The sequence below is a fragment of the Acanthopagrus latus genome, chromosome 17 (assembly GCF_904848185.1).
Source record: "Acanthopagrus latus isolate v.2019 chromosome 17, fAcaLat1.1, whole genome shotgun sequence".
Lineage (NCBI taxonomy): Eukaryota > Metazoa > Chordata > Actinopteri > Spariformes > Sparidae > Acanthopagrus > Acanthopagrus latus.
In genome coordinates, this window is record NC_051055.1 from 30070830 (window position 1) to 30184743 (window position 113914).

Sequence of the window (113914 nt, forward strand, 5' to 3'; positions counted from 1 at the left end):
AAGTTGGATTCATTAAAAACTAATGAATAAATTACACAGATATTAAAACAATCGCAGTATCAGAACACAACACCATTTTGATTGAGATCTTTACATACAACTTTATATCTACAATTTAATGAGCGGTTCAAATCCAAGAGGTATTAAAGGAACAGTTCACCCAAAAATCTACTTGAAAAAGCTGCACAGTTTAAGCTAACTCTTTTAGCCGAGCAGCTACACTGAAGATTTCTGCTTAAAAAGTTTTCAAATCAGGTGGTGATCTCTGGGTTTCTCGGGGAGAGGAGGACTTCATATCATCAGGAGGAGGAGAAGAGAACGGGATTTACATTTTGGGGGAACTGTTCCTTTAATGAATACCTTTAAAATAGATTAGTTAGTTTCTTTGATTAGTTTTTCCTGCCTTCATCGAAAGATTCTTGGCTCCATGTTTTTGTCAGACTAAATTCATCGTTCTGTACTTCATCCATGTGCTCGCTCCTTCCAGCATTTTCTTCTTCTCAGTCATTGCAGAAATATAATCTCGGAGACGAGCCAAGAGTTGCCATCATTCCGGTCAAAGTTTTAAAATGTTTGTTTAGTTCCGATTCTTACTCAGCAGAACAAACTTGTGACACTCGCAGTCTTGCATGAGTCTTGTGAGTCTTGTGATGGTGAAGAAACAAAGCGTCGCCATCGTCACGTCAGATTGTAGATTATACTCAGAAATTCCTCAAATACTTTCAATTGCAGTGTAAATGATGCAACATCGTACCACATGATGAGTAGTTAGTCGGTTCCAGAACAGAACATGTGACTTTAATTCAGAACAAGCTGGTCAAAATGATTCAGATGTAGTTAATGTTTTAAAATAAAAGTATGCTAAATCAAAAGTGAACGTGAAGCCGGCTGTAGGAGCAGAGGCAATAATTTATGTACAAAAAAAACCGAACAAATCAATTTATTTCAGCAGCTAGAGACATTTTTCTTTATATACAGAGAAAACACAGCGCTGCGCACATCAGGCAAATACAATCCACATATCTCTGCTCAAAATCAAAACAAAGCTGTATTAAATTCAAGCCGCTCACTTAGATTAAATTGTTCGTGCTCTAACAACTCTGACTGTTTGTTTTCCACTGGATTACACAGCTGACTGAAAACTGCAAGGAAAGAAAAACCTGAACTACTGCCCAATATCACATCTGCATTATAATATGTCAGGAACAGTAATGATATTCTAAACATTTAATATAACAGACGATAGACAGACACCCCTCAGATCGTATCTCATTGCTCATTCAGCTGCATTAACAAATGTCTCCTTGTTTCATTTGTGATTCCTTTATATTTTTTACGTTTTCTACGCTTCTCCCTGGATCTTTTTTCATATGGTGCCTACTGTGCTGACAACCTGAGCCGTCCTGATTCCTTTGGCATGTTTTTTTTCCCCTCCTAAGCTAACTGAGACGTTTTTGATGCCATGTGGAAGGTGTGTCCTGAAGGTGTGTCCTGTAGTGACTCTGTATCTGCAGATAGACTCTCAGCTGCCTGCCTGATGTTAGTCTGATGTGCAGGATGTAGACAGTCGGAATCTCATCTATTCCTCAGTTTAACGCCAACTCACTGCTGCAACAAGCAAAGTAAAAGGAAAGATTCTGTGCTAAAATATTACTTTGATTAAAGTAAATTATACGTATATACAAACTGTGTACTAAAGGTCAACCAGTGATCGACCCGGCCAGTATTAAGCATTGTGATTACTGGAATCAAACTTAATTGATAAAATCATTAAGTAAAAAGTCGAAAAAAAGGTACTTGAACTTGAGTTTTTCCATTTTCAGCTGCTTTGTGCGTCCACTTCGCTACATTTCTATTCACTCCACCATTTTTATTTTATAACTTTAGGCACTAGTTCCTGTAGTTACAGATTGCTTTTTTCAGAGTCAAAATTTGTTTTATTGATCTTGATAATCAGATAAATGCAAATTAGAAAATCAGATAATCGGCCATGTTGTTAATCAGTCAACATATAGTATACATGCATGTAAATATATGTATAATTAAGTTTTTCTTGTCCTTTTGATACCTTTTTATTGACATAAAACCTTTATACTTTATACTTTCAGACTTTTTAGATCCTCAATTTTGATTTTTAGATGCTTTTTTTACAAACTGGTCTCGGTCCTGCTGATGTAGTCATCAGACTATACTGTTATTTCTATTTAATCACGAGGGCTTGTGTGTGTGTGGTGTCACCTGACTCATCGGGGACTCAGAAGTATGCGTGCCACAGGTGTGTTTTGCCGTCTTAGTGGTGGATACCTCTTGTCACTCCATCAGCGCAGCAGCAGTCTGGCTCCTCGGCCCCGCTGATAACACAATCTCCCCATCGGAGGCATCAGTAGTAACACCATGGAGGCTACAAGAGGCCTGGCACCAGATGAGACCAGATAACAACAAGACCAAACCTGCCTGTTATTTAACACGGAGATAACATACATTAAGACGCTGTGCAGGTATTTCACACTTGCTAATGCACAGGAGAGCCATTATACCGCGGTGTGTGGGGGAGGGGCTGCATGCTCAGTTCAGAGAGGGAATGTGTGTCATGTCATCCATGGTTCATTTTCTTTATACAGATAAGTGAACACATGTCTGCAAGAAAGGTGTGACGCCATTATGTTAACACACGTTAAACTAACTGTTCAACAAATTAAATAGATGATTGGGAGATGAGATCAGTGTATCCGCCGCTCCTCGCCTGTGTTATCATGCCCTCTTTCCCTAGAAGGATATAAAGTGTCCTTGTTCTGCTTGGCGAGTTGTAGATACAGTAAATATTCAAACACACACACACACACACACACACACTGTATTGTATTGTTCTGAGGTTTTGTGTTGTGGCGTTCAGCACACAGAGAGAAAACACTCCAGAGGAGCTGCAGGCTAACCAGAGTAAGACAGGTATGGGAATGTTGGCTTATCTCTTTCCCTCCTCTGCTCTCAGATCCGTATCTCCCTGTGTGACTATCACATGGGGCGTCAGCGTGTTACAAAACTAACTCATCTGCTATGCGATTGGTTGAGGAGCCTCGGGCTCATCGTTAAATCATTCCACGTCGAGGGCAACAGGTCAATACGTCGTTCTCCTGCCGCTGTCTAGCCAGATGCTCTCCGCTTGTGTGCAGCTGTTTGTGTTGAAAAAGACAAAATAACTTAAGAGATTTCACCAAAACTGTACAAACATTCTGAACTGAAAAATAAAAGATGTACAATGTTAAAGTGCTTCAGGCTATCAGCAGCTTTTCACGCAATTAGTCATGGATGAAATACTTTACGACACCTGGCAGAGCATCTGAGTGACTGAGCAGCCAATCAGTGACGAGACTGCATGCCATCAGGTCGCCAAAGAAATATGACATCATGAAAATGAATAAACAATAAAGAGAATCAGTCTCATCGCTCTCATCAACACCATTCTCTCAAACTCTCATCATCTGTTCAGATCAAGTTAGCGGCTGCTGTTGTTGGAGAATTTAGCAGCTAAAGAGCCAAAACATTCAATACGCTAACGTTGTATCTAAGTGGTTGTATGTGTTCAATTTAAAAAGTTTCAGCTGGGAAGTCAGGAAGCTTTTTGGGCTTCAAAACACCTCCGAGCAGTAATGAACAGTGCTCCGCCTCCAACACTGTGTCCAGAAATGAAACAGCCTTTAACAGACCGGATGTTGATAACACGTCATCACTTTGTGCGGCAGAATTTAACACTTTCCTCTGGGTCTTAAATTCAGATCAAAGACGAGCCGAGGTTATAAGTACCCAGGTCCACTACAGAGTCAACTGACCCGGTGTAAACACAGACTTTACACATTCCCAGTCCACATAAAAGCCCAATTCTTGCAGGTTTATTCTGGATATTTGTCCAGCCGAAGAGGAATATTAAATTAATATAAACAAGGAACGCCCAAGTTCACCTGTTGACCACTCACAGCACAACTAGGCTCCTGAATACAACCGGTGAAAGACTCACAAAAGGAGAGAATAGTGAGTTAATGAATGAGTTCTTCTCAACCGGTTCTTTTGTAGAAACACAAAGAACTGCACAGTATCTCGGTCAACAATTTTCACTGCAATCACACAACAATCTCACACATGTAGCTGCTCCACTGACACTGAGTGAAAGGAATGTGAAACTCTTCTCGGCTCCATGTTGCTTATTTAAAAATGTGCATTGTCTGCTGCAGAACGGAGGGTTGAAGGTCAAATCCAGCTCCATTTTGACTCCTGGGCCCAACATGTGTGAGGTATGCAAAGAGAACAAAAAGGAACCCGCATTCACCTGCATGACTGACATAAGGGGGGATACAGGTGACCCCTCGGTCAGACGGGGGAGCCTCTCGAGCTGTCAGGAGCGTTCAACTTTCTGAGCGGTGAGGAGGGCAAATCTGTCACTACACTCAGAAACTGTCAGTCGCAGTGACGCTTCAGGAGAGGGGAGCATCTGCAGGAATGTTGAAAATATTTCAGGGGGTTGCGTGTCTTCACAGGGGGAATCTTTCAGAGCGGGAGAGCTGTTGTCAGAAAGTACATATTTTACCCCACGAGGCCGTCTGCATGACCCCGACGCTTGTCACGCCTTTCGTCAACCGAGTCACGCACCGTTGCAAGACGCAAACTGATACGCCATCGGGGCTGCAGGCTGCTCTCATATCAGCCTCGCTCATCTATTGTACACGGATGAAAAGGGACATTTGGTCAGTCAGCGCGGCAGTTAAAGACAAATGGCAGCATAAATCTGCAGGAATATGAGGGCAGGTGGGGCTTTCAACGGATCTTTGTTTCTGTTCATACTGAATTAATGGGAAACTAAAAAACAGGACAAACAAGAATAATCAGAATGAGTGATTTAAGTGATTCACAGTAACTGCTTCAGGAGCAGAGCAACACACCCATCAATCACATGGAAATGAAAGTGTCAGAGTTCACCTGCAGGCTGGAAGACGTTACTGAGAGCTCTCAGCAGCTGCAGAGGACGAGTGGACAGGAAATCAGTCAAACAGAGAGACTGAGTGACGAGAAGCTCAGAACTGACTGATCCTCGTCTCTTTACAGGAAAACATCATCTATCAGGGCCTTCAAGTCTCGGCTTGAACTCACTTGAGTTCATTGTAAAATAATACAATGAACGGTTTCCTTTAAAGCTTCCACATGATGGTATAATGGTGCGGAAAGTGTTCAGTTTCATTGGATTCATGATATTCATCTACAAATAACTGTCAACTTAAAATTGATTCAGTTTTTCTCCTTTTTAGAACTTGATGGTATCAGGATATACAAGATTTTTGACCTCTGACCCCACTTGTAAAGATTAGAGCCAAAACGACACATGACACGACTGTTGTGTTTGGATAAAGTGAATAAAACAAGTGTGAAGGCTTGTTGTTGACTAGCAGCTCCCAACATACTGATACGAACTTCATACAGCAGAGGGCAGAATTTGTTCTGCTCATTCACTGGTGCTGATGATACAGACACAGATACAGATACAGAAAAAAGGTTGAACTGTATAAGTTTAGCAGCTGTATTCGGAGTTTATGTACTGGTGCTCAATATGTATTAGTAAATTTATCTCAGTGTGGTTGTAGACTGCAGTCTTTAGGAACTTGGACTGTGTTTCACTAGTTAATGGCGAGAGACAAGAAAGTCACAGTTTGCCCTCAAGCTTGTAAGGAAGCGTTTATTCGTGACCTACCGACACCAACATGGCCGTCACACGGTTTTATATCAACACAAAACATTTAACGTCTCCTTCACATCACATGTATTTGAGCTCACTTTCATGTCAGGAGGCGAGGAGGCCGAGACCACTTGTTTGAGACGCCACTTCAACATTTGTTCGTCAAACTGCTGGATGTTTTTTAATAAAGATATCAGGACATTTGTCAGCTGCGTTTGTGCCGACAGAACATGGAATTTTAGGCCCAATATAACCTTCACCTAACAACACAGAAGTGAACATTTAACCTAAAGAACGTAAAGTTTCAAGTTTCAACATATCAGTGGTTTGCAGAAATTGCATTCACTCTGGTGATTGGATCGACTGTCATGTTTTCACGGTCTTGTTCTCTGGAGTTAGTGGCAGAGAATCACGAAATATATAAATCTAAACAAAATATATACGTCTATTACAGGGAAACCAAAACGTCACAAACAATGACATGATATATTTCCTCTTCTAGTACCTGATGAAATTAAATGGGAACAAACTGAAGGTGTACAGAGGGGCTCTGGTACCAACAGGTCCAGTTGGGATTAAAAAAAACAAAGGCCTGCAGGTGCCAAGCTACTGACAGCAAGGATCTCTCTTCCCTGATGCAGGTAACCTCGATGAAACTAGAAAGAACAAAAACAGTAAATAAATCCCAGCAGGGTCTTGGTGGTCTGCAGTGTCATGGGCAGAACCAGAAATAAGAACAACTGTGTTCCCACCTCTTTTAAACCTTCACAGGAGGTTGTCGTCACATCCTGACTGGACGCCTCCAGCTGCTCTCACTCATTAATGAGTCTCCGCACCTGCGACAGGTGATCTGAATCCACTGCAATCAGTCTAGAGGGAGCCAGAGATCAGCACTGCACAATATGGGACTGATACAAGACTTTAATGACAAACTGTGACTTTCTGGGGATGAACAGTTGTATTGACCCAAACCTTGAAATGATAGCTAGATAGCTAGATAGATAGATAGATAGATAGATAGATAGATAGATAGATAGATAGATAGATAGACGGTTGGCCGTTTTCACCTCGAGGTGTTTGGGTGAATACTAATTGGAGAGTAAGACAGAGTCCCATTGATGACGGAGCACAATGGAGAAGCAACACAAGCACAAAAAAACAAGAAGAATCCCATTATTTCATCTTCTTTCCACATTGGACCGTGTTTGTGTGACCGCCGCCTGCTGTCACTGCGTGGAGACCGTGACTGTCACAATGCGGCCCTTGTGCCCGGGGGCCACGGCGGCAGAGGAAACCAGAGCTGACACAGCTTCCTCTCCCGCTGCCCCCCAGAGCCGTGTGGGCACTAACAAAGATGGCTGAATGCACACTATAGTCCTCTTTGGCATCGGCCCTCTGGGAAAGGTTAGAAAACACAGGAGGGCTTGTTGTCAGCGATGGCTCATCATCGTATTCACTGTACGCTACAATATGCTGTTTGACCGACGCAGCCAATATAGCAGCCAGGATGCTAATTCGACTTTCATATCAGTCAAATGTGGTTAAAAAAAACACATATCACATATAATTAGTTTGATAGAGTGTTTTTACTGAACAATTTCTTTTGCTACAGAAATTTATAAACACATTTCTGCTGCAGATTATTGAAACAGTGGAAAATGTTAATTCAAAAGGATTGGTGGCACCATCAAGCTAACAAGCAAGCTAAATAGCTAATGAACCAGAGCAGAAACCAGTAGTGAGCATGCAAGCTGGCAAGTGGTTTCATCCTCCCTCTCTTTTAACGGTGTATGTGGTTCTTTAAATGCATCCATGCTAGCTTAAACCAGGATACACAGCAGGTTACAGCATGTTAAAGTCTGAAATGTGTTTGGAGGACTGAAGATAATCCAAGTGACTGTATATCTGGTTAGTCTACTGGCTCACACGAGTGAAGAGCTGCCATGAAGTCACCCATTGGTTTGTGGACAACCATTTTGATGACCATCGCCTGGTGGTGCTGGATGTGAGTGACATGGAAACTCCTGGTTTGTGCTCAAACGTCACCAACCTTGAACATTCAACACTCACCTCTCTTGAACAGGAGGCAAACAATCGCCACTGTTGGTTTCACGTATTTCAAGCCTCATTTTGACATTATGGGCGTCGCCATCTTGGGGTTTTATCCAGTAAGAAATAATCATGTTTGGACGAGATGGTGGAGCGGAAGAGAATATCTTGATTGGATTTGAGATTACAGTAACTTGTCCATCAGAGTGTAGCCAAACCCAAAAGCATACCCTGCTTTAATGGCTGTTTTACTATAAATGGGACCTAAATTCACAAAATGAACATCATGCTGTGTTGAAGAAGACTTGAAACTAGTGATTGAGATCATAAACTTATGAGGAAAGTGTTGACGGATGTCATAAATTAAGTGAGAAGTAGGTTAATTTCATACAACCAGTGCTAACAAATAAAGGCCCTACCTAGGAAAGGACAATGATGGGAATTAGGACGGGAGTCAGGATATTTTAATTGTCTGTTCCAATGTGCAGCCAATTTGTCGCCTCAGTCTATATAACAGTAAGCAGAAAAATGTATTAAAAAACATAAAGCTTCAGGTTTTGGTGTCAAAGTCAGGGTCAGATCTTTAAGATGCAGGTACAGGATGGATTCAGGCCTCTGACAAAAAGTCTAACAGGTTTAAAACCTTTCAGCAATTGGAAGCGGTGCAGTTGTTTTCTACATCATCAATTTTACAGGTAAATTTAGTTCAATACCCACAAGGAGTAAAATTACAATTACTTTGCCTCACAAAGATGAAATCAATAGCAAACAGTGAACAAAGAGAGCATGTCAGAGCTTCATATGGTCATCAACATCTGGAGCGGAGAGGACAACAATCCTGTTTACACACTGTTGACAACAGACTGGACCAGATGACCGGAGAGAGGAGAGAGGAGAGAGGGAAGAGGGAAGAGAGGAGAGAGGAGAGAGGACAGAGGGAAGAGAAGAGAGAGGAGAGGGGAGAGAGGAGAGAGGAGAGAGGACAGAGGGAAGAGAAGAGAGAGGAGAGGGGAGAGAGGAGAGAGGACAGAGGGAAGAGGGAAGAGAGGAGAGAGGAGAGAGGACAGAGGGAAGAGGGAAGAGAGGAGAGAGGAGAGAGGACAGAGGAGAGAGAAGAGAGAGAGGAGAGAGGAGAGGGGAGAGAGGAGAGGGGAGAGAGGAGAGAGGACAGAGGGAAGAGAAGAGAGAGAGGAGAGGTGAGAGGGGAGAGAGGGGAGGGGAGAGAGTACAGAGGAGAGAGGACAGAGGGAAGAGGGGAGAGAGGAGAGAGGAGAGAGGAGAGAGGAGAGGGGAGAGAGGAGAGAGAGGAGAGAGGAGAGAGGAGAGGGGAGAGGGGAGAGGGGGAGAGGGGGAGGTGAGGGTGAGACCGATGAACTGACAGCTCAACATTCAGGGCTCAGCCAGACGACCAAACGGATTAACAGGCGCGTCGACTTCCTGAAGTTATGTAGTACGTAAGATTTCAGACGCTTTGAAATCACCGTCGTCATGTGGGACGTCGCAGGAGGATGACCGGACACCTGAATCTTCTAAACTTTACAGGTTTGAACTCTTGTTTTTCGTCTTTGTTCTGTCGCTGATTAGTGTGAAGAAGACTGAATCTGTTTTCTCATGAACTGTAGGCGCTGGAAGAGCGACTTCCTCCATAATGAACTGTGTGGTGATACTTCTCTTAACATCAAGCTGCCTCACCTGGTCATCAGCTATGTATACCCCCAGCAGAGCAGGTAGGGTAATGAGGGATTTTACCTTAAATATGAGGGTTTTTTCAAGTTCACATAGAGTCAAAATCAATGTTAAAATATGTCATCACAAAAAAGTTGTGTTTTTGGGGACTGGGCCTCAGATTACCCTAGAAAAACCCAATTTTATTCTCTGATTCTACTGAAACGTGATCACATTTTATGGAGAAAACATCTTCTGTTTTTTCCCTCCGAGGTCCTTTGGCTGCTGGATGGATAGCTTTAGTTGTTGTTAAAGTAGCTACTAACTGCCGTTAACCAGCATCCTCCCAGTGAACAGCAATGGACTGGGGCTGTGTGCAGCCTCCTAGAATGACAGAGGCGATTTACAGGACTAAGGTGATTTATGGAGTATACTGGTGGACAGATACCGGTATTTGGCCACCACGTTCATCCCTGTGAAAGCTGCTCAGTGGAGCAGGAAGCAGAAAAAGTTTGACTATATAATAGTACAAAAAATAAATACCTGGATTTTTTGCATATTCATAAAGACTTCCACTGGCTTTTCCCCCTAATTTTATCAGATTAAATGCACCAAGTTCTTTTTGTGTGGGTTTTGACAAAAAAAAACCTCTACCTACCATTTCACAGACACTTATGGGAGAAGGTCATTTTGGGCTCCAGTGCATCACATGGTGTTGCAATGACACCGTTTGGCCACTTTGTCAAATTGGCCTTAACTTCGGGGATCGTCGTGGTGGCTGTTGACATCTAGCAAGCCTGGTTAGTGGTGTTATTTGACACATGAACCCTGGGATGTCAGAAGCCAACAGTGGCAATAAAACTACCAATGTACTGTACTGTCAAAAAATTGGTCTTTTCAAAGAGAGAGTTCCACTAGTGGCTGGCGAGGAGGGAAATGTACCTTCAGGTCTATTGGCCACTGCTAACAGCAACCAATATGCCCAACGAGTCCGTCACCAGCTGCCTGAATCTCCGGTAGACGTTTTGCAGGGAACTTAATTTAAAATATTTTTTGGTATTCACTGTAACTCGTCTCTAAATTTCTACATATGTGTTTGTATATAGATTGTTTTTAAATATCTGTTTGGATTAAATCTATCTGTTTGGAAAAATTGATGCCACCTAGCGGATCCTCTTTCATCAGCAGCACCCAAGAAGCTAAAGTACCTCCTCGAGCCGCTGGTGTACGCCGAGGTCGTTGGCCGAAGGGGAGATAACGTCACCTTGCCGTGCATCCTGAGAACCAAACCCAGCCATTACAAAGTGAAATGGACTAAGCTGGAGCCGGGGCACGTCGGGCCCGAGAACATTATCATGATATCAAACGCACAAGCCTGCAAGCCGTACGGACATCTCGGACACCGGGCTTCTCTCCGGAAAGCTCACGCCATGGACGCCTCCCTGCAGCTCAGCCATCTGGAGCTGGAAGACAGCGGCACGTATCGCTGCGAGCTCATCAATGGCATCGAGGACGAGAACGTCGTCATTTCTTTGAGGATAGAAGGTAACAAGAAGCTATTTGTCTTTTCAAAATGCTGATCTGAAGGACTTTCAAGGGCACATACTGAATCAACCAGTACAATCTGTATTTGAAATGTTCCCGCTCCTCGGTAGGGATGATGACTTATAGCTATGGTCAAACAAGTGTAAAAACAAAAACACTGACAAGTGGTTTCCATTTCCAGGTGTAGTGTTCCCGTATCAGAGTAAAAATGGCCGCTACAAATACACTTTCCATGAGGCTAAAGAAGTTTGTGCCCAGCAAGATGGCACATTAGCCTCATACAGCCAACTGTTCAGAGGTACCGCATGTCTAAAGAGTCATCAGCAATATGTTGCCTGCAGCTGTTTCACCTCTCTTAAATCGGCCTGTGTCCTCCTGCAGCGTGGACGGAGGGTCTGGACTGGTGTAACGCCGGCTGGCTCCGCGACGGGACCGTTCATTACCCCATCATTCACCCTCGACCGGCCTGTGGAGGAGAGATGCTCTCCGGCATCCGCAGTTACGGACCAAAAGACAAGAATCACGATCGGTTTGACGCTTTCTGCTTCACCTCCAAGACGTCAGGTAAGCTTTGAGGGACTCGGCTCAGATCAGCATTTCGTCTGGTTTCCTGACAGAAAGCTAGAAGTAAACTGGAGTTTTTCCAAGGCAGAGTAGCTCTTGATTATAAAATAAATAACTGTGCAAGATGCAAAATTCACAGGCAGGCAGGTTGAAGTCCACAGATTGAAAGTGCTGGCAGCAAAAAAGGCAGCAAGGAAAATCCAAGAAAAGAAAGAGTAATACGATAATGGAGGAAAAAACCATAACCATGAAAAAAATCAGGAACATACAATGACTTGTGATTAACTAATGAAACCGTGGTGAGCAGGACAAGGGCACAAATACACAAGTAATATATGAGATCAAATCTACAAAGTAAACAGGAAATGACAAACAAAATGCCCAAGCATGACATTAAAACGAACAAAAATGAAAATAAGAAATGTAAATGTCCAGAAAAAAAATATTTTATCTTTGTCTCATTAGCCAGTTAAAGTAAGAGATGCATAAAGAAATATTCGTCTCAGATTTGGAGCACAAATTTAATAAAATCTGTGTTAAGCTGGTAACAAACTACAGCTCCAGACAAATGCAGGAGAATTCTGATGTGGGATCTTGGTCCTTCATGAAACACAGCCGAGATTATCAGGTAAGTCATCAGAGCTGCCCAGATAAATATCAAATGTTTTGGATATTTACAACTTAAAATCTGGACAATGATATCAGTATTTCCCAAAGAAGGAGCCGCTGACATCTGTCAACATACTACCATCATTTTCTTGGGTTTTCCAACGGAGCAGCACCGTTCAGTGATGTGTGAAGAGAAGATGTTGTTTATTTCACAGTTCTTTTGAAGTGTTTCACTGAATGTCAACTCTGTGGTAACAAAACCGACCTTCAGTCCTGAGAGTGGGACTGATGGTAGGCTGACAGAGGACAATAACATCTGTTGGTGAGGCGTGATGAGAAAGTTCCTCAGTGGGAAAAATACTTGGCCAGTGTCTGTTTCCACTGCAGCCGGAGAAATGTGACAAACTAGATCTAGATGTTTGTTTCCGCAGGCTCCATCTCCTACATACCAGGGTCTTTTTCCTTCGACCAGGCGGTACGCGCATGCAGACGTCAGGGAGCCGAGTTGGCGTTGGTCGGCCATCTTTACTCCGCCTGGCGTTTCCAGAAATACGACCAGTGTGACGGCGGGTGGCTGAGAGACGGCAGCGTGCGGTTTCCTATCAGCAACCCCAGGGAGCGCTGCGGAGGCATCCCCGAGGCGGGGGTGCGCTCGTTTGGGTTCCCAAACAAGACGACGCATCTCTACGGGGCTTACTGCTACAGGTAGCCCAGAACGGAAACAAACAAAAGAACAGATGCACTTCTTATGTCAGTGTCTCGACAGAGATGTGAGTCCAGGCCCAGAATTCATGACCGTGTTTACTACAGCTTGATCCATCAACGAGCAGGAAAACCTCAGATCTGAAGCTACAGCAATGACAGACAGATTAATTATAAGGTTATATTCAATCTTTTCAAATTGAATCAGTCATTCAGAGAGAGCTTTTATTGAAAACAGGGACTTTTGAGTCTACTGTAAAGTTAAAAGGCTCCAATTTCTTGTAACTTGGTGGAGAGAAAAAATGCTCAGAACTACTTTAGATTGCAGATAAAAACCTTTTTTACAGTCAAAACTGAATGTTTGGGTTGTTTTCAGCTACCAACATCACATGGTGCTGTGGCCGCTGAACCACTTGCTGTGTCTCAGTTCAGGTCTGCATTGTTTGGAGGAGCATTTAAAGGCCAATTACGTCACAACGCCACGTGAAGGCTCTCCCAGTCTGAAGGCTCCTCCAGATGCTCCTTCTTCTCCCTGTTTCTGGAGGATGCACCGCTACGATCCTTCACATATCCCGAGATTCTTTGCGCGCCCGAAAAAGAAGAAAGAAAGTGAGAAACTGGCGACATCGGGTGGCGTAGATCATCACTTTCGCAGGCCTGGGCTGCAGGATTCCTGACATAAGGGTAAAGCATCTGGTTGACACGGTTAACAAGGTCTCTGAAGGACTCGCCTTCAAAGGATGCAGACCCTGAACTGAGACACAGCATCTGTCTTCAATCCCTCATTCAGGATCTTTAAATTGAAGTGGAAACAGACAACTTTTCCCTCTCAGCGTTTCTGATTGGTGTTATTTTTGCGATACACTGAGATGTTTGTTTCGTTTGCTCTCTGCTTCTCTGGTTCCTCCTGGTTTTGTTTTCTGGCTGCTAGCGTTAACTAGCAGTAGCATTAGGAACTTGTCTCCCGCCACCAGCACAGCTACAAACCAAAAAGAAACACCGATCTCAGTGCTGTCATCAACACCCAGCTGTGTTGGTAAGTAGACAGGATTTGTTACTAACTGTATGTGGGTTTTGAACCTCTCGAGTCCTGGAGGTGTCTGGGGAGCAAACTTTGATATTCATCGACTGAACACAAGTCAGCTGGCTTTTCATTTCCTCTGTTTCTATCTGGGAACTTGGGAGAAAATGGCAGAGTTGACATCACGTGATGCTGAAACACGGCGGACGAAGCTAAATGTTGGGTTATAGTCATTTGTCTTTGTGCTTCGTGTCAAATACTGGAAACCACTTTCAACTGCGTGTGAGTGATTACATGAACAGTTTGAGGAACAACTTTGCGACTCTGGAAATGAGAGTAATCCTCGCAGGCTGTGGTTGTGAAGCATTTTTCATTAGCAGTGTCGAGTTCGAGTTATTCTATTTGTTCCATGGTTACCTGAGGATGGTGACCGGGGAAAACAAAGCCTCTTCCTGTTTTGTTTGCACGATGACCTTGAATCCAGCCGTCATTTTTCTGTGAAAAATGCAGCGCGGTGTCGCCTGAACAGCACAGGAGAACCAATCTACAGCCATTACACTCACTGTGCAATCAATATTCACTTCAGAATGATAAGTTGTCTATTTCCACTTTAATAATCATGTCCAGAAGAAGTTGTCGGCCAATAAAACAGAATGTTAACTGATGTTTTTAATGACACAATCATCTGATTTAACCTGTAACGGTTCTGCGTCTGGTTTACTGACTGAACGGCTTCCTGCAGCTCATCTGAAGAAGACACAAATAACACTGCTGCTTACTTTCACAATGAACTGGTTTATGTGTGAATTAATTACATGTAACTCAATAAAATGATGTCCAACATGTCATTTATTATGTCAGCTGTGTGTCTGATTTGAATCTTCATTACTTTGACGACCGCTTGTTGGGAACATTTGGCCTCTTAAAGACACTTTGAACCAGAAATCAATAAGAAACTGAATCGGTGATAATCAAAGATCTTATCTGGAGTTGAGAAGTTTGGGGATAAATATTTCAAACTGCTTAAATCTGCCAGAAAGTGCCAAAAAACAACCCAAAGTCAAGTGCAGTGTATCTGAACCGACACTGTTCTGTTGAATCAGAGTCAAACGATCAAGATAAATATTACAAATTATGTTTTTTATAAACATTTTAATGTGTTATTTATACAGTTAAATCAACAGGCGACATGTAACAACAGTAAAAATCTCAGACTACATTAAAAAAATTACATTTTTATTTCTCCTTCTCCATTTCTACGACATTATTTCTACACTTATCAGAACGTGTTTATTAGAGAAACGATTAACAACAGCTGCTTCGTTACTGTCGTGTCTATTATCATACAGAACGTCTTTAATCACTACAAAAGATACAGATTTGTTTTTTTCCTCACTGACCCCCCAACACCAAGAAACTGCAAGAATCACTTGTATGCTAACACACCTACAGATACAGTACAGCTTTAATATTAGCAAACCAAACAACAAAGTCTCAGAGACACCTGAATGAGAAGCACCAGAGGACGAGCAGAGAAGCTGAATCTGCAACTCTTTAAAGGAAAAAAGATGTCGTGTGTGCACAGAGGTGGTCCAGAGGTTCTGGTTTGTCGGGTTCTGGTTTTATTCCCTCGTTAGTAAAAAGAGCTGAAGGTTTCTGTGACACAGAGGTTGAGTTTTCTGGACGTGTGAGTTTTGTTTTAGACAACATTAATTTACCACGACGTTAAAGCTGCGCTTACAAAATATAAAGAATATTCTGCTAACAACAGAAACACACAGCGGCACTGGTTCCGTCTGATTGGCCAGATTAACTTCAGGTGTGATCGCTGGCAGGAGTCTCCACATACAGGTGAGTAATCAGACTGATCAGCTCGTCCTGACCTTAGATTAAAACAATTTTTTTTTGTATTTGGTACTTTTCTGATATTTAACACATAAATATGCAAATTGGACTGTTTGATTAAACATGTTCTCATTTGCATGAATGTCCAGAACAGGAATCTGAACCAAAAATGTGGATTTTGCACATTTTCTTTGCATGTTTTCCTCATTCTTCACACTTTGTGCAGGAATGATGCAACATTGCATTTTATAAGTGCTTTTACATGATGAACGCGTGTTTTTTAAGTGTGCAGCCTGCAGGAAATGTGTGTGTCAGATCTTAACAGGGACACAAATCCCTTCCACTGAAGGAATCCTCCAGAATTTAAGTACAGCAGGTTTGTAGCCGGTGAACTGCAAACTGTCGTGAACACAAAATGTTTGTCACACATGTTAGAATGCAGCGTGTTCGCGACTCGAGCGGTCAAATTCATAAATTCAACGTTGTCAAACAGGTTTGATTAGTTACAAACTGGTGGTCGATTATGAGACTAAAGCACATCACAGGTTACTGCTGGTTACAGTCAGTGAGGAGAATAAGTGGTGCCGTAAATCTTATTTTAAAATATTTCTGGTTCACATCACATCAGCTATTTAATTTGGTTTATGTCGGGCAACACAGACTGATACGTTTACGTGATTAAATCGTACTTGGAAATAAGAAAACTGAGGGTTCGTGTGCATTTTGTAAATCAGATTCCAGGTTTTTTATCGTCACATTAAAATATGTTGTTCCACGTTGAAGTCAGAAAGATAAGCGAGGATCCTACAAACCGACCCGAGAACACAAACAGTAAACTCTTTTAATCAGAAGAGTGAAGATGTTAAAGGCTGTTTGTTGTTGTGTCCGTGTGGAGGATCTGCTCTTATCTTGTGTTTCAGAGGAAAGTTATTTTCAGAGTCATTTCTTTTCCAGAGATATCTCAGCATCAAGAAACCTCCAGGTTTGGTTTGGATTTAGCTTCAACTCAGATTCACCTAAAGCTTCCATAACTTCACTGCCATGTATCACGATGACTTTAATATGAAATATTAGACTTTAAAACATTTGAACTTACTGCAGAAGAACTGGGCTGAAAGGTCTGTTTGAGTCACAGGAAAAAGGGGAGAAAGAGGAGGTGGGGAAAAAAAAAAGGCATGATGGCTTCAGACGCTCCACTTAATGTCCCAGAACAGAGGAGCTGCTTTCTCTGTGGCCGTGACCTTGACCTCCATGACGTCCATGACCGCCTCGCGCTGGTGAGGACGTGAGGTCACCGGGTCTTCTTCCATTGGATGGGCTGGAGGAGGGAGACACAGAGAAAAGTAGGGAAGTGAGTTTAATTCAGGACACAAAACTGGGCTGATCTCTGTCCTCATTGATCGCAAACGCAGGCTGTCAAGCGAGCGAGTCGACCGATCAGGTGTCGTCTAAAACCAGTGACGTAGCTCCCTTCAGAGAGTATTCAGTGCTTGTGTTCGGGTGCAGGGTCTTAGTTAACACACTTACTCGGCATGCAGGTGATCAGAGGCTCCTCCCACTGGCCACCTGGCTGGCATTTGATCACAGGATTCAGTTTCTGCACAAACCCGTCCTCACAGTAGTACCGGACCTTCGTGTTGGTCTCATAGCGCATCCGCTTCTTCCCAAACACCTTGGCGAAGGGAACCTTGGGGGGCTCGCCACAGGACGCTGTTAGATGAAGGAAGAAAATGGAGAGACGTGAAGTTTCCTCCTGACTCTGAGAGAATAAAGTGAAGCGGTGCAGTTTAAAATGAACTGAACTCACAGATGCCCTTCTTGCAGGTGTAGGACAGGTGGTAGTTGCAGGGCACGTCGCTCCAGTGGCCGCCGTCGTGCCACACCATCACCGCGCAGTCCTCGCCGGACAGGAAGTAGCTGTCGGGCTGACCCGTGTACCAGTTCTCATAGAGCTGACGGAGAGCAGAGAGGAGCTGCTGATAGTTTCCATCTTAGACGATCACAGGACGCATTTCAAAGAGTTCAATCTGCAGCAGGTCGACGCACACAAACTCAAATTTAATCTCACCAGCGGGTTCCCGTCCGACCAGCGGAAGTCTCCCTCAATGGTTCTGTCATTCAGTCCGATCCACTGATATTCTCTGTATTTGTCTGACGATGAGAATGTGTGAGGAGAGAAAATAAGAGAGGAAGGAAATTACATTTCTTTGTTGATTCTGTGGACAAAGGAGGTTTGAGCAACACCGCCTGCTGTCACAAAGATCAACTAAAAGCAACTAAACGAAAGAAGCAAGTTATTTCTGAGACAGTTCTTCCTTTTTCTAAACACAGCAAGATGCAAAAGGTGACCAACCTGAAGACCAGGGTTCAAAACCTAAGATCAAATATTTGAGACCAGCTGAGATTACTGTAAAACACAGCTGGATGTTGTACACTGGAGTGAGGTGATAAAAATCCCTGATTATGTAAAGGCGACTTCTTTCCCACCTCACCTATCAGTAACCGTCTATAGGCTCCATGGAAACTGCCCTCAGAGTCAAAAAACAGCCGGCAGAGGAATGTCAGATAACGATCGCGTCGCCTCGCTTTCTCTAGGAACAAAACCAGACTGAATGAGAGGGAGGACATGAAACGATCCTTGTTGTGTCTCGTCTGGATGTTTTGCTTTAAAACAAACTCATCAAACTCTGGGGTTTCCAAGAGTCGGAATTTGGAGGAATGTTGAGAGGAAAGATGTCAGGTTTGATATCTGCGGCAGGAAATGTGTCTGCAAACATCTGAGAGAGGAAGACGGCCGCCTGCTCACACCGTCTCAGCGATTATATAAAGGAGTGGACGGAGCCGCTGCAGCGTCTCTAACGGCCAGCAGGAGGCGCCACTGGTCGCATTGAGCCTCAGTTTTCCTAACATCACCTTTTCCTTCCTAACGTGTGAGGAAGTGAGGAAGCAATTCTATCGCTCCTGGTTTGAGGTTTTTGACAATAAATCTTGAAGATCGTCACCAAACAATGAATTTTGAAACGTCTGAAGCATCTCTGACAAAAACAATAAACATGGTTCGTTGTTGTGTGGAGCCAATGTTTTGGAACTGGTTTCCAATCACACGGTGTGTATTATAAATCCCAGAGATCTGAACCAAACGCCTACAGTTCTGTTGCATGAATCACAAAATCCAAAGTGCTGCATAAACTCACTTGCTAACAAGCTAATTCCTGTATCCTGGGCGCCAATAAATCACATCTCACTCATGAAATCAGATTTTTCACCAGAGCATCGTTCTTCATGCGGTACCGTTGATGTAGTCCTGCTCCTCGGGGGTCATGACGGACAGAAGATGTCCTCCACACATGCGACAGTGCTGCTCGGCCGCCTCCCAGCTCTGCCTCTTGGTGAAGTGACGATAACAGAAGCCCTGAAACTTCTCCCAGCCGGGCTCACAGGCCTCCAGGTCTGAACGGGACGGAGTCGCAAAGACAATGTGAATGATTGAAAGTCTTTCAGTGTTCATGTCTCTGTGTTTATCAGTTTTCTACCTGTCTGGCACAAGTCTCCTCCGTAACCCGGCAAACACAGACACCTCGTCGATTCACCGTCGACACAAGTGCCTCCGTTCAGACACGGATTCTCCAGGCAGGCGTCTGCACACGTGAAGACAGTTTTTATAGTTTCCAGCATCAGTTATTCATACAAAAATAACAAAGACAGCCAATAACCAACTTGGTAACATTTACATATCAGGTACTGTGGACAAAAAGCTTTAATGTAAGTTTTGTTTTCACCCCCAAATTTGTTTTTTTTTTAACAAAAATATTTGATTAATTTTATTTCAGAGGTCCTCAAAACATCAAAAACGTTTTTACTGACTGATTTACATCCATATTTAGTTATCAACTTTCTTCCTAATTACTTCATATGAGTCATTTCTGTCTATGTATTAATTTGTACTTATTAAAAATCCCCCTTTTTTTAGACAAAAGGATCAAATTCCATTTGTTTATATTTGTTTGCAGGATGGAGGCGACATGAAAACACCAGCAGAGGGCGCCGTTACATCAGCTGTGACACTGACTGACTGACTGCAGTGTAATAAATGACAGTTTGGTTTCAGAAATAAATAACAGAGAAATATTTTTTGTTTTTAAATCATGTCATTTATACAAATATACAGGGTTAGACTTCCTGCAGGGAAAAATGAAGAAAGGACAAACATCATATTTAATGCTTTTACATCAAAGCGAACATTTTAATAAAAATAACTTTTTATTAGATCTGTGTATGTTAAATGTTGCTTTAAGTGGCAAAACGCAAAGTATCTGATATTACATGTACTTAAGTATCAAAACTACAAGTAAAAGTATAAATAAGTATATTTATATATATGTTTATATTGTTTTCTACAGGCCGACTGATCATCAGATCTGATTTTCAGTATTTTTTGTGATATTTGGAATCGTTGTTTTGTTTTTTTAATTGTAATTGTCAATAAAATACATTAATTAAAGATATTACTTCTGCTCTGAAGTTATCAATTAAACTAAGTGCAGAAAAAAGTACAATAAGCTGCAGAAATCATCATCAACCATCACCGGTTTTAAAATATATCAACACAGCTCCACTTTGTAACTTTGATTCAGTAAAATGTAAAAAACATTTTCGGTTGTTGTGATCTGAGACGTTTCCATGGTCGTATTATCGAACAGTGTAATAAAGAATAACTAAACTTCTTATGTAACTCAGTCAGGAGTTTTCTGTGTTACTCCCTGAGGATTAATTAAATATGGGAAGCTAATCTCTCTGTTTTGTGCCGAGTCAGCTGGAGAAGCTAAATTGCAGCGTCCAGTAAATCTCTGTCCTGATTGGGCAGTTTTTTTTTCAGAGACGGGCCGTCCCAAGTGAACGATAAAGCAGCTTCACACCAGCTGCTGTTTCAGAGCTTTGACTTGATTCACAGGTACCTGACAGGCCTCCTTGTCTTACAGCAGACACTTTGGCTGCAGGCAGGGCGGCGGCCATGGCGGTCTGCTCCTCGCCGCCTCTCTGGACCGACTCTGGGAACGCCGTGGGAGCGCCGTGGGTCGGACTGGAGGTTTCCTCCTCGTCCGGACGCCACGTGCACATTTTGACCGAAGGCTCGTCCGTGCTGGTCTCCCCCTCTCCTCCCTCTGATCCGTGTTCTGTCGACACATCAGGTCATGTTCACACCAGACTCCATTGACAAAACCAGTAATTTAATAATAACTAGTAATAACTTAGTAATAACTGTAAACGCCAAAACCATCTCTGTTCATCCTTTAACTCTTCCAGCAGACGCCAACTCTGGTTTGGTGGAAATAAATCTTCAGTTCACCAAATCAGCTGACAAATAATACTCAGGTCTACTCATCGCCTTTCCCAGCTGTACATTAGAAACATAAACCTGAAATCCATGTTCTGTAATTATTAGCTTGCAAGAAACCCTGCGAACACTAGCCAACCAAAACATCAAGTGAAATATGCTTAAAGAAGTCACGAAATCCAAATCTAAACTCTGAATTTTAATATTTACAATATTAATGAGGTAATAATACAAACTTTATGCCATAAGTGAATAAACAAGCTGTTCTCAGAGGAGAATAAGGTCCCAGAACACTGTATGAAAGGTGGCAGGGTCCGCCACATATAAACAAAGAAAAACTCCTTTAAGGTCAGTTTGTTTATTCATGTCATGAAAACAAAGAGAATTTAATTATTTAGTTTGTTTCAGTCAGTGAACATCTTTCTCACCTAAACTACAGACTGCTCCTTTAGGTTAGCTAAAGTTTGAACTTTTCCAATGTCGTGTGAGTGTTTTAAGTTTTCTCACCGTCGACGCTGCTGCTGGTGATCTCAGTCACGACCTCACGCTGTTTAGTGGCGTCATCGGACTCCTTGGTGACGGGAGGCTCGGCGCTGTATTCCCGATCGGAGCGGGACTCCTGCGGTGCCGAGGACGAGGGTTCTGGTTCCCAGCCGGGCGTGAGGGTCAGATGAGGGATCAGGGTGATTTTTACCTCAGATTCAGGAGGCGTATCAGTGCCGGCCTCGCCGTCAGCTCCCTCAGAGGAAGTGCGGTCCGTTGAAAGTGTAGTCAGCAGGAGTCCTTGTCTCACCTCTGGACTTTCTCCAGATGACTCACCTGATCCCTCTCTGCCATCTTGTTCCCTCTCCTCAGGATCACCGTCTGTGATATTTTGGGTGGTGCTGAGGAATACTTCAGGGCTTTCTCCCAATCCCTCCTGCTCCTGTTTGTCCTGGATGTCCTCCACAGGTCCGGCCTCAGATGAAGCATTGCTTTCGGGTATGAAGGTTATAATCTCTGGGGAGCTGGCCTCCACCTCCACTGAGGGGGGAGACAGAGTTACAGAGGATGTCAACAAAGTGACTGGATCACTGTTGAGAACACCGGAGTCGTCTGCAACCGTGAAGACCTCTGCTGATGTTTCTGCAGGATGGATGTGTCCGCTGTGTTCTGGTTCTGCCTCCTCCTCTGAGGTGCTGTGGGGCTCCTCATCTTCGTGATCAGCCGGCGTGGACGACTCCACGGTTACACCAAGGTGCTCCGGAGTCGGATCATAAGCTGTTAAAAGAAGATGATCTGGAATTAATGTTAACAGTAACTACAGCAGGAGTCTCTGCACCTGAGGAATAAAACTGACTGATCACTGCGTTCTTACCTGGATCAGACGCAGAGATGTTGGTACCAACCGAACTCTGTGTGACGGCCTCCTGTGTTTCCTCCTCACCCTCCTCTCCAGACTCGTCTTCTGTTGGGTGGATCTCAGGCGTGCTGTTGTCAAAAGACAGCGACGGCGTGGTGGAGCGAACATCTGTTTCCTCGGTGTGGAGCGCAGTAGTCAGCTCCTCGGCGGCGGCGGCGCTGGAATCTTCAGGCTGTCCGGAAACATCGTAAGAGGTGCTCGAGTTGACGAGCTCGGCTTCGGAGGCGTGTTCCAGCTGGACCTCTGGAGTGTGGTCCTCTTGTGAGACGGGAAGGTCGCCCTCCCGAGGAACATCTGGAGAGCTGCTGAGGAGCTCGTTCGAGTCGGGTCCAGATGTTGTGCACAGACACGGTGTGTCCACGCTGTCAGTCGCAGAGATGTGATGCTCCGAAGTGTCTCCGCTCTCTGTTGACGTTGTTGCGTCAGTTGTGGGTGAAGTGGCGTCTTCACCGACAGATACTACAGCAGCAGCACCAGGAGAAGCTGTCGGAGGTACATGAAACTCTTCGTGTTCTGTGTGGGGGTTCTCTTCGGGTTCTGTGTGGGGGTTCTCTTCGGGTTCTGTGTGGGGGTTCTCTTCATGTTCTGTGTGGGGGTTCTCTTCGTGTTCTGTGTGGGGGTTCTCTTCATGTTCTGTGTGGGGGTTCTCTTCGTGTTCTGTGTGGGGGTTCTCTTCGGGTTCTGTGTGGGGGTTCTCTTCGGGTTCTGTGTGGGGGTTCTCTTCGTGTTCTGTGTGGGGGTTCTCTTCGGGTTCTGTGTGGGGGTTCTCTTCGGGTTCTGTGTGGGGGTTCTCTTCAGGGGCTGGCTGGTAGGACTCTGGGTAGCTGGCCTTCTCTATAACCTCCACGATGTCCTCTGTGGACTCAGACGGAGGAGTGACGGACTGATGAAGGTCCACCGTCTCCAGCGTCTCCTCATCGTGACCCAGTGTTGGGGACTGAGCCTCCACAGGGCCCAGCTTCACAGGGTTGGCCGTCTGGGCCTGTTGGACCTCTTCGACCCACTTTGCCGTCACCTCGCTCCGGCTGAACTCCTCCTCTGCAGGATTAGTTAAGAAAATGTCCTGGCCAATGTCCTCCGGCTCGGTGGCAAGAAATTCCTGAGGGGATTCTGTGTAAGGTCCGTTATCACCTGGAATAAACAGCAGAACATGTCATTTTTACTATCCAGGGTTCTGATTGGACTTTCCCAGCACTGTTAACATCTCAGGACACCAACCACTGCCTCAGCATCTGGACAGGATCGCGGGTGAAGTCTTACTTTTGAAGCAGTAGACGTCATGTCGAGTGTGCACCTCGGGGAAGCCCGTCTGGTTGCTGTAGCGGTACACGGTTCTGACTCCAGGTTCGCCGCCTCCGCAGCGCTCTCTGGGGGTGACGATGGGGTAGCGCACGCTCCCGTCCGCCAGCCAACCAGGACTGCAGTGGTTCAGTCCGTCGTTCCAGGCGGCGTACAGCTGAGCGGTGGTGGTCAGCTCGGCGCCGTGACTCAGACAGTAAGCCTTGGCTTCCCAGAAGGTGAAGCGCTGGGGGGCGGAGCCATGGAACACCTCACCTTTACAGAAAGAGACAGGTGTCAAGATTTATAGATTTTTGTTTTGTTTCGTACCAGTCTCTGGTTCTGCTGTATTGATTGTCATGTTTCTGTCAATTCTGTATTCTGCTCGTCTCACCCTCGATGTTCTCCACGTAGCAGTACACGTCGTACAGCTCATCCGGCTCCAGCAGTCCGTAGTTCCTGACTCCTGGCAGTCCGTCCATGTCCCCGAAACATCCCTCTCTGGGCATCTGAATTGGATATCTGTGGAGGGAAATATCACACAGCGCTGAAACACTGAGCACCTCTTCTCCTGGTAATGGCAGCACTCCAAACATCGCACTCGTTTGAGCTCTTTCTGTTTGGTTTCACAGCCGCCGAGTGCCTCTCAGCCTCTCGACGGTCGCCGTGTTCTGATGTGCAGATGTAGAGAGCTTATCGAATGTGAGCGGAGCTGAGTGGTCCACTATCAGCCCCATTAGAACCGGACGCGCCCCTCAGCCGCCCTCAGCCGCGTGGACGGCAGCATGTCGGCGTGGCAGCTTTAATGTTGTTGTGTTTGTTGATTTGGACTGAAGCCAAATGCACACTGAGCGTCTGAGTGCTGGAAATCATAAAAACAAACGCAGACTTTCAGAGCTGAGAGGCCACTTGATCCAGAGCTGAGTGACGGGTGCTGTTTGACATTGGACCGTGTTCTGCCAGGTGCTCACCTCACCGAGCGGTCGGAGAGCCAGCCGGCGTCACACTGCTCGTATCCGCTGTTGTAGGCGGCCAGAAGTTGCTCTGGAGTGGCAATCTGAGCCCCGATGTCCTCGCAGGCCTCTCTGGCCTGCTCGAAGGTGAAGGCGTAGCGGCTGGATGCATCACGGTAATGGAACACCACCCCTGTAAAACGACAACAGCTTTATTTATGAATTCCGGGTCCTGTCAGACAGCAGTAGAGGCAGAGCGGCACAGAGACGAAGAGTCAGAATTATTTCATGAGCATTTTTGGGGAGTTGCAGCTCTCCTGATGAAGCTGGTGGGAAATCAGAGCTTTTCCAGATCAAGTTCACAGGATTTATCTGAAACACAAAATGTCATCTGAGACAAGATAGAAGCAGCAATGAAACATCAGAGTCATTGGTACTTCAAATATGTAATATAGTTAAAATTAAAACAGTGAAACAGTTTCGTAGCAACTGAAGTAGCTCGAGACTTGTTTTAAAAAGAAAAAACAAACAAGAAATAAGTATAATACTCCAAAACTCAATTAAAACGTTGCCGAATTAACTTTCATCACTTCCTGTTAGCAGTGAACATGTGGATGTACAGACATCTGTCACTGGATCACTGTGATATGGAAGAACATTTAAAAACATGGTATTTCTAAGGCAGGTTCTGCACATGTAAGAAGCGTGAACATCATCCTCTCCTTCCTCCAAGCTGCGTGAAGTCACTGCAATCAATTAAATATTTTAAAAAAAACATCACTTTTCATCTGATTACGATCATGTGGGACGAATGTATGGAGACGTATGAGAAGCATCATCTAACTTCACCTTCTCCCGTCTGCATCTAACAGAGTCGTGCTGAGAACCACTCAGAGATGATGTATCAGCTCACAAACGACTGCGGTCAGAGAATCCATAATCTATTACTTTGTGTGTGAGACGATCATCCATCACAGCTGCTGTGAGTGTGTGTGTGTGTGTGTGTGTGTGTGTAAAGATATAAAGATACAGAAATACGAGAGACACTTTTCTCTGTTACCCAGAAGACACTCTGTTCGTCCTTGAGTCTTTTCATGACCACTGAATCACTTTTCACCAACAGACACTGGCCTGATTTTTTTATGTGTTTTAGAGTTAAAACAAATTCATGCATGAAAAGCCTCAAAATATGTACAATACTCATAACATTTAATTGTATTGCCCTCGTCTTGATTAATGAGACTTTAGAGACAGTGAATGTTCTGGATAATTAGTTGCATGCGTCGCTCACCTTTGACCTTGACGTGAGCCAGGTCGTCGGCGTCCTCCAGGCCCTGCTGCACCTCGCAGCGGTAGAAGCCGGTGTCGTTCTGCCTCAGGCCCTCCAGCCGCAGGGTGAGGTCGGCGGGGGAGTAGGCGTAGTTGAGCAGCGAGGCTCGGTCTTTGTAGGCCTCGTTGACCCTCACCCTGTCGCCGCGGGCGACCAGGATCTCCGTCTCCGTGCCCTGAGTCAGAACGCTCCATTTGACCCGGGGGAGGGAGAGAACGGCGTGGCGGCCGTTGGTGGCGGGAGACGGCGGCGGGTGGGCCAGAGACACCAGGCAGGGTAACGTCAGAGAGCCGCCCAGCACGGCGTTCTCAGACTGGGAGCGGGGGATGGTCACCTGGAGAAGCTTCGAATCATCTGAGGAGAGGCAAGCTTTAAAGTAAGAGGTGACATTTTGAGAATCCTGCTCATACCTGTTGCTGTCGAGTGACAGTTGATGCCATGACTGTTAGCCTAGCTTAGCATGAAGACTAAAAGCAGGGCGAGACAACTAGCCTGGCTCCTCATCTAATAACCCCTAAAAACCCTCAAACACCTGCTAACATGTGGCTCTGTCTTCACTGTGAATGGGATGTGGTGAAGTTCAGGCTGTTGGCTTGTTAGTTCCTTTCCCTTGAACACTGTTCAGGACACGCTGAGTTTGAAAGACAGGTTGAATTTGAAGATATGACAGAAACAAAGTGGCTTCACGTCTGTCAGCGGCCTGAAGCGAGAGGTCTCACTCTTACTGAACTTTCCCTGTCAGCTCTGGAGAAAGAACGATGTGTCTAAATCAGGATTTTATTGATTGAGACTTTTCAAAACAAGTTCAACATCATCTGGAGGTCTGATCAGGTTTATGACCTGCTGCTTTTGACTGCCTGTTTTTCACAAAGTTTACCAGTGTTTAAAAACCTGAGTAAAATGGCTAAGTTTGGAGGAAAAAGTGGCATAAATAACACGGTACATTGCAGGAGTTAATCATGACATTGCACCTTGACTTTGACTAAACTTGTGGATTTCTCTGTTCTGAACATTGGTGGAAACATCTCTGCTGATGTCAGCACATTACAAACGACACCTATGAGGACTTTTTCAATCATTTCATCCATGCAGTTCCTGAAATAACTTTTGTAGGAAACTCCTGCAGCCAGTTATCAGAGGAACAGCTTGACATTTATAATATTATGTTGGAGCTGGCTACAGGCCTGTAACTTGTTTTTTATTATTTTGGGGGGTTTTTTGCTGCCTCATTGCACAAAACGACAATATTATAAATGTCCTGGTTGTTGGCGCAGCTCAAAAGCAGCTCTGCCAGGTGGCTGCAGTTCCTGCTGGTCACCAGCAGAGGTCAGGCATCATCCTGCTGCAGGCGACATGTTGTAATCTCATGAGCAGTTTGTGAATTCTTTCTTTCATGGTGCTTCTGTTGACACAACTAAAGGAGAAGACATTCAGCCCATCAGCTGACCTTGATGTTCTGCCTTGAAAACGGCCTCCAGAGTGCACATGTCGGCAAAAACAATGACTGACAGGAAATGATTAAAGAGCAACCCCGCTGCCCTTAAAAAGTCAGAGGTCATGTGATTTAATGGAGCGGCGGATGTGAGGGGGCTCGTACCTGGCTCGTGGTGGGGGGTAGAGGACGACGGCAGGACGAGCAGACAGATGGCACACAGCAGCACAGGTAGGATCGCATCCAGTCTGCGGGTGAAAGGCAAGAAGGGAGGGGGAGACGAGAGGCTGGAAACTGAAATGACATCAAACTCCACAGCTACAGATTAAAACCTAAACATTTTAAATCGTCTCAGTAGCTGTTTGACCCGACGTACAACTGTTGTCACCTGTCTGAGACTTCCTGCACATCAACGATGCAATCTGAATTTAGATTTAAAAGTCACGATTCGATTTGACTTTCAATCTTCATGTTTCTTTTAGCAGATACAGCTCAGGCATCATGACATCATCACATCTGGATCTGTACAGATCAACAGATCTTTGGTTTTATACCCTCACAACTGATATTTATATTCAACTTGACTTTATCCTGGTGGTTTCCTGCAGCCAAGTGCAAGTAAGATTCAATGTAAATAGAAATACAATAAACCACAAAAGATAGAAGATATTCAGTTTGTTAATAAGTTTTGGAAAATAAACCTGAACATCTGCGTTTCCTTCAGCAGCCGTCAGCTGATCAGCAAGAGGAGTTTTTGGAGGGTTGTGTGTGTGTGTGTGTGTGTGTGTGTGTGTGTGTGTGTGTGTGTGTGTGTGTGTGTGTGTGTGTGTGTGTGTGTGTGTGACGGCCTGTGTGTCCTTGGAGCTGTGGAGCTGCTGTGACTCAGACTTCAGGAGCTGCAGAATGTGAGCTGAATTCTGATTCCCTGAATTTCTCCCCGGAGGGTCGGACCGCAGCCACCGACCACCAACTTAACTAGATTTACCATCATTACCACCGTTTCTCCTCCACTATGTTCACTTCTCTTTCTTCTGCTCTGTTCGTCTTTGTTGTTATTGTGATCCTGTTTTTTCTGCTCGGTGATAACTTAAAGAGACAGTTCACCCCAATAAAATCCCAAAGTACACATTTTCACCCCTTGTGCTGTTTTATCCATCTAGACTGTTTTGCCTTCTCTCTGATATAATGGAGCTGCACGTCACTCATGATGTGGTGCTCAATAACTCAACAGGGATGTCTGTTTCCAGAAATCCTGACCCGGTTACTGAAGATGATCCACAGAGCTCGCTGTGAGCAGCTTCATGTAGGAACTATTTTCTCTCTGTGTCATCCTGGAGAAGGAAGTGTGCGTCTACTAACGGACGAGAGGCGACAGCATCACTGATGTTTACATCCTGCCTCTGGTCCACGCTCACCTTCCTCTATGTGTTGTGGACTGTGGATTATCTCGAGTTACCGGGTCAGGATTTCTGGAAAGAGACACTGCTGTTGAGGAGAGACACATTATCTGACCAAAAAGCTGCATTGAAGCAACTGCAAACCAGATCTCAGCAGCTGCTTTAACCTCTTCTGGTCTGAGTCTGAGTTTGAGTTTGTGCAGCGACTTCAGATGTGGCGTTCACTGACACTGTTAGTTTAGCAGCTGCAGCAAGAAGTTGTGCTTTCAAAAGTGTTTAAATAGCATATTTTCAAATAAATCTCGTGGACGGAGACCTGGATTATGCCGGTCGAGCTGTATGGAGCATTTTTGGGGGGTTTTCTCAATTGTTTTTTCACATTCTACACCAAAAAATCTACGTCAGGTTTGTTACAGAACGCTGCATCTCTGTTTTACTGTGAAGCTCCAGAACTGTTCTGTGGACGACCAGACGTCACCTGACCACAGATAATGACTGAAATTACATTTATGTCTGAATTCTTCTTTTAAAATCTTTTTTACATCAGCTTCATATTTCACTGTCCGACCTTAAAGAGCTGTATGTCGATCTCAGGTCCTGCTTGTCTTTGCATCATTCAACAAATGTGCATTTCTGTGGAGGAAGCAGGAAGTGAACACATGACGAGAGGCTCCAGCTGCAGGATCAGTCGAGCTGCGACCTCTGGGTCAAACACAGACTCGGTGTCGAGTGTTTCTGCGGCTGATGAAACTCTGTCAGCTCATCCAGGCACAAACAAACACAAACAGCAGAAACAGCAGGTGACCTCAACACCTCACCGACTCCTCACTAACAGGGGCGAGACCTGTCAGCGCCTGAATCACCTGCAGGCCTGAATTAACAAGCAGCTCACCTGCAGGACTATAAATCCAGACTGTCTAATCTTTTATACGAGGAGCCTGTGGAGAGCAGAGACGAGGAGCCTCCGCTGAGGACGGACGTGGAAAATCACAGACGCGACAATAACTGTATGTCAATGAGTTCCTCCCTCTGACTGAAAGGGGGAAATAAACTTGAAGTGATGGAGGGAAATTAGAGTTTGTTTTGTGGGTCTCAGCTGAGACACATTTCTAATCAAAACAGGATTAATAAATAATCACTCAGCGGCGTTTTAATGCCTGAATTTGGCTCCATCATTCCAAAATGAAAGCTGTAAAGACAGAAATGCCACCAGGGATAAAAACCAGAGCTGCAGACGGTAGATGCACAGATACATAAGATTTAAATGTATTTTATTCTATGAGGAATGAGTTGTACAGGAGCTGCCACGTGAGGATCATACTGATCAGGAATCATTGCTTCAGATGACATCAAGAGTAAAACCATTTGCCAATATTCAGTTTGATTTTGATCAGTTTTGTTGTTAAAGAATCGTGACCGAGATACAAGATAAACTGAGTTAGCAGCAGAAGCTAACTGATGGCTGACGTCACGCGACCGCGGTGCTCAGAAACTTATTGCTCAGTTATTCTCACGATGTTTAACAAATCCAAACACGAAACAAAATGAAAAGAAAACTAACAAATAAGCAACTGAGTCAAAAGTTGATTGTCTACAAACGTTTAATCATGTGTGAAGTTTTTTTTCTGCAAAAATCCAGAATCAAGTAATGAAACTCGACTGGCTTTGCTAACATCTAGGTTAGATCACAAAAATGTATCTATATAGTTTTATTCACATCTTTCCCAAACGTCAGACAACCAGAAATAAAATGCTCCGATACTTTGATGAGTTTATACATTTTTCTGGTTTCAACATTTCAGCTGGATGTATTTGTACAACTGTAAATACACAACTCAACAGAACATCAAACAAATGTTCAGTCCTCTAAGACGGAGACTTCAGACGGTATCCTTCTCCATAAAAGTCTGAAAAGTGAGAATTAAAGGAGGCAATCACTGAACGACTGAGCCAACGAACTGTCAACATGTCAGGTTCAGATTCTCTCTGCGTCAAATCAACTTAAGTCCTCCTGACAATCCGCCACCGATCTCTGACTGTTCAAATCAAACAATACCTTCATTTCAAACGTATCAACTATCTGTCTGACTCGTTTTCTTTCTAAGAAACAGAAAAACAGAGAGGGAGAGACGTTCGTCTGTGGGGGAGGCAGAGCCGGTGGAGGACGCGTCCCAGGCAACATCACCAGTGCAAAGACAGGCATCACAAGTGGCTGAATAGTCAATGACTTCACCTTGAGGGGAAAAAAGGCGGCGGGGGGCCAAGAGAGAGGATGTTTGACCGCCCAGCTCTGCCAGGGAAGGTCATTTGAGGCTGCCGGCGAGGAGAGAGGGGGTGAGGATGAGAGGAAGGGGGTGAGGACGGGAGGAGGGGGTGAGGACGAGAGGAGGGGGTGAGGACGGGAGGAGGGGGTGAGGACGAGAGGAGGGGGTGAGGACGGGAGGAGGGGGGTGAGGATGGGAGGAGGGGGTGAGGACAAGAGGAGGGGGTGAGGACGGGAGGAAGGGGGTGAGGACGGGAGGAGGGGGTGAGGATGAGAGGAGGGGGTGAGGACGGGAGGAGGGGGTGAGGATGAGAGGAGGGGGTGAGGACGGGAGGAGGGGGTGAGGACGGGAGGAAGGGGGTGAGGACGAGAGGAAGGGGGTGAGGACGGGAGGAAGGGGGTGAGGATGGAAGGGGGTGAGGACGGGAGGAAGGGGGTGAGGACGGGAGGAGGGGGTGAGGACGGGAGGAGGGGGTGAGGATGAGAGGAGGGGGTGAGGACGGGAGGAGGGGGTGAGGACGAGAGGAGGGGGTGAGGAAGGGAGGAGGGGGGTGAACTACATTCTTAAAGGACCGCAGCAGCTTTGTGAGAGTTTGGCCCATTTGTCACTTCACAGTGTGACGAGGGAGAAAGACTCAGCGCCGCACACATTCAGTTTAACAAGAGCCACAACGTGTCGTCACACCTGGACGACAAAGTACATCTCACATGACGATGACACCATCAGACACCATGCGGACATTTTTTTTTTTTTTTTAAGTTTCCTCAGTTGTCATCAAACTTTAGATCAGTTTTTCGTGTCCATCTAAACGAATCCACTCGATAAAGTTTTGTCCAAACTCGCAATCTTTCCTGAACTTGAAAGTATCTTTTCCCAACCTCAGACTGGATTCTAGCATGAACATCCTCTCCTCCATCCTGATGATATAAAGTCCTCCTCTCCTCCTCCTGATGATATAAAGTCCTCCTCTCCTCCTCCTGATTATATAAAGTCCTCCTCTCCTCCTCCTGATGATATAAAGTCCTCCTCTCCTCCTCCTGATGATATAAAGTCCTCCTCTCCTCCTCCTGATGATATAAAGTCCTCCTCTCCTCCATCCTGATGATATAAAGTCCTCCTCTCCTCCTCCTGATGATATAAAGTCCTCCTCTCCTCCATCCTGATGATATAAAGTCCTCCTCTCCTCCTCCTGATTATATAAAGTCCTCCTCTCCTCCATCCTGATGATATAAAGTCCTCCTCTCCTCCATCCTGATGATATAAAGTCCTCCTCTCCTCCATCCTGAGGATATAAAGTCCTCCTCTCCTCCTCCTGATGATATAAAGTCAGGAGCTTCAGGACAGCTTGATAACACCAGACGATTTTATGTTGTTTAGTCATCGAAACTGAAGCGTCCTGAGTCCGTTAAAAGCAAATGAGGCTGACAAACACTGACTTGTAAAAGTTCCAAGGTGACTTTTAATTAGTTTAATGTCTCCTAACTTCTTTTTTAAACAGAAAGCAAAGTTCAGAATCAACCTGCTCACTTCATCATCTTATTTTCAGCTTTCTAACGATGGCTTGAATGATAAATATCACCAGAACAGTTGACGACTGCTGCTCGGGACGCTTTACCAACCCAACATGTGTCTATTTGACGTCCTGGGAATGAGACTCAACAATCAACTGTCTTTGTGGTGCGTTCAGGAACAGCTGGGACAAATCCTACTGATTCTACCTTTAACTTTAATAGTCTTTGAATTCTATTAATATGACGTGAGCTTCAGTTAGCTTTGAGCACAAATGTCCTTCAGAGGGAGACTTTTTACTCTGATACTCTGAGTCCATGTCAGAGCCTGAACTCTGTTACTGCACTGGAGGAAACAAGCTGGATCAGAACTTCTAACTTTCTTTCTGAACTTCTAAAGGTTGTGAACATTAATTAGGAACCTCTTTGTGGACAGAACACGGTGGTTCCAGGTCTGATTGAATCTTTTAAGGGATTCAAAAGGATTCAGATTTGATGAGCAGATTCCAAATCAATAACCGTGCAGGATCTAGTGGCCCGTTCTTCGTCCTCTCTGAGTCTTTCACACAGAACCACAAAGCTAAACACAGCCTCCCTCCGCCCGTCATTCAGGTCTGAGAATAGGGAGCAGAACCGCTCGCTGGGCCATCGTTAGACCAACCTGACGCCACCACTTCCCCCCGCGCTGTTCCCCCTCTGCTTTCTCACGACAACGACCACCGCCACTAAACCTTTTGCCCCCTCGGCAGCTCCTCCATCACGCCGGCCCACCAGACCCACATCGCGCCACCTCGAATGACTCGCTCTGCCCATCTCCAGGGGCAACCCGGACCCCCCCTGACAGACACAATCTGACAGGAAGCAAGGAGCAGCCGGGGGAGGGCTGGAAGCAACGGAGACCTCAGTCAGAGAGGAAGAAAGAGACTCCGTCCGGCGTGACCGAGCGCCGAGAGAGACGTCAAGTTCACACGAATGATTTGGAAACGGCCTCGAGCGGCAGCCATGTCTTGTTAGCTGTTAGCCGCTGACTGCGTGCGCCTCCGGAGGGCGAAACTCTAAAAAGATTTGACAAAAGCCAGAAGCTGCAAGACTCCGTAGTTAAACTGTGTGTGTGTGTTAAAGTCTGCATGCTACGAGCAGATTAGGAGGAACTGCTGTGAGTTTTATACCTCGACAGAAACAAACAACAGGAGACTCTGCGCTGGTCTGCACTGGTTGTTTCAGAGCGGGAACATTTACTGATGACACAGTTACAGATGAAAACTGTGCAGCAGCGACAGCAACCGAGTTCCTGAGAAACCAATGAAGTGGAGTTTAAAGGAAGACTCTTTATTATTTATTTCTTTTTACAAGACGAGACAGAAGTGATTGATCAGCTTTATTCCAGGACAATAAAAACAAAACTCTGATCTAGAATCGTTGGCATCTTTTAGGTGTCAGAGAAGTCGACAACGCTCTGGGATCGTAGGACGGGTCGGCCAACATCCCAAAGTGTCAGATTTTGACGAGTTGGTACCTTAACGAGGTGCTGATCACTGACAGCAGACCGGAATGTGATTTATGTGTCACACACTCTGCCTCCGTATGCAGATTTCTTTGATTGGATAAAGTTTCAGCTCGCAGGCCTTCGTCAAGATCAACAATCAAGAATCAAGAATCAAGAATCTCCCCAGACGAGTCTCGAGAGTAAAATATCTTCCACGTATTCACAGTGTGACACAGTTTAGATCGTTTTTGCAGCTACGATCAACGTAGAAACACCACGTAACTGACAGAACAGCAGTTTAATAAACATTCAAATAAACTGATGTAAAGAACTAAACAGGTCCTGAAACAAAGACGACAGACAACTGGAACAAATCTTTAGAAAACTGAGTGCTGATCACAGAAACTCTCATCAGTCTGGTATCTAGTTTTCCTTTTGAACTGATCAGAACTGTATAGTTTAAATAAGCTGACTGCACTAAAGTGAAGGCTGCATAGCTTTAAATTATTTCATTAAAGGATATTTCTTTCAACATCGATCACGATCAGGCCGATGTCTGTGTGTTTCTCTCATCGACAGGCGGCCATCTTAACACTCGACTATCGATTAATCAGTTTTCCTTTCAGAAAACAGTTTCAGCCACTGACACGATCTGTGTTTGATGTAAAATCACAGTCGGCTACATGACGAGATAAAACATGAAGCAAAATCAAAGTTACTTCAATTTTGAATTAAATAACACAAAATATTGACTTGTTTTAATTTTGAAGCTTCAGTCTGAAGCTGATCAACAACCGGCAACAAAATGTAAAACATTATTTTCATTAAATACATTTTCTCACACCAGTATTTTGTGTTTTATTTGGAAATATTTAAACATCTTATTGTTTAATTCTCTCTGATGTATTTGTGCTCGTCTCTGATCGTCCATCGAGACATTTTTAATCGTTCATGACGGCGATTAATCGATTAATCATTAACGTCTTTAGTTCGTCTTCATCTGTTATTACATCACTGAAATCTTTCAGTTTTAATTTGTTAACAGCAGTTTTAAAGGTACTTGTACTCACTTCAGTGTTCACACTCCCGAATATACTCCACAAGCTCCACGTCAGAGTAAATAAATATCATTTTAACATTTATCTGACAGCTATAGATTCTGTGAACTGTCCACATTATGACTTTTAAATATAAAACATTAAAAACCTTTTAAAAATATGATCCAACAGTTTATTAAAATGGCTCCAGCCAACATCAGCAGCCAAACAATAAAATAATAATTAACTGATTTAATGGTGATTTAAGACTTTCTGTATAATCAGAACATGTTCAGCCTCCTGGTGACACTTCAGGACTTGAACTACTTCACCGACTTCTTCAGTCAGAGACACAGCGGCTGCTGTCATCTTTACATCTCAGTGGAATCAAACGCATCACGCATTTTGTTAATGGCATCAAACGCATCACGCACAACAAGGACGAGCTGAGAAACAACAGATGATGATCCACTTACTTCATTTTCTCCAGGCTGAAGTGTCGGTCCGGACCAGAAGTTCTGCCTGCAGAGCCTCCAGACAGGCGGACAGACAGACAGACAGACAGGTAGGCAGACAGACAGACAGACAGGTAGGCAGACAGACAGACAGGTAGGCAGACAGACAGACAGACAGGTAGGCAGACAGACAGACAGGTAGGTAGGCAGGTGGGCAGGCAGGTGCAGGTGCAGGTCGATCTGTGCGTCTGTTCGCGACCACAGAGTCCTTCAGCAGCTTCTCTCAGCTGAAGCGACCGAGCAGAGACAGAGACCGAGGCTGTGACCGCCGAGAGGAGAGGAGGTGAAGAGAGGAGGAATTAGGATGAGGGCAGAGTTAAAGCACCACCACCTCCTCCTCCTCCTCCTCTTCCTCCACCTCCTCCTCCTCTTCCTCCACCTCCTCATCATCATAATCCAGTCTGCTGAGGGAGGACAGACTGAGAGGTGAGCACATGAGAAATATTATCTGTCATTAAATGAGAAGCTCAGAAAAGCTAAATATCGTAAACTAGTGCAGTTTAATGTCATGACCTTGAAGTGTCCCGTCACATGCGAAGATACATTAATATTAAAGCTGTAATAACCAGATTTTAACGGCCTGCAGGGGGCAGTGGAGCTCCACAACCAGCTGACACCATATAATACGTAAGAATTCTGCACTAGAATATCAGATTTTCTTGAGTTGTGGATTCTATATTATTCCAGAGGTTTCCACAGAGTTAAGATCATGAAGTTAAGAACATTTCCAGTCAGCAGTGCAGAACAGAAACACAGCTGACGGTGGAGGTCACCTCCAGATCACTGCTGCAGTCAGGCTGATACACAGGAGTGAAGAGAAATCCACACAAGCAATACAATAGTTTCCAGCCATGTTTGTGGCAATAAAACTGGATATTTTAAAGCTTACCTCGAGACATTTTCCTGCAGGTTAGCTTAGATAAAACTATTTATTTTTGATGTGAGGTTTAGACATTCTGCAGCCATGACTGTGGCAACGAAACCAGGTACTTTCAATAAAACCTCTGGACACTTTCCAGCAATGTTTGCATATTGAAAAACCAGATATTTTTAAGAGGCATTAAGACGTTTTTCAGCCAAGTTTTGTTGCAACAAATCCAGATATTTTAAATTTTACATCAAGTTGTGATGTGGCAATAAAACCAGGTATTTTCAATAAGACCTCTGGACATTTTCCAGCAGGTTTCCTTTTATAAAACCAGATATTTTCAATGTGGCGTTGGGACATTTTGCAGCCATGTTTGTGGCTGTATGACCAGATATTTCTAACATGATGTTGGGACTTTTTGTAGCTGTGTTTGTGGTACCATGTTCTGATATTGTTAACAAGGCCACTCTGACCCGGCCACTAACCCCCACTGGGCTCAACGTATGTGCTGTAGGTCTCAGGTTAACTGGCAATGTGCAAAATGGACAAATTCCTGGTGGGTAATAAAAAGCGAATTATGCTTTTTAGTGGCCGACGCTGTGGCCGTGACTAATAAGTGAGGAGTGTGATGTGTGTGGAGGATAATCTGCAGCGTAGCTTGACCCGGGAGGTAATCAAATCCATATTGTGTTGCCTAATGAGACCAACGGTGCTCTTTCATGTATTTCAGAGCCTTATTAATACAGCAGGTGGACACTTAATCTCCTTTAGTTTCAAATGACAGGAACAGTGTTTAAATCAATAATGTGGAAAACATTTTACAAAGGTCCAAATCACGTAAAGGAGCAGCGAGCACTGAAATGTTTCTGGTTTCTCGTTTGTTTCTCAGCCTCGAACATGAAGAAGAAAATCTTGTTTTTTCACATAATAAACTCAAAAACAGCCTCAGAAGAAAATCCAAAGCCTCTTTCAGGTTTTAAAGCTCTGGCTTTTACTCATGGAGCTAATCACAAGGCATAAAAATCAAACTATTCACATTATTGCCCGTGGACAAAGAGATTTAGGAGGGATCAGCAGTGTGGGGTCATGTAGACCAGAACATGGATTAAATCACATGTTGCTTTGCAGTGTTTTTCTGCTCAGCCTGGCCTGGAATCAGACCGTGAAGAAGTCGTCCAGTGAGAGAAGAGTTTCACATGATTAATGTCTTGAATCATTTTGAAATCCTAATTTTGGTCCAAGAGTGAAGAAGGAAATGAGCAAATGTCGTCTGAACCTTTCAGCCACGTCAGATAGATCGAGTGTTTAACGATGAAGACAACAACTCCCATGATCCTTTACAGTTCTGTCTTTCGTTATCGGCAGGTGGTGATGCCGGCAGAGGAGATGATGTGCAACTAGAGCGAGACGAGATGCAATTCAAGGTGGATGAGGAGATCGGTATCATGGAGGGCTGGCGCTGAACGAAGACCTGGAGCTGAAGTGCAGCGGTGGGTTGATGAGGAGATTGATTGATTGACAGGTGAGCAGGTAGTCCCAGCCAGCGCCGTGATTCAGACAGGTTAGATCACTTTATTGTCCCTGTAGGGAAATTTGGTGTGATGCTACACAAATCCCTCAAGTTAAAGCCAACGCTGTCACAGAGCAACAAAAAACAAATCAAGATTTAAATCATCACTCTGTCTGTGTGGAAAATGCTTTCTAGGAATCCTGAGAAAAAGTGTGATTTGTGTGAACTGATCCTTTAACACTACAGTCGTGCATTCAGCCTCACAGACAAACAGAGAGGAGAAGCTTTTATTAACTCGGCCTCTCTGCGCCGACACATCTTGATCGGACGCCAGCTCTACTTTACGACCGTGGTTCCAGGTTTCTACTGTGTAGTTTATTCTCGTCTTCTATTGAGCGGCTGAGACACTGCGGAGTTCACCGCTGCCTCGTCTGCCAGCTACTTAGACTGTGACCATCGGATGCCTTGGCCTCCTCTGTGGTGATACTGAGGGGTGTTTTTCAGCTGCCGCGGACAAAGAACAGACACAGGACTTGTCTTTACCTCAGGACACCTCTCACAAACGCTGTCTTTAAAGTCTGATTTAAAAATGAGAAGTGCTGCTGAATCATTGCGAGTGTTCAGGCAGAGAGTTGCCTGTGAGCTTTGGGGTGTTTCTTCCTCTTTAACGAGCTTCTCTGTGCCAGCAAGTTGTGTCTGGTGTTGCTTTTTTTTTTTTTTCCAGGAAGGATGGCATGCTGTATAATTAATGAGCTGGTGTTGAGTTCACAGCTGGGGGGAAATAGTGCTGATCGCTCAGCTTTAAGGACAAACGCTTGCTAAAGGATACAGAAAGTGGAGCACTGTGGACGGACACAAATCTGACAGTATCAGGAAAGCAGATTTTAACACTAATGGTCTCGTATGATCTCTAGTTTATGGTCTTTACATCTTTAGGAACCACAAGACGAAACAAATCCTGCAGTGCGTGGTTGCAAACTTTTAAAGAAGAGCTGTAGAAAACATCCTGACAAACCGGTGTGTTTCATCACAGCCCGGGAGAGGAAGGCTCTCCGCTAAAATACTGTTAGCATTCTGACGTTAGCATTTAGCTCAAAGCACCTCTGTGCCAAGGTAAAGTCTCACTAGTCCTGTGTCGACTGAACTCTTTTCAGTTAACAGAAGACAATAAAACTTAACTATTCAGGCTGTTTAATAAATAAGAGTCTGCTCATGGTGGAGTAAATAAGAAGCACAGAGTCGAACGTGACAATAATTCTGCTCACACACTCTCGGACGGATTGTGGAAATGATTTATTGAGGTTAAACACAGAGCCCAGAGTTACAGTACAACGGAAGTCGTCTGATGTTGCATAAGAAACTGTTTGAAAATCTTCCATGTTCCAAAATAGATTTCATTAAATTAGACTCAATAATCACATTAACAGAGTGTACAGAGGTCAGATGAACACAGTGGTCTTCATAAAGACAGTCTGTGTGAGGAGATACTGAAGAAAACATCTGAGCTGTCGCTACCAAAGAGGACTCATGGGTACATCAACATTTATTTTTAAAAATCAGGCCTCCTTCTCCAAAATACTCGATCCTGTGGGGTCCACTGGCCTATATAATCCTGTTGTACAGGCTACACGCTGTGTAAAACATGAATGACACTGAATCTGATCATTTGCTTCTCTTTCACAGCAAACAGACAAAATATTTAATGCTTCATCTCATTAACTTTGTAAATATCTGCTTGTTCTGGATTTGATGGAAGCGACGTGTTTCCAAACAAGACTTGGAAAGTTGTTCCTGCTTCAGAAGAACATTTCACAGGTAAACGGGTTCAACGGGTGATGGTATCGTGATTAAAAGGCTCAGTTCACCACTCTGTCCAACATATGATCGTACGACAGATGTTACCTCGCCGGCTCAGGAACATCTTTAAAAACAGATCGTTGCATTATGTTTTTGTGTAAGTTCTACACAGCGACACGACCTTTTTGGACCAGTGGTTGTATAACAGCATAACTCCTGGTTAGTCTGAAAACAAAGCCACATGCAGGAGGACGAGTGACATCGGTACTCAACCCAGTCGCCAGAATAAATGTTGACAGTTAAAAGTAAAATGACAACAGTAGTCGATGTTATAGAGTGTCTGGTCAGTAACCTGCGTCTCTCCTTCTCCTCCTGCTCCTACAGTAAAAGAGAAAAGAAAGGTTCTGGTATCCCTGCTCGCTTTATCCAATCAGGACAGAGACCTCCATAAAGAGGAGGTCCTGTGAGAGGAACAACATCGCTTACAGCATCTTCAACATTGCCAGACCCACTCGGTACATGGGATCTGACTGAGTTCAGGTACAAGAACCTGTTCAGGGTTGAATACGCTGATGGAATATTGTCCTGAGGTCTCCTTAAAAATATCCAGCGCTTTCACACTGAAAAAATTAGGAAATGCAGTCTCGAAGTGCAAATCCTGTTACCTCCACCCACCGATATGAAAGCCGGGTTATAAACACGTACCGTGAACGAGATCTGGCACAAGTTTTAGTTTGGTACTTAACCTAAGACACGTACAGATGTGAATCAAGCAACATTTCTTCCTGGCGACTGGGCAGCTGAAGAACATAATTGGCTGATCGAAGCTGAACAGTACGACAGAACTTTGTCTAATTTTTTCTCTTGAAGAAAATAAAATAGTTAAAAATCAGAAGTGACAGATCTGTCTGTTCTCTTTTAGTGGTCGGACTCAAAATCCTCCGTGCTCAGACGGTGAGCAGGTGGTTTAAAGCTTCACTGGGTTCAATGTTGTCCCGAAGCAGCTGAACTGTAGATTTGATCGACAAACCTCAGAGAACTTATAAAAGCAGTGTTTGGTGTGATTCAATGATGAACTGCTGTTGTTGCTGGAATGAATACATGACTGCCCCCTAGTGGCAGGAGCGCCTTTTGAAAACGCAGCACAAACCCTGAGAAAGAATCTTAACTGTTGGAACTGAACGTCAAAGCAAACTGTTATCATATTCTCCTCCCATGGTAACATTTAAATCCAGGCAGCTGGTAGAAGCTGATCCAGCGGACTGAATGAGCAGCTGGTATCTTCATTCACATGTCGACAGGACAGAAGAAGCTGGTAGGTCCTGACACCAGTCGGCCACACCGCGGTCAATCCAAAGTCTTATTTTATTTCCAAGGTGTCTACTCACATCAGACACTAACGGTGCTTTGATTTGGAGGCCAGTTCTCTCTCCCACTCCACCTCCACCACTTTGTACAGCTCCATAGTGGCTTTGGCATCTTCCACAGAGGAGTGTCCCTTCCTCCCAGTCTGAGGAGACAAGAGAGGACGAGCCTGAGTTTCACTTTGACGATAAAAACACTCTCACAATGCCACAGGGGCAAAGGGAAAATTGATTACTGCACGGTTGAAATCGTCTTACCTGGATGTCACGGTTGAAGATGGCCTTGGTGAGTCTCTTGAGCGAGGCACACTCGTGCACTGCGATGCCGGCCTTGGTGTTGAGCAGAGGGATTCGAGACGTGTCCCTGGTCAAGGCAGTGGGGTGAGAGTAACCGAGGACCTTGAAGTCGTTGTGGACAGCGTGTCCAATCACCACCTTCCCACTCAGCAGCTTCAGGATCTGCAGACACAGAAGAGTTCAGCTGATGTTCCAAAGACATTTGCACCATATTTCCCCAGGACTATCTAGGGTCTAGAATTCTGCCTTTGACTCCGTCTTATCTGACAATTTGCAATTGAAAAACCCGTAAACTTGAACTGAACAGTGGAACAGAAGCTGACAGCAGCTACTTGTCATAATATGATTCTGCAGTGGAAAAGCCCTCAGAGGTGAGTAACATTAACAGATTGAACACCCTTGAATAACCATGTCCTCACCTCCTTCCTGGCCTCAGAGTACGGCATGGCGCTGACCAGGTCTCTGGGCCGTATGCCGCTCCATCTGGTGCGGTAGTCAGTGACGGGTACGGAGGGCTTGATGAACTTATCATAAACCACGTCTCCGTCATACGACACGACACTGCAGCGCGCGAGGTGGCTGATTCTCCCCTTTGGTCCCGTCCCAACCATCTCACAGTCAAAGGCGAGGTACTTTGAGGGGATTCCTTCTGATGGTTTCTGGCTGCTTGACACCGACGGGACGAAGGAGCTTCCTGTGTTCCCAGGGCCGGTGGAGGAAGACAGGCTGTGTGTGGATGTTGAAGGTTTGGAGCTACTGTGTGAAGCACCGGCTTTGCTGCTGCTCGGGTGATAACCTTTGTTGTGTGCGGAGACAGGAAGTGACTTTGTGGAAGCTCCATTCAGACACGGAGGAGCGTGGCCATGTCTGGACTGTTCCATGTTGCTGTTGTATTTATTTTGGTTTTCCAGGTAGCCCTGTCGCTGTAAATACAGCCTCTTCTTCTGAAAACACCTGTCTTTCCACATTTTATTTCTTGCTGGAGTTCTCTTCTTGGCTGCTTCATCAGAATAGTTTAGGTTCAGCATAATGTTTGAGTCCGACATGGCTGTGGTCACAGTCCAGCAGATGTTGAAGGTAATGTTGCCTCAAGGTACCTTAACACAAAATCGAATGTGTAGATCTCTTTATTTGGACCTCCTCAACAGGTCTTCACCATCTGTAGTCCAGTTTGTATCATCTGGAAACAGTTTGAATTCAACATCCTGCAAGACAAACACAGCGTTATCAAACCCCGTCCAGATTTACAGGATTTGAATGAGGAGCTGCAATGATAGTTCAAAAGACAACAACTTTTTAAGAATCCATCCACACCAACATGACAATATTAATAATGACTCTGTGTGTTTTACACAGCCAAGCCTTTAGGTACTTTGTTCGGTCTCTGTGTGGCTGAAATGAGCCGTAAACCTGATCCTCCGAGTACACTTTAATTTACATTCTTGAATCACATATGACCTCATTCCTTGTTCTGCGGACTAAAACAAAAAGGGCCTAGAAAGAGTTTAACAGGAAGATAACAAGTAATGTGAAATATATTACATGTATTTATTAAAGGTTACTATATGCAAATATTCCTACTGACTTAGTTTTGCAAATTGCCAATGCTAAACCCGATATATGCACATTTTCCCCCTCATAATTGCAAAACATTACATCTCTCCTGTACTGGAATTATTATAACTTGATTGTTATGCATCATGTCACATTATCTTCCCGAGTGTCCTGCTTATGTGCCATCAGAGAAGTTATTAACAGCATCATCATTAATATTACTCTTATCAGGATTGTAACCTGCAAAAGCAGAAATGCAAGTGATTTCTAAAATGTGCACATTCACTTGGCAAAATAAGGAAACTACTCGGTCACGTTGTGTCTACAGTACATATTAAAAAGTGTCATATCAGCAAAGTGTCTCAGTGTAATCGTATATCCTTCGCATTCAGATGATTCACATAAATAAAACTACACCATGAAAATGTTCAAGTATATAAAGGAAGTCAAGTTGCATTAAAACGTTCCCTGTCTCTATTTTCCTGTTATATCTGAAGTTTCTGCTGCATTAATGTGTGTGTATGTGTGTAAGGTTACTGGTGTAGATGTTTAAAGTTGAGCTCATTTTCTCTCCTTAATTAACTGTTTATTAGTTACCCTTCAACACACATTATCACAAACATTCAACACGGACACATCTGGAGATGAATGGTTTCCTCGACAGGGAGGGGACGGAAAATGCAACTAGTAGCTTATACTGTCAGACACAATTAATGGAGTTAAAAGTACAATATTTACCACTGAAGTTTGGTGGAGTTCAAGTATGAAGCTGAATTTAATGGAAATACTCGAGTACAGTTCTCTGAATTTGTACTTCAATACAGTACAAGAGCAAATGTACACAGTTACATTCTACCAACGTGTACAAATGTTTTAAAAACTACTAATAAGACCATGGACAGAGAAGAAAAATGCGGCTAATTTGTTTAAAATGTGTTTAAAGACGGATCTGACCCTCCTTCCATTTATCGTTGCAGCCATTGAACGTTAGCATGCTAACGCTAGCTGTGTTGTTGTGCTAATTCCGTGTGTTAGCGGTCGTTGGAAATGATTGTTTCTTGACGGAAAATTCGGCTAAGCGTGTTTGCGACCTCGCGTAGGTCAATAATCGATACATTGCCTATCAGGAAAATCTCTCAAAATAACTTTGTGAAATCTAAAAACCAGACCTGCTGCTCGCTCCGAACCGCACGCGCCTTCCTGCCGACGACAAACATCAATATCCGGGTCATGCTGCCTTCGGGTACAAACAGAAATCTGGAAAAGTCGAAATTTTACTGTCCTGTCAAGCGTTATCTGTAATAATTTTGATGTTCATTCGCAGTAGCCGAAAGTAACGACATAACTTACTACTGGATCAGTACAAATATCCACAAAACAACAAACGATGGCTATGTTTCTTAATTTTAACCACTTAATCGAATGTAATTATTGTAACAGTTGAATTTACGAGATGTGCCTGAACGCACCAGCACGCTACATGTGAAAGTTGCAGCTAGCTTAGCTGGAGGCTAAACATTACTAGGATTCATGAAACACTCAGCATGAGATCCGCGTAATAAATGCCAGTTTTAATGACTTTGCGAGGCAGTGGCCATCTATAGACACAACTCGACTCAACTGGAAACGGTAACAAAGCGCTAACAAGCCGATCTATGTTAGCATTAGCTCGTACTTCAGTCCCATGTCAGTTAAACTGACTGCAGCACAAGATGTGGAGATGTTTACATCGAGCCTGGCAGCGGAGGAGCAGAGAGAGCTGGCGAGGAGACTCACCTCCTTCCTGTCTCAGTACAGCCACCTGTCCGACTCCTATATAATTGTGGGTATTAATAACAAACTCCTTTCCTATTTTTAACACAGCTATGTAAGATAGATGAACGTTGATTATGTTGTTTTGTTATATCAATTAGGCTGACATGGCAACTTAAAGGGTATCTCCACTAATGTGTTACATTAAAGTGTATTTACAGGTCTTGGGGGGTACTATATATATATATATATATATATATATATATATATATATATATATATATATATATATATATATATATATATATATATATATATATATACATATATATATATAGTTACATACAATCGTATCTACAGTTTTGCACATTTGTAAGAATTTTTAAACAAAATTCATTAAACAAAATCATGTATATCCTTCCCCAGCAAGAAACTATTTAATAAGTTCTTTATACAAAATTGGATACTCATCCCCTCTTTTTGTAGTTTCTCTAATAACCGTCTAACAGTTTGTTATTCATCTGCAGGAGTTCTTCACTGAAGATCTGTGGCACACTTTACCCACCAGCTGGCAGCCTGTGCTGCAGGACCTGTCATACCCACAGATTGCAGACCTGTTGCTGGATGCTAAACATGCAGACAGAAGGTATTAATCAGGCCCATCACTCAGTAAACACAACAACCAGCAGTGTAGCAAGCTTTTCAGAAGAGCAGGGGGTGGATGTGGTTTGTGTGTGTCATATTTTATCATTTTCTGGAGTTTATGTCTTCACTGATAACTAGGCCTGCACGATATGAGGAAAATCTGCGATGTGCAATAACACTGGTATCTTTGGTGGTATCTTTAACTATGAAATCTCTAATTTGTAAATGTCTGTAGAAGTCACCGTGATTAAATAAACCAAATTGCTGTTGAAGAAACGTCAGGAAGGTTGACAGAAACTAAAGTAAAGTTGGAAACATCAATAGTGAAGCAGAGACAGCAGAGAGTTACCACCTATGACCTGCTGTTCAGGTTATATTGAGTCAGAAAATAGTTTCAAAGCTCACAAATTATACTAAGATTACTGACATTACTAAAGGCAAACGTAAAGACGCTTAAAGCTCGATGATGTAATCTTCTCTAAAAGCCTGATTGGTTCCTGACGATGTAAACACTGTGTGGTAATAATAATCTGTGGTTCCAGATATCCCTCGGTGTGGCCTCTGTCGCTGTTGGCGTTCCGTGCCACGGCTCACGCTCTGGCGTTTCCCAGAGAGTGCAGGCGGCAGCGAGGCGGCGTGTCCGGCTCGGTGAAGCCGGAAGAGTTCCTGGAGAACCAAAGTCAGAGCTCGCTGCTCGGACACATATTCAGGAAACATGTGAAACCCAAGAAACAGCACGAGATCCGCAAGCTGGGAACGGTACGGGTCGCTTATTACTACAATCACTGCTGAAGTTAGATTTAAGAATTTAAGAGGTTGTTTTGTTGTGTTTCCATTTTTGTAATTTCAGCTGGTGAAAGGACTTTGTGAGCAGACTGACTGCAGCAGAGTGGTGGACGTGGGCTCTGGACAGGTATCAGTCCTCTCTGTATCTTAGCAAATCAGTTCATGTTATGATAGTTGGAACAGAGAGTGTGTATTCTACCTCTCCTCTCTGCTCAGGGTCATCTGACTCGGTTCCTGTCCTTCGGACTCGGACTGTCCGTCACCGCAATCGAGGCTGACCACACCCTGGTTACCATGGCATCCAAGTTTGACGGACAGTTAGTGTGGGCCTTAGAGAAGGACAAGCAGAAACAGGTGGGTCATTACACACTGTGTGCGCAATAACTCATTCAATATACCAGATATATTACATATATTTCTTTAAATTAACAAGTTTGTGACCATTTTCATTGTGTTGTCTAAAGTTCACATTGTGTCGATGCTCCAGCTTGTATGAACTTTAAATGAACAAAGCTGGGCGGTCAGAATGTGACAGTGTGGCACATTGGAGAGAACTAAAGCATCCTGTCGTCTTATATTTCACATTTTAGACTGAGACAACTTTATTGATCCCAGAGAGGGCGATTCATGTGTAGCTTACTGATCCACAATCACACAATCAACATACGATGATCCTGGAGCAGATGTTAACGTTGTTATCCTTAATGGATAGTCCATTAAACCAACAGATAAGCGATTATTTGTCCAGGGGCAGAACTGATCTGTGAGTGATTTCTGTCCACTACAAGCATTTGAAACAAACTGAAACAATCTTTTAAGAATCGTGTTTGTTTCTACCTGATAAAAGTCAAATAAAAACGTTACTTTTTAGCTCTGCTTTGGTCTCCACCACCTCCTGAGAAACATATGAGACTCTTTAGACTCTTTACTACCAAAAACAAAATTAATGAACGTCTTTCTTCTTCCTAGAATTTCTCCTCTCTGGTCCCAGTGTCACACTCCTCTCCCCGCCATGTGGCCGGCTGGGTAAACCCCAAAGCATCATGGGAAGCCTTCATCGAGCAGCTGTGGACGGCAGATTGTGTCAACGAGGATCCCCCGACTCCATCTGGACCCAGCAAAAAGAGACTGCGGGGCTCTGAGTATCAGGAGCGCTGTCATGTGGTCCAGACGTCATCATGTGGTTCTACAGACTCACATGGCTCTGAGTCAACGTCACAACACCAGCCGAGTAAGAATGAGTCTGAGGAGTCGTCAGCTGTGGAAAACATCCAGCAAGACTATCCAGACTTTGTCCTGACTGGTCTCCACGCCTGCGGCGACCTCAGCGCCACCCTCCTCCGCCACTTCGTCAGCTGCCCACATGTCCGCGGCATCACCTCTGTGGCGTGTTGCTACATGAAAATCACAACCAGAGAAAACCCGTCCCCGCCTGGACTGGTGGAATGTCCCACTCTGCCGACACCAGGTCAGGAATCGCCTCCCTCAGAGTTCGGGTACCCCATGAGCTCCTGGGTGCGAGGGCTGCCGGGACATCGGCTGTCTTACAAGGCGCGGGAGGCGGCGTGTCACGCCATCGAGGATTACATACGGAGGCTTCGAGAGGAGAGCGAGCTGCTGAGGACTCACTGTTACCGGGCGGCGCTGGAGTCCTTCATCAGGGATACCAGACCGGATCTACGCAGGGCAGGAATCCAGACCATAAAGAAAGCACACTTGTTAGAGTTTACAGAGTGAGTGAACGCTGCAGCGTCCGGGCATTTAAGCTCGTTTTTAAAGGGACAGTTCACCCCCCAAAAAAATGCATATTTTCTGCCTTCTCTGCTCGTAGTGCTTAAAAAACAAATTTGAAAAACTCAACAGTAATGTCTTTCTCCAGGAATCCTGACGCTGTCACTGTAGATAATCCACAGACGTTGTTGTGAGCAGTTTCATGGAGGAACTATTTTCTTTCTGTATCAACGTGTAGAAGGAAGCGCGCATCTATGAATGGATGAGTGACAGCTTAGCGAAGGAAACGCTGTTAGTGTGACAAGCTCAAGCTTCTCATCTGAGTCGATTCCTTCTGTGCGACGATACAGAAAGAAAATAGTTCCTACACATTCTGACACCTGAAGATATTGTGATTTCATTTTAAAGTCATATTACGCAGCCTTAATTTAATTTAATGAAACACTGGTAAAGTGTTTCGCCAGGACTAAACAACGTTTGAACGTAGCAAACTAGAAATTAAAAATGACTGCGTCTCTCTTTCTGTCCTCCTCTTGTCCTCTCTCAGGTACGCCTGTCTCGGGCTGCCTCGGGTCGGCCTGCCTCCCGGGTTGCCTCTGGACCCGGAGCGGGTGGAGGCCATGTTGAAGCAGCAGGGCAGGGTGGTGGTGTACTTCAGCCTGTCCCTGCTGCTGGCTCCTGTGGTGGAGACGCTGGTGCTGCTGGACAGGATGATCTACCTGCAGGAGAACGGTGAGCCGCCGGACACAAACTGTAATCACACCTGTCTTTACACTCGCTGTACTGAAGCCTCGTCTCTCTGCAGGTGTGGACAGTCAGCTCGTCCCTCTGTTCGACCCAAACTTTTCTCCGAGGAACTTTGTGCTTGTGGCTCTGAAGGCTCGTGGATGAGAAGAGAAAAGTCCAACTACATTTGTGACTGTTTGATGGAGAAGTTTACAAAAAGTCTGGTTCTTGTTTTTACAACACGAGGAACCGAACGTCTTATAGCGTCTGTTTTTAGAGATTCAACCAATGAGCAGGTTTTTCTTGCCGGACGTCCTTTGACACATTTTTACTGGATGGAAAACGTCTCTCCTGCAGAAAGAGTGTGTTTCTGTAACAACATGGACACTCGGCTCTGCTTCAATCGGCTTTACAGTGAATCCATGCAGCAGCTTTTAAAACGTCCAACATCATGTTTCTTTGTTGGACATTTTGCACTCAGTGTCTTGATAATCGCACAGTTTGGCTTCATGTGTTTGTCTTCTGTTTGTCTTCCTCTTGTTTCTGCTACATTACATAACAAACATGCAGCACGTGTTTGTGTTTTTTTTTATGTGTTTTAAATGTTTTGTGCAAATAAACACAACAAGTGCTTTTTCATTTTAGTTGCAGAAGCTTGGCGCCTTATTTTGTTGTGAGCTGATGGAGGCAAAACAGCTGAATGCAAAGATTATTTTTTCTTCTTCTTCTTCTTTTAGCATCTTGAGTTGATATTCCAGATTTTTAAAGTTGCAATAACTTTATTTATTATATCAACTAGGGGGCAGCAGAGCTCCACAGCAAGCTGCCAGACAGGAACAGTTTTATTTCACGTGTTAGTATATCAAAACATTAACACCACTGTCAACAAGCATGAGGCCCAGTGTGTGAAGATGAGCCTTCAATGAGCCCAAATAAACAATATTAGTTCTGCAAACTACAGATGATGTTTCATGAGAATGTGTTTTATATGATTATTATCGGTTTCTCTTGATTTTTTTAATATCTGAGAGAAAAACGTTCTCAGATAAACATAATGGAGTAACAAGTTTAAATCAGGATAGAAATATAAATGATGAATTTGAGTACAGTTCTTAAATATATTTTACTCTCCACAGCAGACATAAAGTTGATGATGTGTCCAGTGTGAAAGCAAATTGTTGCATATTTAAACCTTCAGCAGATATGGAAATACCGAGCTTCCATTAAGATCCAAGATGTTTTAAGAGTTTATTTAGATTGAGCAGGTGAATTTTCTCAGCACTTAAAGGAGCACTTCAGCACCCTTCAGATTTTATTTTATTTTTAAATTTTATTTAATTTACTTATTTTATTTTTCATCTTGTTCATTTTTGATTTTATTTATTTTTTGTATTATTTTATTTATTTTTACATCATTTTATTTATTATTTGTATTTTTGTAAGTGATATCAGACGTGTGTGTCTGGAAGCTTGTTGACGAGCTTCTTCTGACCAGTGAAAACAGTTTTAACACCACATCAGAATGAGTTCTGCTGAGCAACGCAAAATACCGTCTTCATGGTATCTGTGTCAGTTACAGGTGAGCAGTGCTGGGCGGTTGGACACGAGGTGGTGTGGTGATAAAAAAAAATGCAGCAAAGTCTTCAGATAAGTTTATCTTTAATGTTCAGAGGGAAATTACTCACATTATAAGTGTAAAGATTGGAATCAAAGCCTCAAATACAAAAATATAATTTCAGCTCAGAGTGCCTGAAACTGGCCGTCTTTCATTTGGCCACACTTGATGACAACGGGCGTCTTCTAGCCTTGGAAGAAGCTGCAGCTGCACACGGTCAGCTCGGTCACCATGGCAACAAACTCCTCAAAGCTCACGCTGCCGTCCAAGTCCGTGTCCAGGTCAGACATGATGGCTTCCACCCGCTGAGCGTCCCTGTTGACCTGGGAAATGAAAGAATAATGGAAGTTAACAAGAAGATCTAATCGTTTGTGTTTTTCCACATCTTGATTCAGAGCAGAGAATTTAACTCCTGGACTGATAACAGGTGAGGCACCTGCAGGTAACTGCTCAGCTCTCCTTGCAGCAGGTTCTTCAGCTCCCGTCTGCTCAGCTTGAACTTGTCGCCCTCGGTTGAGGAATAGTACTGAAACACATCGACGATGGTGTCCATGGCGGTCTCCAGTTTGCTCATTTTGGTTTTTTTTTTTTTGGTTGTGATGAGTCTCTGAAGGAGTGAAAAAGACCAGCAGAAAAACATCAGATTAGATCTTAATAAATATGATAGTAAGTGATGAATAAACAAAAAGAAATTCAACGGAAAACTCTGTAAAGATGTTGTATGAGCAGCCGTGCAATCCATAATTTATTCTCACATAATTCATCCTGCCCTTTCATGCAGACGTAAATGTATTTAAGTATAATCAGAAAAAGAACACACTAGAATATATCTGATTCAGTCAATGACAAAAGCAGAATTTTGCTTGTTAAGTTTGTAAAAATTGTGAAAACACTGAGAAATGTTCTCACAATTAGCAACGATGAAATGTTTTTCTCTCAAGTCAATCGACTAATAGCTGCAGCTGTACAAGTGTCATCTGTCAGGTAGCTTAATTTCAAAACATCATATTTCATAAGATTAGTATGTGTCGCATGCAGAAATTAGAATTAGTAACCAAAGTTGATATATATGCAGCCACATTTCTAATTTAGGGTTAACAGATTCAGTTGATGTATCATAGGTTTGTTTAACTGCAACCCCAAAAATCTCATATTAAATTAGTTTTTAATTTTCGGTAGCTCAAGTTTTTACCTCTGATGATCTACTCACCTCCTGAAAGCTGTTGAGGACGATGAGTCGATCAGATGATGAGTCTCACTTTCACCTCATCACATTTATAGAGCTGCTGTCAGATATAATCAGGCTCCTCCCCTTCATCTGTACACCTGAGTGTCTGATTTAAAAGTTTGATAAAATGCACTTTTCTCTGGACGACATGAGGCTGTTTCATAAGATCATTCTCAAGTTTTATTCCCCCACTGAATGAAAATCCAGTCATTACTTCCTCGTTAGATGTTAAAAGATGTTATTTGCACCGCTGATGTGCGGTCGAGCTCGTGCTCTTACTTCAGACGAGGTGCAAGCTAATAGCTTTAGCTCAGCAGCTAAGATTTCTGCTTACAAACAGGCGAGTGGAAAGATTTTTTTATTTAAAGCGTTACATGTATTCTGCAGACTGACAGATTCAGGGCCTTAAAAATAATACTGGGCCTCTCTTCCTGGAATGTGAGGGAATATGCTAATCGACTGTCTTACCAAGAGTTAAATAAGAATAAATGAGCAATATTCACCCACGAGATATCATGTGCTAATCACTGAGCTTCAGAGAAACTTTGTATGGAGCCAGGTTTGCATGTCAAACTGTTACTTTAACATTTAAAACACTTCAGCTGATGTTGCAGAGATTTTTTGGAAACTCCCAAATTTCCATTCCCGCAAAACTGCCACAAGCCAATTAACGTTCAGCTGATGATTGTAGAGGAGGGGGAGGAGGCTCTTCTCTGCTGGAGACTTTAAACATCATAGTTTCTGATGACGCTCGGATCTGACTTGTCATTGCATCTCCCATAGACTTCAACACTGCCGACACCACTTCTTTTCACCAAAGCAAGACTGAGTGACGTAACGACACTTCGTTCTTTGTTACGTTCTTCGACTCATAGCAAAACAGTGCACACCACTCTCAGACCGGAGGTGTGACGGAGTGGTAGAATCTGAAATGATGCTAAAGTTCGCACATGGCAGAGATGAGAATGTACAACCAGGACTTGGCAGTTAAAAAGTGAAATATACAACTCATGGAGTCATTTAGCAAATTTCTCTTCTCCGTGTACGTTCATCCTTTAGACTGTGTTTAACAGAAACCATTTGAAGTTAAATGTGCAGATTACTTCATGTGTTTTCATGCGTTCGGCCTCGTTATTCTCACCTCATATGACTCTGTCACCTCAGATGGCAGATGGCACAGAGAGATGATCACCAGCATCTAATCTACCTTTTCCATCTGAGGTGACGGGCCAACCTGGCGTGAGACGGTGGAGACAAGATGTTTAAATCTCTTAAACCACATAGTTGACTATAATCTGATTTCCTACTGGAATAACTCATTTCAGTCGATCACCTGAAGCCTTTTCACTTTCACTTGCATCCTGAAATTACAGCACTTGTAGCTGTAATGTGGATGTGTTCATGATGTTCATTCATATTTGTCATCACTTCTTGCAGTTGGACGTCACAGTGTAGGAACGACTTTGATCTCTCAATCAAAAGTAAACGACAGACAGAAGTCGTGTGGGATCACTGGAGTCGTTTTCATTGATAAAATAACAGATATTTCGAGGACATCCACGAACAAACCACGATGATTTCCTGAACCTAACCAAGTCAATTTTCCAGCTTGAACCAAAACACACTGCGAGCGTACGGTTGACGGTCATATTATCTTTAAACACGTTGTTATATTTGTCAATTTTAGGAGTCTAATGCAATTTATCTATTTATTTGTTTGGGTATAATGGTGTGTAATGCCTTGTGTTACTCATGCGAGTGTTTATTCACCACAAACAGCCAGATTAGTTTATTGTACATCACCTGCAAGCTCGAGGTTGCTTCACTTGAACACACGTTCAGTTTTTGGGTAAATTTCTAAAACAACAAACGCTGTTGGTTGATTTTGGGGAAGACATTTTAACATGCACGGTTGACTGCATGTTTAGCAGCTTTGTGTTTGTTAATTGAGTCATTTCAGTTTAGTTTGAATGTGATTTAAAACCCTGAAAATGAAATCCTCTCTGGTCCAGCCAGTTGTCATTCTCTGCTGTTTTTTTTCCTTTTCAGATTATTAAGACAATCTGGAGTCGCACAGTTTTAGTTGCATATCTGGCATCTGGTTCATAACTCACACGCTCATCTGTCACTGTGATCTGAATCTGACATACTTGTGTTCAGACAGCAGGTCGATCTGTCTCCATCGTCTCAGGGCTGACAATCAGACATCACCCACAGTCTGACGCCCATCAGAATAATGTCTTTATTATCAACCCTTAGATGGTTTTTAGCTCTAAAACACTTTGTAACTTGGAAATCCACACTGTACGTGCAAAGCTAAAAGTGTTAGCAAATAGGCTAACCCGTCATTTTTTGAACTTTTCCTCTAACCAAGCAATAACAAGCAGAAGATGTGGCATGAAGTCGCCTCGGCTAACTGACCACATAAATGCGAGGAATCAGAAAATTCAGAATTCAGCCAAAGACATCACACTCAGGGTGGGACATCGGACCACGCTTCACCAATTCATTAGACAACAGCTAACGCTAGTATATAACAGCATTCTAGCAAATGTTACTGTTTCATACGATAGACCACAATTAGGAAAAGTGAACATTAAGTCCGAATTATCACCGCACATCTATTTTGACACCTTTGTTTAAACCTAAATCAAATCAAAATCGAACATTAATGTTTACTGGATGCTAACATCAGCTACCAAGTTATCAAAAATGAAATACGGACAAATGTGCCTCCAGATTTCCAATATCCATCATCTTTTCAGTTGCTGGTCAGTTAAGAAGCAGTTTGAGAGTTTGTCAGAATAACTAACTTTATACATCTTTGCTGACACGAGGGTGACGTTGGAGGAAAATGGCCGTCGTGTGAATAAGGTCTTTTATTTCACAAATTACGAGACAGAAATGGTTCCTTCACTTTTTCAGAGGGAATTGAGCACTAAGGACCTTCTAGCAGCATATTAGAGAATACTTAAAGATACATGTGCTCAGGAAATCATGAAGTTGATCTCATGCAAATCATTGTAAGGCACTCTGAGATCAAAAACAACTTGAGGACAAAGTGGTTTAAGCCACCGAGAACAGAGAACTCTTTATTTTCCTGTGTTGAAATACTTCCCATCCATCGGGTTTATTGTGCCAGCTTTTGTGCAACCACCCCCAGGTTACACAGAAACACACAATCACAACCAGATGTCGTCTTGAATTTCCCAGAATCCAGCTGCTGCTCTGGGACCAGTTTGGCTCTCATTATGTGTTGAGCATCTTATTGATATGTGGCCTTGCCAGTGGCTCCAAATCAGCCCTTTGTTTGTTGAAACTCCATTCGTGGAGGGCCACTCCACCTCCTCGGCAGGGCAGAGACACACTGGTCTCAAACCTCCACAAGCATTTTTGTCAATCAGCACAGGGCAGCTGTTTTGAGATTCCTGCACAACATGAAGAATTTCATCTTCTTGGTTTTTGGTTTGCTGCCGTTTCCTCAGCAGACACAGAGCAGGACTGATTGCAGACCAATGACGGCCATCTTTTGTCAAGGTTTGGGATACACCACCACCCCCAATCCAACTGGAGCTATCGGCTACAACCTGCAGCAGACTGGTCAGATGGTGGAGACCGCCTGTTCTCCACACGTTGCCACGGTCTTGTGTCGTGTCGTTGTGCCTGAATGCGGCTCGGATGACGACAGCCACTTGAAGCCGTGTCGAGCGCTCTGTCAGAAGGTCAAGACGGACTGTGAATCTGCCTTCAAAGCGAAGCGGCTGTACTGGCCCACGAGGCTCCGATGTGAAAGTTTACCAGAGTCCAACTGCATCCAGGTACATCTCCTCTTGTTTCTGACATTTGTTTTACTTTAAAGAATGGACTCAGGGGCTTTTGTCCGTCAAGATTTAAATGAGAAGACGAACACCACTTTGACCTCTGCAGCTACAGCGAGAAGGCGGCTATAAGTCACTGCATGTCTGTCCTCCTCCTGCTAATGCAAAGAAAAAAGGAAAGACATTTTCTGGTATCCAGTCAGGACAGAGGACTCTATAAAGAGGCAGTCCTGTGTCAAGACAAGATGGTGGTCTTGATGGGGGCATCATCACAGACGGACATCTGGGCTGACCCCAGATCCATTTTGGCTAACCAGTGTCCAACTCATTTCTAACTGTGGCATCGTGTGATCAAAAAGATAAACAAGGTGGATGTACTCGTGGATTGTAAAAACTGATTTATGTTTCTCTTCATGCAGGGTCCAGTCACTCCTGTTCAACCCCAGATCAATCACTCCCCTTCCCTCCCCGTGTCAACTTGTCAGCCAATCACTGTCCCACTCTGCAAAAACCTGGCATACACTGAAACCGCCATGCCCAACGTCCTCGGACACACGCTTCAAGCCGACGCCAACTTGCAGATACAAACGTTTGCACCACTTATACAAGTGGGGTGCTCCCCTCATCTGACGCAGTTCTTGTGCTCCGTCTACACTCCTGAGTGTGTAGAGGGAAGACCTCAACCTCCCTGCAGGATGCTCTGTGAGACCGTGAAGTCCAGCTGTGAGCCGGTGCTGAACAGGCATGAATTACTATGGCCGGAAGCCCTCAAGTGTGAAGCATTTACCACAGAGTCCTGCAAAGACATACCTGCCCTGCCTGTAAGTGTGCTCTTTTGGAATGAAAATGAGGATGTTTGTGGCTCCGATACCCATCTTACAACCAAGTTTTGTGTGAATCTGTCGTGTAGTTTTTGTATAATCCTGCTGACAATCCAACCAACCAGCAAACACACAAATGCGAAAACAAAACCTCCTTGGTGAAGGTAAAAGTTGGGAATTCATGTTCGTTCATTATTTGTGTTCTCAGGTCCCACAGTTCAGTTTTGTAACAAAACCTCCTGCAACATGTGAGCTGATCACAATCCCTCTCTGCCAAGACCTGCCCTACATTGACACAGCCATGCCCAATATTCTCGGCCACAAATCTCAGGAGGACGCAGGGCTGGAGGTCCATCAGTTTGCACCACTTATAAAAGTGGGGTGCTCCTCTCACCTGAAGCCCTTCCTGTGCTCCGTCTACACTCCTGAGTGCACGTCAGGAAAACTGCGTCCACCCTGCAGGACGCTCTGTGAACAGGCTCGCGCCGGCTGCGAGACGCTGATGAACAAGTTCGGCTTCCCGTGGCCCAACGCACTCAGCTGCGATAAGTTTAGCACCGAGTCCTGCGAACACGTAAGTCTGCTCTTTGTTAACAGCTGATCTTCTGTGATGAAAACACAACACCTGGGTGGACACGCTCAATTCTCAACCCTTCTCTGGCGCGATGGTACTGCAGTGGGCAAACACTTTTCATAACTTTACAATCAACTTACTTACTAACTATAAAATACACTCACAGCTGGAGTCTTAAATCAGAGGTGAAACAGCAGGTCGTCAGTCCAAAAGGTGTTTATTCACAAACACAGAACACACACACACGAGGCACCCGGAGTGAACTGAGAAACTCTTTGCTGATCATCCAGCTTATATACTCCTGGTCCAGGTAGAACCTCCACGCCCCGGGACCATCCCTGTATCATTATGATCAACCGGGGCTTCAGAACTTCAAAACATACCCATGTCTTTATCATTCTTGGATGTGTTTTTCAAAAAGCCTGCAAATGCCTCACCCAGGCCCCTTCCTTCAACACCTGTTGCTCATTTATTTCAACATTGTCATTATAAATGGTTGCATCAAACATTGGTCTTTGCCTGACATCCCCATCAGACTCGAGCTGAATGTTAGAGCTCAGCTGGGACTGCAACTGATGTTCCAACCGCCCAACCGTTCCACCACAGTACCAAGAATGTTGAAATTAACGACGCTGGTTTGACGGTTTCTTTTTATCTCCAGCGATGATATAAAAAAAAGTAACCACCGCAACACGTGTGAGTACCTGATTGTTGCTAACTGTCTTATCGTTACTGCACATGTGCAGCTCTAAACAGAGATGAGAAAGAAGTCCCAGAAAAAAAAGATGTCATAAAAATAAAAAAGGGCCCAAAAAGGAGCCTTGTGGGACGCCACAGGAGATGAAACACACCTGTTAAAACTCGTAGTTTTGTTTGCGTCTCGTTGCAGTACGGCGTGAGCAGCAGCGGGGGGATCTGCGAGCCCATCACCATCCCGGTGTGCCAGGGTCTCCCCTACAACCAGACCATCATGCCAAACCTCCTGGGACACGCCAATCAAAGAGAGGCGGTGGTGAAGATGTCCTTCTTCAACTCCATCGTGCAAGCCGTGTGCTCGGTGGACATCCGCCTCTTCGTGTGCATGGTGTACGCCCCCCGCTGTGTGGCCGGGGAAGTGCAGCGGCCCTGCAAGTCCTTCTGCCAGAGAGCCAAAACGGGCTGCGAGGAACTGACGAACAGATTTGGCGTTTCGTGGCCGAACGAGCTGCTCTGTGACTCGTTCCCAGACGAGAACTGTATATCAGTGAGTAATGAACAGTGTGTTGGAAGAGATCAGTTTGGTGACAGAAACGTAAAGAACGTCTTCTCACTTTCTCTCTTTTCCTTTTCTTTCACAGGAAGAAAGCAGACTCGAGGTAATTCCAAACATGTTTCCAAACATTCATGTCTGCACATTAATCTCACAGGTTCTGACAGAGATCATCAATAACATGTACTAAAGACAGAAACCACAGTTAAGGGCAACTGGACCGGACAAATTCAAAGAGCAAATGCCTGAAGAAAGAGTGTAAAATAATAATAATACTGTAAAGGTACCCTGGGGAGTTTCTGATCACCTGTAGCTCCAGAAGGTAACTGCCAGCAAGTTGGGGTGTCACAATTCTCCACGTCCCCGATTCAGTTTTTCTTTAGATTTTAAGATCACGATTTGGTTACATTCTTGATTCAAACTCATATTTGCACATCTGAATTTGTATAGAAACTTAACTAGATAACTCTGCAGGTTATGTTCAAATTACCACAATGTTTTTTATCCATCAAAAAGAAAAGTGGAGGGTTTGTTGAATCCTGCAGCAGGACTGTGTTTGAAACTCCTGCTGAGGATTTGGCTCCATGGCACTCGTAGTGGTCAAAAAATAGTTTCTAAACCCAAGTTTTGACAAGTGTCATATGTTTGCCAGTATTTTAGGGTCATTTCATGCATTTATTGAACTGCATTTTCTGCACAGCCTCAATTAATTTGCAGGTCAAGACATGTTTTCGATGTTATGTGTTATATGTTAATCTCTTTATTCAATTATTGCAACGGGCGCAGATCAGATCGCTGCTGGTTTGACTTGTTTCTGTGTTAAATATTTACATTTTCATGCTGTTTGTTCATCATGTCCCTGGTGTGTAGAGACATTTGGAGGTATTTCATGTCATGTGAAGCGGAAACGTCTCTCACTTTGTCGTCTGTTACAACAGATGCTGAGTGCTGAAGGTGTTCGCGCTAAGCTTGATGCCGGTGGTTTCTCTGTTCGTGGCAAATGTGAGTTTATTTTCCACTACTATTTCATCGTCTTAATGAAACCGTTTTACACTCGTGAATGTGTTTTATTCTCCGTGATTTAGCCCTGAGCCTCAGGACAGCCCGCCTGCTGCTGACTCTGATGGACGTATCCTTCACAGCTGACACTGCTCAGGGTTTATAGTCCTGACATGCGACTTGTTTCAGGATCAGTGGTGTCCAAACAGAAGGAGCCAAACTTGTTCTGAATGCACTGCATGCTATATTTGAAACTCTCACAACCTGTAAAACCCTGAGGACCAACTGTAGAAAACAGAGGCAGGCAGGTTGAAAACTAAGATGAGCTTTAAGGGGCAAAAGATAAGACAAAGACGAGGAATCAGGAGGTAAATACAGGGAAACAGATGAAACAACGGAGAGTGAAGGACTAACGAGGGCACGAGATGCAGGTGGAGACACTGAGAACCGGGCGGAGCTAACGAGGGCGATGTGAAACAGGTGTGGGAGGGGAGCTCAGACTGGAGGAGCACAGGTGAGGAGGAGGAAGTGAAGACAATATATTATTACAAAATAAAACAGGAAACAGCTCAACATTACAGGAGCTTTTATGCTGTAAGGTGCTGAGTGTTTTCTCTAACCAGCAACTTTCAGGCTGACGGTTCTGGAGACCTGGACGTGGTCGAGGTCTTCAAGCTGGAGCACTACGTGGCCGTCGTCAGGAGGGAGTACGTGGAGAGCTACGAGAGGAGGAACCCACCGGCCGTCACTCAGAACCAGATGAAGAAGATTCTGTCCGCCCGTGGTAACACATGACATCCTTTAAAGATACAAGAGCAGCTCAGGTTTAAAGAACCAGAAATAATTTGTGTGCCTTTGCAGGATTCGATTTAGACGATAAGACCTTCAGAACTCTGTGGCAGGACTATCAGTCGACAGGCGGGATCGACTACGATGAGTTTGTGGCGGTTCTGACCAAACTTCAGATCCTCAGAGGTGACGGAAAAAAAATCTACACTTTTACTCAAGTACTGTACTTAAATACAGCTCTGAGGTATTTCTACTGATACTATATTTCTGATTCACAACAGTTAAAGGATAATTTCACATATTTTGACAAGTTCATTGTAAAATATCTAAAAAAAAAACACACATTAAAGTCAGCTTCACCTTTACCAGCAACAATATTAGCATGGCTTCATTTTTTATATTCATTAAATAACACAAACATATTATGACATGACTGCATCAATAATCATACATCAATATTATAATTCAAATATTATGAGTGCTAAAATATTCTAAATTTTATAAAAGCAGGACTTTTTAATTCTTCTTTATCACTTCATAACATCCAGCATGAATACATTCATTTATGGTTAATCAAACAATGTATTATGCAGTTGTTCATAAAACGGTTGTAACTGGTATGTACAGCTGATGAATAAATGTGATTTCAGTGTCTGTTGACAGTAAAATAATTATTAATGTAAGTTCAATAAACTAAAGTGTTACACTGGATTAAAGTCAACATATTGTTATTGTGTTTGGTAACAACTGTGATAAAATACAATTCAAGATACTGCAAGAATTAAAAAAAAACCTCTCAATTAGATTTTATTATCATATATTATATTTAAACTAGAAATGTGGGTAAACTTCAGTAATTAACGTAAATACTTGCGTGTCGTCGTAGATCGTTTCCAGGCTCATCTGATGAGCGTGCCGTGTGACTGTGAGGTCGCCAGCTTCTCCTTCAAGCAGGTGAGTTTAAATTCAAGTTTTTATTATTGATGCTGTTAAATCTTCTATTGATCCTCAGAGGAAACATTCAGGCGTTTGACAGAATTAAGTACAGATTCAGAGAAAAAAATATCTATGAAATAATATATATAATATTTTCTGTCTTGATTACAGATAAATAAAAAATATTCTATACATTCTGGAAGAAGTAAGAAGTCTTCTGCTTGATTTTCCTCATATGAAATTATAAACTGCGTTCTCGTGTTCTACATCTTCACACTTTTCTCTAATAAAATATACTTCACGAAAGCGTTTTAAAAAGAAACAGTGATAAAAAGTGATACAGTCGTGTGATTAGATAAAACCAGAATGAAACATGATTAATGACACCAAGACTAACTTAGTGGTGTAAAATAAAAAGTCAAGTGTCAGAGTTAATTACTCGGGTTGTCACAGTGATGAAGTGAGTTTAATAATATTTAAACATTTTATTTGGTGAAGGAGAAAGAAAGGAGAGTTTCAACATTTGGATTAATCTGATTCTGTTAACACGGCGACACCTGCTGGTCAGACCTTGACACTGATCGTATTAACAACATATTTTGTCACACTATAAAGAGAATGTTTACATTTGTATTAACCTCAGGTTGCACGTTAATAGTTCAGCTGGTTAATACTTTTTTTTTTCCTCCTCTCAGTTCATGAAATCAACGATAATCTGAGGATCAGAGGAGCTGAGCTGACGGGAGGAGGAATTAAAACTTGTAATCACAGAGCTGCAATGATCATCATAATTAATAATCCTTCATTATCACAGTGCAGAAACATTTTAACACTGAAAGTAAGCTGCTGTGAGTCCAAGCTATTTCTTTCTGTCAGTTTTTAAGATGCAGAGTTTCTTAAGTTGTGTTTTCAGATCGCAGATGAAGTTTTAATTACATAAAAATACTCTGCTGCTGTAATCATGAAGCTTTCTCTACGTTATTTTATGTCTTTGGTAAAAAAAAAAAAAAGTGATGAAATAAATGTGAACACTGTGTTGGATTTAAATAAAGACAACCAGATGATCTGTTGTGTTAATATCTTTATTATATATATATTACATGTATCATTTTTATTATTCCAGTATGCCCTCTGCTTTCTGCTAAATGTCCAAGTCCATGCGGTAAGGTACCAACGCGCCCGAGGTCCTCAAACGTCCTCAAAGTCCAAACTTCATGCCATCAGAGTCAACAAAAGAACTTCACTGTCCACGTAATAATCCACAGTTAGTTGGTAAAAGTGGTTAATCCTCCGTGTGCTCTGTTATTCTTGGATCCAACTGCGAATCTGCTGAAGTCCATTCTGCGATGACTGGCGGCTCACATACTCCGTTTTGTAGGTTAATCCAAAGATGGAGAGCGGAGAAGGAACATCGTCTCCTCTGTTGCTGCGTCATCTTTGCTAACTTCTTAATAAAGGCTGCGCAGCCGTTTCCGGTAGCACGATGATTTACCGGTCCGTGAATAACCGACAAAACCGTAGTTTAGTTTGTAAGAAATGGCCAGAATTTCAATGTAGGTTAGAATCTATAGGGGGGACCATGACTGCTGACTGCTGCTGTTAGCAATTAGCTCAGTTAGCCTAGTGGTTGTTTCTTCACTCTGTTAGAAATGTCTTGAACTAAAATTCTGGCCACATCTTACAAATTACCCCTGTTAACAAAAAAAGCCCACATTTAATGCTCCAAACTGGAACTAACGATTTGATTTGTTTATAAGATGCTGCGCCGTCTTTACACTGAGTCCGTCCCAGTCTGGTGTCCAGCCGTGTTCACTGGGAGGCTGAGAGACGTCATTTGTCATTTTATTTTATTTCTTTTTTTTTTTTAGGTAGATGGTTTTAAATTGGCACTTAGCATATTAGGTGAAGGGACATTAACTGTGCTCTCAGACTCTGAGTGGAAGCTGTCAATCAGAATCAATCAGGTTAAAGGAGCACGCTGTAGTTATGAAGAAGAGAAAGATGTTCACTGGTTGAAACAAACTAAATAATCAAACTCTCTTTGTGAGTAAATGTCTGAATGAACTGAATAATCAAACTGACTCTAAAGGACAACACAATTTATACCGTTTTTCTTTTTGTTTATATGTGGCAGACCCCGCCACCTTGCTAAGCTTCTAACAGTGTTCAGGGACCTTATTTTCCTCTGAGAACAGTTTGTTTCATCACTTATTATTCATATTTTAAATATTCAAATTCTGGTTTTAATTTCCTCTCCAACACAACACGGTGCCTCTTTAACAGGAAAACCAAACTGCTTACAGCGATTCAACCGTGTCTGACACATCATGACATTGTTAACAGAAGATCTGTGGGATTTTTACTTGCACAAACGTGGGCTCTTTTTGTAACAGCACTGGACTTTGTAGAAGTTCTCTACCTGAAGCAGGTGCTGAACACCACACTGATGGCAGACATCAGACCTGGAAATGCAGCGTTTTGTTTTGTGTTCTTTGCTACACTTTCTAAGAGTCTCTTACTTCTCTTCTCCAGAGAGGCAGCCAGCTCCCCCAGGTTCATCCTCCTCATGAACAGCAGTGTCATGTCCAGAACCAACTTACTGCTGTACCTCCTTTGCGCTTCCTCTTCATCGACCACCCCCTCGTCCTCACACTGGTCCTCGGGGCATTCTGGGTAATCTGGACTCAGCATCTCCTTGAATATCTTCAGCTTTTTCTTCACAAAGCCAACAACGTTCTCCTCAAGACACTGGAACAAAAGCATGTCAATTTAACTTTTAACATCACAAACTCAAATCTCATTCTGAACACACCATCAGTTTCATCCGTCAGAGTCTAAATTCACATTTGCATCATTTCTTTTGTAGTGACTAACTCCCCTTTCAGTCAACATCCTCAACACAACGTAGATTGCATCTTTGCAATGGTAACCTAAAGGAACCTGCTCAAAATGGCTGTTGAGGCCAATGAGACTCTCACAGGCACAGGAAAGCAAATTTCCTTTTTCCGAATGGAAGAGTTGTAGAGTACGCACCATAAATATGGAGTCCAGGGGACTACGACGGTCGGTGGAACCATCGGAGGTCTCTCTGAGGAGAAAACATGATCCATTAATGATGAAGAGATTTTTATTAACATCGACACTGAACAAAGTAGAAGTTCACGCCTCATACACAAAACCAACAGTCTGAAGAGAAGCAGTTCATTGAAAAGATTAATTTAACTAAATTGAGCACTGACAAAAAACAAAGTAAAATTATTTATTCTAATATAAATTCTCTTCATACTTTGAATGTTGCAGATTGAAAGATGGAGGAAAGTCCTTGGACCGGTCACTCTTCATGGACACACAGCTTGGTTCAGGAGAATCTGGTCTGTTCTGCTCAGTCCTGAAAGAAAACGGACATTAAATAAAGAAATAGAGAATTAAAAAGATTTCATTCTGGTTTGACTTTGGTATTATAGAAAGAGGGAAGAACATGGACTGTCACTGTTCAACTGGAAAAACAGGTTATTATGGAAGAATCCTTTTTGTTTCACACAATCCTGAAAGAAATGAAGCACTGACAGAATATACAGATCATTTATTAGATGTCTACAAATGTTCTGGTGACTGACGTGAATTAAATTTCAGAGTGACAAACAAACATTTCAATTTTTTGTGAATTTAAGCTTCAAGAGTTTATTTGACTTAACTGGAATTTAGATCAATTAAGTTGATCGACCTGTTACTCACTTCTGAATGATACAGATCAATGGAAAAACAAACAAAAAGGTTTTGCTCAGTTAAAAATGAATTTACTGTAATTTCCAGACTATAAGCTGCTACTTTTTTAACACACTTTGAACCCTGCGGCACTTTAGCAGGAAGCACGAGAGCGAGATAGATGTGGAAGAGATAATGTGCAGAGGAAGACGCTAGTTTGATTGTGTTTTGTCACAGTCATTTTGCACATCCTGCACACACCCTCATCATGGAAAACACACAAAGAAATGCATATGATGCAGCTTTTAAGTTAAAGGCAATCGATCTGGCTGTCGACGGAGGTAATAGAGCTGCTGCTCGACATCAATGTATTTTTTTTTAACCAGCCGTGTTTCAGGCACTCTTCAGAAAAAAGCATTTATTTAATTAAAAAGTAAAACCTGCGGCTTATACACAAGTGCGGCCTATGTATGTACACTTTTTTTTTCTCCTTTTTAAAAGTAGTTAGTCAGGCTTATATTCAGGTGCACTCAATAGTCCGGAAAATTACGGTAAACCAAATTGAGAAAAATATGAAATCCAATTTCGAGAAAATCAACAGAGCTGTTTATTCATAATATTTTTTATAAATAAATTCTCTGCATACTTCAAATGTTGCAGATTGAAAGATGGAGGAAAGTCCTTGGACCGGTCACTCTTCATGGACACACAGCTTGGTTCAGGAGAACCTGGTCTGTTCTGCTCGGTCCTGAAAGAAAACGGACATTAAATAAAGAAACAGAGAATTAAAAAGATTTCATTCTGGTTCTGGTGACTTAATTCTAATTACACTGAGCATTGCTGCAGTATTTGTGCATCAATAAGTTTGTTTGACTTTTGTTGGAATCACTGTACATATTATCACTCGCTTATTTTGTGTTTTGCAAAGAGTAACTGTTGCTGAGTCAGCTTCTTGTCTGCATAGAGAAATCACACACTTGCTACTATAGCGAGGCCACGAACTCCCTGTGCAGCTGCTTCATAACCAGATAAGAGAAACCTTGACTATGTCCTACTTTGAAAGAGGAAGACAATATTAGCAAATGCATGTGCTGAGAAAAATAAAGTTGTGCAAGAGTTAACCACAATGACCTTTTTGTAACCATCCTAAGGAAATAAAAGATAGGAGAACAGGGAGTGCGGCAGAGCAGTTTGGAGCGTGAGACATTGCGCACACTCTGTTCTCCTTGCAAGTAAAACTAATCGCCTGATTGTCGTTTTTTCTCTGTCTAGTCTTTGTTTAACGAATGTTTTAGGTGTTTGAACCTGACAACTTTGGTATTAAAGAAAGAAGGACGACCATGAACTGTCACTTTTCCACTGGACAAACAAGTTATTATGGAAAAATCCTTTTTGTTTCACACAATCCTGAAAGAAATGAAGCACTGACAGAATACATGTATCATTTATTAGATCACTACAAATTTCTGGTGACTTTCGTAAATTAAATTACATTGCAGAGTGAAATAAAAGCAAATTTTTGGAGAATTTAAAGTGAAACTCTCCCCAAAAAGCAACCAAGGCTTCATCTGTGATTGAATATGAGTCAAACCTTTGTGTAAAAACATAATTACGACAAACGAGGCACTTTAAAGATATACCGTAGTTTCGTTTTCGGTCATGGCAGACAAAAAGCGTCGACCTCCAAGTGCAACCTAACAGGCAGGTGAGTAATGTAGGACCACTACTCAAGCGTTCCTGTTCGCACTCGGGGATCGATGCTTTTTGTCTGCCATGATGGCGACGCGCTGAAGATGCTACTGCTAACGTGAGTTGTTCATAAACCTTCTTTATAGTAACTCTGTGTTCACAAACAATGTTGTCAGTGCTGGTGTTCATGTGTAGAGACCCTGGTGATGCTACCAGCAAAGTTTCATGTTGTGTCGAGACTTCTTACTGTTTTAAAACTAGAGATTTTGATGCTATACTTAAAGTGCCCGTAGCACTCCCACTGAAAATGAGCTTAACACAAAATGAAAATACAGTAAATCTTAAAAGTGCCTCTTTCATTGTAATTATGCTTTTACATGAAGGTTTGACTCATATTCAATCACAAATAAAGCCTTGGTTGCTTTTTGGCAAGAGTTTCTCTTTTACCTTCAAGAGTTTATTTGACCTAATCTGCTGACAGGCTGTAACATGGACATCTACGTTATAAACAGAAAAACGAAAATGCTGGAATATGTTTCTGTCTGCAAAATTCATGTTTCCGTCTCTGCCAGTGACAGTAAGCGCACGTTCGACGGATTGACTAGTTTGGACTACCGGAAGACACGGATGTCAACAAACCGGTATGTAGCTCCTTGCACAAACACACTGTTTTAACCACTTTTTTATTCATTTTGAGTCATACACGCTATACTGCTGTATTGTAAGGGGTCTGCTGATGTTGCATGACTTTTGGGGTGAGATGTGGAGCATGTTAAGAAGCTTAAAACACAGTGTAAAGTTCTGACCCTATGCTGTTAGCTGTCAATGCTAACTCTCCATTCACAGAGCCCTGTAATGGTCTGTTGGACCAAATGTGTTCGCGTCTTCGGTACTGGCAAGTCAAGGGTAGCTTGAGCAATGAAGCTGCATGTTTAAATCGACCGAAGTTCTCCTTTAATTGGAATTTAAATACTCACTTCTAAATGATACGGATCAATGGAAAAACAAATGAGAATTTAAAGAGAAGTAGAAAAGGTTTTATTGGCTTTAAAATGAACTTTAAATGAAACTAATTTCAATATAAATTCTCTACATACTCTGAATGTTGCCATTTGAAAGACAGAGGAGAGTCCTTGAACCAGCCACTCTTCATGGACACACGGCGTGGTTCAGGATCTTCTATGTACAGCTTCAACCTGAAAGAAACGAGACATCAAATAAAGACACAAAGAATCAAAAAGATTTAAAATGGTTCTGTTGACGTAATCTAAATCACACTGAGCATTTTTCAAGAACGTGTGCTTCAAAAAGTCGTTTGAGTTACTCTTGCAATACATCTTCCAGGGACTCTTCTTTGTGAAACCCAGGGATTGACAACAAATACCTTAAAAATAAGAGATGATAGTCCAAAGACAGTTAGGTTTAATCTACAACCAACAGACCAACCAAAAATTTAGAGACATTAACAGCCAAAAGGTAACTCAAAGAGGTGAAACAGACATATGATGAGAACTTTGTTCACTTTCTTCTCACACTCTCATTCTGTCCTCTCAAGAACTGATTACTTCTTTATGTTCATCACAGAGACGTAGAATCATTAATTGTTACAGAAGTTAAAGATTTATCAGATCGTGCAGGTGAATGTTTCTCATTACATTTCATACCAAAGCTACAGACAGAACATGTGCTGTGTATATATTCATGGAGGGTTCACTGGGCCTGATCACATTCACACAGTTACATGTTCACAGGTCATGTGTGACCATGTTGTGCATTATGTTTACAAGAGTTCACAGAGACTGACAGATATTATAGATTAAAAGCAATGAAAAGAAGTGTTGTGAGAACCTTTATAGTCTTTGAGTCTTTGTAAGTTCAGAGATCAATCTGACACTTCTGAGGAATAAGATGAAGAGGACCAAAGAAAGACTGGGAAGGTTGAAAATTGTGACAAATCAGCTAAAAATGGCTCCTGGTGATTTAATTTAAAATTACAATGAGCATTAACATACACTGACCATTTTTAGAAAATTTGTGCTCAGACGGGTGGTTTGACTTACTGTCTGTGAAGATCTTTCACGATTTGCTGAAATCTACAAGAGAAAAAAGGTGACGATGCATCAAAAGGCCGTAAAAATAAGAGAAAATGGTCCAAAGAAAGTTAAATTTAATCTACAACCAACAGACCAACCAAAAATTTAGAGACATTAACAGCCAAAAGGTAACTCAAAGAGGTGAAACAGACATATGATGAGAACTTTGTTCACTTTCTTCTCACACTCTCATTCTGTCCTCTCAAGAACTGATTACTTCTTTATGTTCATCACAGAGACGTAGAATCATTAATTGTTACAGAAGTTAAAGATTTATCAGATCGTGCAGGTGAATGTTTCTCATTACATTTCATAACAAAGCTACAGACAGAACATGTGCTGTGTATATATTCATGGAGGGTTCACTGGGCCTGATCACATTCACACAGTTACATGTTCACAGGTCATGTGTGACCATGTTGTGCATTATGTTTACAAGAGTTCACAGAGACTGACAGATATTATAGATTAAAAGCAATGAAAAGAAGTGTTGTGAGAACCTTTATAGTCTTTGAGTCTTTGTAAGTTCAGAGATCAATCTGACACTTTTGAGGAATAAGATGAAGAGGACCAAAGAAAGATTGGGAAGGTTAGAAATTGTGACAAATCAGTAAAGAGGTGGAAAGAGAGGTTAAATAAATAATGAAGTAATGTCAGATTAATGTTATAAATACAGTGAAGTTACACTCCTTATTCAGAATGTGCATTCAAAAAGTGTCTCTGACTTACATATCATCAACAGACGGCCCCATCCTGAAAGAAAAGGAGCAATGACAAAGAAATAAAACACTTTTTAGAGAATTTGTGCTCAGAAAGTTAATTTGATTTAAATAAAAAATTGAACCTTGCCTTATGATATCCATGGTCAGTCAGCCTTTATAGACACACAGCTTGGTAACAAAGAATCTGCTCAATCCTGAAAGAAATGGAGCCAAGTCAAGACGAGTGGAAGAATAAAGAGCTTACAGCGCTGTCACAATAAAATAACAAACCCTGGAGTACCATGAGCACATTTATTGCATCGGTTCTACTTCTAGTAAAGCCTAACCAATATATGAGTTGGTTGATATTTTCAACCTATTAGTTCTTTGTTCAGTCTCTGTATGATTGAAATGATCCTAATGATGAAGCCTCATCCTCCAAGAGCACTTTCTAATTTACATTCTTGTATCACATACGTCCTTATTCCTCATTCTGTGGACTAAAATAAAAAGATGTCCGTCTTGTCATGTCTCCACAGGCCACGTTATAGAGGGTAAAGGTCTGTCGATTTTAATGTAACTGAGCCTATAATCCAAAATGTATTTCTATCTCTTCATATATCAGACTTTGATCCTTTGTCTGCCGGCTCATCTCCATGTCCAGGTCCAGCCCTTTATTTTAAAAGGTTGAGGCCATTTAATCTTTCTATAGAGGTTATTGGGGCGGATGCAACTCAGGAGGGGTAGAGCACATCATCTAGTAATCACAAGGTCACTGGTTCGAATCCCTTGCCTGGCAGCCTCTGATATCAGTGTATGAATGTGTGTGTGTGTGTGTGTGTGAATAAGTGAAGGTCAAGTGTTGTAAAGAGCTATAGAAATGCAAAGTCTGTAATTATTTGGGCAATTTAGGTGAAAGTAACTCAAAAGTAGTGTAATAAGTAATGTTGTAGAGTCATATATTACTTGAAACTCTAACTAATACAACCAGTAATATGTCATATATTGCATTTTAAACTAACTTGCCAATCCTGTTCAGATCAGAGCCAAATTACTTTCAAATTACTTTATTTTGTCAGCAATCTGAAACAAAAATCCCAGATACCGATCATGGCAAGATGCTGATATCAGCTTCGATAATCGGTCAATCACTAATAATCAGTTTATTGAACGTGAAAAGAGGTTATGATTATCCATCACTTTCACTTCTAGATTAACAACACAGGGAGCCTCTGTTACAACACACACACAACCACCACACAATCAGAAAGAAGTTACAGGAACATTAGTACAAAATAAAGTATGTTCGTGTCCTTTATGTAGACCGAGGCTGTGCGTGGATTAACTACGCAGTTAACAGTTACATTAAATGGCCGATGGACACATTTCCGCCTTCTGTTAGCTTGATAACGGTCGCGGCTCGTGTAAGCTAACATTACATTTTAGCATTAAACACTTTCAGAGGTACGTTACGTTACCTTGTCAGCCCTCAGAGGTTAATCTGCACCGACAGATCAAGTGAAAGTATCTTGGAAGACTCTGGACTGTGACGGACCTGGAGGTTCGGACCAGTCCGAGAGCAGAACTTTGAGCAACAGGATTCCAGAGTGTAAAAACAAGGAAGTAGCTGAAGTCCTGGATGGCTGCTATCGAAAACATCGACGTAAAAGCAGTCCGGCGTTCATAAAATGTGTTACAGAGATTATTTTAAAATCATAAACACATTGTGAGGACACTTGCCTTCTTATAGAGCTATCAGGTGGACATAGGTGATTTTCAGGCGGATGTAAAGTAACAAATAAACAACTTTTTAACAGCGGTGAATAAAACCGCCAATAAATCAAAAATGGCGCTCCGAAGTCACGCCCCTTTCCGTTTGACCCCATGTGACCTCATGAAAACTTTGCATGTTTGTGAAGAGAGATGAACAATTAATTAGCTTTAGTTGTGTCATGAATCACACATATGATGTTTGTCTATTTAAAAGATCATTTTCGCCTTGAATAAAACTTTCATCAAGTTTTATTATATTTCAACTGAAATACTGAAAATATGCTGTCATGAGTCCGAGCTATTTCTTTGTCAGTTTTTAAGATGCAGAAAGTTTCTTAAGTTGTGTTTTCAGATCGCAATGACATTTTGTGAAACTTTTAATAACATTAAAAATACTGTGCTGCACAAGTTTTCTCAACATTTTTCTATTTCTTTGGCAAAAAAATGCAAACACGGTGTTGGATTTACATCAAGACAACCAGATGATCTGCTGTGTTCAATACTTTATTTATTATTTTCATGAATAATCACACATGTGTACATAGTATTTAGTACACCCTAATTAACAGTGACACCTTTAACAAACAACAAATCTAAATCCTGGTTTACATGATTCACATCTGACAATTATCTACTTAATAAAATACATCATTCTGTGATGAATAACTACCTGAACATGCAGTAAATGATGTATTATTTGGTCGTGTGATATTTTATTGACTTAACTGTATGCTCTGACAGGTGGCTGGTGGATTATGGAAGATGGAGTGTTAGTGTTAGAACAGATTTGTGAACAAAATGTATTACCTCGTTATACATCAGTCAGTTTAATAGCATTAATGTCCAGCTAGTCGCACATCCTTACAAAGAGCAGACGCAGGAGTTCAGCTTCAAACTGGGACAAAAGGCTGCGTTTGTCTTGGATGAGTTTTTGGAGACAGTTCTGTTGTTTTCAGTTTGAGGGTTTAGTGGATCCAGTGCTTGTCATCAAACTGGCCTGTGTCCAGTCCCAGCCCAGTGTCCAGCTGAGCCCTATCGCCTACCGTGACTCCCCCCTGTGATCCGAGGTTGTAATCTAGTTAAACTGCAGTCAGCTGGTTAGGCTCCACGCCTAACTGAGCTAATTTACTATAACTAAGTGCAGCTGGTTGCTCGAGCTAAAGATAACTACAACTTTAACCCAAAGGTCTGATTTGTAAGACACATGATTATTAAGTCTCATCAGGACCTTTGGCTTAAAAACTTTTGACTTCAAAGTGAATGAAACTAAGCCAGTATGACCATATTTACTTTGTCTCGCCCTCCACGGACTCACAGACTTAAACCTTCACGGATTGAAACCTCCACGGACTCACAGACTGAGAGATGTAATTGGTCTTTTCTTAATATGACAAAATATCTTTTTATTACCTCCACCATGGAGGTTGTGTTTTCACGTGTCTGGTTGTTTGTTGGTTGGTTTGTCAGCAGGATGACACAAAAACTACTGAAGGGATTTCCATGAAAAATGGATAGAGGATGGAATTTGGTGCAGATCCAGGAAGCTTTTCTCACTTTGTTTAACGCTGTGAGATAGGTCGACATTTTCATTTATCTCAGGGAATAATGCTAAATCTCTTTCAGCATTAAAGTGGCCCTTGGCCTGAACCTGCAGTAGTTAACTTAGAATACTTCCCTACCCTCTTTATTATATCGAACACAAAGACACTGAGGAGTTTGATGGGTCCATCCTTATCCTGAATGCAGGATAGACCGGCTCAGTGAATGTGGTTTGGAAGGTGTAGAGGAGGGTCGCCTGGTCAGAAGACACTCTGTAGAAGGACAGAGTGCCAGCGGCCCAGTCCAGGTAAACTCCTACTCTGTTTAAGGTTTGGTGACGGATGGACACTCTTCTGTTACGATGCAGGACAGAGTAACCTTCATTATCAGAGCAGCTCAGAGTCCAGGACTGATCATTCCTTCCAAGACAGCAGTTGCCCCCTTGCCCTCTCCTTTTGATCCCTCTGTATGTCACTGCTATATAAACATGTCCTTTCCACTCAACCTCCCAGTAACAGCGACCAGTTAAACCATCCTTACACAGCAGCTGTTTCCAGTAGTCAAATCTCTCTGGATCATCAGGATATGGCTGCTTCTCTTTCCCCACTGTCACCTTCCTGTTGTTGTCTGACAGTATGAGATTCTTGTTTGCTGTGTTCGGGTTCAGCGTGAGTTCACAGGCATCTGATTGAGAGAAGAAAACAAAAGATATCATCAGTTGTTGTCTGACAAAATACCAAGTAAACTGCTTCTTTAAAGTGGCAGTCAGAAGCGGTTTTAGTTGGTCTCTAGTCATGTTGACCCGCCCCAGCCCCTGATGTTTGCTGTTCTTTGTTCTAGACCAGCAAAATGTTGGTGACAGTCTGAAACCAGTTCTCCTGGCTGTGAACCAGACGTAATGCAAAGAATTGGACCAGAGAAGGGGCACCGGCTCCAAGCCAGCACCTGAACTGCCTCGGTCGAAAAGGGGGTATCAGTGATTCTGCAATGATTCCTGACAGACTGGGATATATATGTATATATCTGGAGTATACGACGCTGTGTTGGTTCTCTATGATGTACAACAATTTGTCAATCAAAATCAACAGTATACTTCTTCAGCTCATTATTTTAAAAAATAAATAAATAAACAAACAAACAAACACTTACAATTCCTTAGACCAGGTTTCTTTAAATGTGATGCAAAACTGTCCATCCTGCAAGAACAGTGAGATCAGCATTTAACAACTTAACAGTGTTTGTTGAATATCCAGAGAATTAAAAAAGAAAAATGCTGCAGTAGAGTTTTACTTGTAAATTGGTGATTATCACAAATGAAACAAAGATATTAAAGTTCTACATGATTTGATACAACAAGAGCAAAGTAGGACTTTTTTTTCTGATTAGCTCGACCTACACTCGTGTCTTTCCATACCTGAGGGTGTCCAGTCTGAGTCCATCACAAAGCATCTTAACTTCTGAGTCTGTTGGATGATAATGATTGTTGGTCAGGTCCAGCTCTCTCAGATGGGAGGGGTTGGATCTCAGAGCAGAAGCCAGTAAACCACAGCCTTTCTTAGTTATCAGACAGCCTGACAGCCTACACACACAGACACAAAAATAATTAGCTCAAACAGTCTTCTCTGAGCACAGGTGATGTTCATTACACATTGAAGTTAAAAGCTTCACTTGGCGACAGACTCGTAACATTTTACGCCTCAATATTTATAACAGTTTATGCTGATACTGTAAATATACTGACAAACAGTCTGTGAGAAGTTGTCCTGACTGTGTGAGTCAAACTTTTAATATCAAAGACTATTAAGTTCTCAAAAACCAGAGTAGTAACTAGAGCTGCACGATGTATCATTTGACCATTGTCATCACGATTTACGTGTGCGCAATAGTCACATTGCAGGGCCTGCGATGTAGGAGGCAAATGAACTCATCTAATTTCAAGTACCTGACACACACGATCCATCAATCACATTAGTTCTTAATCAGTGTGCCAAAGCAGATCACGCCCCTGCACATGGAGTGAGTCACTGGTAACGATATCAAAAAAAGAGCAACAGGAGAAAATCGTGAAAAACGAAGACTTGGTACCAAAAAGAAAAGCGACGTCAGTTATCTGGAATTATTTCGGCAACAAGAAGGATGATATTGACCCAACACGTGTTCTGTGTCGACAGCGTCTTGTCTCTGTTGCTACAACAAGAGGTAACACAAATCATCTGTTTGACCATTTACGTCAGTACCACACAGCTCAGTACGACAACAAGAGGTAAGATCAGTGCAGATTAATTGTCCACAAGATAGCAGCAGTGCAGCGTAACATAAAGTGCTACTCAGGTCATCTGATGAAAATTCTTGTATTCTTCATATCACAATATATATATCGCAGGCTTAAAAGAAATCGCAATGTCAGTTTTTTCCAATATCGTGCAGCCCTAGTAGCAACATTCTTGACATGCATAAAATCTTTTTTCCACCCCATGTTTGTTTGTTGTTGTTTGTGAAGACTGCGGTCTTCTGTTGAACAACCCGATGAATCCTGACCTGAGAACCTCCAGTCTACAGTTTGGACTCTCCAGTCCAGCACACAGCTGCTTCACTCCTGAATCCTGCAGGTTGTTGTTACTCAGGTCCAGCTCCCTCAGACTGGAGGACGGTGAGCTAAGAACTGATGACAGAGCTTCACAGCTTCTCTCTGACAGATTACAACCGCTCAGCCTAAAGAAGAATTAGCAAAAAAGAACAAAAAAAAAATGAGATTATTCTTTCTAATTTTAATGTATTTTATTACCTTAGTTATATTTTAAACCTACTGAGCTTTAGTGGAGGCTTTGACAACTGGCAGCAGCCTCAGAAGAGCCTCATCTGACGCATTATTTTTGCAGTATTTCTTCAGGTCAAACACGTCCAGATCTCCTCCAGATGTCAGTAAGATGAAGACCACAGCGGACCACTGAGCAGGAGACAGTTTATCTGTACACAGACGTCCTGAACACAGTTTCTGTTGGATCTCCTCCACTAGAAAACGATCATTCAGTTCATTCAGACAGTGGAACAGATTGATGCTTCTCTGTGGAGACAGATTCTCATCAATCTTGTTCCTGACATACTGAACTATTCCTTGTGAGCTACTTCCTGTTTGTGTCATCAGGCCTCGTAAGATCGTCTGATTGGTCTGCAGTGAAAGACCCAGGAGGAAGCGCAGGAACAAATCCAGGTGTCCATTTGGACTCTGTAAGGCCTGGTCCACAGCACTCTGGTAGAAGAGGTCAGTGGTGTTTTTGAATAGTTTAGACCACTGGGTTGATGGTTCTTCTGACAGCAGATTGACTCCAGAGTTGATGAAAGTCAGATGGACATGAAGAGCAGCCAGAAACTCCTGAACACTCAGATGGACGAAGCAGAACACCTTGTCCTGGTACAGTCCTCTCTCCTCTTTAAAGATCTGTGTGAACACTCCTGAGTACACTGAGGCTGCTCTGATATCGATGCCACACTCTGTCAGGTCTGATTCATAGAAGATCAGGTTTCCTTTCTGTAGCTGATCAAAAGCCAGTTTTCCCAGATACTCGATCATCTTCCTGCTCTCTGGAGTCCAGTGTGGATCTGTCTCAGCTCCTCCATCATACTTGATGTTCTTCACTTTGGACTGAACCACCAGGAAGTGGATGTACATCTGAGTCAGGGTCTTGGGCAGCTCTCCTCCCTCTCTGGTCTTCAACACATCCTCCAGAACTGTAGCAGTGATCCAGCAGAAGACTGGGATGTGGCACATGATGTGGAGGCTTCGTGATGTCTTGATGTGGGAGATGATTCTGCTGGCCTGCTCCTCATCTCTGTATCTCTTCCTGAAGTACTCCTCCTTCTGTGGGTCAGTGAACCCTCTGATCTCTGTCACCATGTCAACACACCCAGGAGGGATCTGATTGGCTGCTGCAGGTCGTGTGGTTATCCAGAGGCGAGCAGAGGGAAGCAGTTTCCCCCTGATGAGGTTTGTCAGCAGCACATCCACTGAGGTGGACTCTGTAACATCAGTCAGGATCTCAGTGTTGTGGAAGTCCAGAGGAAGTCGACACTCATCCAGACTGTCAAAGATGAAAACAACCTGGAACTCTTCAAAGCTGCAGATTTCTTTGGTTTCAGTGAAGAAGTGATGAACAAGTTCCACCAAGCTGAACTTTTTCTCTTTCAGCACATTCAGCTCTCTGAAAGTGAATGGAAATATGAACTGTATGTCCTGGTTGTCTTTGTCTTCAGCCCAGTCCAGAGAGAACTTCTGTGTTAAGACTGTTTTCCCGATGCCAGCCACTCCCTTTGTCATCACTGTTCTGATTGGTTCGTCTCTTCCAGGTGAGGCTTTAAACATGTCTTCTTGTCTGACTGTTGTTTCTGGTCTGTGTTGTTTCCTGGATGCTGTTTCAATCTGTCTGACCTCATGTTCATCATTGACCTCTGCAGTCCCTCCCTCTGTGATGTAGAGCTCTGTGTAGATCTGATTCAGAAGGGTTGGGTTTCCTGCTTTAGCAACTCCCTCAAACACACACTGGAACTTCTTCTGAAGGTTAGATTTGAGTTTTCTGCGGCTCACTGCAGCAATTGTTCCTACAGGGAAAAATGACACGTTGGATTATATTGTACAAGTTTCTGTAAAGATTCTGATACACTAACCGAAACATAGAGCTGTCAGCAGATATGGAACCATATGGAATATTTCCACCAGCACATTTGGCCTTACCAAGATCAGCCTCGCCACTCTAACAGACCCCAACTCTCCCCTCTTTTGTTTTTGTTGTTCTTCTTTTGAGCAGCTCTGGACAGTGTGTGCGGCTAAGTAGAATTATAGATCTGATGCATATTTACAGCAGATATCTTTTTTCCTGCTACATCTATCAAAGGTCTCTTACTGTTCTGTAGAGAGTCAGCCAGCTCTCCCAGCTTCATTTCTCTCATGAACTGCACGGTGATCTTCAGAAATGCCTCCTTGCTGCTCCTCCTCTGTTCGTCTTCTTCATCATCTATGGCCTCCTCATCCTCACGCTGGTCCTCTAAACATTGTGGATGATCTAGACTCAGAAACTTCCGGAACTTCTTCAATTCTTTCTTCACAAAAGTAACAATGTTCTCCTCAAGACACTGGAACAGAAACATATTCATCAACTACATAACACTGCTAACGCTAGCTAGCAAACATTAATGTTGCTAATGCTATGCTGGTATAATTCAAAAGCCTCGTGAATGAGAAGTGAAACATCTTCAAGAAACTGAAACAAATCCTATTGTCTACAATACAGCACTTCATCACTATCTAAACTCTGATGTGTAAGTTCAGTTCTCAGCAAACTGTAATGTGTTTGCATGCGTGTACGCACCATAAATATGGAGTCCAGTTCTGTTTGACGACCAGTGGAAACCTCTGACGTCTCCTGGTGAATTCTGGGGAGAAAACAGGATCCATTTGTGATGAGGATGTCTAACTTCACACTGATGATAAAGGTTAAAGCATACGTCTCATACACAAAACAAAGGGTTTGAGTGGAGAGAGGGAAGTGGAAAACAAGTTACAAGACTTAGCAAAGCCTCATTTGACCATGTTGAGTTGCATTATTAATGTGAATGCTGTAATGCTCACACTATTGCACTTCTAATATAGTTATTATTATTATTCTTCCGTACGTATTTCAGTCAGCTTCTCCAACAAATTTTGAGCGACAGAAACCATTCAACTATCAGAATGTTCAGCTTTTTAAGCTCTTTCAGCCTTTTACTTTTCAGCTTTCTGACTGTGACCTCAGGTCAGGTTATTGGTAGTTCGCTTTCCTAGACGGCTAATTTGACATTACTCGAATAATGCTTCATACTAACCATCTTCTATAACCTGGCATCATATCACACCCACGTGTGATATCAGTGACCAAGACTTTGAACCTTCTTGCGGTTTATTTAATATTGTACAAGTGTCGATGTTGCCAACCTCTTCACTGTCAAGAACTCCAAAATCCTTTAACCATTACTAGCTGTTCTAATCTGTTCCCAGTTTTGTCTCTCGCTCTAACTCCCTCATTTTTCACGCTACAGAAATAAAAGGCAGACACTGAGCAATGCCTCCTGTTACTCACGGTATGAATATTTTGTCCATAAAAATACGTTTTTTTCAAAACTTGCAGGAATTTGGGAGGCATTTTTTGATGTAATTAAAATGTTTCCCATTCATTCTTATGGGGACATTTTCAACTTTGGTGCTGCTGCTGCTTCAGCCGTGTAGTGCAATGCAATATAGTTTCATGCACTTCAGGAAAGTATTTTCCAGTTATACTCAGCAGTTTTTTCTAAATCACTTCAGCCGACTGCATTCATAATGTATTTTCACAGGAAATGCACTTTTTCTAGTTTAAGATTAACCTCCATTTTTATACTTTCTCACAGGTAGAGCTGTGGTTATTAAAAGAATGCAGCAATGTTAGAGTAGTGTGATAAACGTTCTCCTTCCGCTGAGCATTTGTGCTTGGAGGGTTATTTAACTTACTTTGAATTTGAATTTTGTCTTTGGAAATCAACAGGATAGTCCATGGACCTGCCACTCTTCAAGGAGGTGCGACTTGGTGCCGGATGTTCTGCTCTGTTCTGCTCGGTTCTGTGAAAATGAAGCATTAAAAAAATTAATTAAAGTTTTGGAGAAAGTTCCTTTAACTTTCTTGGAATTTAAATCTCACCCTTTAAAATCAATAAGGGCACCAATGGACGCGTCACTCTTCATGGACACACAGCTTGGTTCAGAAAAATCTGCTCTTTGCTGCTCAGTCCTGTTAAAATAGAGCATAACAAAAAGAAGAATTAAAAATCAGTAGAGAATTTCCTTCAGAAAGTTCCTTTAACTTTCTTAGAATTTGAATCTTACCCTTTAAAATCAGTAAGGGCACCAATGGACGTGTCGCTCTTCATGGACACACAGCTTGGTTCAGGAGATTCTGCTCTTTGCTGCTCGGTCCTGTAAGAAACGAAGTGTTGACAAAGACAGGTGGACGTATACGGGGATCAGTGACTGTGAGGAAAGATGTGTTACCAGCTACAACAGACAGGAAACCACGTCTGATGATGTGCTGTCAAACAATAAAACAAAATCAGGTGTGAAACTAGAAGCGTTGAATCCAACAAACTAAATAAAACGTCTGACGAGGTAACATCTTCTGCCTCCTCTCAGTTCTCACACTCCTGTGACAGTGGACTCATGTTACACTGAGCTCTTTATCTCACCTGTCAGGTTCGGTCTCATGTTCCTCAGACAGGGAGGTGCTGGAGGGAGGGACTCCCTCATCTTCCTCCTCAGCCTTCCTCATGGTAGATTGTAAACCTTCACACAAACACACCAAACATGCTGTGTTCGCAGGACAAATGCTGTCAATAAACACCGATAAGTTAGTGATATTTTGAGGCTCTTTCATGATACAGGATATAAACAGTGGACTTAAAGTATTTACCTTCAACTGCCACTTCTTCTTTTCACTGCCTTCAGTTATCTTCTGGTTAATTGTTTGGACTTTTCCCACTGAAAAATGAGTTTCATGAAAAACAGTCTTCATTCAGATTTAACCTGAAATATTCAAGAAAATATAACTTACTTCTGGTGACACATCAAGTGGTGGTGGATGCTGCACACTGACACATGGTTCAGTATTTCCAGGTGAAGTCTGCGATACTATGATTCATCTCGGCCAGCAAAGCATGAAGTCTTCGTCCTGGAGGTAGTACAACAGCTCCGATATGGTTAAATTACATTCTTTTGCTTTTAGTAGCTCCTGTCTTTTTGGGTCAGCTGTGTCTGCCTTCCTGTTGGTAACTTCCTCAATACTAACTCAGACTGCATGCTGACATACAAACTACTTTTACCAGCTCGTTTTTCAAGCTTACTTACTATAAGGAGGAGAACTGAGGACTTTTGCTACACATTTCACAAATGTGCTACTTTCACTCTGATGCAGAATCCTCTCTCACAGTGTGCTTACTTTCATTTCAGAGCCTCTCTTTAAATACACTCCCACACAGAGTTTGAAACCCCCTTCAGTTAGTCAAACTGAAAGTCCAGCTGCCTGTGATACAACACTTATAATCAATACCATGGCCTGGATCACCGAGGCTCCGTCTCGGTGCTACGTCATCTTAAATCAGATTTGATTTCATCACGCCGGCGTGATCGTCGACTCCTAAGGGTCACTATATTCAGTACAAAATCATAAATCCAAATACATTCCACCCAAAAATAATATGTAAAGAAGATCAACCTTGACTTTCATTCGATGTTTTCTTTCTTATGTAGGCTGCTTATGTTGAATACAAAATAAATCACCAACAAAGAGAAAGTAGAAAGCAGAATATCATTTAGAGGACTCAAGTTTCTTTTATAAAAACGGGAGCTAGTCTGGCCTAGTTTAGCATTTAGCCTTAATGGTCCATTAAGACAGACACATTTTCAGTGTAACCTTGTTATCAACTGCTCCAGTGACGTTAGATATGTAATAACACCGAAACATAAGAGTATGAAACATAACAGATGTATGTTACATTACCTTTACTGCCTTTAAGAAGCGATCCGCGTCGACACAAGTGAATCGAAAGTGAAAGTAAACTCCACCCTGAGTGTAAACACGGAAATGATGTAGTTTAACAGGCTGGACACAGGATGGTGCTGCAGAGCTTCACCCGTCCTGACGTGGACATGGACACAGACACAAAGATGTGTATTGCACACATACAGTACATCCCAAAAACAACGAGAAGAAAAAACAATTAACAGTAACACGCATGTAACACACAGATATGACATCAAAGGATGCAAGTTTTCACAACAGTTTCAATGTCTGTATGTAGAATATGTCACAGACATGAACACACACAACAGGTGGGGGCTGTTTCTTTCACTTCCTCATCATTCCTTGTCATCATTATGAAATGAAAAGTTAAAGTAATACGATATAGAAAGTGGAGATTCTCAGACAAATATTCAGTTATGTCAGAAAAAGTCACATTATATGAGAAACAAGTTCAAATTATGAATATCAATCGTAATTTTGGGCAAAAACATTTCAAATTATGAAAGAAAAAATCGAAAGTATGAGATAAAGGGTCAATTAAATGAGAATAAAGTCAAAAATAATGTTATAAAAACTAAAATTATACAATGAATAATACAAAACCACGACCAAGAATTACTGCATTTTTTTTTACACCATCACAGCCAGGTGTGCTGTTGTTTCAGGAGCAGAGCGATAATTGCTGGTTGTTTTTCCAAAAGAGGAGAAAGATTTGCTCTTCTAGTGAAGCCGCAAAAGGAGCCGGATGTTCAAGTACCAATAATCAGCTTGATTTTCCAGAACCAGAGGGCTGCATGTGTCTGCAATTTCTGGGACCGGAACATGGATTTAAGATGTATTTGTGCTGCCTCAGTCAAATGAACAGCCAGTTCAAATGATGATCCTGGATTTTCAAGAATCACATCAGAAATTGGTGCTGGATCATGAAGAACCCACTGCAAAATAATTTGCCAGCAGCACTGACGTTTTCTCCAGGACCGTGGCAAAACTGGCAACTCGCCTCTCCAAACTGATTGGTGGCAACAAAACAAAACAAAACAAAAAAACAAGCGACATTAATTGCACTTACCATTTGCATGTTTTTAGTTTAAATTGACATTTTCATCTAATTTTCCTTTTCATGGGTGTAGTAATGTCACACACATTTACTTTGCCATATGCATCCATCATTAGGAGGTCTGCCGCAAAACAACAACAAAAAACTGACGCCACTCATTGTGTGTTCACAAAAAGGGACATTTCTCTTTTTGTTGCCTCGTTGGTAATAAAAGTTTTAAGTTAAAGAGCTAACGCTAAGAACAGCACAATAACTCAGCTTGTTTTTAGAATGCATTGTAATTTTTTTAGACACATTTCACGACAAAATAGCCATCTGAATAAAGTTAGAAATGCAAATATTAACTTAGAAATGTGTAAATAGAATTTTAAAAAATCAACCAACAAAACATAAAATTGCTCCATACTGTGTCAGGCAAAATCTCCAGGGGCCCCAGAATCCCAAATTTTGTAAAAGCAAAAACAAAAAAATGTAACACCTTTGGTGCTCGGTGGAGCTCGTGCACATCTTTTAAAATCCAGTCATCTAACACATTTCTATATTTCTACACAGTCTAGCAGCAGAGTCCATAAAACCTCATGTTCAGCTTCATGACTCTATCATGTGTGTTTTACAATAGATTTTAATGTGAGAGGTGCCTGAGTAGGTCAGTATGTGTTTAATCAACATGTAGCCTGGGTTCCTCTGATGGGTTCCTCTCACAGACTCCAAGATCTAGATTGTATTGTATTGGTTTATTTGATACGGACAGATAGAAATCATGTGGGTTGTACAACAATCCAACAGAAAGCATCATAGCATTTATAGCCTTAGCTAATTTCCAATGCCCGTCCCTGGAGGGGCCTTTGTGAACCCGGGACGAGCAGAACCATCAGAACATCAGGCAAGACACATCTGTGTGTTTTTTAAATGTGCTCCTACTTGATTAATTCCTCATTCTGTCTGCCTTAAATCAATCCTAATGTCTTATCATGATAATCTAATAGTGCTTTGACAGGCGGGAAGAAGCAGGAAACTCAGGACGACAATATTACAGAATAAATACTTAATATTAAAACAAGGAAGTCTGATCTTAATGTTGAGTTTGTCTCTAATATTCTTCTTCTCTTCGCTCTGAGCTGATCTCCACCATCTCCTGGGAGAACATCTCTCTTTAGCTGCTAAATGTTCCATTTATTCACTAAGTGTGTCTGTCAGTCATTTGTCTCTGGGCAGGTAGAGAGAGTACAGTGAGTGTAGCTTGTTTACTAAGAAACAAGAACATAATATTGTTGATTATCTGCCTGCTGCAGCTGTGAACAGGGTTGAGGAGCCAGATATTCCCCTCAGAAGTTAGCATCGACCAGAAACAGCTAAAAGAAAAGGTAATATTCTACTGGTGGACGTAAACACAGCCACAGTTGTGTTCAAAATTATATCAGTCCAACATCACTAACCACATCAATCACTGTTTTTGGTAGAAATTATATTTCTACATGGCAAATAATTTACTAGCAGGTGTAGTAGAGTAATAGAAAACCAACAGACCCAACAGTCATGACGTACATGCTGCTGATTGAATCATTAATTGTAAGCAGTGTGTTTAAAATAATATCAGTATGGAATTCAATTAGTGACGTCATTCATTCTGTATAAAAACAGGCGTCAAGCAGGTGGCCCTGATTTAAGGAGGAAGTGCTCACTGTCACAGTTTGTGACAGCAGAAACTGCATAAACGTTTTCATGTCATTTCATGTCGTTTCCGCTCCCTGACTTTCTGTTCCTAGTTTTGGCACAAACCTCTCAGGTGGGTGGGCAACGAAGAACAACAATAGTAATCCACAACAAAAAAAAACTGCAAACAGAAAGTCAGTGAGTGGAAACGAGACCATGAGAGAGACCACAAACCTGAGTCTGCGAATTGGGCGGCAGTGGCCCACTTGTTGAAAAACATGTGCTAAAGTGCCCGCTTGGGAGCAAAAAACATGTGCTAAAGTGCCCGCTTGGGAGCAAAAAACGTGTGCTAAAGTGCCCTCTTAAGTGCCCCCTTGGGAGCCAAAACACATGCTAAAGTTATTGCATATAATTTAATTTCAGTATGGTGAGGGCTTCTACTTATCTGACAATGTTATTTGTCGTCTTTTGCAGTGTGTGAGATGAATCCACGTCTGTCTCTCAGCCATACAGACTGCTGTGGGTGTAGACAGCAGTACTTGGGCCCTTCCTAGCATGGAGCTGACCAATATTTTTGCTTTAGGACCTTGATCAACTCCCAGTCTCCTGGGTTTATTGGCCCTCCTGTTGGTGCTGGATCTACTGGAGGAGATACTATAGACACAACACTCTGGTTCTTTATCATTTAGTCCACGATTGTTTCAGTTAATCCTGTATCATCTCCCTTCGTATCTATTAACGATGCCCTGAATGGTCTTCCATTTGCCTGGTTTTGGACGTAGTCTACCTTGATCATTGTGCTTGGAACACATTAATCATGAGACACAAAAATGTTTTGAGTAGTGTTGAGATCCATATGTTGTGAATGTTTCCTCTATTGTGGATACCATCCCTCCTGCTGAATCATGGGTATTCCCATGACTCAATATTGCAGCAAATCTAAATAAGGTTTTAGGTAGAATAGGTTTTCCTTCAAGACTCTGCCAGATGCCTGTCTGTGTCTGTGTGGCTCCTTTGCTTTGCCACATGTCTTTCTCAGTTCCAGGCGACTTGTTTCGCATGTCTCTTAAAATATCATGATCTACGTACATAAGTGTAATCTTCTGAGGCATAAATGTCATCTGTGTGTTGCTGAGCAGCAACCGTTAGTTTTGCTTTCTCATTTGCATTTTGGTTCTATATATGGTCTTTGCTTGTACTATGCACAGCACATTCACATATTGCAACACTTCTTGGCAGCTAACTGCGTGTAGTTGTGGTAAGGTAAGGTCTTTATGTGTGAAAGGCTTTCCTGTGGACGTGACCATGCCTCTATTTTACCACTGTTGTGCGAACACATGAAGTGTTTTGCAAGCTTCAGCAAGTGCAACTAATTCTGCAGCCTGTGCAGAGAAATGTGATGGTAGAGAACTTGATTTTAAACTTCATCTAATGTAACTACTGCATAGTCACTAGTAATCGTCCTGTCTATATTCTTTTTACATGAGCCATCTACAAACATGACAGTGTCAGCATAATTAAGTGGTTCATCTGTGAGATCTGGTCTTGGTAATACTCTAACACTAGTGTTTCCTACACAATCGTGAGCTATTCCAGCTGTTTCGTTTGGCAGCATGGTTGATGAGTTTAATAGAGTGTGTGGATCAGGAACTTTCCTTGGACCATGTCCCAGTCTTGTGATGGAAAGGTCTTTTTGACAGGAAATAATGGTGTGTTGCACAGTGAATCTGGACACTCTGATTATTCCTGCAGTAAGTAATTATTATAGGTTGTATTCCTGCTGTGGCCTCAGGTTTTAGTGGATGTTGCCTCTGGTAGGATCTGAATGAGTCCTTCAGGGTTATTTTCACTGGTTCTGTGCTTCTTATTAACCCTACATCTACATCATTTTTCATGAACTTCTTTTATTTCCTCTTCCTCTTCTTCAGTGAGCGAGTATCATTCAGTTATTTGAGACATTTGTTGGCCAAATAAATGGACATCTGTTACCCAGTTGAGTTGAAAGTCTGGTCTTGATGTTGAGTTTGTCTCTAATATTCTTCTTCTCTTCGCTCTGAGCTGATCTCCACCATCTCCTGGGAGAACATCTCTCTTTAGCTGCTAAATGTTTCATTTATTCACTAACTGTGGCTGTCAGTCATTTGTCTCTGGGCAGGTAGAGAGAGTACAGTGAGTGTAGCTTGTTGGCTAAGAAACAAGAACATAATATTGTTAATTATCTGCCCGCTGCAGCTGTGAACAGGGTTGATGAGCCAGATATTCCACAACAAAAACAAAAACTGCAAACAGAAAGTCAGTGAGCGGAAACGAGACAGAGCTGCAGAGAGACCACAAACCTGAGTCTGCACAAAAGTGTGAGCAGAGAGAACTATGAATTAAATAATGCATTATTAGAATACTTTACACTATTTGACAAATTATTTGATTGCAAGTTATAAGTTTAATTTCTGAAATTAGTTTTATGTTCTCTCAAATGACATTTAAGAAGTTTTGCTTGTGTCTTTTAGCACAAATCTAATTCCACAGTAAGACCTGTTCCAATAACTTCCATTAATAACACCTGAGTGACAGGTATAGTGTTGAACTCAACTTTCTCTAAATGGCTTTATAATAAGAGAAAGTTTGAAATGGTATTAAAAAATGTTGTAAGACAATGTTGCTTTTGTTCCATGTGTGAGAATTTGGTTTGTGCTTGATGCTCAATCTAATCATGCATATAAGCCCAGAACCTACAATGTATTGGAAAGCTACTGTTAAAGTAACTCCTAGATAAATTAGAACTGGAGGAAGAAGAGCAGAGTCAGCTCAAAGTTAACAAAGTTTAATGTTGTACAAGAGGACAAATCACAAAGCAACAACACGTGTTTGTTACAGGGTAACAAACATGGTAAAAAATATGGTAAAACTTGAATCAACAGGAGGAAAGCTTGATATGAATCTGTCTACTGTGGGTGTGTCTTAACACTCTATTTCACAGACAGTTACTGTGTCTGCATACAGAGAGGAAGTTCAGAGAGGGTGAGTACTCAGAACTAGGGTAGAAAAACAATTTATATTAAGAGGTATAAGACCTATTAAGTCCGTTACATCTATTCTAAATCACTGTGTATATTTGTGTGTGTGTGTGTGTGTGTGTGTGTGTGTGTGTGTGTGTGTGTGTGTGTGTGTGTGTGTGTGTGTGTGTGCGTGTGTGTGTGTGTAAAGCTAATTTCTATCATACAATCATCATCTTCTCAAAACATCATTGGTAAGTCTGTTACAGTGGGGTTTTATCTAGACCAGGGGTCTCAAGCTCGCGGCCCGCGGGCCAACTGCGGCCCGCAGGACGATAGTTTGTGGCCCCCGCCTTCATATGAAAGTTTAATGTTAGTGCGGCCCGCGGATTTGATATGAATGCTGTCCTGATTTATGCTTCTCTGTATCCGTCGGTATGCAACGACGCAGAGCCCTCTGCGTCATAGCGTACCCTCTCCGACCCCCTCTCCGTCAGCTTACGAGCACCTCCCCAAACAACAGAGAGCTCACGGAGACCGCATCGCTCTGATTGGTCCGCTAGAGTTACCTCATTTCCGGAATCCCGATTTGCCGGCCGTATTCCTTCCACAACAATAACGTCGCCACTCGTCTCCTCTTTAGTTCTCGTCTCAATATTTACAATAAAAATGTCGATCAGTTCCAGTTCCAACAAATGTCTTCTCTGTGTCTCCATTGTTCGTTGTTGGTAGAGGAACGAGGCCGGGCCGTAAATAAACTAGTTGATAATCCTAACGGAAAGAAACGTATCGCCCTCTATTGTTAGCGCTAGCTCCATGCTAGCCACGAGCCGAACTTTATTAATAACTTTTAATTTATTTAATTTAATGTTAAACTATATTCAACATTGTTGGGCACCACAAACACTTCGTGTTTCCATGGTTTCTGACCTTCAACCAATCACGAACTGTGCCGTGCTTGACGTCATATGCAAGCGCAGGACCCCAAGCCGATCTGGCGCCGGCGGAAATAACACACATTGCAGAAATGACGTTCTCCGTGTGTCGGCTAAACACTGAAACTGAAACGTCAACGCGACAGTGACACCAAGTGGAATTATATGTTCCATTGTTGTTCAGAAAGTTAAAGGTTAAAGAACTGTTAATACAGACATTTGAATCTGAATAATAATAATTAGATTTCTCTAGTCAGCAACTACATGTTTCTTAAGTCTTCTATATCTGCTGTATTATTATTATTATTATTATTATTATTATTATTATTATTATTATTATTATTATTTTATACATATTATTATTATTATGTCATGTCATGTCATTGTCCGTAACCGCTTATCCCTTTCCAAGGGGTCACTGGGTGTTGCTGCTGGAGCCAATCCCAGCTTTTGTCTCAGGGCGAGGGCAGGGCACTCACTGGATAAGTCGCCAGCTCATCGCAGGGCCCTCACTGATGAGCAATGTGGGGTTCAGTATCTTGCTCAAGGACACTTTGACATGCAGCTCAGCCTTGCCCGGAGCTGGGATTTGAACTAGCAACCTTTCGATCTCTAGTCGACCTGCTCTACCCACTGAACTACAGCCGCCCCATTATTATTATTATTATTATTATTATTATTATTATTATTATTATTATTATTATTATTATTATTATATATTTATATATTAAATATGACACCATATATCAAAATTTTAATATGACATAAAACATTTTCTTCATGTCATAAGACATGACATTTTACGAATACGACATTTTATTTATTTATTACTGATTGATTTATTTATTTTCTTATTAATTCTTCATTTGTTTATTTTTTTCATCTTATTTTGTGTTAAAAATAAAAATAAAGACATTTGAGAACATTGGAATGTTTTTATCAGAGCTTTTCTTGTGGAAAACCTGATGCGGCCCAGCCTCACCCAGACTCTGCCTCCAGTGGCCCCCAGGTAAATTGAGTTTGAGACCCCTGATCTAGACCCAAAATGCAGAGACCAGAGGCTGGGAATCAGGTTTAAGGGATTTTTTTCAGGGCGGAGTTTTTAGTGGCAGTAGTGGATGAGGAGGGCTGGCTGGGCTGTCAGGTGGCAGCATGCAGGATCTCAGGTGAGCTGGTGGAGCAGAAGGGAGAGACAATTCCTTCTGCACACGAGGGGAGAAAATACAGAAGCATGAGACGAAGATCTGAACAGAAAAACACAAGAAAGGCGTGAGAAAAATCTCAGCAGTAGATAATACTTTGAAGATAGTGAATCTAATAGAAAGTGGCTCTGATATAATCACCATACGGGACGGAACAACTCCTCCATGTGAGTGTGAAACAGTCAGTGAACAGGCTGCAGCTAACAGGGAGACAGAACCAGTGATTGTGGCTGTTTTGATGACATGTTGTGATGAAATGCTCCATGTTCTCCTGCTCTCACCATGTCAGCTCTCCACTGTGCAACAATGAACAGCTTGATCTCGGTTGCTGTGATCCTTCAGCTGGTGATCACAGGAATAAAGACTGATGGGCAGGTAAGCTACTTTCACATCACTATTGAATTTAAACTGTCACATTCTGTTTATACTGAACAGAAGTTTATGGTCGTAAACAGGATGTGGACACAGTATCTCTGTTCTCTGTGAGGATAAAGAGCTCATGAACTCACTATCTTATATATATATTTAGTAACACTTTATAAAATGTCATATCATTAAAATAAACATATATTAAATTATCATATATAATACAAAATGTAAAATTACACTTAAGTTAATATTAATTTCACTGTTAAGAATTGAAATGCTTCATAAATGATTTATCAGCAGTTGTTTATTGGAAAGTTGCAGTTGATGTTCCTACTACTGTGTAATTGGTTCCTAAATCCTGTGCAGGTCATTTATAATAAATTTTTGGACGTCATTAGATTTTGCTTAATGAATGTTTAATGAACCGTTTCATTGTTTCTTAACAGTGAAATGTGAAAAAATAACTTACCACATTTCATTTGACGGGTTGATTTGTTGACTTTTCTCCTCTTCCTCGGTTCTGAGTCCAGTTTTCATGTATTTGCTGGAACTGAAAAAATGTCCTAAGTACTTAATGAAATGTTTGTCTCAAGCTGAAAGAGGGCAGAGATTCACTTCACTGTAGAAACAGCAAAATAACTCACTTGAGAAGTTCATTAAAGTTTTGCCACTTTCCAGTGTATTAGTGGATATTTTCATTCATCTCTGGTTTCTTCTGTTCACAGTATCAATTTGGAGATATAATTGAGTTTCCGAGGTACTGTATGGAGGGCATGCCAATATACAGTCACTTTGCTGTCTACGTGGGCCCAGAGAGCGGGGTGAACGTTGGCCAAGGTGATAATGACATATTTCACCGCACAGGTAAGTGTAGGAAACCTCAAAATAAAAGTATGCAAATTTAATGATAGTATTACTCAAGATTAACAAAAAGAAACCAGCAAAACCATTTTAATGAAACATATCTATAAAGAATCTGTGACATCAAAGTAAATCTTGTTTGTTTGATGGTGTTGAATGTTTTATTACTCAAAGTTCCACATGAAGTTTGTATAAGAAGACAACAGTGGAACATAGTCGGGTGCTTTTGCCCCGTTCTTGATTATTTTATATAATTTCAAGTTATTACCAGAAGTCAGTGAGTCAGTCAAGATTCTCCTCACAGATAATCTCCACTCTGTGATGTGTGAAGCTAAACTAACTGTGTAGCAGTAAGAAGCTGATATTAGGCTACAAACATTACAAGTTGTAAAGTCAGAGTTAGAACAGTGTGGAACTAAAGTGGCCTGTAAAGACGGACTAGTGAGTAGATGAGTCTCCGTGTTGTTGTGAGGACGTTTAATTAACAACCTCTCACCAAAACTCCAACAAGGCCCAACCACACCTGCACATGGGTGGAATAGATCAGGTTTCTGCTGCAGATCAGACGTGCACAGTGTCCTGAGGCTTCTGCTCTTTTTCCAGCATAGACAGGAAGAAAGACCCAAAGGTTCAGACGGCTTTTTACTGAAAAAGATGTCTGACGTCTGACTAATATTGACTTTTTATCAAATTGAACCTGACTGGCTCACTGTTGTACAGCTACAATACCCTGTTTGTGCAAAAGAAGAAAGAAAAGAACAAATAAAATACAGGAGGAGCATGAGTTTGTATTAAGTTCGTGGACAATATTTCTAAAACTTTATTCTCACAAACAGATTGGAAAGGGAAGGAATATGTCTGTGAATTCGATAAACTTAACGAGACAATATGGAATTCAGTTGACAAGGAGAAGAATTACCTTGACTTTGAAGTTCCAGCTGGAAACAGAACAACTGACAAGATTAAGGAAAGAATCAAAGAAATGGAAAAAAAGTGTGAAAAATATACTTACTTATCCAGCAACTGTGAACACCTTGTTACCTATGTGCGCTATGGCAGACGGCTCTCACTGCAGGTAAGTGGCAGATTAAACAGTTTTAACATAAAGGTTTTTATTATTTTTTTTATAAGGTAACCAGTGAAGGGTTTTGATGAGTAGTAGCACTATAGACCAATATTTTTAATATCCACCATATCTGAGCATTTTGCTGAGAAGTGTGGAAGAAACTCCAAACCACACCTGCTGACTCACAAATCAAAACAAGAAGCTGAACGTGACGATGCACCTGGTCAATAATTCATCAACTGAAGGAACATCCTCATCTCATGATGATACATGAGCCAGATACAGATAATATTACAGCATCTGACCAAGTACTCCTCATTCACCTCTCTGGACCTGTCTCTCCATCTGTACACACACTGTTGTTACACAGTAACACTGAACTTCCATCTGTTCTGTGTTTTATTCTTATTTTGTTCACAGAAAGGAACACACTTCGGATATATTCTTCCTCTGGTAAACAGACTCAAAAATGAAGAAATAGAAGAGCAATATGAAGCTGTCCTGAAAATCTCTGTAGAAGCACTCAGAAATAAAACACGCAATGCAGAGAATAATGAAGATCTCTGTTCAAATGATGCCCCCAAACCTGACATCCCGACAGGCAAACTGTCAGCCTGTTGCATTGCTCTTGCTATCTTCTGCTGTGTCCTCAGTTGTTTATGTGTGGGGTGGATTGTGAAATGCTTCATTATCAAGAAAAGTAGGGCGTGTTCACAGGAGGGAGTGTAGAGATTTACTTCAGGACCGTCTTGCATCAAGGATCATAATGGATTTGCTATCTGTTTAGTGTTTTCAGGGTTAGGGTTACGTCTTATTTTCCAGTATTAAATTGGAAAGTTGCAGTAAAAAATGAAACAGGAGCAACTGTTAATCAGGTCACAGTCCTGCTGTGAGCAGTTTTAAAGTGAAGGACTTTCTACTGAAGGAAAAGTCAAAATGAAAACTCTGTTGTGTAACGAACCAGAGTAAACCTTTTTTATTTTAATCTACTTATTTTAATGTTTGTTTCTTAAAGTCCTCCTGCTTGTTTTTAATGCAATTTTTAATGTTTTTTTGATGCAAGTTTTGATGTTTTTTGATGATGGGATAATTTTCTCGAGATCTCGTGATAACAAAACTTTGTTTTCCTGAGTTAACGATATGATTAATTTGAAATCTTGAGAAAACAAAAAGATAGTGTAGTATATTAAATCATCATTCAGTGTAGCAGTGTCAGAGGAGCAGGAGCATATCGATCACTGTGTCACATACCTTTTCAACCAAGGCCTGACAGGATGATATAGCATTATGTCTTGCTATTACAGATAATATACACATTAATGTGCGTAATCTAAGAATCTAAGAAGGTTAGCAAGGCTTCAGCTATATCGGCGGCGCAATCTAAGTGAGCCTGACGTCGTCGTTGTAGCATCCTCGCTGAATGATGGTCAGACTCTAACTGATGATGTTTGACGCTAAATAAGTCCCACGTTTAGGGTCTAATATAATCAATGAAATAATAACCTGGCTTCAGAGAATATCAGTAAACTATGAATGCATGGCTGCTTAGGGCTTCTGTAATTTCTAATGTCTTTTACATTATTTTATTTTTTTTTATTTTTAATGTTTTTTTTAATGTAATTTGCATGCTCCTGTTAAGCACTCTGAGTTGCCTTTTGTCTGAATTATCTATACAAATAAACTTGCCTTGTCTAATTTGAACTATTTCTAATAAGACTCACATGACGTGAGATGTTATATGAAATAAAAATGAATGAGCAAGAACTGTTTGTCTCTTATTGGTGCATTTTGTTCAGTTTTTGAATGACAATATTATTTGTATTCTCTTCTTTGACACCAGCTGATGGCAGCCAAACATTTAACACAACTCCACATGTGGTGACTTGTGGTAAACACAATTAAAGATGGTGGATCGTATTTTATTTATTATATAGTCTGTGTGCAAGATGAGCTGATCAAACAAACTGAGATTCATAAAGATCACCAGTGACAGAAATGATAATTCAGTTACTTAATCGATTAATTGCCACTAAAATTAGCTGCATGTCAGATTTAATTCAGACCTGAACTTCTGCTTACACATGTCAGAAGTCACTCTTCTCAACCGGCCATCAACAAAAACTGTGTGCTGAGTTCAGACTGATTGTTCTGTCACAGTGTGGAGACGATCAGCTGAACATCAGGTTGAGACGTCACATGTTCTTGTTGGATATGTTTATTCATTTCATACATGCTCACACTCTGATGTCTGCCATGATTGTGAGCTAACAGGCACATAGTGGTCCATCATTGGTGCAGCCTGAGGTTACAACAGTCTTATACGTGTGTTACAATCTGCATTAGTCCTTTAACAAAAACATTTAAACACTGTATGAACTACAATGATTAACATTTAATATACACATTGAAAGTACAAGTTCATGTCATTTCAGGTTAGAGAGCAAGCTGGATGTCATTAAAAAAAACAATTCATTATCCTCCACTGGTTCACCTTCATACAGTGCTTCAGACTGTTTACCTGAGTGTGTGTCTGTATGAGGTGTGTCTCTTCCGAGCATTCGCCGATATGAAAATTAATATGATAATTAAAAACGTGCATCTAATAACATAATGCTTAACAACAACGTGCTTTGGAGGAGAAATCACAACACAGCACCACGTGTTTGTGACTCGAACCAGCAGCTCGGTGTGGATCCGTGTTCTGTGGGTGTGTCTCTGATTCTCAGACAGTGACTGTGTCTGCTCAGTGATGACGTATCCCCGGATCAATAACTCATAAGCGAAACATCGTTAAACCACAGACACGATTCTGTCCTTCAGTAGTCAGGCAGACAACCAGCTACAGCCGTGTTCTCATCACAACGAGCTCCTGGCTGGACGTGAGCATCAGTCTGTGGTCAGCAGGGACCGTCCACAAAGGGCAGAACACATTCAATAACTTCATTATTAATCAGTGTAGCGTCATTAAAATCCCTCCACACATCAGTGAACTCCTGCTGGTTGTTCTACACCTGTTGGTTTGGGGAAGAAAAAAAAAGTGCTTTGCCATAATTCTGGAAATAATATTCGAAAACTTCACTGATATATTACAGAAAGTGTTGCAGGAGGTACAGAGAGCTTCACATGATGATACTGTCCTGTTTGAGAACAATGCAGCCTTCATCTGATTGGCTCAAAGGCAGCCGTGACGTCATACAGGTGTAGCATAACCAGCAGGAGGCCACTGATGTGCGCAGTGATTTTAATGACACTACAGTGAATAATAATGAAGTTACTGAATTTTTTTTGTTGCATCTGTTTTCGGTGCTGCACTTTGTGGACGGTCCCTGCTGACCACAGAGGTTAATGTGATTAGTGAAGTCGGAGGAGCTCGTTGTGATGAGAACAGCTGGTTGTCTACCTGACAGCTGCAGGAGAGACTCGTCTGCGGGTTTTAGCTCACGAGTTATCGATCCGGGAGGTTCCGATCTGTCAATATAGTTCCAACTTCACCGAACTGGAGGGTGAGTACTCAGAACCAGGACAGAAAACTTATTTTAAGAGGTGTAAGACTTCAAATCAAGTGTGTGTGTGTGTGTGTGTGTGTGTGTGTGTGTGTTCACCATCTTCTCAGAACATCATTGGTCTCAGTGGGTTCTTGGTGTTGCTGCTTGTAGATCCTGGATCGTGCTCAGGCCTTGTGATGGCGCAGTCTGTTTGACAGGAAGTAACGGAGTGTTGGGAAGGGAGAGGCTCTTCCTTCTGCACACGAGGGGAGAAAATATTAAAAAAAAACATGAGCAGTAGATAATACTTTGAAGATAGTGAATCTAATAGAAAGTGGCTCTGATATAATCACCATACGGGACGGAACAACTCCTCCATGTGAGTGTGAAACAGTCAGTGAACAGGCTGCAGCTAACAGGGAGACAGAACCAGTGATTGTGGCTGTTTTGATGACATGTTGTGATGAAATGCTCCATGTTCTCCTGCTCTCACCATGTCAGCTCTCCACTGTGCAACAATGAACAGCTTGATCTCGGTTGCTGTGATCCTTCAGCTGGTGATCTCAGGAATAAAGACTGATGGGCAGGTAAGCTACTTTCACATCACTATTGAATTTAAACTGTCACATTGTGTTTATATTGAACAGAAGTTTATGGTCGTAAACAGGATGTGGACACAGTATCTCTGTTCTCTGTGAGGATAATGAGCTCATGAACTCACTATCTTATATATATATATTTAGTAACACTTTATAAAATGTCATATCGTTAAAATAAATGTAAATATATCATCATATATCATTAAAAAAATGCAAATGTTTAGTTAAGTAAACTTTAGTTAATATTAATTTCACTGTTAAGAATTGAAATGTGTCATAAATTATTTATCAGCAGTTGTTTATTGGAAAATAAATTCATAAATCCTGTCATTAGATTTTGCTTAATGAATGTTTAATGAACCATTTCATTGTTTTTTTTTACCGTGAAATGTGAAAAAATAACTTACCACATTTCATTTGACGGGTTGATTTGTTGACTTTTCTCCTCTTCCTCGGTTCTGAGTCCAGTTTTCATGTATTTGCTGAAACTGAAATTATTTCCTAAGTAATTATAGAAATATTTGTTAAAGCTGAAAGAGGGCAGAGATTCAGTTCACTGTAGAAACAGCAAAATAACTCACTTATTTAAAGTTTTGCCACTTCTTACTGTATTAGTGGATATTTTCATGATTTGATATCACATATCCATGTGTGTTATGTTGTCAGTCTGATTGTTGTGATGTGCTGAATGTGCTAACTGAATGTTAAAGTCCATAAAAACATTTTGTTTTAAAAAGGCATCTCTGGTTTCTTCTGTTCACAGTATCAATTTGGAGATATAATTGAGTTTCCGAGGAAATGTATCGGGAAGAAGCCAACGTTCAGTCACTTTGCTGTCTACGTGGGCCCAGAGAGCGGGGTGAACGTTGGCCAAGGTGATAATGACATATTTCACCGCACAGGTACGTGTCAGAAACCTCAAAATAAAAGTATGCAAATTTAATGATATTATTACTCAGGATTAATAAAAAGAAACCAGCAAAACCATTTTAATGAAACATATCTATAAAGAATCTGTGTGACATCAAAGTTTGTTCATGAAGTTTGTATAAGAAGACAACAGTGGAACATAGTCGGGTGCTTTTGCCTCGTTCTTGAATATTTTATATAATTTCACATAATTACCAGAAGTCAGTCCACTCTGTGATGTGTGAAGCTAAACTAACTGTGTAGCAGTCAGAAGCTGATGTTAGGCTACAAACAGACGACATCACGTTTGTCTGACGACTTTTTATCAAACTGAACTTGACTGGCTCACTGTTGTACAGCTACAACCCTGCAAAAGAAGAAAGAAAAGAACAAGTAGAATACAGGAGGAACATGAGTTTGTATTAAGTTTGTGTTTGACAACATTTCTACAACTTTTTTTCTCATGAACAGCTCAGAGAAAGAAGAGATTTATCTGTGAATTTGGCAAACTTGACAAGACCAGAAGGAAATCGATTGACGAGAAGAAGAATTACCTCGACGATTACATTCCAGCTGGAGACAGAACAACAGACAAGATTAAGGGAAGAATCGAACTCAAGAAAAAAGAGTGTGGAAAATATAAAGTCCTCACCAACAACTGTGAACACCTTGCTACCTTTGTGCGCTATAACATATCACTCTCACTGCAGGTAAGTGGCAGATTAAACAGTTGTAACATAAAGGTTTTTATTATTTTTTATAAGGTAACCAGTGAAGGTTTTTGATGAGTAGTAGCACTATAGACCAATATTTTTAATATCCACCGTATCTGAGCATTTTGCTGAGAAGTGTGGAAGAAAATCCAAACCACACCTGCTGACTTACAAATCAAAACAAGAAGCTGAACGTGACGATGCACCTGGTCAATAATTCATCAACTGAAGGAACATCCTCATCTCATGATGATACATGAGCCAGATACAAATAATATTACAGCATCTGACCAAGTACTCCTCATTCACCTCTCTGGACCTGTCTCTCCATCTGTACACACACTGTGTTTACACAGTAACACTGAACTTCCATCTGTTCTGTGTTTTATTCTTATTTTGTTCACAGAATGGAACACGTGCTGGATGTGTTCTTAAGAAACAGATGGACCAGGCCAAACTACAGGAAATACAAGCGAGAATTGACGAAGTCAGAAACAGAGATTTCGACACAATTGAAGAAACAGATGAGAACAACAACACTCTCTGTTCAAATGACGCCAGCAGACAAGTATCTTGGTGGTCGGTCCTGTCAGCCTGTGTTGCTCTCTGCTGTCTCCTCAGTGGTTCATGTGGTTTCTGAAATGCTTCCCCATCAAGAAAAGAAGTGCATGTGTTGACAGGTGGGAGTGTTAGTGTTAGTGTCAGCAGCTTGTTTTTTTACTGCTCGGCCTTTTTAAAGCGTTCACACATTTCTCCTTTTTATTCTCACCAGCAGGGACTTGAATGTAAAGACAGCCATCTTTAATCACCTCTGCTCTTTATCTTCTTCCTCTGTTGGCTGTTATTGATCACAGTTAATGTGGGTAATGCCTGTTTGTCTGATCATAAGTCATAATCATAATCTGATCATCATGATGATTTGCTTACTGTTTAGTGTTTTCAGGCCATGCAGAAGGTTAGACTGTATTTACTCAGGTTTTGAGCTGCATCAGTCTGTTGGATTAACTCCGACATCTCTGTAAATGAAGTGGAACTGAGTGGAATCTTGTTTCAGGTTCTGATCCTGATTCCTAAAACTACTGACTCCACTTTGCATCTTAATGTCTTCTTACTTGTTTTTGCACTTTTTCACGTCTTTTAAATGAATTTTTTCATGTCTGTAATGTAATTTGCACTCTGAGCTGCCTCGTGTCTGAATTATCTATACAAATAAACTTGCCTTGTCTGATGGGAACTATTTCTAATAAGACTCACATGATGTGAGGTCTTATATGAAATAAAGATAAATGAGCAAGAACTGTGTGTCTCTTATTGCCTCATTTGGTTTCATTTTTTTGCAGTTTAATTCTTGTGTTCTCTTCTTCTCACCAGCTGATGGCAGCCAAACATTTAACACAACTCCACATGTGGCGTGTTGTGGTTAACACGATTAATTAACTAAAATTAGCTGCACGTCAGTCACATAAAACTTACTGATTATGGGGGGAAAAAAGTCAAAACTATTTAACGGTCGTAGAACAGATGGACCCAAAAGTTGACGCCAAACAGGAAGTCTGTTTGAAAGGTGAATTTATGCACCACAGAGGAATCGCTGGCAGGTGGAGGTGGTTCCCAGGGTGGTGCAGGTGGCCGTTCTGATTGGCGGTGTGCTAGCGAATCAGCGCGGTTTGTGGGAGGGGCGGAAAAACTGTATACGCTTTGTTTGTCCACGCTCCCAGTTCCGTCATTCCCTGTTGTCATGGTTTGCAGTGCTGGCGTGACTAGTTGTTAATGTCCGTTCAGGATGAATTAATCTGTGTTCGTTTGGTAATGCCTCGCTGCATGTTTAGTATGCAGCTGTTTTTACATGAAATAGTTAAGTTTCGTTTTGATCAAATGTAAACAGAGTTGCGTGCAAAAGCCTCTTGTTTACGACTCACAACACGAGCGCCACCCGCTTATTGCAGGTCGCGCAAGCGCAGAACGTACACGCTACAGTGGAGTAGGCAGCACGTAGAAGCGGTGTGTTTCAATGCATCAAAGTAATTATATTAGTTTTAAAAGAAGTAACTAGTAACTGTAACTAATTACTAATGTTCAGTAACTTGCCCAACACTGGTTACAACTGACATATTACCAACAGTCACTCATGAATATCAATTCCATGTCATTTCAGCTGGACACAACATGAAACTTTGCTCATTGTATCATCAGGGTCTCTACACATGAACACCAGCATTGAGAGCATCGATCACCCAGTACAAAAGCATTCACCAATATGAAAAATAATAAGATATGATAATAGAAAAATGTGCATCTCATAACATGATGCATAAAAGTTTGCTTGGGTTAATTTAAATAAATATATTTCCAGGGAAGTTCAGTGATTCAGTGCACAGATGTCTTTTTGGACAATAAAGTTTATCGTTAAAGTTTGAAATATCCTGCTTCTATTAGACGTCTTTGTCACAAATGACTGATGACCACGTTTTATGTGTCATGTGTCTCACTAATGTTTATTCAGGACCCTTAAACAGGCCGCTTAAATAAAAAGATGTGGATGTAGAATTATAATTAAAATGTAATTCTGGGTATAATACACTTACTGCATATTTAAATGAAGCCAATGGGATAACTGGTGTGCTTTTGCTCTGGGGTGGAGCATTCAGATGAGTCTGAGAAAGTCCCTGCAGGGCAGGACAGAGATATTATCACAGGTATTGTTCAAGAGTAGAAAAAAAAAGTTGCCACCATCTCACTGAAGAAGGTAAGACCTGTTCCAGTAACTTCTGCTGATAACAACTGAATGACAGGTATAGCGTTGAACTTCGACGTTGTGGTGTTGGTCTAAATGTCTTTATAATAACAGAAACTTGGAAAAACAGCTAAATGTTGGAAGGCGATGTATTTTTGTTCCATGTGTGAGATTTTGCTTTGTGCTTGATGCTTAATGTAATTTAAAATGTGTGTGCGTGTGTGTGTGTGTGTGTACCTATTCTGGGTGTTAAGAAGCTAATTTCTATCATACAGTCATCATCTTCTCAACACATAATTGTTGTTGTGTTGTTCAGACCCAAAATGCAGAGGGTTTAAGGAATTTATTTCAGGACAGAGTTCTTAATTGAAGTAGGAGACAAAAAGGGCTGTCAGGGCTGTCAGGTGGCAGCGTGCAGGATCTCAGGTAAACCGGTGGAGCAGGAAGCACAAGGGAGAGGCACTTTATACTGCACACTAGGCGAGAAAATACAAAAGCATTAGACAAAGCGTGGTATGAAAAAACACTGGTGTGTAGACAGAAGAAAATTCTCAGCACCAGATAATACTTTGAAGATAGCGAATACAATAGAAATGGCAGTGATATAATCGGACGGAACAGACTGGCAGTGGAGATGAGACTGTGATTAACAGGCTGCAGCTAACAGGGAGACAGAACCAGTGATTGTGGCTGTTTTGATGACATGTTGTGATGAAATGCTCCATGTTCTCCTGCTCTCACCATGTCAGCTCTCCACTGTGCAACAATGAACAGCTTGATCTCGGTTGCTGTGATCCTTCAGCTGGTGATCACAGGAATAAAGACTGATGGGAAGGTAAGCTACTTTCACATCACTATTGAATTTAAACTGTCACATTGTGTTTATATTGAACAGAAGTTTATGGTCGTAAACAGGATGTGGACACAGTATCTCTGGTCTGTAGTTATCTTAATATCACTTGATATTATTTTTAGTAACTAACACATTTTAAAAATTAAGTGATGACTCACTAAGGTAATGGAAATGTTTGTCTCAAGCTGAAAGAGGGCAGAGATTCAGTTCACTGTAGAAACAGCAAAATAACTCACTTATTTAAAGTTTTGCCACTTTTCACTGTGTTAGTGGATATTTTCATTATTTAATATTACCTAGTCACCTTTGTTATTTTGTCAGTCTGATTGTTATGTTGTGCTTTGTACTGAATGTTAAAGTTGATTAAAAAAAGGCATCTCTGGTTTCTTCTGTTCACAGTATCAATTTGGAGATATAATTGAGTTACCGAGGGCATGTATCGAGGGCATGCCTACGTTCAGTCACTTTGCTGTCTACGTGGGCCCAGAGAGCGGGGTGAACGTTGGCCAAGGTGATAATGACATATTTCACCGCACAGGTAAGTGTAGGAAACCTCAAAATAAAAGTATGCAAATTTAATGATATTATTACTCAGGATTATTAAAAGAAACCAGCAAAACCATTTTAATGAAACATATCTATTAAGAATCTGTGACATCAAGTAAATCTTGTTTGTTTGATGGTGTTGAATGTTTTATTACTCAAAGTTCCACATGAAGTTTGTATAAGAAGACAACAGTGGAACATAGTCGGGTGCTTTTGCCCCGTTCTTGAATATTTTATATAATTTCACATAATTACCAGAAGTCAGTGAGTCAGTCAAGATTCTCCTTACAGATAATCTCCACTCTGTGATGTGTGAAGCTAAACTAACTGTGTAGCAGTAAGAAGCTGATATTAGGCTACAAACATTACAAGTTGTAAAGTCAGAGTTAGAACAGTGTGGAACTAAAGTGGCCTGTAAAGACGGACTAGTGAGTAGATGAGTCTCCGTGTTGCTGTGAGGACGTTTAATTAACAACCTCTCACCAAAACTCCAACAAGGCCCAACCACACCTGCACATGGGTGGAATAGATCAGGTTTCTGCTGCAGATCAGACGTGCACAGTGTCCTGAGGCTTCTGATCTTTTTCCAGCATAGACAGGAAGAAAGACCCAAAGGTTCAGACGGCTTTTTACCAAAAAAGATGTCTGATGTCTGACTAATATTGACTTTTTATCAAATTGAACCTGACTGGCTCACTGTTGTACAGCTACAATACCCTGTTTGTGCAAAAGAAGAAAGAAAAGAACAAGTAGAATACAGGAGGAGCATGAGTTTGTATTAAGTTTTTGGACAAGATTTCTAAATATTTATTCTCACAAACAGATAGTAGAGAGAGGGAAGATGTCTGTGAATTTGGTAAACTTGATGAGACACAACGGAAATCGATTGACGAGAAGAAGAATTACCTTGACGATGACGACGAATATCCAGCTGGAAACAGAACAACAGACAAGATTAAGGAAAGAATCAAAGAAATGGAAAAAGAGTGTGGAAAATATACTTACTTATTCAACAACTGTGAACACCTTGCTACCTATGTGCGCTATGGCAGACGGCTCTCACTGCAGGTAAGTGGCAGATTAAACAGTTGTAACATAAAGGTTTTTATTATTTTTTTTTATAAGGTAACCAGTGAAGGTTTTTGATGAGTAGTAGCACTATAGACCAATATTTTTAATATCCACCGTATCTGAGCATTTGGATGAGAAGTGTGGAAGAAAATCCAAACCACACCTGCTGACTTACAAATCAAAACACAAACCAAATACAAGAAACCTGCAATTCTTCAGCCGTCAGCTTACAGATACTGATGCTATCTGAGAGAAGCTGAACGTGACGATGCACCTGGTCAATAATTCATCAACTGAAGGAACATCCTCATCTCATGATGATACATGAGCCAGATAAAAATAATATTACAGCATCTGACCAAGTACTCCTCATTCACCTCTCTGGACCTGTCTCTCCATCTGTACACACACTGTGTTTACACAGTAACATTGAACTTCCATCTGTTCTGTGATTTATTCTTATTTTGTTCACAGAAAGGAACACGCTTCGGATGTATTCTTCCTCTGGCAAAAAACACCAAAGACGAAGAATTAAAAGAATATGAAGATGTCCTCAAACGTCTAGACATACTTCAAAAAAGTAATAACAATACAGAGAACGATGAAGGTCCCTGTTCAAATGATGCCCCCAAACCTGACATCCCGACAGGCAAACTGTCAGCCTGTCTTGTTCTCTTGTTCTGTCTGCTCGGTGGTTCATGTGTGTGGGGGTTTCTGAAATGCTTCTCCATCAAGAAAACAAGGGTGTATTCACCAGAGGGAGTGTAGAGATTTACTTCAGGACCGTCTTGCAGCTTTTTTATTGCTCAGCCTTTTTAAAGCGTTCACACATTTCTCCTTTTTATTCTCACCAGCAGGGACTTGAATGTAAAGACAGCCATCTTTAATCACCTCTGCTCTTTATCTTCTTCCTCTGTTGGCTGTTATTGATCACAGTTAATGTGGGTAATGCCTGTTTGTCTGATCATAAGGATCATGATGATTTGCTTACTGTTTAGTGTTTTCAGGCCATGCAGAAGGTTAGACTGTATTTACTCAGGTTTTGAGCTGCATCAGTCTGTTGGATTAACTCCGACATCTCTGTAAATGAAGTGGAACTGAGTGGAATCTTGTTTCAGGTTCTGATCCTGATTCCTAAAACTACTGACTCCACTTTGCATCTTAATGTCTTCTTACTTGTTTTTGCACTTTTTCACGTCTTTTAAATGAATTTTTTCATGTCTGTAATGTAATTTGCACTCTGAGCTGCCTCGTGTCTGAATTATCTATACAAATAAACTTGCCTTGTCTGATGGGAACTATTTCTAATAAGACTCACATGATGTGAGGTCTTATATGAAATAAAGATAAATGAGCAAGAACTGTGTGTCTCTTATTGCCTCATTTGGTTTCATTTTTTTTTGTAGTTTAATTCTTGTGTTCTCTTCTTCTCACCAGCTGATGGCAGCCAAACATTTAACACAACTCCACATGTGGCGTGTTGTGGTTAACACGATTAATTAACTAAAATTAGCTGCACGTCAGTCACATAAAACTTACTGATTATGGGGAAAAAAAGTCAAAACTATTTAACAGTCGTAGAACAGATGGACCCAAAAGTTGACGCCAAACAGGAAGTCTGTTTGAAAGGTGAATTTATGCACCACAGAGGAATCACTGGCAGGTGGAGGTGGTTCCCAGGGTGGTGCAGGTGGAGACTCACTGCTACGCAGATACCTTTAAAGGGCCAATGCAACTCATAAACAGCTGTATTTCATCTGCCAAGAAGTGATTACAGCTCCTACCTTGTGACTGAAAGGTTGTTTCTGCATCAGATTCACTTGATTTGACTCTTGGTGGTTGTATTTGACAGATTATAACACATCCAGTCATTTTGACCTGTTGAAAAACTTTTCAAGGGCTGTTATGTGCCGGCCTCGTGTTTCTCTCCCTGTGGCTCTCTGGCGCCCCCTTTCTGTGTGTTTGTCTCCCTCAGGAGAAACACCTGGGCAGTGCTGCACTTACATGAGGATGTGTAAAAGGAGGACGGAGCTGAGGCCTCGATCTGTGGGGGAGCCACCGTCCAGCCTGACGCCAGGAGGAGGGGATGGTTATCCTGTGGTCTCCTCAGTACCTCTCCTGCCCTACACATGGTTTGAGGGCTGGAGTTTTGTTCTGGGGCAAACTGTCTGATGTCTTGGTCTGGAGACCAACAGCCAAGGTTTTGGTTTTGATTCCCCTAGCGGATGAGTAGGTTAATTCTCTTTTCTTTGGATTAGATTAGAGGGGAAGATCTGGGTGCGCTGGCCTGTTGCCCAGATTTCCCCCTTTTTGTTTGTTTTCTGCTTGGTTCTTCAACCTCTCTTTTCATTATGTACCGTTTAAGCTCCACTGGCTGTTCCAAATGAACTTTGGTTTACCAGTCTGATAATCTGAGCATCCTCTTAAATGTGTTGTTGCCTCCTCACGAGCACCTTGTCAGAGGGTCCATAACAAGAGCCAGTACAACTTAGAAAAGGAAGTTTTTCACCTGCCAAAAAGTGATTACAGCTCCTGCCTTGTGACCGAAAGGTTTCTTCATCATATTCACTTAATTTCACTCTCGGTGGTTATATTTGACAGATTATAGCTCACTCACACGTTTTTACCTGTTGATATTACTTTAAAGGGCCGATACAACTTATAAACAGCTGTTTTTCACCTGCAAAAAAGTGATTACAGCTCCTACTTTACGCAGGCATGCAGTGCATCACATGGATGCAGCTCCTACAGATTTATTGATTACTTGCATCCACTTCTCCACACCTCCTGTCATAACTTGACACTAGGTGAAGCTCTTCAGCCTCCAACACCTGCTCGATGCTCTCAGCTCACCTCAGCTCTGTTGTCACGTGACACATGTCAGAAGTCACTCTTCTCAACCGGCCATCAACAAAAACTGTGTGCTGAGTTCAGACTGATTGTTCTGTCACAGTGTGGAGACGATCAGCTGAACATCAGGTTGAGACGTCACATGTTCTTGTTGGATATGTTTATTCATTTCATACATGCTCACACTCTGATGTCTGCCATGATTATGAGCTAACAGGCACATAGTGGTCCATCATTGGTGCAGCCTGAGGTTACAACAGTCTTATACGTGTGTTACAATCTGCATTAGTCCTTTAAAAAAACAATGGAATGTTAGAGTGACATTTTAACACTGTATGAACTCTAATGATTAACATTTAAAACACACATTGGAAGTACAGGTGGTGCTGTTAATATGAGGAGATGTTAAAAGTTGGTGTTTCCCTTCAGTTTGGTGTTTTCCTCTTCATAAGCTCATGGTGACCTGGATAAACTAAAGAGAGAGAGACAAAGACACAGACTGTCACCGTACAACTCTTCATCATTCAGAGTCGTGTTGTGATCCAGTAACACATTTCTATATTTCTACACAGTCTAGCAGCAGAGTACATGAAACCTCACGTTCAGCTTCATGACTCTGTTACTCACTCTGTCCTCAATCCTAATGTCTTATTATTATTATAATAATGAACTTAATCCATGTGGCTCCTTTTTAAAACCAGAGCTCACAAAGTGTTTTGACAGATGAGCAAAAGCAGCAAAGTCTGGAGGACAAAATTACAGAACAAACACTCAATAATCGAGTAAAAAGACGAAGACTTTTCTGAAGAGACGTTAAATCAAGAAAGCAGGACAAGTCTTTGTCTGAAAAGCAGAAAATATCAAAACAACACAATTCAGTGCACATTATTTATTTTCTCTTTCTCAGAAGGTGTGAAAACTTACATCATCATAGCCAAACGTGGCCTGGCCTGTTCGGGACATGTCTCTGCTTTGGAACTGAGCTGGAAAAACAAACACACAAACACACACTTTAAAACAGCCGTCTTAAATTCTGATGAACACACAGATTATCAGCCGTGTGATGACGGCGAGGAGCTCCAAAGGTTCAGTTTGTTCTGCTCCAACAAGCAGCTGATTTATCTACTAAATGACTGTTGAAGAACTGTACTGATCTCACTCACAGGTCAGGGCTCGTAGTTTCACACAGCAGCTTATAAAATCATCGAAGGCGATTCTTCCGTTTGTGCTGTGGCGCCTCATGATGACGTTCATGGCCTGAGGACTCAGATTAAAACCTGCGAATGCACACATACATCTTTAAGTATCATTAAGAAAGAAAGGATGTTAACGTGAAAACATTTGCAGAATTTACAAGAAGGCCTAAATAAAGATTTGTATGAGACACTAACCCTAACCCACTGATTTGTGTCTCCAACTCAACAACTCACTAAACTGACACATTTGTTAAGGGAGTCTGGGGACTTTCTCCACGGGGACAAAGAAGTCGCCTATATTGTTCCTGTTGAGTGTCTTTGTAACATGTGACATGTTTAGATCAATAACATGTTTCTTCTTTCATAAATGGAGTGTAAATGGTGAAATCAGTGTAAACAGCGTGTTCAAACAGCTGATCAATGCTGGCAGGTAAGACTTTAGCACTTTAGACACATCTACATCACAGTGAACCTCGTGTTGTGCAGCTGCATGTAAACCTGCAGCTGCACAATTCTTTTACCCTTTTATGAAGGAGACTCTTCAAAAGAAATCTGAGACAAACCTAATAAATAAAACTACAGACAGCCTAGATGTGTGAGAGGTTGTTGTGTTAGTTTGTGTGTACCCATGCCGCTGATGGCTTGCTGCAGCTCGTGGCCCTCCACTGTTCCACTGTGGTCCCGGTCGTACGATGAGAAAGTGGCCTTCCACCCGTTGATAACCTGCGACAGCTCCTTGAACTCGTTGAAGCCCATGGTGCCGGACATGTCCCTCTGAGAGTCGGTCAAGGACCAATCACACTACTGTTCTTACGTTACATGCTCACTGAAAATATCTATTAACACCAGATGTGACGCAGAACAGAGCAACATAAATGAGTCCAGAGATAATGATGACAAGGTTCTACTGCAACATGTGGATTATAAAATATATGAGGAGAATGTGGATGGAGAGTCGAGGTGTCATCTTGACAGGACTGTGACAACAGCAGCATCAACATCACCACAGAGGAGCATGTTTATTTTAGTTATGAAGCTTCTGTCCACCTGTGAGACAGTCAGGTAAACCTCTCTGATTGGCTGATGGGTGAAGGATACATCCAGCATGCTGATCATCAGCCTGCAGGTCTCCAGGCAGAAGGCTGGAAAAGGAAAACAAACAAGGAAGTGAGAGTTTTAGTTAAATGTCCTCTTTAAAGGCACAGTGTGACGTTCTTTCTCTGGATCACCACCACTTAAAAATGTCTGAAATTTCTCACTGAAAATATATTTTGGGCAGATGATTGCTTGGTCCACTTGTGATTTTACGTGTACTGCGAAAAAAAAAAAGTGTATTCTGTGTGGAGTCCAGTCTTTCTTACTTTATGATAGGATGTGATTCAGTGAACAACAGTTACTTGATTTGAGCACAATCTCTTCCTTCCCCAACAGAAAACATATAGTCGGATAAACCAATAAAACTGGTGCTTCTTCTCAATTAGGTGCCATGAAGAACTGCAGTTTTCAATGGACGAACCTCATCACATTTGATGTAACAGCTGACTACATGGTTTGTGCCTCTCTTACAGTGCTTTAATGTTTTAAGTGGGTATCTCATTTTAAAACAAAGTCTGGTTTCCTTACGTTTGTATGAGCCTGCGATGCCGGACTGTGTGAGGCAGCGCTGCAGCTCGTCTGCAGAGATCTGTCCATCCTGTCAGAGCAAACAGAAGGAAGAGAAATAAACACAAACAGCAAACTGCACAAAGATCTGAAAAACACCAATACACCAATATTGATGAGCTGTTGTGTAGTTGTTTAGTTTAATAATACTGAGGTGAAGTGCTGCTTTAAGTGTTTTACCTGTCCAGCTACAGCTGAAAAATATCCGTAGAGAGGATCCTGCTGCTGAGAGACAGACAGAGAAACAAGAACGTCAACATGATTGAGTTGGTTTCTCCTGAGCAGATGTGACAAACCAACAATACTTTGACTTCTGGACATTAAAATCAAGGATGGGAAAAGATATGATTATTGATACCAGAGCCATTATTACTATAATTTTACAGACATGATAACTTGCACGCTCAGGACTGTTTCCACACACAGAAACTGATGAGGAATTGATGAGCTTGGAGGCATTCGATTCTGATGGATCGGATAATTTACACCTGGTTCTGGATCCCCATCCATCATCAGAATGTCACATCAAATCAGTTGTTATCTAATATTTACTTTCATATGTATCAGTGTAACTGAATGACTTGAGTTGCAGAAGTTTCGTTTAGCAAAACAATGAACAGGCTACTGAAGGAATTCAAATGATGCTGCAGGATTTTCAGTCGGCTGGTTCTTCAACATCCTGACATTCACAGCCAGTTGTTATGTAAAGCAGACAGGCGGCTCTTTGACAGCCTCAATCTGGATCTTTGTCTGCTTCTAAGCACAAAAACACTCTTATTTTGTCAAAAGGTTTTAGGCTGAGTAAGTAGAAGGACTATTTTATTTGTCTTGCTTTACTTTAAAGTAAACAATCAGATTCTAAATAGTGAAAAGTAACAAAGCAAAGAAAATGCACAACTGTTTTTCTGAGTTTTACATCTGGGACCAGGTAGCAGTCCGGCCCAGTTGAATAAGTCTGATGTAACGTCTGAAATATACAGCAGCTACCAAAAAATATAAACCTTTTAAACACTCACATTGCCTTAAAGTAAAAGAGGAAGAAACCTTCCTGCACCCTGTGTCATTGTGCCACTAGCTGACGATGGAAATGTTCAAATAAAGTTTTCTTAACACTTTGTAATCTTCTAAAATCTTTCCTGTTAACTAGCTGGAAGCCGGCGCAGGTGACAACATGTGTGAGTCTGAGTTCAGTCCATTCTTTGTGCAGCATTCGAGTCTTTTTAACTTTATCTCTAACAAACTGCAGCACAAACCTCCCATTCAATCACATATAATCAATCACAGCTGCCCGCAGACTTCACATGAATCCACCAGCACTGACTCAGAAACGACTGATAGGATTATCTACTGCATGTGTGTGTTATCCTCAGGTCTTGTTAAGAGGAAACCCCACCCGTCCTCACCCCAGACATACTGTAGTTCTACCATAACACACACACACACACAAACACACACACACACACACACACACACACACAGTAAAGAAGAAATATTTCTGCAAAAAAACAACAATCTGGTTTTAATAAGTCCAGAAGGATTCCTCCAAATATAAAAGATGAACAAAAGAAATCACGTCAGAAGGAAACTCCCTGTTGTAAATCCACAGTGACTCCAACATTTACAACTTGAAGGCACTTGTACTTTGCTTCTTGACTATGTTGCTTACTTCTTTATACCTCTACTGCATGATAATTCACTGTGAAATGATTAATGGTTACATTTGTCACAGATGAAACTACCATATTTGTAATTACATGACATTAATTTGTAGAAATCTGTTTTTTACTTTGACATTCAAAGCAGTGGATACCTTAAACACTGTATGAAAAATATGGCAAATAACATCTTATTGTGTGTTTAAAGGGTTAAAATCCTGAAAATCAATGGATATTTGATATTGAAAATAATATTAACATTCAGTATTTTATGGCAGTTTCTGATATTGAGCTTTTTTTTTTTAACTGAATGTGGTTTGAGTGGACAAATTATCTTATTTTTTATCAGTTGTATATTCAAGCAAAGTACAAATACTATAAAAGTGTACCTAAGTACAATACTTTGGTAAATGTACTTAGTTACTTTCCACTACTGTTTGTAATCGAGTATCTTTTACATGTTTGTGCCTGTTTTCAGTTTCCTGCTTAACACTCTGAACAGATTAACAGAAAAATGTGAATGGAAGCAATTAAAGAATCCTCAGCTACTTGTGCTAACTGTTAGCTGTTAGCTCACCTGCACTTCTCTTGTTTGTTGATGTTTTCTACACATTTAAGAGTCTGGACAGGTGATATAATGTTAATGGTGTTGACGTGCTTTTGTATAAATCTCGTTAATTTCGTGCAACTCTGCTAACTTCCGCACTCCTCAGACCTCCGGATGTCTCCCCCGGCCTCCCCCGGCCTCCCCCTCCCCTCCCCTCCTCTCCCGGGACGGTGGACGGAATCAGCTTCACGCCGTTGTTTCAGCACAGTTAAACGTTTTCTCACCTGTCCTGGGAATCCACCTGGAGCAGCTCCGTATCCTGGATAAGCCATTTTTAACCCGCTCAATGAGGAATAAAACGTTTCAGTTTCGGTGTAAATCCGCTCGGCGGTTTAACTTCAGAGGGTGTGTCCGTCCGCAGATGTACACAAACGGCCAAAAGACGACCCGAGCTAAACACACAAAGTGTTTTAAATCAGTCTAAAGCTCCAGAAAGAGGCTAAATGTAAGTTTAACCCGGGATAACTCGTCTGGATTCAGGGTGGAAGCAGGTAGGAGCGGTGTAACCTTTAGGATGGCTGTTAAAGGTCCAGTTCCCTCAGCGTGAGCCACAACGCTGCAATCTGATTGGCCGCGAGTGACCATATGACCTCTAACTGTCCAATCAGACAGCAGCAGCTCCCACAACAGAGCTGGAGCATTTTTTACAACAATACAAACTATGTGATAAAACCTACACACACACACACACACACACACACACACATACACAAACACACACAACCACACACACACACACACACACACACACACACACACACACACACACACACACACACACACACACACATACAAACTGTTTTTTTACTCAGATCACATTCAGTACAAAAAAATGCTCCATGTCAGAAATACCATATATTGATATTATTTTCAACTTCCACTGGGTTGTAATTTTAAATCATCATCAGTCCTGATAGTAGCGATCAAATATAGATCCATTTTCAGGATTTTAACCCTTTAAACACCAGTTTGTTTACACTATGCCACTGTTTTTTCTGAACGAATCCATATACTTAATATTATAGTATTTGTCCCTGCTAAACAAACAATAATATTGAATGAATGAATGAATGAATAAATAAATGAATAGGCAACTGTATAAAATAATGCTCAGGTTTTTAAGCAGCTGGGTGTATTATTGTGCTCCATAACCAGTGTTGATAACTGACACACTGCAGTTAAGTGAAGAAACATGTTGATTATTATTACATAATATATCATACAAATAACATATTGCACAACTTATGACTCAAATGTAAGTGTAGACCAGCTGATACTGCTTCATGACCGTAATGAATTTTTCAAATAGGTTTGCGTCACAGACTTACAGCTGCATAAAACCAGTGAACTTGTTGTGAAAGTAAAGAACTGGGATCTCTCTTATATCATCAGGGTTTTTAATGTTTTACTTGGTTGCAACTTTTTACAATGATATACAAACACATTCATCAATTGAGATGACAGTAACGTAAATTCAACAAAAATAAAAAAGGAAGTCCATCACATCCAAAAATCCAAAACACTCCCGCTCGCTCTGAGACATCGACGGGGGCAAAGTGAAATAATCCTGATATGGAGTAAATGGTTTAACAGATGCAAAACACAGGCATGACCCTTTAATAGAAGGTATGACATCAGTCTTTGAGACAAGCTGCCCAATCAGCTTGCTCTTTTCCGTGACTCATAAAGTCCTGCTGTGTCCGACTCCGGTCCAGAGAAAACCCATCTGATGCTCCACCTTTGGTGTCAGAGGCAGAGCTGGACCAGAGAGGAGAGGAGGGAGACCACACGCACCGGAGGACGCTGAAGATCGAGCTGAGATGTATCAACTGAATCCTGATTGTTGGGTTTGGTCGCCCAGACCTCCTCTGTGTCTCCATCCTCAACACTCAGGGAGGCTGACATCAGCTGTGCTGAGCCACCATGAAGAAGTAGAGGAGGAGGAGGAGGAAGGAGAGCATCCTCCTGTTTGCTGCTACACTACAGGTAGGTTAACACAATATTAGATCAAATGTATTGATTTACTTCAGGAAATTAAGCTGCTGATGTGGTAAAATCAACAGGACAGGAAAATAGAAAGTTGGAATTATTGTTGAAATGGAGAACAAAGTCAGCCAATATCGTCCCCTCACTATTTAGTTATGAGATAAATTAGAGCTCTTTTAGGGAGATTTGTTTGCACAATATAACCAATACAATGACTACAGTATAGAGAAGGTGTAACATATTACAATATTAATGTGTAAAAAAAAAATTAGACAGGTTCCTCTGTCTTTTTGCATTACAAAAGCAAAGAAATATACAGTTTAAATGGGAAACGAGAAAAGAAAACTGTGTATTAATCAAATATAAACGGCTGTTCAAACTGCAAGTAGAATTTAAATTGAGTAACTGTAAGAATGAGCATTTACACAGTGGTTTGAGTCTGAGATATATCATCATAGAGCGTGCAGAGGGTCCTGCAGTGAGAAATACCCCGATCTCAATTCAACACACATAATCCTGCTGGTGTCAGCTGATATACGCCTGCAACCCCAACAGATCACTCCCTGCTGTGTGTGTGTGTGTGTGTGTGTGTGTGTGTGTGTGTGTGTGTGTGTGTGTGTGTGTGTGTGTGACTTCCTTTCTGGTCCAAACCCAGCAGGTCTCACCAGCAGGTTCAGGAAAACAGATGGATCAGACACATGACGTGCAGCTCTGAGTCCGCATTAACCAGCCAGCATGTTTGGATTGTTGATGAAGGGAAAATAAAAATGCATTTTTTATTTTATTTTTTTTTAATTCTGATGAAAACTAAAGGCATTTTGAGTCCATGTTGACCAAACACCCATAAAACACTGCCTGACAGTCAGAACTCTCCGTGTGTTATGTTTCAGCTGCTATTTTTCATGGATCTTTAATTTTTTGCAGTTTACAGGAACAAATCAAGAAACATAAGACATAAAAAACACAGTATATCAGTAGTTTTTAAGTCCTAAACCAACTAAGTCAGTGTCAGCTTTTTGTGAAGCCAGGTCATTTTGTTTATTTAAGATTAAAAACATCCTGTTGACAACACATATGAAAGTTATTCAGCATTTTCAGGTGAACTACAACAAAATGTGCTGCTTGAGAGGCGTATTCTTGATTTTATTGGATAACCACTTACTTGATTCTGCAGGTTGTGATGATGTCATCAGTCAGGCTGCCGATGTCCATTGGTCAGAACCTGTCATCCTCTCAGGGATCCCCTGCAGCTCTGGCCTGGCCGGACTCGGTCCTGGTGCTCGTCCCTCACAGCAGCCAAAAACAGTGACTAATGCTGATGTATCCCAGCATGTCACTGGTGGCCATTGCTGGGAGGGTCCTGCGATGGATTCCCATGGATGTGTTTGTGTTTATGGACAGAGGGAACCAGAAAGTCTGGATTCCTGCTGGCCTGGATCTCCATACATCTACTATGGAAGTGAGTGCTCGCTCTAAAGTTTCTTCTTTCTGGAGGTTATTTGGGTTTTCCTTGGCAGTAGGGCAGTAACTTAATGAAATGTAGCATTAAGGGGTTTTCTTCTGCTTCTTTGGGGATAAAATCCTGGGATAGTGTTCAGACAGCAATTTTAAAACATGCAGTTTGTTTCAAGTCTTTTAGCTGCGTGAGGTAGAACACACAGCTAAAACAATGCAGGAGAAAATCCAAAAATTGAACAAGACTAAAGCGGTTAGATGTACCATATGCAGGTTTACCCCACGTTCATGGAGAAGTGAAATCAAATCCAAGTTTCAACTTGAGTCAGTTTGATTTAAGGATGTGAGATGTTTCTCTTTCTCGTCCCTGATCTATTACGAACAGGTTCCTCCAGTTTCTGCCTGCACTAATAAAATCTAATCTCTTATATCTTTGGCCTAGTTTGCCAATAATACAGAGAACCAGAGTCATGGGGGTTAAGTGGAAACGCCTTTCTTGTCTTTGCTTCATGCAGTGAGGAGGAACCTGGTGGTTGGAGTGGAGGTGGTGGAGGAGGTTGCTGTTGAAGACACTCTAGAAGTCATGTAAGTTTTGTAAGAAGTATTATGGTAGTTACTATTACTTCTTCTGGTTATAACCTTTAGTCTGACAGTATTATGGTT

The 113914-nt window shown here is 41.9% G+C and overlaps 11 protein-coding genes and 4 long non-coding RNA genes across 33 annotated transcripts; 8 read left to right on the plus strand and 7 right to left on the minus strand.

The window, feature by feature from the left end:
* Positions 1-1273: 1273 nt before the first annotated feature.
* LOC119006509 lies at positions 1274-6423 on the minus strand. Its single transcript, XR_005070822.1, has 3 exons — positions 6225-6423; positions 2239-2412; positions 1274-1608 (listed from the first exon to the last, which is right to left on the minus strand). It is a non-coding gene; the product is annotated as an uncharacterized LOC119006509 (long non-coding RNA).
* Positions 6424-9145: 2722 nt separating this feature from the next.
* Positions 9146-14707, plus strand: hapln2 (hyaluronan and proteoglycan link protein 2). Of its 3 annotated transcripts, none has more exons than XM_037075213.1 (6): positions 9146-9310; positions 9391-9495; positions 10619-10978; positions 11160-11276; positions 11360-11542; positions 12583-14707. In XM_037075213.1, exons 1-6 carry the CDS (start codon positions 9277-9279, stop codon positions 12858-12860), a joined length of 1077 nt encoding a protein of 358 aa, XP_036931108.1. In that variant the 5' UTR covers positions 9146-9276; the 3' UTR covers positions 12861-14707. The 3 variants fall into 3 exon arrangements, with proteins under 3 accessions (XP_036931108.1, XP_036931109.1, XP_036931110.1); XM_037075214.1 differs by having other exon boundaries at positions 10622-10978; XM_037075215.1 differs by having other exon boundaries at positions 12624-12823.
* Positions 14708-15208: 501 nt separating this feature from the next.
* bcan (brevican) lies at positions 15209-35946 on the minus strand. Its single transcript, XM_037075216.1, has 16 exons — positions 35618-35946; positions 27615-27697; positions 25979-26371; positions 24706-24880; positions 24129-24256; positions 23717-24010; positions 23257-23587; positions 22412-22992; positions 21562-22332; positions 20675-20893; positions 19253-19357; positions 19011-19169; positions 17788-17870; positions 17527-17671; positions 17247-17429; positions 15209-17037 (listed from the first exon to the last, which is right to left on the minus strand). The coding sequence occupies exons 1-16, from the start codon at positions 35620-35622 to the stop codon at positions 16904-16906; spliced, it is 3789 nt and encodes a 1262-aa protein (XP_036931111.1). The 5' UTR covers positions 35623-35946; the 3' UTR covers positions 15209-16903.
* On the plus strand, positions 23901-28581 carry LOC119006476. Its single transcript, XR_005070812.1, has 4 exons — positions 23901-24028; positions 24149-24308; positions 27932-28067; positions 28174-28581. It is a non-coding gene; the product is annotated as an uncharacterized LOC119006476 (long non-coding RNA).
* Positions 24729-27687, plus strand: LOC119006477. Its single transcript, XR_005070813.1, has 3 exons — positions 24729-24863; positions 25560-25669; positions 27438-27687. It is a non-coding gene; the product is annotated as an uncharacterized LOC119006477 (long non-coding RNA).
* A 3362-nt stretch (positions 35947-39308) lies between the features above and the next one.
* isg20l2 (interferon stimulated exonuclease gene 20-like 2) lies at positions 39309-44303 on the minus strand. 2 transcript variants are annotated; one of them, XM_037074224.1, is made up of 4 exons: positions 44216-44303; positions 41912-42697; positions 41454-41654; positions 39309-41341 (listed from the first exon to the last, which is right to left on the minus strand). In XM_037074224.1, exons 2-4 carry the CDS (start codon positions 42536-42538, stop codon positions 41228-41230), a joined length of 942 nt encoding a protein of 313 aa, XP_036930119.1. In that variant the 5' UTR covers positions 42539-42697; positions 44216-44303; the 3' UTR covers positions 39309-41227. The 2 variants fall into 2 exon arrangements, with proteins under 2 accessions (XP_036930119.1, XP_036930120.1); XM_037074225.1 differs by lacking the exon at positions 44216-44303 and adding an exon at positions 43785-44152.
* Positions 44304-44516: 213 nt separating this feature from the next.
* Positions 44517-49330, plus strand: rrnad1 (ribosomal RNA adenine dimethylase domain containing 1). 2 transcript variants are annotated; one of them, XM_037074221.1, is made up of 8 exons: positions 44517-44868; positions 45308-45444; positions 45986-46202; positions 46294-46356; positions 46446-46583; positions 47199-47962; positions 48508-48692; positions 48766-49330. In XM_037074221.1, exons 1-8 carry the CDS (start codon positions 44731-44733, stop codon positions 48849-48851), a joined length of 1728 nt encoding a protein of 575 aa, XP_036930116.1. In that variant the 5' UTR covers positions 44517-44730; the 3' UTR covers positions 48852-49330. The 2 variants fall into 2 exon arrangements, with proteins under 2 accessions (XP_036930116.1, XP_036930117.1); XM_037074222.1 differs by having other exon boundaries at positions 45326-45444.
* Positions 49331-50326: 996 nt separating this feature from the next.
* Positions 50327-51639, minus strand: s100a1 (S100 calcium binding protein A1). The gene is made up of 3 exons (XM_037073981.1): positions 51512-51639; positions 50738-50908; positions 50327-50624 (listed from the first exon to the last, which is right to left on the minus strand). The coding sequence occupies exons 2-3, from the start codon at positions 50873-50875 to the stop codon at positions 50487-50489; spliced, it is 276 nt and encodes a 91-aa protein (XP_036929876.1). The 5' UTR covers positions 50876-50908; positions 51512-51639; the 3' UTR covers positions 50327-50486.
* A 1474-nt stretch (positions 51640-53113) lies between these two features.
* On the plus strand, positions 53114-61779 carry LOC119005894. Its single transcript, XM_037073977.1, has 11 exons — positions 53114-55347; positions 55767-56168; positions 56377-56742; positions 57632-57985; positions 58080-58097; positions 58930-58993; positions 59077-59120; positions 59624-59774; positions 59852-59965; positions 60666-60733; positions 61411-61779. Exons 1-11 carry the CDS (start codon positions 54967-54969, stop codon positions 61432-61434), a joined length of 1986 nt encoding a protein of 661 aa, XP_036929872.1. The 5' UTR covers positions 53114-54966; the 3' UTR covers positions 61435-61779.
* A 2-nt stretch (positions 61780-61781) lies between these two features.
* LOC119005895 lies at positions 61782-70779 on the minus strand. 2 transcript variants are annotated; one of them, XM_037073978.1, is made up of 9 exons: positions 70382-70778; positions 69052-69118; positions 68932-68955; positions 68170-68202; positions 67207-67305; positions 65067-65168; positions 64002-64103; positions 63749-63803; positions 61782-63463 (listed from the first exon to the last, which is right to left on the minus strand). In XM_037073978.1, exons 2-9 carry the CDS (start codon positions 69063-69065, stop codon positions 63131-63133), a joined length of 762 nt encoding a protein of 253 aa, XP_036929873.1. In that variant the 5' UTR covers positions 69066-69118; positions 70382-70778; the 3' UTR covers positions 61782-63130. The 2 variants fall into 2 exon arrangements, with proteins under 2 accessions (XP_036929873.1, XP_036929874.1); XM_037073979.1 differs by lacking the exon at positions 68170-68202 and having other exon boundaries at positions 70382-70779.
* A 382-nt stretch (positions 70780-71161) lies between these two features.
* Positions 71162-80887, minus strand: LOC119006018 (NLR family CARD domain-containing protein 3-like). Of its 3 annotated transcripts, none has more exons than XM_037074318.1 (14): positions 80771-80887; positions 79826-79942; positions 79685-79752; positions 79461-79557; positions 79105-79194; positions 78920-79009; positions 78733-78840; positions 77579-77642; positions 77114-77342; positions 75023-76811; positions 74754-74927; positions 73630-73794; positions 73365-73411; positions 71162-72899 (listed from the first exon to the last, which is right to left on the minus strand). In XM_037074318.1, exons 4-14 carry the CDS (start codon positions 79541-79543, stop codon positions 72364-72366), a joined length of 3375 nt encoding a protein of 1124 aa, XP_036930213.1. In that variant the 5' UTR covers positions 79544-79557; positions 79685-79752; positions 79826-79942; positions 80771-80887; the 3' UTR covers positions 71162-72363. The 3 variants fall into 3 exon arrangements, with proteins under 3 accessions (XP_036930213.1, XP_036930212.1, XP_036930211.1); XM_037074317.1 differs by having other exon boundaries at positions 79461-79581; XM_037074316.1 differs by having other exon boundaries at positions 79461-79601.
* LOC119006050 lies at positions 77565-78874 on the plus strand. The gene is made up of 3 exons (XR_005070655.1): positions 77565-77702; positions 78285-78326; positions 78767-78874. It is a non-coding gene; the product is annotated as an uncharacterized LOC119006050 (long non-coding RNA).
* A 5650-nt stretch (positions 80888-86537) lies between the features above and the next one.
* On the plus strand, positions 86538-97926 carry LOC119006032. Of its 7 annotated transcripts, none has more exons than XM_037074352.1 (5): positions 86538-86566; positions 88924-89009; positions 89729-89867; positions 90701-90939; positions 91351-92695. In XM_037074352.1, exons 2-5 carry the CDS (start codon positions 88941-88943, stop codon positions 91657-91659), a joined length of 756 nt encoding a protein of 251 aa, XP_036930247.1. In that variant the 5' UTR covers positions 86538-86566; positions 88924-88940; the 3' UTR covers positions 91660-92695. The 7 variants fall into 7 exon arrangements, with proteins under 7 accessions (XP_036930247.1, XP_036930248.1, XP_036930246.1 ...); XM_037074353.1 differs by lacking the exon at positions 86538-86566 and adding an exon at positions 86672-86751; XM_037074351.1 differs by lacking the exon at positions 86538-86566 and adding an exon at positions 88508-88801.
* LOC119006034 lies at positions 94756-102645 on the plus strand. Of its 3 annotated transcripts, none has more exons than XM_037074357.1 (5): positions 94756-94820; positions 100024-100205; positions 100623-100761; positions 101593-101837; positions 102315-102645. In XM_037074357.1, exons 2-5 carry the CDS (start codon positions 100113-100115, stop codon positions 102606-102608), a joined length of 771 nt encoding a protein of 256 aa, XP_036930252.1. In that variant the 5' UTR covers positions 94756-94820; positions 100024-100112; the 3' UTR covers positions 102609-102645. The 3 variants fall into 3 exon arrangements, with proteins under 3 accessions (XP_036930252.1, XP_036930254.1, XP_036930253.1); XM_037074359.1 differs by lacking the exon at positions 94756-94820 and adding an exon at positions 99303-99382 and having other exon boundaries at positions 100120-100205; XM_037074358.1 differs by lacking the exon at positions 94756-94820 and adding an exon at positions 99376-99428 and having other exon boundaries at positions 100120-100205.
* A 2188-nt stretch (positions 102646-104833) lies between these two features.
* On the minus strand, positions 104834-110364 carry sri (sorcin). 4 transcript variants are annotated; one of them, XM_037074369.1, is made up of 8 exons: positions 110035-110364; positions 107729-107770; positions 107510-107579; positions 106985-107028; positions 106513-106660; positions 105854-105967; positions 105615-105673; positions 104834-105162 (listed from the first exon to the last, which is right to left on the minus strand). In XM_037074369.1, the coding sequence occupies exons 1-8, from the start codon at positions 110080-110082 to the stop codon at positions 105136-105138; spliced, it is 552 nt and encodes a 183-aa protein (XP_036930264.1). In that variant the 5' UTR covers positions 110083-110364; the 3' UTR covers positions 104834-105135. The 4 variants fall into 4 exon arrangements, with proteins under 4 accessions (XP_036930264.1, XP_036930263.1, XP_036930265.1 ...); XM_037074368.1 differs by having other exon boundaries at positions 107729-107773; positions 110035-110363; XM_037074370.1 differs by lacking the exon at positions 110035-110364 and adding an exon at positions 109781-109873 and having other exon boundaries at positions 107729-107773.
* Between the last annotated feature and the right edge of the window lie 3550 nt (positions 110365-113914).

Excerpts from the sequence above, each read along its gene's own strand:
- hapln2 (XM_037075213.1), top strand. The coding sequence starts at position 9,277 with ATGACCGGACACCTGAATCTTCTAAACTTTACAG. Across the intron at positions 9,496-10,618 it reads GTATACCCCCAGCAGAGCAG|CAGCACCCAAGAAGCTAAAG; the intron begins GTAGGGTAATGA and ends CTCTTTCATCAG. Across the intron at positions 11,543-12,582 it reads CTTCACCTCCAAGACGTCAG|GCTCCATCTCCTACATACCA; the intron begins GTAAGCTTTGAG and ends TTGTTTCCGCAG.
- bcan (XM_037075216.1), bottom strand. Across the intron at positions 24,257-24,705 it reads CTCTCCGACCGCTCGGTGAG|ATATCCAATTCAGATGCCCA; the intron begins GTGAGCACCTGG and ends TTCCCTCCACAG. Across the intron at positions 19,170-19,252 it reads AGGAGACTTGTGCCAGACAG|ACCTGGAGGCCTGTGAGCCC; the intron begins GTAGAAAACTGA and ends CGTCCCGTTCAG.
- isg20l2 (XM_037074224.1), bottom strand. The coding sequence starts at position 42,538 with ATGTCGGACTCAAACATTATGCTGAACCTAAACTATTCTGATGAAGCA. Across the intron at positions 41,655-41,911 it reads ACTCTGAGGCCAGGAAGGAG|ATCCTGAAGCTGCTGAGTGG; the intron begins GTGAGGACATGG and ends CTGTGTCTGCAG. Across the intron at positions 41,342-41,453 it reads TCTTCAACCGTGACATCCAG|ACTGGGAGGAAGGGACACTC; the intron begins GTAAGACGATTT and ends TTGTCTCCTCAG.
- rrnad1 (XM_037074221.1), top strand. The coding sequence starts at position 44,731 with ATGTCAGTTAAACTGACTGCAGCACAAGATGTGGAGATGTTTACATCG. Across the intron at positions 46,357-46,445 it reads TGGACGTGGGCTCTGGACAG|GGTCATCTGACTCGGTTCCT; the intron begins GTATCAGTCCTC and ends CTCTCTGCTCAG. Across the intron at positions 48,693-48,765 it reads GATCTACCTGCAGGAGAACG|GTGTGGACAGTCAGCTCGTC; the intron begins GTGAGCCGCCGG and ends GTCTCTCTGCAG.
- s100a1 (XM_037073981.1), bottom strand. The coding sequence starts at position 50,875 with ATGAGCAAACTGGAGACCGCCATGGACACCATCGTCGATGTGTTTCAG. Across the intron at positions 50,625-50,737 it reads AGCTGAGCAGTTACCTGCAG|GTCAACAGGGACGCTCAGCG; the intron begins GTGCCTCACCTG and ends TTCATTTCCCAG.
- LOC119005894 (XM_037073977.1), top strand. The coding sequence starts at position 54,967 with ATGAAGAATTTCATCTTCTTGGTTTTTGGTTTGCTGCCGTTTCCTCAG. Across the intron at positions 55,348-55,766 it reads CAGAGTCCAACTGCATCCAG|GGTCCAGTCACTCCTGTTCA; the intron begins GTACATCTCCTC and ends CTCTTCATGCAG. Across the intron at positions 60,734-61,410 it reads CCAGCTTCTCCTTCAAGCAG|TTCATGAAATCAACGATAAT; the intron begins GTGAGTTTAAAT and ends TCCTCCTCTCAG.
- LOC119005895 (XM_037073978.1), bottom strand. Across the intron at positions 67,306-68,169 it reads GTGAAAGATCTTCACAGACA|GTTGAAGCTGTACATAGAAG; the intron begins GTAAGTCAAACC and ends CGTTTCTTTCAG. Across the intron at positions 63,464-63,748 it reads CCCTGGACTCCATATTTATG|TGTCTTGAGGAGAACGTTGT; the intron begins GTGCGTACTCTA and ends CTTTTGTTCCAG.
- LOC119006018 (XM_037074318.1), bottom strand. The coding sequence starts at position 79,543 with ATGAGGAAGGCTGAGGAGGAAGATGAGGGAGTCCCTCCCTCCAGCACC. Across the intron at positions 77,343-77,578 it reads AACTGGACTCCATATTTATG|TGTCTTGAGGAGAACATTGT; the intron begins GTGCGTACACGC and ends TTTCTGTTCCAG. Across the intron at positions 73,412-73,629 it reads CTCAGACTGGACACCCTCAG|GATGGACAGTTTTGCATCAC; the intron begins GTATGGAAAGAC and ends CTGTTCTTGCAG.
- LOC119006032 (XM_037074350.1), top strand. The coding sequence starts at position 88,917 with ATGTCAGCTCTCCACTGTGCAACAATGAACAGCTTGATCTCGGTTGCT. Across the intron at positions 89,010-89,728 it reads GAATAAAGACTGATGGGCAG|TATCAATTTGGAGATATAAT; the intron begins GTAAGCTACTTT and ends TTCTGTTCACAG. Across the intron at positions 90,940-91,350 it reads GCAGACGGCTCTCACTGCAG|AAAGGAACACACTTCGGATA; the intron begins GTAAGTGGCAGA and ends TTTTGTTCACAG.
- LOC119006034 (XM_037074357.1), top strand. The coding sequence starts at position 100,113 with ATGTCAGCTCTCCACTGTGCAACAATGAACAGCTTGATCTCGGTTGCT. Across the intron at positions 100,762-101,592 it reads TGACATATTTCACCGCACAG|ATAGTAGAGAGAGGGAAGAT; the intron begins GTAAGTGTAGGA and ends TCTCACAAACAG. Across the intron at positions 101,838-102,314 it reads GCAGACGGCTCTCACTGCAG|AAAGGAACACGCTTCGGATG; the intron begins GTAAGTGGCAGA and ends TTTTGTTCACAG.
- sri (XM_037074368.1), bottom strand. The coding sequence starts at position 110,082 with ATGGCTTATCCAGGATACGGAGCTGCTCCAGGTGGATTCCCAGGACAG. Across the intron at positions 105,968-106,512 it reads GCAAGCCATCAGCGGCATGG|GTTTTAATCTGAGTCCTCAG; the intron begins GTACACACAAAC and ends GTGCATTCGCAG. Across the intron at positions 105,163-105,614 it reads CCACGTTTGGCTATGATGAT|TTTATCCAGGTCACCATGAG; the intron begins GTAAGTTTTCAC and ends CTCTCTCTTTAG.